This window comes from Oryctolagus cuniculus, chromosome 1, assembly GCF_051225735.1.
Source record: "Oryctolagus cuniculus isolate XC-2025 breed Fujian yellow rabbit chromosome 1, ASM5122573v1, whole genome shotgun sequence".
NCBI lineage: Eukaryota > Metazoa > Chordata > Mammalia > Lagomorpha > Leporidae > Oryctolagus > Oryctolagus cuniculus.
Window position 1 is genome coordinate 94,295,469 of NC_142867.1, and position 144,179 is coordinate 94,439,647.

At 44.5% G+C, this 144,179-nt stretch overlaps 2 protein-coding genes and 2 long non-coding RNA genes across 17 annotated transcripts; 1 reads left to right on the forward strand and 3 right to left on the reverse strand.

Annotated features, from left to right (window-relative positions):
* Positions 1 to 1,824: 1,824 nt before the first annotated feature.
* Positions 1,825 to 57,675, reverse strand: TMEM123 (transmembrane protein 123). Its single transcript, XM_051822414.3, has 5 exons — positions 57,423 to 57,675; positions 54,017 to 54,073; positions 8,654 to 8,935; positions 8,300 to 8,453; positions 1,825 to 4,096 (listed from the first exon to the last, which is right to left on the reverse strand). Exons 1-5 carry the CDS (start codon positions 57,520 to 57,522, stop codon positions 4,072 to 4,074), a joined length of 618 nt encoding a protein of 205 aa, XP_051678374.3. The 5' UTR covers positions 57,523 to 57,675; the 3' UTR covers positions 1,825 to 4,071.
* Positions 57,676 to 57,753: 78 nt separating this feature from the next.
* LOC138850515 (uncharacterized) lies at positions 57,754 to 78,289 on the forward strand. Of its 12 annotated transcripts, none has more exons than XR_011390338.2 (7): positions 57,769 to 57,950; positions 58,334 to 58,547; positions 58,740 to 58,886; positions 64,192 to 65,118; positions 66,814 to 66,900; positions 70,911 to 71,034; positions 74,254 to 74,400. It is a non-coding gene; the product is annotated as an uncharacterized LOC138850515 (long non-coding RNA). The 12 variants fall into 12 exon arrangements; XR_016219637.1 differs by having other exon boundaries at positions 64,192 to 64,287; XR_016219621.1 differs by lacking the exon at positions 64,192 to 65,118 and having other exon boundaries at positions 57,754 to 57,973.
* Positions 78,290 to 118,537: 40,248 nt separating this feature from the next.
* Positions 118,538 to 126,215, reverse strand: LOC149128521 (uncharacterized). Of its 3 annotated transcripts, none has more exons than XR_016213156.1 (3): positions 125,177 to 125,907; positions 124,713 to 125,027; positions 118,538 to 118,964 (listed from the first exon to the last, which is right to left on the reverse strand). It is a non-coding gene; the product is annotated as an uncharacterized LOC149128521 (long non-coding RNA). The 3 variants fall into 3 exon arrangements; XR_016213155.1 differs by lacking the exon at positions 125,177 to 125,907 and adding an exon at positions 126,054 to 126,215 and having other exon boundaries at positions 118,540 to 118,964; XR_016213154.1 differs by lacking the exon at positions 125,177 to 125,907 and adding an exon at positions 125,946 to 126,215 and having other exon boundaries at positions 118,546 to 118,964.
* A 3,239-nt stretch (positions 126,216 to 129,454) lies between these two features.
* On the reverse strand, positions 129,455 to 141,150 carry MMP7 (matrix metallopeptidase 7). The gene is made up of 6 exons (XM_002708573.6): positions 140,991 to 141,150; positions 137,778 to 138,004; positions 137,537 to 137,694; positions 135,311 to 135,439; positions 133,101 to 133,262; positions 129,455 to 129,757 (listed from the first exon to the last, which is right to left on the reverse strand). Exons 1-6 carry the CDS (start codon positions 141,105 to 141,107, stop codon positions 129,729 to 129,731), a joined length of 822 nt encoding a protein of 273 aa, XP_002708619.1. The 5' UTR covers positions 141,108 to 141,150; the 3' UTR covers positions 129,455 to 129,728.
* Positions 141,151 to 144,179: the final 3,029 nt, after the last annotated feature.

Here is a 144,179-nt window from a genome sequence, read left to right on the forward strand (position 1 = left end):
AATAGATGGTACCTATGTAGAAGCCATGGAGCTGAGGCCTGAAATAGCACATTTGGCAGCCTTTAGCTTTAGGGTCTAGGGTACTTAGGGCAAGGGTGCACGGGGTACAGGCATCCCCACTAATGAATTGATAATGGTATATGAGGATTGGGCGCTTGTGAAGTAGGTAAGTGTTGAGTGTGAGAGCACAAGTGTATCTATGGCAACAGTGACACTGGGGCTAAGATGAGGCCTAGCTCTCTATGGTGGCTGAATTGGTGTCTAAAACAGGAGCACAAAGACTTGCTGTGGTGCAAGCTCCCTTGGAAAGACTATTTGCTTTGGTGTTTTTGGTACTGATCTACATATTATGGGCTTGCAGTAGGGTCTGAAGCATAAGCTCCAGAGCTCTCAATGACAGTAGAAATGGTGTCTTGGGTACACTGGGGCTTGGGGTGCAAACTAGCTTGCTATAGCTCCAGTGTCTAGGCCTGAGTGGGTGCAGTGCAGCCACAGAAACCAGGTCTGGAATATGGACCCTTGCATAATGAGTACAGCCCAGGAGTCAGAAGTATGTACACAAGGGTTGGGAAAGATGGCTGCTCCGGACCTGCAGCAAACAGCTGCTTCATGGTAGAGGTAGGTGGGCATCCATTTCATCTCTCCAGTATCTCAATGACTAATGATGCTGTGACCTTGGTGGAGGTCACTCGCTGATGCTGACAGCTGCTGCTTTGTTCTAAGCTGGCTCTGGCATCTCAGTTACACTGATCTTTCCAACAGTTCTTGGTATGGATATTCTATGTTGTTGAGGATTCTCAAATGGAACCTTGAGCCCTCCCAGGGCTATTTTAGTTTCTGCATAGCTGTCTATGCATTTGTGGGTAGTGGGGAATGAGACTGGTATCTCCTCTGTCATTTTGGTGACGTCTGACATTTCTGTATATTTCTGATTTATGAAGTTTTAACATGATTGGCTGAGACTTGAGAGCCCCTCCCTAACAGACATGATGTTTATTACATCCACTCTCACACCAGCAGGTCAAAAGCCAAGCCAGCCACGCCTAAAGATGGTGGGGGAATCTCTGCCTAGGATGAAGCCACAGCAAAGGGAGGAAGAAGGACTTGGGAACAAATACTTAAGGTACTTTTCCTCCTTAGAATCAGAAAATCGGTTTTATTAATGTGATTGTTTTAAGTATTTATTATATGCTGTACAATATCTGCTGTGGTTTGAGTGTCCCTTCCAAAACTCAGGTTGAAGTTTAATTGCCAGTGTACCTGGGACCTTTAAGAGGTGTTTAGGTTGTCAGGGCAGCCCCTGGGAATGTTTTTATGTTGGGAGTAGGTTCGCCTCTTGCCCTCTGCCATGTACTGGTGTAGTGAGAAGGCCTGCTCCAGATGTCTGTCCCCCTCCGTAGACCCCCAGCATCCGGAACTGTGAGCCAGGCATGGTTCTGGCTGTTGTAATTACCCAGTCTGTGGCATTCTGTTAGAGTGGTACAGACTAACCAGGATCCTGAGGACTTTGTTTAAACCTGAGCAGTCTGCACCTTTTATTTATATAAAGTATTTCCTTAAGATAGCACCTTTATCTTAGTTGCTCTGTAACAGCTCATACTTTGGTGTACATCAGAACCTTTTAGTGGACTTATTAAAACAGACTGCTCTGCTTTACTCCAAAGCTGGAGTTTAAGGATTTGCATTTTTCGTAAGTTCTAGGTAATTGTACTAATGTTTGTCTAGACAGTCACAGTTGGGATACTATAGCTTTGTAGTGTCAGGCCAGTACCTGTAATCTCCCATTTTATTTTGAGCTTAACTGAATGAAGCAAAACCACATGCTTGAAAACTTAGAAGGAGAACAAATTTTATTCTAAAAATAGATCTCAGTAACAATGAAATACCAAAAGCTGGTCATTATAATAAAAAGGGGAGAGAAGGTAACAGCTGAGTTCACTTTAACTTTTTTCTGAAAATACGAAACAATAACTTCTATAGTTCTTTTACAGTTTATCCAAATTAATATTCACATATATCTGGATTGTTTTTATCTTGAAGTAAAAACATTCTTAAGGAATGCAAACAATTAAGTATAAACCTAACTAGATACATTTATGTTTTAAGAAATGTGGTCCAAAGTAAAACATTTGCTTTACATCACCATTTTCTTCCATTTTTTCAAATAACAAACTGCACTGAAAGTACTGGCTATTATATATGAAAGTTACAAATTATACTACTTATATACATAGAGGAAAACAAATAAGTATTTCCAAAGCAGAGGAAACTTTCAAGGCAAATGACAATCCTTAAAAAGTGGTTTTCTAGCTTCAAAGTGCTAAAGAAACAAGTATTCAAGAAAAACTTCAAGCCAATACACAGAATTTTGAATGACTTGCAGAACTGAAATACCAAAAATGTAGGAGACAAGTTATAGGCCTCCTCATTACTAACGTACATTTTGACTATATCTTCCAAAGAAATGAAAGCAGTGGTTGCAGGACCAGAGAGTAACATAGACCTCAACCATCAGCTCACATTCAGCCTAACTAGTCGTGTTTCATAGATCCAACCATATCTGGATTTTGGATAATTATATTCATCAGATTGTTCTGCCAAAATGTATAGTGAGGAGACACATCAAAATCCTAGATAGCTGTCATTACTTGTATTTTATGTCTGTTAAATGTCTGTTAAATGTTAGTGAATGCTCATTAAGACATCTTGGCTTATTTCTGGACTTTGAGCAATTGGTGCGATTTAGTTTGGCCTCTAAGATAAAAATACTTTAGTATTTAGTGTGACTAAATACCTCTATTGTTAAAATTTGACCCTGAGTTTAAGTGCTGGAATATAAACTGAAAACACTCCAAAAATACATTTGCTGATAGTGATGTCCATACAATACTATGCTTTTTTTCTTTCCAATAACATAATTTATCTGAAAGTAACTCCCTTTTAACACTAGAGTAAGAAAAGAGGAATACCACGTGAAGGAAGCAGGAAATTTCCTGTTTATAAATGTATTCCAAAATACAGTGTGATTTTAGTATGCAAATGTCATTTCCTAAAATCTGAGTAAAATCGACAGTGCACAAAAATGCAGCATTTTCATCATTTAGGTTGAACGGCCTGGGAATAGCCTCCTAATCCCTGATTCCATAAATACAGCATTAGCTTCTGCTACAGGGAGCTCTAAAGCATACTGTTTAGGAGATCACAGAAGGGACTGCTGTTTTACAGTTAGGTGTGTTTAGGCTCCATTAAAAATTTTTAGCTATTGAGAGTAGCTCTACATTTCTCTAGAAATATTCACTAAATATAAGATTTAAATTAACAAGTGAATATAAAACAAAAGCAATTTCCAGTGGTGACGATTTTCTCACAGTAGCAAATAATCTAACTTCTAGGAGTTTTCCCCCTGTAATATCAAGATTACTTAAACTAAACCCTTAAAACACTATCATGTTAAAACACTGAAATTTACCTAAATTACACAAAGAAAAAAATTATATCCACTAACAATTGAAAAGTCAAAAGAAGTTATGTTAATAGAGATACACGTCTGCCACTGTTCTAGTGGATCTTAAGCAGGCCTATGCTCAGGTATTCTTTGGGGTTTTATTTGAACATTTTGTGTATGTATTTGGCCTCTACACCAACTACTATACTTTTAAAATACATACAATGTTGATGCTTTCTTAAATCATGCTTCAGGTCTGGTTGACTCAATTGTGTGGCATTAGTTAACATCCTGCTTTGAAAATCTCAAGTGCTATTATTCATTTGCCCCGATGCCATCCTGCCCTACAGTGAAGATGCCTTTCATTACTGGTCCTATGCAATCAATGCCACAAAAATGGGGTAAGGTTTTTCTAAAAGTAAATACCATTGCATAAGCTACAAATATTCATGAAAACCCAAACCAAGCCCTTGTTACCTTTAGTAATATGATGAATCTTCATATTCATGTAATGTGTTGTATATTATATGTATGGCCTGTTTATACTATTTTCAACATATTATACTAAAAAACAAAATTGACAGTGCTGCATCAGTACTTCTTCTTTCCTTGGTCCTTAGAGTTCCTTAAATGATAGCATCATGTTCATCACTGTAATATCAAAGGTTAGAATTACTTTGTTTTATATTATTTGTACCAAAGCTACTTAAGTTCATATTTTTCAATAATGTTAGAACAATTTCAAGCTTCACAATCAAAGTTAAACTTTACACAGAGCAGTAACAATTAAGCATGCAGAATAGTGTAGTGGGAAAAGATCCTGATAATGGCTAAGGTAAAGACTGCCTCTCAAATCTCTGCTCTGCTTGTTAGTGGCTGAGTGACTTTTAACAGTTAGCTACTACAGCCCTCTCTATAAAGAACAACAAAATTCTACCCATTTCTCGAGCCAGGACTTTATATCCATGGCCGTTTAATTATCACAGCAACCCTACACAGAAGGTTTTTTTTTTTTTTTAACTCATTACCTCATTTATAGAAGTTAAGTTTGCACGTGAATGCTCCTGACCAGGCACACTGGTGCCTGTATTTATTTAAGCATGGGAAGGCACCCTGCTAACTCAACAGCAGAACCAGACTCAAACAGAAGTCAGGCTGTGGGGTCAGAGGAAGTAAATTGCTACTTAATGGACATGAAGTTTCAGTTATGCAAGATGCATACCATACTGTAGATTGAGCTCATGTGACATGTCTTACCACAATTAAACCAAACCACAAGGATATCTTTTAGCTTCCTGGAGAAACAGTAAGGTAGCTGAAATTATGATCAGTGTGTTAATCAGTATTACCCAATAGATGAAAACTTAGAAATACTAGATGTAGGTGGTCTGCGTTCTGTTTCTCCGTGGGATAAACACTAAGTCCTTACCTATGAAATGTCACTTTTTAATGGCCTCAGGGAAAACTACTAGCGTTAAAATGGATTTAGAGAAACATAGTCAAACTGTTAACACTGTAAGACACATTGTAATTTCAGGGATGTTAAAATTTGGGGAAAATAAGGTGACTTTAGTTTTGACAAAATATGGTAGTTTTTTTTTTTTTTTTTTTTTTGACAGAGTGGACAGTGAGAGAGAGAAAGGTCTTCCTTTTACTGTTGGTTCACCCCCTAATGGTCGCTGCAGCCGTTGCACTGAAGCCAGGAGCTTCTCCTGGTCTCCCATGGGGTGCAGGGCCCAAGCACTTGGGCCATCCTCCACTGCACTCCAGGGCCACAGCAGAGAGCTGAACTGGAAGAGGAGCAACCGGGACAGAATCCAGCGCCACAGGCAGAGGATTAGCCTAGTGAGCCGCAGCACCAGCCAAAATATGGTACTTTCACCACCTACTGACTCCCATGTGAAAAAAAGATTCCTGTTAGAGTCAAATGTCCACAGTCTGTGTTCCCTTAGGGGATACTACATGGATATGTGAGAAAAAAATTTATCCACAGAGCTAAAACTACTTATTTTGTAGTTAAAGTGGTTTACAATGAATAAATAGCACATTTTAAATTAATCATTTCACTATGTATAGCTTCATCCTTAACAAATACTGTATTTAAAAATGGTGTTTAACGTACTTACTTAAATGTGCCTATTCGTTAGTTGGTAAAAGTTAAGAAAACAGAAATCTAGAGATTTTTAAAAATATTTTTAAAATCTCTAAAGCATTTTAACTTAGTCAATAAGAATGTTTCTAGTTATGCCTTTAATCTGAAAAAACACTACCCTGTTATTCTTTTAAAATGATTTTGAGAAGGTTAATATATGCAAAGTAACTATGTAAATAAAATTTTTAAGTATTAGTAATGTAACCTACTCGATTTCATTTTGATTCAGCCCAGTATGTCTTTTTTTTTTTTTTTTTTTTTTTTTTTTTTGACAGGCAGAGTGGACAGAGAGAAAGGTCTTCCTTTGCCGTTGGTTCACCCTCCAATGGCCGGTGCACCGCGCTGATCCGAAGGCAGGAGCCAGGTGCTTCTCCTGGTCTCCCATGGGGTGCAGGGCCCAAGCACTTGGGCCATCCTCCACTGTACTCCCTGGCCACACCAGAGAGCTGGCCTGGAAGAGGGACAACCGGGACAGAATCCTGCGCCCCGACCGGGACTAGAACCCGGTGTGCCAGTGCCGCTAGGTGGAGGATTAGCCTATTGAGCCACGGCGCCGGCCCAGCCCAGCATGTCTTAAACAGTTCTGACTAGGGATCGGTGGGATGCATATGTATATGACAAAAAAGGGTCATCTATAATATTTACAAGCAAAAGAATGAATTGGCTCTTATGTGTATGCAATGGGCTGTGTCACCCCAAAATTCATGTTAAAATTCAAACCTCAACATGACAGTGTTTGGGGGTGATTACATCATTAGGGTTGTGCCCTTAAATAAGACAATGCTAGAGACAAAGCTGGGCCTCCTTCCAGGGATACAAGGAAAAAGTCTTAGAAGTCTGTGGCCAGGGGCTGGCGCTGTGGCGCAGCGGGTTAACACCCTGGCCTGAAGTGTTGGCATCCCATACGGGCACCCGTTCTAGTCCTGGCTGCTCCCCTTCTGATCCAGCTCTCTGCTGTGGCCTGGGAAAGCAGTGTAAGATGGCCCAAGTCCTTGGGCCCCTGCACCCATCTGGGAGACCTGGAAGAAGCTCCTGGCTTCGGATCAGCGCAGCTCTGGCTGTTGTGGCCAATTGGGGAGTGAACCATCGGATGGAAGACCTCTCCCTCTCTGCCTAACTCTGACTTTCAAATAAAAATAATACCAAAAAAAAAAAAAAAAAAGGCTGCAGCCTGAGAGGGAGAGGTATCTCACTGGACTTCTAGAAAGGTGAAAAATGTTTGCTAGTTTAAGGCACACAATCTGGTAATTTGTTACAGTGTTTGAACTAAGACAACATAAAAGACAAAAAAATTATTAGAACAGCAAAAGCTGAGATATATCCCTAAGACCTTTGGAGCTATAGGTAGTGCAGATGTGGTTTGCTGACTGGGAGTTGCTGATAAAAAAAAAAGATTTATCCATCTATCTGAAAGTGAGTTACACAGTCCATCCACTGGCTCATTCCACCATTGACCACAACAGCTGGAGCTGCGCTGATCCAAAGCCAGGAGCTTCCTCCAGGTCTCCCATGTGGGTGCAGGGGCCCAAGGACTTGGGCCAGTTTCTACTGCTTTCCCAGAGAGCTGGATTGGAAACAGAGCAGCCGGGACTGGGACCAGCGGCCTTGCCCATCACACCACAGCACTGGCCCCGATAAAGATAGTTTTACTAAAGATAAAATGTTCAAGTATATTATTTATGCTAACAACTCATTTAAATTGTCAGTGAAAATAAGGCTGTTCAGAGTAATTTCTTTCATTTCTCTTTGAGTTAAAAGCAAAAACCAGGGGCAGGCAGTGTGGTACAACAGGTTAAGCCACTGCTTGGTACACCTGCATCCCATATTGCTGTGCCAGGTGGAGTCCTGGCTGCTCAGCTTCCAACCCAGCTCTCTGTTAACAGGCAGGGAGGCAGCAAAAGATAGCTAGGTAGCTGGGACCTGTATAGAGGTTCCTGGATTCTGGCTTCATCCTGGCCCAGCCTTGGCTGTTGTGTGCATTTAGGGAATAATCCAGCAGATCAGAGATCTGTCACTCTGACTTTGAGATAAATAATCTATTTAAAAAAGGGAGGGGCCAGCATTTTGGTCTAGTGGGTTAAGCCACCACCTGCAACACTGGCATCCCATATGGACTCTGGTTCAAGCCCTGGCTGCTCCACTTCTGATCCAGCTCCCTGCTGATACACCTGGGAAAGCAGCATCATGATCCAAGTACTGGGTCCCCTGTATCCAGGTGGGAGACCTGTAGCCTGGCCCAGGCACTGTGGCCATTTGGGGAGTGAACCAGTAGACGAACTTTTTCTCCCTTGCTATAACTCGTTCTTTCCTTTTTAAAAATTTATTTGAAAGGCAAATTTTTTTTTAACCAAGGATGCTTTTGCAGTACCACCAACAGACACTAGGTCATTAGCCTAACGAGATGCAATATTGTATTTCTCATGTAAGCAAATGAAGAGTTGGCCAAACTTTAGTATCTGGTTAAAAAAAAAAAAAAAAAACAGAATGTTTGACACTAGTAAAATGAAAACATTGTAGGTAAAAGTATCCACTTTCATTCGCAGATATTTGTAATAACAAACCTATATATGAACAATTTACCTTCAGTCAAGAGGGATGTAATGCGAATATAACTCAAATCTATGAATTATTCATGCCTGAAATGCACACTTGCTCATTTTGTCATAATTATAAATATGCAGAGACTTTCAATAAAAACTTACATGGTTCTATACCGAATGCCTCTTCTTGAGTAATACATTTTGCATCCAATGTAAAGAATAGATAAAACTCCCAGTGTTAATACAATACCACCAACAAAGCTGCCAGTATCAAACTTTGATCTTTTACTTTCTTCAGAATGAATAGTTGCTGTTACTAGAAGAAAACAAAACAGGCTTTAGTGCTTTAAAAAACAAAAACAAAACAAAAAAAAATTAAATATTCTGCATTTCTGTGTAAGAACACTGAATTGGGGATGAGGGGAAATCTAGAGTAAGTTTCCATGTTAATTTTTTGCAGAATGGAATGGTATCCTAAATGCAGCATATGACAAACTGGTTGATTTTCACACATACTTGTTGCTGATGAAGAAACAGATGTCACCGTACTGCTGTGAGTAGTTGTGGTCATCGAGGATGTCGACATCTGGGCTGTGTTATGTGAAACACTTGTTTTGCTTGTAGACTTTAAGGTGGTGGATGTCACATTTGAGACCCCTGGTGTTGGTGCCATTTTAGACGTGGGTTTCACAGTTGTGGCTGTCATGTTGCTCGAGGTCAAGGCAGCTGAAGTTGATGAATTCACAGCGCTTCCAGAAGGCTCACTTGTATTGTTAGAAGGCACAGGTTGGGTTTTATCTGCAAGAACATCAATAATTAACATTAAAACTGGAACTATCACATAGGGACTAAGATCCCACACTTTCCTATAAGTTTCAACGGACACAGATACAGCAAGAGTTCCAACAAAGTGGCAACAAAGTACTCAGGAATTTGTGAAGATATGAAAAGGAGTAAGATGTAAGCACACGTAAGTTACAATTTATCAGGGTAAAACCAGCTTCCTCTAACGCATCAGGAAGTGAAAGACCATCATCACAGAATGTGGCTTGCTGCAAACTTCGTCCTGGTAATAATTACCCATAGTTGGAGGCTATTTCCAAAACTATTTCTGAAGCTCTAAAAACCCAAAAGACAATTGTATATGAGAGAATAGGGCTGGCACCGTGGCTCAAAGGCTAATCCTACGCCTTGCAGCACCGGCACACCGGGTTCTAGTCCCGGTCGCCCCTCTTCCAGGCCAGCTCTCTGCTATGGCCCAGGAGTGCAGTGGAGGATGGCCCAAGTGCTTGGGTCCTGCACCCCATGGGAGACCAGGAGAAGCACCTGGCTTCGGATCAGCGCAATGCGCCGGCCGCAGCACACCGGCCACAGTGGCCATTGGAGGGTGAACCAACAGCAAAGGAAGACCTTTCTCTCTGTGTCTCTCTCTCACTGTCCACTCTTTCAAAAAAAAAAAAAAAAAAAAAAAACCATTAAGTGATGACTTAAACAAAGCCTCATTACTTCATACCTGCAACTGAGCTTTTCCTTTTTTAGCATGGAACAATATTATGTATAGAAAAAGTTATAGATACTGATCGTGCCAATACTCTGAAACAAAACTCCTAACAATAAAAAAATCTATTGTGTGTCTCATTTGGTAAAGTCCCCCCCCCCCCCCTTTGGGGTCATAAGGCCCACAGCAAATCTTTCTGTGCTAGCACTATTTATTTCTGTATCCATTTTGTAGCTCTCAAGGTTAATTTTCGGGTTTAGTGGTTTCCCGTATTCTCCCATTTGACTCATTATGTCCGAACACTAAAGGTGTAAAGAATTACCCACTGTGTCTACCTGCTCTCTTCCACCAGTGCCCCCAGGCCCCTCTACCAGGAATGATTTTTTCATAGATTACCATCTTCATTTCCACAACTACTTTGGACTTATTCTTGAAAGATTTTAGTTGTTTGTTTTCACTTTATAGACTGATTTTCTTTTACTGCTTTGATTCTTCCTAAATTCTCCCTCAGCTTTGGGTCTCTACTCTCTGGTCTCTTCCACTGAGTACATCTATTTTTTTAAATTTATTTTTATTTTTTTTTGACAGGCAGAGTGGACAGTGAGAGAGAGAGAGAAAGGTCTTCCTTTACTGTTGGTTCACCCTCCAATGGTCGCTGCGGCTGGCACACCGCGCTGATCCGAAGCCAGGTGCTTCTCTTGGTCTCCCATGCAGGTGCAGGGCCCAAGCACCTGGACCATCCTCCACTGCCCTCCAGGGCCACAGCAGAGAGCTGGCCTGGAAGAGAGGCAACCAGGACAGAATCTGGCGCCACGACCGGGTCTAGAACCCGGTGTGCTGGCGCTGCAGGCGGAAGATTAGCCTAGTGAGCTGCGGTGCTGGCCAAGTACATCCATTTTTAAAAATGGCTAAGGAAATTAATACTTTTATACTACACAGTATAATTACCAAGTAGCTAAAATACTGTCAGCTTGAACTTATTCAATTCTGAATGCTCAATACAGATGTCATACTTTTAGCATTGAAATAATCGCCTTTTATTCTATGCCACCAAATGAAGTCCGTTGTCATGAAATTAGCTCAAGAGAGATGCAACATTTATTATCAGATCTTTACAACAGAATGATCCTCGCAGAGTCAAACAATAAACACAACGCTGCTTTTGGATTCAACACACAGAGCCTAGTCCCATCTCTCTGCCACGAGACAGTCTTTAAAGAGCCTGTACAGAGTCACATGGGCAAAAACGTAAAGCTGTCTCTCCACTAAGAAAATCCGAACACAATGCCTAAGCGTTTAGGTACTGACTGATACCTCCAGAGAGTAACACAGTGAATACTGCAAAGAGATGTTAGCAGATAGACCATCCATGCAGGACCTGCCAGGTGCAAGCTCTAATTCTGTCAGATTTACCCACCCAGTGTCTTCTGGCCTCTGACAAGCTGAGGTTGAAAAGGTTCTTATGGTTTGATGTTGGAGTGTGTCACTGAGCTGTTTCTACTTCCACCTCTGCCTATGGGACTAGGCTGGAATGGCTCCAAGGGAACTACTCAGCTAGACAAGCATCTCCTGGACTTGGAGAACACAGAGGCTAGGCTTTGACTACAGTTAGCTCAAGCCAGAAAGTAAATCAAGGGGCTGGTGCTGTTGTGTAGCGGGCTAAGTCTCCACCTGTGATATGGAATCCCATATGGGCACCAGTTCAAGTCCTGGCTGGTCCTCTTCCAATCCAGCTCTCTGCTATGGCCTGGGAAAGCAGTTGAAGATGGCCCAAGTGCTTGGGCCCCTACACCTGCATGGGAGACCTGGAAGAAACTCCTGGCTTTGGATCAGCTCAGTACCAGCCATTGCAGCCATCTGAAGAGTGAACCAGCAGATGGAAGACCTTTCTTTCTGTCTCCCTCTCTCTCAAAATCTTAAAAAAAATAAATAAAAAGTACATCAAAAGGCAAGATGCCACAACTAAGCTGTCTCTACCCATAGCAGAACTTGAAGACTGCACCAAAGTAGACTCTACCTCCATGGACAGCAGGTCTTCCCCTCCCATGAACCAAATCAAGACCTCAAGAGTTACTTTCAAAGACAGCTTCCCAAGAATACAGCCTTCAGCGTCGAGAAACAGCAGAAGGGTAGAGCACCAAAAGCAAGGGGCTCAGAGGGGGTGGAAGGGGCCAACTGGAGGACAGCCAGGATGCATCATGGGAGCTGAAGGGGGAGGCCGCAGCAGGAGGATCTCCTGGGAACCTCCCAGAGCCACACGTCACCCATTCAGGGGCCACCTTTGCTAGGTGGAAACATCCCAGCCACCATGGGCTTTCTTTCTTCCCTGCAACCTCTCTAGGCTTGACAGAGTTAGTGTCACAAGTAACCCAAATGAAGAGAAGGGGTAGAACAAGGAAGGAAACCAACACTACGGGCTTCTAAGCCTGAAGTATTAGGGTTGAATTACGCCTCACAGTGCCCCCAGTTCATATGCTGATAAGGCCTGGTACCTCAAAATGTGACCTTATTTGGAGATAAGATCTTTACAAAGGTCAAGTTTAAAAATGAGACACAAGGGTAGGCCTAATCCATTATGCTGTCCTTATAAAATAAAAGGGGAAAATATGGAGAATGACACACATACAGGAAGACCACCACCTGAAGTCACAGGCAGAGACCATGTTGATGCTTCTACTCCAAGGAACACCAAAGACTGCCAGCAAATCAGCAGAAGCCAGGTGAGGGTCATGATCTCCCTGGCAGCCCTGTTGACAGCTCGATCTACTCCAGCCTCCAGAACAGAGAAAAGAATGTGGTGTTTGGGCCATCAAGTTAGTGGCCATGTTACTGCAGGCACAGACAAGGGACTCACGCTGCTACAAGGTTTTCTCAGTTACAACAAAGTTTCTCCGTACATGTAGCAATAACAGTTTTGATGAGCCAGTTCCTTTTACAGACCTTTGCAACCAGTCACTATGAGGTAAGTCAGCATGTACTTGTTAGACCAACCCAAAATTTATTTCAATAAAATGAGATCATCTAGAGATTTCTATCAGACATGGGAGCTTTTCTTTCTGTCTTAACTGCTGGTCTCTACTAACATAATCACAAGAAGGGAAAGCAAAGCAAAGGTCTGTAGTAACAGCAATCGTGCCCCTTCCTTCCCAGTAGCGGCAGTGTCAGCCCACACAGACAGTACAGAGGGCTGGTACAGTCCACTGGGGCCACCAGAATCCCACATCAATGGCAGGCATCCCATATCAGGGCACAGATGTGTCCCAGCTTCCTACTCATGTACCTGGGCTCATGTCATCCATATGGGAGACCAAGGAGTTCCTGGTTGCGGCAGCTCAGAGCGAACCAGCGTATAGAAGATTCTCTCTCCCCCACCCCTCTCTCTATCTCTTGCCCTGCCTTTCAAATAAATGTATCTTTAAAAAGGTGACGAGCACACATATGGGTATGAGTATTATTTTGGGGCCACCGTGAAAGTATTCAGTCTATTCAGTTTTCTGTTTCTGTTTCACGGTAAAACTATTCGTGGTGCCCAATTCTTCCATGATGGAATCAGAACTTCAATTTACGGAGCTCCACTCTATAAAACATGGGGATGTGTTCCAGGCACAGCAGGTGCGAGCTCAGACTTTACATCAGTTCAACCACTGACTTGCTGGGGTATCTTAGCCAGGTTTCTTAACGTCTCCAAGATTCACTATCCTTCTGCATCTGTTAGGTAGGAAGACAGAAATTAGCCTATGTGTGTGTGAAAGGGGCCCAAGAGAAATGGCATCATAGGAAAGGAATGTGGCAGCCTCTACCGCACAACGTGGAAGCAGCCCAGTATTTTACATTACAAAGTTCTGCCCATACCCCCTTCGTACCCTAACCTTCTCACTGCCCCCCATGAAAAGCACCCTAGAAGACTCCTCTCTGCCAAGAGGACTACCAAGTCTTTGCACATCAGGTAATAGAACCTCAGGAAGAATTTTACCCATCACTCAAATGCTTTGTCTAGAAGAGCCCCAATCTGAATATGGACTGCACACTCATCTCTCCTGACACCTGCCTGGCCTGTCAGGTGTGTTCTCTCCATGAAACTTTGTAATCTTGCTTACCCCAGTCTCAATGAATGCCATCCACTCTGACAGATGCCCCACCCCAGCAAACCTCACTACCTGGCTTACCACTGCTCTCTCACATCTGGATTCTTTCTTGTGCAAAGACAGGAACCTCTATTTTAGTCATCTCTGCTCACACATCTGCAAAACAGGAATGTCACGTGGGGCTAGAACTAGATCATCTGTGGTGAGCTTTTAGCACACTGCCTACTGTGGTGGAAGCATGCAAGGATTTCTTTTTTTAGCCGCATTATAAAGTTCCCTATAGGATGCTGAAGAATGGGCACTAACTGTATCTCTCCATTTCATGGTTACTGTAACTGCTACCTAAATAACATCCTGAGGACACGGTTGGGGGTATTCTCAGTTTATTGATGCAAACAACCAGAGAGAAGTGACACCCCAGGCCACCTTCTCAACAAAACCCAGGATACTCTGAAGCAGTCTGTATTGTTCTCACTCTAAACAAAAGTACTGAACAAACTACCTTTGTATGACTGTGTGCTGAAATAACTCTTCTCAGTCCCATAACCTGGAGTCTAAAAATATCCAAGTGCCATTTTTACCCTTTAACCTAAATATTTCAAACTTAAGGGTAACTCTTTTCATCAGGGTATCAAAGACACATTTAAGCCAGAGTTGAAAACATTTTTTCAAACCTGACAGTTATTTTAAAAGAGGACAGTAGTAGCTTTTCATTTCTTATTATAGTTGTCAGAACTCCTGAGCTATTTAAGATGGTGTTATTCTGAGGAATCTAAGAGTGGTTTGTTGCTTGAGTGACTGTGAGAGTGACTACTCTTCTGTGGTGTCCTGGAAAGTTTTTCTAACTTGAAAACCTCTTTCCTACAGAATATTTTATAACCTTACCCCATCAACTAAATATCAGTGTAATAAAAATATTTATTGTATAGGAAGCAAAGAAACCTTCAATCATTGTAGAGTCAACAGATTCATCCTAAAAATTCTTTAGAATTCAAATTATTTTAAGATCAAAAAACCCACACAAAAATCTAGATTTAAAAAAATTATCTTTCACTTCAGGGTGTCATGTCCTGAACCCCGGTATCTACCTGGTGTTTCTCCATATTCCACTCCAGTTCATTCACTCTGTAACCAGCATCTCTTAATATCCCAGCCAGCGGGCCAGCGCTGTGGCGCAGTGGGTAAGGCTGCCACCTGCAGTGCAGGCATCCCATGTGAGCGCTGGTTCGAGTCCCGGCTGTTCCACCTCTGATCCAGCTCTCTGCTATGGCCTGGGAAAGCAGCAGAGGATAGTCCAAGTCCTTAGGGCTCCCACACCCACGTGGGACCCAGAAGCAGCTCCTGGCTTCTGGCTTCAAATCAGTACAGCTCCAGCCATTGCAGCCTTCTGGGGAGTGAACCAGTGTATGGAAGACTGCTCTCTCTGCCTCTCCTCTGTGTAACTCTTTCAAATAAATAAATCTTAAAAAAAATTTAAAAATTCCAGCCAGTACATTCATCCTTAATTTTCTGTCTCAAAATTTACCCTCTCAGATACTTTTAAAATTTTTTTGTTTTTTTGTTTATATTTGTCCCTCATTTTTTTTTAACTTTTATTTAATGAATATAAATTTCCAAAGTACAGCTTATGGATTACAATGGCTTCCCCCCCATACCGTCCCTCCCACCCGCAACCCTCCCCTTTCCCACTCCCTCTCCCCTTCCATTCACATCAAGATTCATTTTCGATTCTCTTTATATACAGAAGATCAGTTTAGCATACATTAAGTAAAGATTAACAGTTTGCTCCCACACAGAAACATAAAGTGAAAAATAATAGATGATTTTTTAAATGATGATGAAATCAGATCAGACCTATTGTCATGTTTAATCCCAGTGACAGTCAAGTTGGGAATTGATAATTTCTTCTTCTTCTTTTTTTTTTTTTTTTTTTTACAGATCAGTTTAGTGTACATTAAGATTTCAACAGTTTGCACCCACATAGAAACACAAAGTAAAATATACTGTTTGAGTACTCATTATAGTATTAAATCTCAATGTATAGCACATTAAGGACAGAGATCCTACATGAGGAGTAAATGCACAGTGACTCCTGTTGTTGACTTTACAAATTGACACTCTTGTTTATGGCATCAGTAATCTCCCTATGCTCCAGTCATGAGTTTCCAAGGCTATGGAAGCCTTTTGAGTTCTCCGACTCTTACTTGTTTAGACAAGGTCATAGTCAAAGTGGGGGTTCTCTCCTCCCTTCAGAGAAAGGTACCTCCTTCTTTGAAGACCTGTTCTTTCCACTGGGATCTCACTCACAGAGATCTTTCATTTAGGTCCTTTTTTCTTTATTTTTTTTTGCCAGAGTGTCTTGGCTTTCCATGCCTGAAATACTCTCCTGGGCTTTTCAGCCGGATCCGAATGCCTTTAGGGCTGATTCTGAGGCCAGAGTGCTGTTTAGGACATCTGCCATTCTATGAATCTGCTGTGAGATACTTTTAAAATTTTTTATTTGAAAGACTGAAGGGGGGGGGGGGGGAGGGAGAGAAGGTCTTCTATCTGCTGGTTCACTTCCCAAAGGCCCATAACAGCTGGGGCTGGGCCAGGCCAAAGCCGGGAGCCAAAACTTCCATCCAAATCTCCCACAATCTAGCCATCACCTGCTGCCTCTCAGGTGCATTGGCAGAAGCTTACTGGAGGCACAGGAGGCAGGACCCAAACCTGTGCTCCAATATAGGATGAAGGCAAGTGGCAGCTTAACCTGCTGTGCTATGGTACCCTCCCCGATATTTCTAAGCTTATGTATTTTACATAGACTTTGTTTTGTGCATAAAGATACATGATTTTTTCACTGTTGTGAAATATGAAAATGATTTTCCCTTGTAACAATTTTTGTGTTCATTTCTACTTTTTAAAATGAATATAAAAATATCTGTCTTTAAGAAAAACCCAGAAAAGTCTAAATTAAAGAAAGAAAAAGAATCTAAGAGAAGTGGGCTTTTAAAGAGTCCCATCATAAAGAACTGTCCCTTTTCTGAAAAATCAAATATACTTTATGAATTTCTGGATTCAGAAATTAAAGTATCAAATTGGAAAACCAATTGTATATCTACAGGATCACAGCAAAGTAACACTCAAGTATCTGAAGTAAGCTATGGTGTATCTGCAGTGAATTTTACTACCACATTTGGTTACACTGTCATTTGCTCTACATATTCTATTAATATAAACATGTTTACTTGCTCTAGCAAGAACTGAGAGAGGTGTTTTCCCTGGAAGCCATTTCCTGGCCCCCAAGGACAAAGAGAACTCCCTGCGAATAGGCCCGGGGAAAGCAGGGAAGATGGCTCAGCTGCTTGGGCCCCTGCATCTACGTGGGAGACCTGGAAGAAGCTCCTGCCTCCTGGCTTTAGACCAGCCCAGCTCCAGCTGTTAGGGCCATTTGGGGAGTGAACCAGCAGATCAAAGATCTCTCTCCTGTCTCTACCCACTCCATCATCACCACCACCACCACCACCACCACCACCACCACCACCCCATAGCTCTGCCTTTTGAGTAAATAAACATCTTTTTTAAAAATAAATAAGAATCGCGGGTCTGAAGGATGATACTGTCCATGCCCCAGGCAGGAGGAAGCATGGTGGAGCTGAGTCAGGAGGCAGCACAGCCCCTGGCACAGGCTGGCTGCCAACAGAAGGCAGATCAGGCTGGGCTGTGTAGACAGAGTGCAGGCTTTGTTACACTTCACCACAGGGCCGGCCTTGCCCACCCCACTCCATTACCGCAGACAACCTGAACTTGGTAAGCCCAGCTAGGTACTAAAAAAGGCATGAAAACAGGCATGAGTCCCAGTCCTGCGCATCCCATCACCCCCTCCCCCTTGCTGCAGAGAACCTTCCAAGCCTCAGATCTTGGCACCCTTGCTCTCCCCAAATGGAACAGAATTTGCTCCATCTGTTCCTCCTCCCTAGGAGCTCACTCCTCCCTCACCCCCCTCCCAGATCCTTGTGTAGCAGCTACTGGAACCAGGCTAGGGGGTTCCTGGGATGTATGCAATCCTCACTTGCAGGGAGTTTGTGGTCTGGTGAGTAAGACAAGGGAACAACACAGTTACAATGTGGCAGGTCGCCAGCCTGTTCAATTTCCACCTCCCTCCCTGCCATCTCATTTTTATTTGTAAACTTTATTTTTAAAATGTATATCTAGTTTCATTTTATTTGAAAGAGTTTGATCTTCCATCCACTGGTTCACTCACCAAATGCCTGCAACAGCCCAGGGCTGAGCCAGGGAACCCACATCTCCATCAGGGTCTCCCACATGAGTGGCAGGGCCCCAAGTACTTGGGCCATTACCTGCTGCCTCCCAGGGTGAGCCTTAGCGGAAAGCTGGAATCTGAACCTTAAGTCCCAAGTGGTGATTTAACCACTGTACCCAACAACTATCCCACTCCCATTTTTATGGAACCATATTATTCATTTCTCTGAGCTCTTAATCGTACATGTACTATCACATGATATGCACTGGGTCTTTGACCCTGGCTCCTGGCAGAGTTCCCACAACCCTGGGGTTCTCCTGAGTGACAGAGGAGTATCTTTTGCTATTCACAATGAGCCCCTCTGATCTCAGCTGAAGGTAGATACTAATAAAGTGATTCAGGACGGGGCTGGCTCCTCACCAGAGGCCAAGTGGTAAGATGGCTGGAACTTTCAGCCCAGCCCACTGATCTCTGGGAAAGGGAGCGGGTCAGGAGAGTGGGCTCTGTAAGAACTCCTGGCACTGACATCTGATAAGCTTCAGTGCTGGTGGGCTCATCCAAGTGCTGGGAGGATGGTGCTCCTGCAGAGGGCACAGGAGCCCCGCAGATCCCCAGCCCACGTCCTGCCCAGATGCATCCCTTCTACCTGGCTGTGCCTGAGTTGTGAACTTTGTAGGAAACCAGTAAACCTAAGAAAAGTGTTTCCTTGAGTTGTACAACCTGTTCTATAGCAAATCACCTAACCCAAAGAGAGGGTCATGTCAAAATGGTCAGTGCCAAGTACAAATGCTGACCTTGGCACTGGTCCCTGAAGTGAGGGCAGCCGTGGGGGGCTGAAGAAGCTAACTCCAGGCAGACTGGGTCAGAATTCAACTGCCCATCTCTTGCTCGGGTCCGAGAACCGGCCAGTGGGGAAAACCCACACAACTGGCTTAGGAGGTTTTTGAGAATAGAGAAACAGTGTTTTCCAGATCTTGTCCTCTCTTTCCCATGGAATCAGACTGTTCATTACAATAACTCTATTTAAAATTGCCGCCTTATTCTACCAAAGTGCCAAGCAGTTTTGGGAAAGCTCGACAATTCCTAGCACATGCTCCAAGCTGTGCAAGGCACTAAGGCAGGGCACGTGCTGTCTCCCATCTTCCAGGGCGGACAAGGCCCTCTCCCTTTGCAACTCTTTCCTGCCCCAGCAGGAATGATCTGTCTGCCCTCCTTCCACCCAGAACACTGTTCACTGTTGCTTTGCTGTCACTTCTGTGTGGGCCGCTTCCCACTCACTCTCACCCTGGTGAACTTGTACTCACACTAAAGCCACATCAAAAGTAAACGGAGTCGTCGGCGCCGTGGCTCACTTGGTTAATCCTCCTGCGGCGCCGGCATCCCATGTGGGCACCAGGTTCTAGTCCCAGTTGCTCCTCTTCCAGTCCAGCTCTCTGCTGTGGCCCGGAAGTGCAGTGGAGGATGGCCCAGTTGCTTGGGCACTGCACCCGCATGGGAGACCAAGAGGAAGCACCTGGCTCCTGGCTTCAGTTTGGCGGAGCTCCGGCCATGGCGGCCATTTGGGGAGTGAACCAACGGAAGGAAGACCTTTCTCTCTGTCTCTCTCTCTCTCACTGCTAACTCTATCTGTCAAATTAAAAAAAAAAAAAAAAGTAACTGGACTGAACAGGTCATTTAAGACAGAGATGAACAGACTGAATAAAGAACCACACGCTGAGCGAGCTGGTGTCGTGGTTCCCTGGGTTAAGCCACCTCCTGAGATACCAGCACCTCGTACTGGCGCCAGTTCAGGTCCTGGCTGCTCCTCTTCCAATCCAGCTCCCTGCTAATGCACCTGGGAAAGCAGCGGAGGATGGTCTAAGTCCTTGGGCCCCTACACCCACAGGGGAGATCCAGATGAAGCTCCTGGCTCCTGGCTTCAAACTGGTCCAGCCATGGCCATTGCAACCATTTGGGGAGTGAGCCACTAGATGTCAGACCTCTCCGTGTCTTTCCCTCTCTGTAACTCTGCCTTTCAAATAAATAACATAAATCTTTAAAAAGGAATTACAGACTGTTTACAAGTAGTACATCTTAAACATAAGATACAAATAAGCTAAAACGTACTGAAACAGTATATAAAAACTTAGGCCACATGAAGATTGACTAGAACAGAAATGACACAGCCCTATTAATATCATCTAAGATGGTCTTTAAGGGAAAGTGCATCACTGGAACTTTTAAGAAGAAAGGCTGTTTTATCAAAGAGTTATTCTAAGAGGAATATATGATTGTATTTCTTCAATGAGAAATACCTAAAACAAAAATTGATAAGAGCTTAAGAGCAAAAAGCCAGTTCTACAGAGATGGAATTTTGTCAATAGCTTTAAGTCAGAGTAACCAAACAAAAAATCAAGAATTTAGAAGTTCTGAGCAATATTATAAAATGAGACTTTACTGACATATGGACCATTATACCCAAGTATAACTACAGAATTCATGTACTTTCAAAGGCATATGACATATTTACTAACACTGCACCTAAATTTCATCACAACACAAGTCAACAAATTTCAAGTATTGGAAGAACATAGAATATATCTTTTGACACAATGAATGTAAGTCGAAATAAACTGTAAAAAGATAACTACAAAATCCCCAAAGGATCAGAAAACAAGACACTTCCCAATCACAGATAAAAGTTAAAAAAAATCACAATATAAATTTTACAACATTTTGATAAGGAATCTATACCACATCAAAACTTGTGGGATATAACTCAAGCCATACATAAAGAAATTATTTTAAAATATTTAAATTTTATTTATTTGATAGGCAGAAAAAGAGGCAGATGGAGATCTCCCATCTGACTCCAAAAATGCCCACACGAGCCAAGGCTGGGCCAGGCTGGAGCCAGCAGTCCGAAAATGCCAATCTGGGCTTCCACATGGGTGGCACAGACCCAACTGCTTGAGCTACCATTTGCTGCCTCCCAGGGTATGCATTAGCAAGGGGCTAGAGAATGGAGCTGGTACTCAAACCCCGGCACTCTGCTACTGGATATGGGTGTCCCAAGCAGTGTCTTAACCACTCAGCCAAAGCCTATCCCAGGAGAGAAACTTACAGCTTAAATGCATATATGAGGGAAAAAAGGCAAAATGCATTTTTGTGGATAAGCTTAGAAAACACCACTTGCAGGAACTCATGCAAATGTTTCCATTTAGGGGAAACAAGAACTCTGGAAGGCTGTTTCCCTCTTGCAGGCCAAAGCCTACTTTCTGGAGTATCCTTTAAGGCGCATGCTCATCCCCACCAACAGAAAGAACCTGGGGGCACTTTGCTTTGTCAAAACTATGTCGGCGGGCATCTTGAGATGGTTCTGCTAGCTAGGGAAGTCCAATTAAACTCTCACACATCCAATCCATGGCCTTTTTAGCTTCCTTATTCGCTATTCTAAAAAATAAAGTGCAGGTGAACTAAGTTCATTCATAATTTCAGTCCTTGGCTCTTTATTTCCATTTGCTCACTACACACTGGGCACCCTACTACAAGTCAGCCACTTCAATACAAGATGAATGCATGCTCCTGTTCCTCAAGTATATGGCCTGGTGAAGAGAAAACACACAGACAAAGCATCCCAAGGTAAGCTCGAAAGAGGAATGAACAAAACGCTGGCCCAGCTAAAGCGGAATTAATTAAATTCAGCAACAATTAGAATTAATACATTTAAAATTGAAATCATTTAGCATACAATGAATATACACCTACTGGTTACTTGTTTTATAAGACACAATGCTAAATACTTCAAGAGATGAAGACAAAACTAAGACCCTTCTACTACAGTGCACTGTATGAGACAAGAACATTTTCTGTTATTCAAATGTAACACACTGTATTTTATACAAGGTAGGACAGCGGCAGCTCGAATAGAAACACATGACCGAGGTTTGAAAGGAGTAAGAGAATGAAGGAGGGGACTCGAGCAGGTCTGGGTTGGAAAAGATGTGAACACCAAGATGAAGAAAGGAAGTGATTTTTGCTGGAGACCCTGTGCAGGAGGATGCAGAAGTACAGGGCTGGAGCTTTGAGACTGGTTAAGAAGCAGGCAAGCGGCCACGTTTGGTGACGGCATTCTTTCTGGCCGAGTTGCGAGGTGGCACAGGGCTTCAGGCGGCAACAAAGAGTACGTGGGTGTGTTTATGTACTCTGGTCTCTGCCTTCTTATAAAGCCATCAGTACTGAATCACAGGACTGCACCCTCAGGGCCTTATCGATCCTGAACACCTCCCGAAGGTCTCCCCTCTGAACACCATGGCAGGATCAGGTTTCTGCCCTCTGAACACCTCCGCAGCGGGATTCAACTCCAGCGGGAGCTCCAGAGGTGCCAACCGCGCTCAAGCAGCAAGGTGCAGCACGTGGCGGCAGGTTTACCACACGACAGCGGTTCCCAACGCCAGCAGCTCACCTGCCACACAGGTGCTCCGCTCTGATCGCCTGATTCACAGCTGGCCTGCGGGGCAGTGCAGGTGGCCCGCAAGTCCTGCCCAGGTTAAGAACACCGGTGTGTAGACCACTAGTTCCACGGTGAACCAGTTACTGACAAATCAGGGAGCACTGCCCAAAACTGATGACTTCACCTGTAAGGTTGCTTGCTGTCACGAGCCCTGTAACAACATTTTGGTTCAAGACAGACCACAGATTCCAGGGTGGCCCCACAAGATAACAATGGAGCTGAAAAATTCCTACCTCTGACGACATCACTGCCCTCGTGACGTCACAGTGCGACGCATCACTCACCCATTTGTGGTGATGCTGCTGTGAGCAGATTTACTGTGCTGCTAGTTATACAAAAGCAAGGCACAGCCAATTCTTGACAACGTTAATAAACAACCACATTACTGGCATATACGCTCACTATCCTACTATTCACACGTACTAAAAAAGGTTTGATAGAAACAGCAGGCTGTGTTACATTTTTTAAAAATTATTTATTGGAAAGACAGTTACAGAGAGACGTACAGAGAGAGGTATTCCATCTGCTAGTTCACTCCCTAAATGGCCACAACGGCCAGAGCTGAGCCGATCCAAAGCCAGGAGCTTCTTCTGGGTCTCCCATATGGGTACAGGGGCCCGAAGACTTGGGCCAAACTCTGCTGCCCTCCCAGGCACATTAGCAGGGAGCTGGATAGGAAGTGGAGCAGCTGGAACTCGAGCTGGCTCCCATATGGGATGGCGACACTTCAGGCTGGGGCTTTAACCTGCTGTGCCACAGTGCCAGCCCCAAGAGGCCACTTCTGATGACGCATATACCACCCGGGTATGTGTAAGTACACTGTGTGTTTGCACAACCACAACAACAAAACCTAGTAAGGATGCATTCTCACGACGTGTCTGTGTCCGTAAGTGATGTGTGACTGGCTGTCTCTTTATTCTGGCAGAACGAGCTACTGTAGCCCCTCCCCCAATCTGTGTGTGGGATACATGCCAACACACCCATGGATGCCTGAAACCTCAACCAACCAACCCCACTGAACAAGCACTGGGACTCTGCACCAGTTGAGCTGGGAACTACAGGGCTACTAACTGACTAACAGGCCGTGCACACAGTGCGGACTTGGGACAGAAGGGATGACTTCATGCCATTGAGAATGGCATGCAATTTAAAACTGATAGATGTGTTTCTCCAATTTTCCAGTTCACATTATCAGGCTGCAACTGACTGCAGGTAACTGGAACCACAGGGAGCAAACCCATGGATAAAGGCAACTACTCTAAACACGATGACCGTTCCCACATGACGGGGACAAGTGGGGGACCCACCTAAAAGGAAGTGCTTATTTCCTTTTCTACTCCAACGGGAAGGGAGGCATTTAATCCCTCCTAAAGGGAACAAAATTAGGAAGGAATAAACAGGGTGGGCAGGAAGATGGGAATGAGGCAAGAGACCTATGTCTATTGTATTCAGCTGCAAACTGGTTTCTGAACTATCAGAAGACCCCACGCAACCATGGCTCTTGCATTACAACTAAGAAACTGTGTGTGTGTGTGTGTGCACAAGCACACCTCAAGCAGCTTAGCCTATCCATCTCTTTCCTAATCAGACTCAAGAGCTAAAAACACCCTCCCATAATCTCTAAACATTCCACACGTTCCTCAGTCTTCCCACAAGGTGGCACGGGCAGTACCAGTGGTCAAGAGAAGAGTGATGATACTCCACACGTGACAACTCTTGGGAGGAAAACCTTTATCTGAAAGGCCCAGGCCTGGAAGAAACGCACATATGCTGTAGGTAGACTCGATATTCTAGGGAGTATACAGCACTGCTGCCCTTTAAAACTGGGGTACACAGCGACCACAACCCCCTCCTCTCCCCTGTAGGGAAAAAAGATAAAGGAAACTAAGTTAGAAGGGACGTGTGCCTCCTCTTGGGGTAGCGGTGAGGTTGGGACATCTTGCCTGGGAAATCTCTTATGTGTAAACCCTAAAAAACAGGATTTTGACCTGGACAGCACTGGACCCAGGGCGTGGTCTGAGAGAGCACATCAGCCTTCTACTGCCATGTAACCCATCAGCACTAGCAGCACCATTTAGCAATCATGGTTGTGTGGTCAGAGGTACATATGGGCTCGGTTCAGGTCTTGCAAGGCAGCAGCCAAGGTGCTGGTTGGGCAGGGCTCTTATCTGGAGGCTCTAGAGAAGTCTGCTTCCAGGCCCATTCAGACTGCTGGCAGTGTCCAGGCCTTGAGTCTGCAGGTCTGAGGTCCTCATCTTCTTGCCAGCCGTCACCTGGGGCTGCTCTAGGTTCTGAAAGGCCACCTGCATTTGCTCTCCCCTTCAAAGCCAAGAGCAGAGCATCCAGACCTTCTCAAACTTCACATCTCAGACTTCCCCTTCTGCCAACAGCCAGAGGAAACTTTGCTTTCAAAGGGTCCAAGCGACTTATGTTAGGCCCACCTGGATAATTTCTACCCTAAGGTCAACTGATTCGGACCTTTCATTACATCGGAGAGATTCCTTTTGCCAAGGAAGAGAACATAACCATAAGAGTGCTGTTTCATATTCACTGGGAGGGGATGACACAGGCAAGGGTTACAGGGAGTCATTTTAGGATTTCGCCTTCCGTACAGAACTTTGGGTAATGTTGACCTTGCTTTGCAAACCTGGGAAAAGTAAACTTATCAGCTGTCCAATGGGAAAGAGCCACCTCTTACTAAATTCAAAGGTTCAAAAGTCAGGCAAACAGAACTGACCTGCAACCACAGGCAAGCAAAAGCTGTCTGATAGTGATTTATGGAACATTCTTGGTGTTTATTATTTGGGGGTGGGAGTAGGCCACAAAGTTTTCCACCGGCTTTCAAATTAATAAAGGTCATACTTTCTCATGTCCTGAGGAGGTACCTATTGCTCCCCCTCTTCGTGGAGGAATGACACAGGACCCTGCGCTGTTCTTTTGTCTGCTCGGCCCTCCCCGGGTTTGCTACTGACCCTTCCACCTCCGTGGAAGGGCGGTTCCCCCTAGCCACTTTCCCCACTTACGCGGGGGAGCAACACACCGCTGGCCGGCTCTCTCGGGGGCTGCACAGGTGTTCCTTCAGATAGATGTTCCCCTTAGATGTTCCTGGTGCATGTTGTCTCTCTCCTCCTTTATAGTCCTCCTCCGCCAATCCCAACTCTGCTACCCACACGCCGAGTACGCTGCTCTCCTCCAATCAGGAGTAGGTCCTACAGTTTATTGGTTGAACTGGAGGCAGCTGTGTAGAAGCTGTTTCTCCCTTCTCAGCGCCATATTGTGGGAGAGCAGATGCATAGAATAAGTCTTAATTCCAGTAACAGTATAGTCCGAGTTGCTCCCCACAGATCCCCCTTTCTTTTTATTTTTGGCGTTGATACGCACCTGTCTTCGGTGCCCCGTGGCACACACTCTGCTCTGCTTGCTAGAGTTGCCCACAGGTGCTTACAAGCCCTACCAATCAGGCAAACCGAATCCGGGTCCTCTCTTCACCATGTTGTGAGGAGGTTTTTAGGCGCTGATGCGTGCCTGTGTTCGGTGCCCTGCAGCGCATGCTCTGCTCTGCTAGAACTGCCTGCAGGTGCTTACAAGCCCTACCAATCAGGCAAACCGAATCCAAGCCTTCTCATTGCCGTATTGTGGGGAGACTTATTGGTGTTGATTCGTGCCTATCTTCGGTGACCTGCAGCTCATACTCTGGTCGAGCTGCCTACTGGTGCTTATCGCCTTACTAATCAGGCAGACCGAATCCAAGCTCTCTCATTGCCGTGTTGTGGGGAGGCCTTATTTTTCCCTATTTCTCTACCTCCGGGCATTCCTATTTCTCCTATTTTACTTCTATTTGCCAGCATTCCTATTTCTCTCATTTTACTTCTAAACTTGTATTTCTCTTATCCCCGTGGTTTCCCGGCGCCCGCCCTGAGGCTGCTTCTTGGCGCCTTGTCGCCCCGCAGCGGCTTCCCAGCTTTGCGCCGCTTCAGCCCGCGCTTCTCTCATCTGCACGGCTTCCCGGCGCCCGCCCTGCGGCGGGCTCCCGGCTCTGCGCGGCTCGGCTTCGCACGCTCTGCGGTCTCCACGCCCTTCGCGCCCGCACCACGGCCTTCGCGCCAGCCCCGCGTTCCCTATCTATTCACGCCCCGTGCTCGCTCTGCACGCGGCGGCTTCCGCGAATCACACGGCGTAGCTCACATTTCCGCCACCGGCATTCAGTCCAAGTTCCCCGGACTAACCTGGCTAATTCCAACCTGGCGGCCCACGTCTCTGCCTCTGGTTCCAGATTTTCGCCTTTTGCTCCCCGGGCTGACTTGAAGAATCCCAAGATAGCTTACGTCTCCGCTTCAGCCTGCACTCGCGGCTTCATCCTCCCTAACATATTTTTCTCTACCCGGTATGTTTCCCTAACTTTTCTTCCAACAACAATATTCCTCCCTCATTTCTCCTGGCCTCTCCCCACAGTCCATATCCAAGTCTAAGTTTCTTATAGGTTTCGCTTTCACTTTCAACCTGCAGTCCGTATCCGAGTCTGTTTGTTCTAGCTTTCACTTTCGCTTTCGACCTTAGAGATTTCTCCCAGCTTCCCCCCGTAGTCCATATCTGAGTCTATGCCTAGGCTTTTGATAGCTTCTTCCGGCACCTTTTCCGTCCGGCTTTTCCCTAGGCTCTTTGCTAGTCTCTCTCTCCGGTATTTTCCCACTTCTTCCCGTTTCTTCCCTCCTAAGTTTCCTATCCGAGTCACGGCACCATTATGTCACTCCCCCTCTTTGTGGAGGAACGACACAGGACCCTGCGCTGTTCTTTCGTCTGCTCGGCCCTCCCTGGGTTTGCTGCTGGTTCTTCCCGGGTTGGCTACCAACCCTTCCACCTCCATGGAAGGGCGGTTCCCCCTAGCCACTTTCCCCACTTACGTGGGGGAGCAACACACCGCTGGCCGGCTCTCTCGGGGGCTGCACAGGTGTTCCTTCAGATAGATGTTCCCCTTAGATGTTCCTGGTGCATATTGTCTCTCTCCTCCTTTATAGTCCTCCTCCGCCAATCCCAACTCTGCTACCCACACGCCGAGTACGCTGCTCTCCTCCAATCAGGAGTAGGTCCTACAGTTTATTGGTTGAACTGGAGGCAGCTGTGTAGAAGCTGTTTCTCCCTTCTCAGCGCCATATTGTGGGAGAGCAGATGCATAGAATAAGTCTTAATTCCAGTAACAGTATAGTCCGAGTTGCTCCCCACAGTACCTACTAGCTACCAACATCTTTTGTCAAACCAGGTTAATCATGCACCCTTGTGGACCAGGAGGCAGAATTAATCAATGTTAGGAGGCAGGAGCCTCCTTCTCAAGGGTCCAGGTGGGAACTGCAAAGGGTCCTCTAGTAACAAAGCAGCAGAGAACTCCTCACTCATTGGCCCCTGGCCACCCAAGCCACTGTCCCCACCCCATGCTGGGCCAATGCACAGCTGGTGTGTTAGATGATGGCTGTAAGCATTCTTTTAACTTTCTTCTTCGGTGCACACCACACCAGCATCCCCTGCCCTTGGAGATGCACGAGAATGAGCTCTGGGGTCTAGATGAGCAATGAGATGTCTCACTTAGGGAAGGGCAGAATTTAAAAGAATTCCACTGATTTATATACTTATGAGCAGAAGCCACCAGTGTGGGCTAACAGCTCTTACTATTAAGAGGAGGGGCGTTTTGCCTGCATTCCCACCTAGGAGGCAACACTCTCTTCTACCCTTCAGCCCTTCACATCTCCCACCAGGCCTGCAACGGCTCCTCCGGGTTAGCTGGAAAATGAATGGCTTCTCCCTTGTTTTAAGGCTTAAAACAGGAATACTGAAAATATACTTTGAGCAACTGTGACAGTTTTTATTTTCCATCCCAGTTACTTGCGGAGGCCAAATTCTTTTCTGTGGAAACTTGGACAATGTAGTGGAAGATAATGGAACAGGATGATTTCTAGGCAGAAGTATGCACAAAAATGTGCATTACATATAAATACACAATGAGACACTTGATCTTAGAGCTGTCTGCCCTGTGGACTCTCCTCCCAGCCGGCGCTCTCTCTGCCAGGAGCAGTGATGCTCAGAAACCACAGGGAGCAGCTTCTGGTTGGCTCTGGCAGACAGAAAGCACCAGTGTTCACACTTTACATCCACCCACTATCCTTATTAGCACGTGTGACTCCTGTGACTGGAAGCACGGTGAATGTCTTTACTGTTAACCTGCAGTTAAATACAGCCAGGGAGGCAGCCAGCAAGGAGCTGAGGGCACTAGAACCTCCCAGTAGTCCCACCTGTACCACCCAAACCACTCCTGCTTTTCAGAAGGCACCAGTTCAAAACATCCAACATGGCTGCCAGCTGCACCCTCCCCTCCTTTACGCCGTGACGCCCATTAGCTAATTTTAAGGTCATTAGAATAAAATAATCACTGCCAACACTCCCATCATAACCTGACACCATGACACTTCAGAGATTTCCAAACCATGGCAAGAAAGTTGGTAGTATTCAGGCTCCACCCCCAAAGTCCACCCTTTTGCATATTCAATTCAGCCTCATCCAAGACGCCCACCCGTGCCCCATATCATATAAAAGGATAACCCAGAACCTTGTGGAGTGCAGCTCTCTCTTGAGCATGCCCGTATTCCTTCCTTAGTGCATCCTGTTGCTTTGTGTGGATAAATCTCGCTTCTCCTGCTGACCTTTGCCTAGGTCTCATCCTCAAATTCTTTTTGTGTATCAGAGTCTACAGCTTACAGAATGAGCTCAGAAAGCCGAGCCCTGGGTGCTCTACAAGAATCAGTGGGTGCCGGCGGGAATCTACTTAGTGCTCTCTCTGCTCTATGCACTGTCCTAAATATTTTGCAAATACCGGAATTTTCCCAACAACCCTAGGAGACAAACGTTACTGCTGTCCTCATTTACTGATAAAACTAAGGCACACGGAGGTTGTGTAACTTGCTCAGCGTCGTAAGCCACTAAGGGAAAGAACCAACATTTGAACTTGGGTAGTACAAACTCCTGCACTTAATCCCTATTAGGCTGCCAGTCACAAAGGATACAGCTGGGAAGGGTGATTGACTGTGTCACTCACTGCTCTCGTGTTAAACGTGCTGCTGTCTAAGAACAACAGATCTAGGAGCAGGCATAGCGGCATACTGGGCTAAGTCACTGGCATCCCATATGGGTGCCGGATGAAGTCCTGGCTGCTCCACTTCTGATCCAGCTCCCTGCTGGTGCGCCTGGGACAGCAGTGGAAGATTGTCCAAGTGCCTGGGCCCCTACCACCTATATGGGAGGCCTAGATGAAGCTCCTAGCCCCTGGCTTTGGCCTCACCCAGCAGCCCTGGCAGCTGTGGCCATTTGGGTAGTCAACTAGCAGATGGAAGATCTCTGTCTCTACCTCTGTTACTCTGCCTTTCAAATAAATAAATCTTAAAAAGGAAAAAAAAATGGAAATAGTAAATAAACAGGTTTTAAGTAGAAAAAGTAATAACAAATACGTTCAGGATTACTCCCAAGTATTTCAGATACCTTAGCTGCGTGTGCACGAGATATTCGGAAAGTTCCTGCGTATAAGAAATATTACTACTGTGTTCACCCTAAAATCAGCACAAAACGACAATGACAAGGACTTTGCATACCCTCGAATATCACCTGATTGTCACATCAGTGCTGCAGCGAGTGGGGAAACACGTCTGAAACATTCTGAAATAAGGTTATTAGAGCTCTACTTAACCTCGCAGGGCTGTCTGTGCAGGTGGCGCTGTCCCTCGGTTGCACAGATTTACGGTCTGAACATGGAGAACAAGCGTGCATAATGTGCAGCTGCCACACAAGAATTTGGTCTTTAACAAGCTCAACGCCCCACAACAAAGAGATTCAGTCAGCAAAACAACGCCTGCTCTAATGTCAGCACAAAGGAAATCCCTGGAGACAACTGTACTGTTTAGTGGCCACTAGGAAATAATTTTAATTCATGTGTAAAGGCACTGGAATACTTAATAGATTCATACTGGACATTTTTTCTTGTCAAAGGAAAAAGGCAAACTTTGCAGTGTGCCCTTGCTTATTCTGAGAAACAGCCCCAAATGTAAAATAGCAATCACCGCTAAAGGCAGGAAGAAAATACTGAGCATTTGCTGTGTGCGCATCACTGTGCTGGGTGTTTTTCATCCTTTCAGTTCTTTAAGAGTTTCAGGTGATCTCTGCAACAGCACTGAGAAAGTGAGCTTAGAGATGAGAAAACTGACCCAGAAGACTAAGGAAACACGCAGAAGGTTATGCACATGCCCCAAACTACAGCCAGAGGTGGTGCTCGAACCCTGGTGCTCATCACTAGCTTGCTCACTGTTTCCTGATGAAAATCCACCAGAACCCCAGGACCTCCCATATCTGTTATTAACTGCAGGTATTGATTAGGTGTTAATCTTACCAGAGTATCTTCCCATCACTAGAATCGCCAACAATAAACAAAGCACACAATCACAAATCATGGAGGTAAAATAAACACTGCTCAGATTTAAAAATCAAGAGCCTCTCTTGGGGCCTGTGTTATGGCATTACTGATGAAGCTGCCGCCTGTGACAGCACCATCCCATAGGGGTACCAGTTCAAGTCCCCGTGGCTCCACTTCTGATCCAACTCCCTGCTAATGCAACTGGGAAAGCAGAAGATGGTCCAAGTGCTTGGGGCCCTGCACCCACATGGGAAATCCAGAAGAAGCTCCTGGCTTCAGATCAGCCCAGCTCTGTCCATTGCAGCCATTTGGAGAGTGAACTAGCAGACAGAAGATCGATCTCTCTCAGATATAGATATAGATATAGATATAGATATAGATATAGATAGATATGCCTTTCAAATAAATCTTAAAGAAAACTTGGACAATTAAGAAATCGCTAAGGGGTCAGCACTGTGGTGTAGTGGGTAAGACTGCCGCCTGTGGTACTAGCATCCCATATGGCGCTGCTTTAAGTACTGGCTGCTCCTATTCTGATCCAGCTTGCTGCTAATGTGCCTAGGAAAGCAGCCAGGGATGGCCCAAGTCCTTGGGGCCCTTTACCTACGTGGGAGACCCTGAAGAAGCTCCTGGATCCTGGCTTTCGCCTGGGCCAGCAGGTTGTTGCAGACATTTGGGAAGTGAATGAGTGGATGGAAAGTTTCTTTCTTTCTCTCTTTCTCTCTCTCTCTTTCTCTCTCTTTCTCTCTCTCCCTCCCTCCTTCCTCCTTTCTTCTTCCCTAACTCTGTCTTTCAAATAAATAAGATCTTTTAAAAAAAAAAAAAAAGTGAAGCCTAATCCCACTTCCCCTGTGGGTGGACCTAACTCAGACACAGACAACACCGCACCAGTGAAGGCACATGGCTTCTGAGGACTGGTCCTAAGGCGCAGAGCGTCCAGCTGGCTCTCCCTAGGACTGCTGTCTCTGGGGGAAGCCAGCCCCCAGATTATAAAGGCACTCGAGCAGCCCCACGGGGAACTTCCCATGGCGAAGAACTTCGTAAGTCACCTTCCAAATGAACCCGCTACCCCAGTCAAGCTTCCAGGGCTACAAGCTCCAAACTGACAGTAGCTCAACCATCACTCAATTCCTGACCCCCAGGGCCAGGGGATGCTAAGTAGAGTTGTAACCCACGAAGTTCTCAGATTCTGCTGTCTAGCAACAGAGGACCAATGTCTTGGACAAAAAGAAAAAAAAAAAATTCAGTAATTCACAGTTTAGTCAAAAAAGCAAGCGGCAGAACAGTATGTCTGAGCCGGTTTTGTACATTCACACCAATTGACAGGCACAACCTCCAGAGTTACTGGGCAGGAAGGAGAGGGCCAGCATACGTTTTGCTTTAGATGTTTCATTATTTGAGAGATTAAGTGCATGCATTGATAAAACTTCTACAATTTTAAGGGCCTACAAAGATTTAAAAAATAAATATGAAAGACTTGAAACGAATTGTGATTAAAAAAAAAAAAAAACCCTCTTCCATCTCTTGTAAAAGACAAGAACAAAATTACTTCCATTTCAGACACATTGCTAACAAGTCCTATTATGTGGTTTCCTAGTTGACTGCCGATGAAAAGCAGCAAATTGAGGGAGGAATGGGCTATTAATGGAGGCACAATGCCAATGCAAAGACATGGCAGCGAGTCTGTCAGAGAAAAAGGAGGCAAGGCTAAGTGAGCCATCTGAGGCCGCTTGAGCGTCGGCACCAAGACCCTGTGCATCGAGACCCCTCTGAGGCTGAAACTGTCACAAGACTGTGATTATAAAAGCAGCATGTATAAAGCAGTGGACTGCTGACCGTGAGCTACACATACAGAATTGCTCCTACAACGCTGGAGGTAAGCCGAAGTATTTTTACTACCATCTTACAGATTTGGAAATAAACTCAGGGCGTCCATAGAGCCAGGGCACAACTGACCCTGAAGTCCGTTCTGAGAGGTGAAACTCGATTTCTACAAATACTACTGTATATGTGACCCTGTAAAGGGAGAGGGCCAAAGCTGGGGACGCGGGGCCTCGGCTCCTGCAGCCCCAATGACCTTGCCCTCAGCACCACGCGACGCTGCACGGATCGCCTGCTCGCCGAGCTGACGGCCACAGTTAAAGACCAAGGTATATTTTGATCAGGAGTTACTCACAAACAGAGGTGGCAGGAAAACCTCTGTGGGAGACGTGTAAGCAGCGGTGAGGGATATCCTAATTTGCACCAATTCTTATTCCAGATGGTGGAGAGACTGTACCAGTCTAATTATCTGTCAATCAGTTCAACAGGCAGCTGGGCATTCTCACAAAGAACACAGGTTTTTGCACCAACCAGGCCTGTGCAGAAACTGTGCACAGACGTTCTCTGGATTAACTTCTTCCTCGTCTCTAAAACAGGGGAAGCAACACTTAACTCAGAGTTATCGTGTGCAACTCAAAAACGAGTCCAACACCTGGCACGTGTGACAACAGCAGTGTTCAACACGCGGTTAGCATCGTTATCGCCACCATCACCGTCATTTCTCATCCCAACAGAGTCGAATGTGCAGGTCAGGACGCTTTGGCCCTCCTTTCAAGCACAGACCCGATTCCCTTCTCGTCACCTCTGATCGCCGGGCATCCCCCAGCGAGCTCCGATTCTCCTCTCTCCTCCTCTGAGTGGCGCACCCACTCACGCTTGCTCCCAGGCGCTACGCCCTTCAGGGCTTCCCTACCTGAAAGCAAGCTCTCCCTCTTCCCTCTTCCCTCTTCGATGCTCACTTGCGCTCTTTCCCTTTATCACTGCACTTGGCGTCCCAGTCTGTTTTTGTTCTTATTACCTTTCCATTTAAACTGTAAGCATCCTACAGCGGGACCTGTGCCCCTGTGACTCCAACAGTACGCGGCACGCTGCCCTATGCCACATCATAGGTACGAAGCACAAAAAGAACATATGTTGAGCGGATATAACAAAGGGCATCGAGGCAGAAGTGCCGCAATACACCATAGGAAGGACAGCTGGATTTTCTGTGGCTTTGCTTTCAAGTCTAACTGTAAAATCCCATCAGAACTCTGACTTCTCCACTCCTGACCACTGTACCTCGCTATTCCTGACAGTGCAATGGTGAACACATACCCAGCACTTATGTGCCAGGCACTCTTCTAGGTGCTTCACCTGTGTTAACCCATTTAACCCCCAAAACAACTCTATGTAGAAGGACTAGAAGGAAACTGAGGCACGGCGCCTTCATAATTGCTTTCCTTCTCACAAGGCAATGGAAATTCAGATCAGTCAAAATAGGAGACAGCAATTTTATTTTTCATTTAGTTAAAAGGGAGGAAGAGAGGGAGACAGGCAGATCTTCCATGCGTTGGTTCACCCCTCAAAATGCCTCCAACAATCAGGCCAGAGCCAGAGCCTGGAACTGCATCCAGGTTACCCACATGGGTGGCAGGAACCCAATCACTGGGCCATCACCTGCAGCCCCCAGGATGCAGTAGCAGGAAGTTGGATTGGACGCAGAGCAGCCAGGATTCAGACACTCTGATACGGATGTGCATGTTCCAAGCGACAGTTTAACCTGCTGTGCCGCAATACCCACCCCGACAACAATTTGAAAAGCTCTAACAACCAAAGAGATTTTATTAATCACCGACACTTCACAATTTACAAAGCATATTCAGGTAATTTGCCTCAAGAAATCTTTTCAACCTCTGGTGGCTTCAAATAGTTCTATGTTTTATTTTCAACTCTCTCCCAGTTCACATTTTAACGGATATTAAGCTAAAAGTGGTTTCCACTATGATCACCTACAAGCACTTTCTTTTATTTTTTTAAAGATCTATTTATTGGGGCCAGTGCTGTGCCATAACAGGTAAAGCTGCCGCCTGCAGTGCCAGCATCCCATACGGGCGCCAGTTCAAGTCCCGGCTGCTCCACTTCCTATCCAGCTTTCTGCTATGGCCTGGGAAAGCAGTAGAAGATGGCCCAAGGAGACTCTCCCACATAGGAGACTCAGAAGAAGCTCCTGGCTTCAGATCGGCACAGCTCTGGCTGCTGTGGCCTTCTGGGGAGTGAACCATCGTATGCAAGACCACTCTCTCTCTGCCTCTGCCTCTCTGTAACTCTGCCTTTCAAATAAATAAATAAATCTTTTGAAAGGCAGAGTTACAGAGAGGCAGAGAGAGAGCGAGAGCTCTATCTTCCATCTGCTGGTTCACTCCCCAAATGGCCACAATGGCCAGAGCTGGGCCAATCCAAAGCCTGAGCTTCTTTCAGGTCTCCCACGCAGGTGCAGGGGCCCATGCACTTGGCCATCTTCTGCTGCTTTCCCAGGCCACTAGCAGGGAACTGGATTGGAAGTGGAGCAGCTGGGACTCAAAGTGGCGCCGATACGGGATGCCGGCACTATGGGCAGAGGCTTAACCTGCTAAACCACAGCGCTGGCTCCATCTACCAGCACTTTCAGTTAATCTATTAAAAAAGTTTAGGTTACCTCTAACTAGTGTAGCAGTCAAGCAAAATGGTTTCCCTGGCTACAGGCAATAGACTTTCATAGGAACTTACTTTGCCTTTACCTTGTAGCTAACTTATAGATTTACAAAGCGTATATAAATAAGGTATTTTTAAAACAAAATAAACAAAAAGTTTAACTAGAATCCTTGAGTGAAGATTATTTGAGATAAATTTCATTACACTAATCCTTACTTTTTTTTTTTTTTTTTTTTTTTTTTTTTTTTTTTTTAAATTTTTGACAGGCAGAGTGGACAGTGAGAGAGAGAGACAGAGAGAAAGGTCTTCCTTTGCCGTTGGTTCACCCTCCAATGGCCGCCGCGGCCGGCGCGCTGCGGCCGGCGCACCGCGCTGATCCGATGGCAGGAGCCAGGAGCCAGGTGCTTTTCCTGGTCTCCCATGGGGTGCAGGGCCCAAGCACCTGGGCCATCCTCCACTGCACTCCCTGGCCACAGCAGAGGGCTGGCCTGGAAGAGGGGCAACCGGGACAGAATCCGGCGCCCCGACCGGGACTAGAACCCGGTGTGCCGGCGCCGCTAGGCGGAGGATTAGCCTAGTGAGCTGCGGCGCCGGCCAAATCCTTACTTTTTTTAAATAAAAGATTTATTTGAAAGTCAGAGAGAGAGAAAATACCTTCTATTCACTGGTTCAACAGCCAGGGCTGTGTCAGGCCAAAGCCAAGGAGCCTGTAACTACATCTGGGTTTCCCACAGGGGTGCACAGGCTACATACTAGGGCCATCATCTGCTGCTTTCCCAGGCACATTAGCCGGGAGCTGCATCAGAAGAGGACCAGCCAGGACTCATAGGGAATGCCAGCATCGCAGGCAGTGGCTTAACCCACTGTGCCACAATACTGGCCCCAATAATCCCTACTTAAAGAGGTCAATTTTAGCTATCTCAATGAAGTTACAAAAGTTGCCCAACTTCACAACAATGGAAAAACCCAGAAAGCTTACAGTCAACTGAACTACACACAGACTGTGGTGTGCCTTTGTTGCTGATGTTTAATAGTGAGAGCAAATTTACTTACCAGAACACAAAGACAGAAACTGAATGACTGGGGTGGGTGGGGTATGACCCCAGGCACTCGGATGGGGGCACCCCAAGCAGCAACACACCCCACTGAGCCGCAATGCCCATCTGCAACAGAATCTTTATTCTACACAACAATACCATTCCTTTTTAAAAATATGTACTTGTTTTTTAGTTGAAAGGCAGACAAAGAGAAATATATCTGCTGGTTCACTCCCAGACACCCTCAACAGCTGGGCCCGGAGCAGGCTGAGAACATACTCTATGTCCCTCAGGAGTGGCTGGGACCCAACTACTTGAGCCAAGACCTGCTGCCTCCCAGAGGATCCAACAGCAGGAAGCTGGAATTGAGAATGAAACTGGGACTTGAATCCAGGCATTCCAATGTGCGATGTGGGCGACCCCAGTAGCACCTTAATCACTATGTCAAATCCCTGTCCCAAAAACCTATTCTAAACTAGTGTTTTCTCCCACTCGATTAATTTTACCCCATGTTAGGAATTAAATGGTCACCTGAACAACTGCTTTAGCAAAGCTAACTGAAAAAGACATTCAGAGATTCTTGGGGAATGGGGGAATGTTTCGCTCCCCAATCAACTGTGGCACCCTTTTGCTACAGCTCACATACAAGTCATCTGCAAAAAGTTCACAGAGAGCACTTCTGAGAAGCAAGCTAAGCACGGACTTCCAAACTTTCTTGAGCCAAAATAAATGTCTCTCTTCATTGTACTTTTCCATGAACTCTGGCCTGCATATTCACAGGACACGGGCTGACAGCAGCAGATGTTCTGCAGAGAAAGGAAAGCAGGAATCACCGGCCACTTACTCTGAGCCGGGCAAAGTCACGTTACTACTGACTGGCTGTGCTGCACATCTGCTGGATCTGCCCCGCCCGGCTCCGGCTCCTCGTTTTTCGGCCAGCTTCCCCTCTCTGGGGGAAGCAGCCTTCCCTCATGCCAACACACCTTGGAGCACACAGTCTTACAGAAGCCAATCAGATGCTCCCAGGGACACCAGGATGGCAAAGAGCTGACACTTTTACCACAACCCCCTAGAGAGATTTTCCTCTAATTCCTGTCCCTGAAGTCGCTAGCGGTACTACCTTGGGAGCAACCCTGTATGGGTCCAACAATTCCTTGTTTACCTAAGTTAGCCGCAGTTGGTTGCTGTTGCTTGCAACCACACAATTTTAAGAATTAAGAGGAAATTTAAATCTGGGGTAATGTCTACTTTCTTTCTGCTGTTTTCTTCATAATCATACTTAGCGTTTCCTCATCAGTTTTTTTTCCCCACTCTTCCAACAAAATGCTCTCTTCAGCTCCAGTCAGCAGGAAGATTACATGAAACTATTTATTGGAAGGCATATGTTGATGCACAAGCTGCAAGCTTGTAACATTACTTCCCTCTTGGAGAGGGTCTTTGGCATTCCTCTAAGAACCTTTGCCTCCTGCCCTGAGAAAACTTGTCCTTAAAATGAGCAAACATGAACACACGAGTGCTTGTTTGTGCTGCAATGTTACTGCACTTACGCCGAGCCAATGAAACTTATTCTTGGTTCAAAATTAAACTAATGAACTTACAGCATCTTACCAAACAAATGTTGTTCATCTTATTCACAGTACATTGTACTGTAGACTATTACAGATTTCAGATGCAGCCAGACACTGAATTTACAAGGATCCAGCATCGAAAGCAGTTAAACTGAAAAGCATATTCTGGAGTGAGAGCTGACTGAAGTCTAGACTGATAGGCAAAAACATTCTCTATCAAATCTAGTACATGGGGAGACTGAGCGCTCCTTTACAAAAATAACAACACATGGGGCCAGCATCATAGCACAGTGGGTTAAGCTGCTGCTTGCAACACCGGCAGCCCATGTATGAGTGCTGGTTCAAGTCCCCACTCCTCTGCTTCCGATCCAGCTCCCTGTAGATGCACCTGGAAAAACAGCAGCAGGCGGCGCAAGAGCCTGGGCGCGTTATCCATGTGGGAGACCTGAATGGAGTTCCTGGCTCCTGGCTTCAGCTGGGCCCAGCCCTGGCTATTGCAGCCATTTGAGGATTGAATCTGCACTTAGAGGATCTCTTTCTCCGTCTCTTCCTCTCTCTGTAACTCCTTCAAATAAACAAATCTTAAAGAAAAACATAACAACACATAAGGTGTACATATGGCATAACTCTCACGAGTACAATCATGCTGCAGTAAGCACATGTTGTCTTTGGCATATCAGAGGTGTACAGATTGACAGACAAATCAAGGCAATTTCCCAAAATTCGTAGAAACAATCTACACTTGGAAGAAAACTTACGGCCTAAAATAGTTAAACTCACACAACTGAGAGAAAGACAAGTGAGGTAACCTACTGGTATCTTTCTCTGATCCTATGCTTTGTCCATAATGAACCCCAAGGAGTCCTTGGATTTCCCCTTTGTGACAGCACTAACTTTCTAGTCTACAAGGACACCAGATTTAGACATGGAAGGGGAGGTTAGTGTTCTGGGGTGGGGTGGGGCTGAGATTCTGTGCTGATTTTTGTTTTTTACTTCTGCCCTTGCCACCTTCCGCTGCTGCCTGTTTGGGTGACCTGTTCCTGCCCTGGTGAACCCCTAGGAACTGGCAAAGTTAGTGACTGGTTCTTGTTTTGTCACCAGAGGCCGGGGGGGACCGTGTCACATGGCGCAAGGCACTCTATGTCTCTATGTTTCTTAGGACCACCAGGGTATGAACATCAGAGGCCTGGGGACCCCACGTTTCTCACAGCTGTAGCTGAGGCCAATCCTGTTCCTGAGACTCGGGGGCCACAGTTTACTAAATATAACACACACACAGGGGCCAGTGAGATCTATGCTTAAAAACGCACCTCTCTACTTAAGTGTACTGTTCCCTTTTCTTAAAATCTCGAAAGCAGGGGGACCAGCACTGTGGTATAGTGGGCAAAGCTGATACCTGCAGCACCAGCATTCCATATGGGTATCAGATTGTGTCCCGGCTGCTCTACTTCTAATCCAGCTCCCTGTTAAGGTGCCTGGGAAAGCAGTGGAGGATGGCCCACGTGCTCTGGCCCCTCAGCCATGTGGGAGACCTGGAAGAAGCTCCTGGCTCCTGACTTCAGCCTGGCTAAGCATTGGCTGTTGTGAGTGAGCCAGCAGATGGAAAACTTCTCTGTCTCTCCCTCTCTTGCTCTCCAACTCCGCCTTTCAAATAAATAAATCTTTAAAAAAAAAAAAATTCTCCTGTGTAGATGTTGATGTGTACATCTTTATGACAAAAGCTGCAGAGGTGTCCTTTAAGACAAAGCGTTGACTCAATTCCAGTAGCTAAATGCATAAATGATTCATATTGCTACTTGTAAAGTTACTGTTTGCTTTTTTCTTTTTGGCTAAGAGTGAGGTTAAAGCATTTAGCAGGAAAGAGCTAACTTGCAATGAGGGTTAGCTTTAATGTCTTAGGGAATTTACACAAATAATCCAACAACACTTGTTAAAAATATTTGCACTGGGGCTAGGGTTGTGGCATAGCAGGTAAAGCTGCTGCCTACGATGCTGACATCCGATATGGGCACCAGTTCGAGTCCTGGCTGCTCCACTTCTGATCCAGTTCCCTGCTAATGTGCCTGTGAAAACAGCGAAAGATGACCGAGCTGCTTGGGTACCTGCACCACGTGAGAAACTCAATAGACGCTCCTGGCTTCAGCCTGGCCCAGCCCTGGCTGTAGCAGCCATTTGGGGAATGAACCAGCATATGGAAGACCTTTCGCTACCTCTCCTCTATTACTCTACATTTCAAATAAATAAATCTTTTTAAAAAAATTTGTACTAGGTTGATATAAGTAAAATAAAAGTTGTGAATGGACTTGTCAACTACTCTTCATAGTTTTCCACATGAGTAGGCCTCTGGTTCTGAAACTTCTTTAAGGAAATTGTACATTTCTGCAGTTAGCTCTTATTCTCTCAACAGCTATTGGGTTTTTCTCAAATCGCAACAATACTAATCATAATAGCAAAATACCACACTACTATTCTGTTCCCATCAGTGTCTAAGCAATGTCTTGTTCCAGGTACTTTCAATGTCCTAACGTGGGAGTCACTGTATTTACTGCTTATTCCCAGGAATTAAAATTGTTTTAAAACAGCTTTTTTTTTTAATTTAAAAACTTATGTGTTTGAGAGGCAGAGACAGAGAGCGAGCGAGCACTCCCATCCCACAGCTTCTTCCCCAAACAACCTGGTAGGCCAGGGCCAGGCCAGTCAAAGCCACGAGCCAGGGACTCAATCCAGGTGTCCCACATGGATGGCAAGAATCCAACTACTTGACCCATCACTACTGCTCCCCAGAGCCTGCAGTCAGGATTCAAAACTGGTACTCTGACTTGCAATGTGAGTGTCCTAACCAGTGCTGTAACCTGTAGGCCAAACACCTGCCCAGGCACCCTGGTCCCTGCTTGGCAGCTACTGATTCCAACACCCGCACAAAGGCCTCCAGGGAAGAGGCGGCCACCCTCACGGCTCGGTCAGCAATTCTCAACTTCAGTTACACATTAGAATCACCTGAACATGCTCTAATGCTCTTTCCCTGCACCCCCAGAGCTAAGTGGTCTCGAGTGGGGACCAAATCAGTAGTTTTTAACATTTCAGGTAGTACTAAAGTGCTGCCTAACTCAACACTGCTCTAAAGCTTCTTTAAGTTCTAAATTTTATAACTTAGGGATCAGCTCTGTGGTGTAGTGGGGAAAGCCACCACCTGCAGTGCTGGCATCCCATAAGGGCACAGGTTTGAGTTCCAGCTGCTCCACTTCCGATCCAGCTCTCTTCTATGGCCTGGGAAAGCAGAAGATGGCCCAAGTCCCTGGCCCCTGCACCCATGTGGGAGACACCGAGGAGGATCCTGGCTCTGGTTCAGCGTAGCTCCAGCCATTGCAGCCATCTGGGGAGTGTACCAGCGGATGGAAGACTTCTCTCTCTCCCTACCTATGCCTCTCTATAACTCTCTGCCTTTCAAATATGAACCCTTAACAATTATAAAGTTAAAATATGGGGCCAGCAAGTGGCATAGTGAGTTAAGCTGCTGTCTCCAGCACTGGGATCCCATATGGGTGCTGGTTCGAGTCCCGCCTGTTCCACTTCCAATCCACCTCCTTTTTTTTTTTTTTTTTTTTTTTTTTTTTTGACAGGCAGAGTGGACAGTGAGAGAGAGAGACAGAGAGAGAAAAGTCTGTCTTCCTTTGCTGTTTGTTCACCCTCCAATGGCCGCTGCACTGAGGCCGGTGCACCGCACTGATCCAATGGCAGGAGCCAGGTGCTTATCCTGGTCTCCCATGCGGGAGCAAGGCCCAAGGACCTGGGCCATCCTCCACTGCACTCCCTGGCCACAGCAGAGAGCTGGCCTGGAAGAGGGGCAAGCGGGACAGAATCCGGCGCCCCGACTGGGACTAGAACCTGGTGTGCTGGCGTCCACCTCCCTTCTAATGTGCCTGGGAAAGCAGAAGGTGACACAAGAGCTTGGGCCCCTGCACCCATGTGGAGACCCAGATGAAGCTCCTGGCTCCTTGCTTCAGTCTGGACCAGCCCGGGTCATTAAGGCCATTTGGGGAGTAAACCAGTAGACAGAAGACTTCTCTCTGCCTCTACCTTTCAAATAAGTAAATAAACATTTAAAAAAAATTTTAAAAACAGTTAACATATGATAATATGGGGCACACATTGTGGAGCAGCAGGTTAAGCTGCCTCTTAAGACCCCCACATCCCAAACAGGAACACCAATCTAAGTCTGGGAGGCTCTACTTCTGATCTAGCTTCTTGCTAATGAGCCTGGGAAGGTAGTGGATGATGGCCCAAGTACTTGGGGCCCTGCTACCCATATGGGAGACTGGATGGAGCTCCTGGCTCCTGTGTTCAGCCCTAACTGTTGTGATTATTCAGGGAGTGAACTGGAGGATGGAAGATCTCTATCCCATCCATCATCCCTACCCCCATTACTGTGCCTATCAAACACGTAGATAAATATATCCCAAAAAAAAAAAAAAAAGTGATGTAACTATCAGATGATAATCTGTAGGATTCAAGGCACCATTTCACTTGCAAGAAACCCTGAAGCACTGGGTCTTATAGAGGACCTAATTTTAGTGCAGGCACTGCCCCACCCACATCGGTCCAAAGATAAGGGAGCTGATAAATGTGGCACTCTGCTCCCAGTTCTTGGGCTCTATTTCCTCCTGTCTTTTGTCCCTGGGTCCTCTTTGGATGGTGCTTGGCCTGCTGAGCCCTGCAGGCTGTGACTGCTACACTAATGGGTGGCCAGGCATCTTGCTCTGACTGGGCCAGCCATCCTTTGCTCCCACCTGCCATACCTAGTCCATCTCCAAGACTACCAGGCAGGCCCACACCCAGGGAACAGGAACGAAGTCCGGCCACGGCATCCGCTGCACTAGTCACATCCCAGTCCCCAAGGCTCTTCAGCCACCCCCTGCGCCCTTCCACATCAGGGGCCTCACGGCACCCCTTCTCTGTGTCACCTTTCCTTCCTCCTTTCATGTCCGCCTCCTGCAGGCTCAGAAGCCACAGGCCTGAACCACAGCGGGCTGAGGCCAGCACTGCGGGCAGGGAACCCTGACCACAGGTGGTCTGCACTGGGGCAAGACGCTCTCTGAGCCTCTTACCCCCACCATCCCCTTCCCCTCACCCCTGTGGGCACCAGGGTCTTTTCTGGATTAAGGGGCTTTTTCAAAAAGAAGACAAAACAGTCCTCCCTGACCACAAAGTGAAAGGCCCGGGTGTGTGTGGCTGACAGCCAAGGCTGGTGGACAACACTCACACTGTCTTCCTGCCTGCACAGGACCCAGGGAGGTGACAGCGAGTGGAATGAGCAAGGCCCTGAAGGAGCAGACATCCTAGTTGGAGAGGCTGACAGGTACTGTATCACACGGTCAGAAATCACACAGCCCTTGGGAGCCTGGAGCCCCCAGCTAACGGCAGTTAAGTTGTTAGCCAGGCAAAGGCAAAGCTGGGGAGGGCTCTGGAAGAGTTGGGGGGCTGGCACTGTGGCATAGTAGGTTAATCCTCTGCCTGCGGTGCTGGCATACCATATGGGCGCCGGTTCTAGTCCCGGCTACTCCACTTCCAATCCAACTCTCTGCTATGGCCTGGGAAAGCAGTAGAAGATGGCTCATGTCCTTAGGTCCCTGCGCCGGCATGGGAGACCCAGAGGAAGCTCCTGGCTTTTGGATCTGCCCAGCTCTGGCCATTGCAGCCATTTGGAGAGTGAACCAATGAATGGAACACCTCTCTCTCTGTAACTATACCTCTCAAATAAATAAATCTTAAAAAAAAAAAAAAAGATAAAGAAGAAGAACAGGATACACAAATTGAGAAATCGAGAACAGGATATGCAAAGGCCCCATAGCAGGGGGGGGGGGGGGGGGAACAGAGTTAAAAAAGGCCCGTGCCTTATTTAGTTCTGAAGTTCATGCCTGTGCTTTCATGCTTTCTCTTTTATCCTAGTAGATAGATGACTCTCCAGGTTCCCCGAGAAAGCTGTAATACTGTTATCAGCTCTTTTACAGAAGGCAGGCACAGGAAGACCAAGTACTTGCCCAAGTTCAAACATCAGCAAGGCAACTTCTTTTCTCTTTGCTATTTTCCCCGAAATACAACATAATCCACATACTAGCAGTGGGGAAGCCACTAAAACTAATGACTCAAATTCAGTGTGTTAACCACTTCTTCCTCCGCAGGTAACACACTGCAACTATCACTTTTTTTTTTAAGATTTTATTTTATTTGAAAGAGTTACAGAGAGAGGTAGAGACTGAGAGAGAGGTCTTCTATCCGCTGGGTCACTCCTTAGATGGCCGCAATGGCCGGAGCTGCGCCGATCCGAAGCCAGGAGCCAGGAGCTTCTTCCGGGTCTCCCACCAGGCCATAGCAGAGAGCTGGATCGGAAGTGGACAGCAGAGACTAGAACCAACGCCCATATGGGATGCCGGCGCTTCAGGCCAAGGCTTTAACCCGCTGTGCCACAGCAACTATCACTTTACAACCTGCTTTCATGGCACACAGATGTGACCATAATGAAATGTTTCACAAGAAAGGGTTAGTTCCCATTTTAAGAAACCATGCCTACGTGGTTAAGCTTCAGTTACACACACACACACACACAAAAAAATGCTTGGAAGAAGTACTTTGTCCTTTAAAAAGAAAAACGTATGTATTTCTGTTTACACTGCAGAATGCCTGAATCAAGCTAATTAATATATGGATTACTTCACGTATTGTTTGTTTTCAGAACTCCAGCAATTTTCCAATATAAAATACATTAACTGCAGACACTAGACAGCATAGCAGGTTCTTGAGGGAGTACTCCAATGATTTTTTTTTTTAAAACAATACTTAGGGGACCAGCACTGTGGCGCAGTAGGGTAAGCTTCCACCTACAGTGCCGGCATCCCATCCCGTATGGATTCCAGCTCACGTTCTGGTTGCTGCATTTCTGATCCAGCTCTCTGCTGTGGCCTGCGAAAGCTGTAGAAGATGGCCCAAGTCCTTGGGCCCCTGCACCCGCTTGAGAGACCTGGAAGAAGCTCCTGGCTTCAGATCAGCCCAACTCCAGCCATTGCTGCCATTTAGGGAGTGAACCAGCAGATGGAAGATCTTTCTCTCCCTCTCTGTCTGTAACTCTATCTTTCAAATAAATAAATAAAATCTTAAAAAAAAAAATTAGGTGTATGTTCCAAAATCTCCACAAGAACCATATACTACTTTTATAATCTCAAAAAATTAATAAAAGCACACAGTTAACAAAAACTCCAATTGATAAAAATGGGTAAAAGACTTGAATAGACATTCTCTAAGGAAGACATAATAATTACATGAAAGAATGTTCGGCATCATTAATCAAAGAAATGCGAATCAAAACCATCAAGTAAATGTATCTCACACACATTAGGATGGCCGGAATCAAAGTCGCATAGCAGGCTGTGGGGAGGATGTGGAGAAATCAGAACCCTGGCACACCGCTGGTGGGAACACAGAACGGTGTGGCTGCTTCGGAGAGCTGTCTGGCTGCCCATTACACACGGAGACGCCCTGCAACCAGCGGTTTCACTCCTCGGTACACCCAAGAAAAATCAAAGTACACATCCACACAAAACTTCGGACAGGAATGGTTACAGCGACACTACTCAGAACGCCAAAAGGTGGGAACAACCCGGATGCACAGTGAGATGCATGGGTAAACCGAACGTGGCATGTCCACATGATGGAACGGTGTCGGGCTACCGCAGGAAAGGAGGTACCGAGAGCACCATGTTTGCTGCAAGACGCCAGGTCGAAGGACCGCACGCAAGTGCAGGACAGGTAGCTCCAGAGATGGAACGTACACTCACGGCTGGGTAGGGCTTAGCAGATGCGGGGCACGAGCAAACGGCGGTGATAAAAGGCCCAGCATTTCTTCCGAGGCAATGAAAATGTCCTAGAATTTGGCCGCACTTCCATGAACTGTATGGCATATGAGGCCGTTCTCGGTTGCTCTAACAAAATGCTCATGCAAAAGAGGTTTAGCTAGCTGAGTTTTGGAGGTCTAAGAGCGTGGGACCAGCACCTGCTCAGCCCTGACGAGGCCCCACGGCTGTGTCACATCGCGATGGAGAAAAGGAAAGGCGACTGGTGATACGCAGGGGGGGGGGGGGCCAAGCTCGAGGGGTGGCCTCACTTCTGACAACCTGCTTCCGGAGGTGACACCCGCAACCTCAGCACCTCTGCCACACTGGCGTTCACCACACCCAAATCATAGCACCACAGACCGCCAAAAAAGCTAACAAAAAGTCAACGAGGACACTTTCTCCATCTAACCCATGAAAAATTTGCCACTCAAAAGCATGAAGACCTAGGTATTTTAAATTTCAAAATACCGTCTGGACTTTTCAATTACTTGCATGTAGAAATGTCACTTTTATATTTTACATAAAAATGATCTATTCAGAAAGGAAGGATGCAGACAAGCAAAACAAGCTTGTTCACATCCAGGAGCCATCACTGCTTCGTCAGCGCCCTGGACAAGCTCCCTTCCCGAGAACTCTGTCTCTGGGAAAGGCTGTTCCCGGGGAGTCTGTGTGACTCGCCGTGCTGGGCTAGGCCAGCGATTTCAGCCAGGAAGGAAGCAGTCAGGACCAAGCCTGTCAGCTCTCTGTGAAAAAGGAGCATCCAAAGAAAAGCAAGACAACAGAAACCAAGTGCCCAGTATTCAGTCCCACAAGGCAGGGCCCACCCACTGGGCGCCAGAGCCCTCCCAGGCAGCCCTGGAGACCGCGGGAAGCCAGAGTGAGAGCTGCCGCCCTGGCCCGCCGCCAGCTCCTCTCTTGGCCTGTTCTATCTCCTACGCCATCTTTCAGTTTCTCCTGCTTTTGAAATGAAAAAGTATAAGAATGCTCCCCAAAGGGTTTTCTCCTCTAGTTCTGCTGCTGTACTGCACTTGGTGCCTGCGATGTCTCGCATGCTCTCTGTTCCTGGGCTTCTCCCACTGTCTCTCCTCCACCCACTATGGCGAGCACACAGACCCAAGTCCCTCGTTTTCCCATGATGCTCACAGCACAGGAGTTACCCCGCCATCTCTCCTACCTTCTGATGACTACATGTGAACTACTCCCCACAGTAAACACAGCAGCACTTCTTGATCTGAGCTGGGAGCACTTCAGGCTCCTAAGCAGAACCCAAGGATGGGACAGTGTGTCAGGGCAGCTACAATTCACGGATCTGTCTCCCGGGCTGGGCCACCAGAGGAGTTTAATGCATGAGAAGCTGACCCCACAGGAAGGAAAAAAAAGACCCAGAGAAGGTAACTAAGTTACCAGAATCCACATTTCTGGCTTCTCCTTCCATGGTTTTGAATATCTCAAAACATTTTCTTACATCTTAACCCTTGTATTTGTTCCTTATGTCCTCTGTAGGTAGCCATGCAACTGCAGTGTAGACACACTGACATTCAGGACACAGGACACGGAAGTGTAGACCCACCCCCACATGGGGGACACAGGACACGAAAGTGTAGACCCCACCCCCATGTGGGAGACACAGGACACTGCGGTGTAGACGCACTCCCATGTGGGGGACACAGGACACCGCAGTGTAGACCAACCCCTACATGTAGGACACAGGACACCGTGGTGTAGACACGCCCCCACATAGGGGACACAGGACACCATGGTGTAGACACGCCCCCACATAGGGGACACAGGACACCGTGGTGTAGACACCCCCCCATATGTGGGACACAGGACTCTGCAGTGTAGATGGACCCCCATAGGGGGGACACAGGATGCCACAGTATAGACCCACCCCCACATGGGGGACACAGGACACTGCTGCTTTCGAGCGACTGAATGGGGCATCGACATCAGGGCCTGGAATGTTCTCTGTGGCACTGCACGGCTGACTCCTCCCTGTCGTTCAGGACTTGGCTCAGGTGACCCAGCGGCAGAGAGGTTTCCCCGACTAACACATCTGAACCTTTTCTCCAGCCGTTCTCCACCATGCTATCCTGTTATGAAGATATGTCTTAATCTGGCTTCTCTATTTCTTTGAGAGGAAGAGAGAGACTGAGAAAGAGCACTCCCACTCCCATTTGCTGGTTCATTCCCCAAACGCTTGCAATGGTTTGGGAGAGTAGGGATGGTGGTCCCTGGCTTCAGCCCTTTCAAGAACTCAATCAATGTCTCCCATTAGGGTGGGAGCCATCACCTCTGCCCCCCAGGTAATGTCTGCATTACCAGAAAGCTGGTGTCAGGAATTGGAGCTGACATTTGAATCCAGGTATTCCAACGGGGGACATGGGCATCCTAAGCGCTACCTTAACCACTAAGCCAATTGTGTGCCCCTAATTCTTAAATCATGATTTAAAAGCATCTCTAGTGGGTCACCTCCTTGTAGTCTGATCTCTCCCCACGGATACAAACTTCCTGGGAGCAGAGGTTTACCTGTCTTATGTGCCACGTCACGCCTTGTACCTAAATCAACAACGAGCCAAGCAGGCAGTCCAGACGTCGGTTCCCTAAGTAGGACTACCCTACCCTATATTCCTTAAGACAAAATCTGATGACATTAGGTTACCAGCAATTTTTGAATGCCAAGCTCACAAACACGAGTTGACCGCAATGACTGTGTCCAAGCAGCTGAAACAATTCTCTAAGCATGAACAATTCTTTCACAGTAGGCAGGGAAATTCTTACCTGCATCAAATCTCCAGTTAAAAACCAGTAGCAGCATCTCTGTCCCTGTCTACCTAACACCATCTGCACCTGAAGCAACCAGGCAAACCATCGGCTCCCGTCTGAGAACAGCTTACAGCCTCACAGCAAGTTTTCATCTAGTATTGCTTTCAAATATTTTATCCAACATAAACAGAAGCAGATAGTATGAAACTTGGAATTGTATATCTTGTAAATTTCTTTTCCACTTCAGTAAGACTTTTATATTTCAATTGGCAGTAACTGCGGATAAAAACGATTTGGGTACATCACTCCCAAATGAACACTCCTCCCTCCCGCAGAAATCTAAGCCTCACCCAGGTCCACCTGCTCAACACCACTGTGGTCCCTACCATATCTGTGGCTAAAACCAGCTCTACGGGGGTAACCAAAGTGACTGGGTCCAGGATGGATCACCAACCCAAAGGCAATCATTTATGGATGAAAAACACACAGAACTAGGAGTTTTAGAGTTGGCTTAGTACAAGTTATGTCCAAGAAAATAGCTTCGAACTGGATGGTGGTAACCTGACCCTCTCAGATTCCTCCTTGTTAGAAAAACTGTGTGATCAAAGAGAAGGCTCGGGTGTCCTGCCACCCAGGTAGGAAATATAGGTGTAGCTTCTGGCTCCTGGCTTCAGCCTGACCCAGTTCTGCATGTTGTGGCCATCTGGGGAATGAACCAGCAGATGGAAAAAAGAAAAAAAACTCTCTGCCTTTCAAACAAGTAAGTCCACAAAAAAAAGTAGAAGAGTTACATATAGTTCAATGGTACAACTGTAGAGTAACCTCATTCCCTGTTTCTTTGACTTCAGTACCTATATTACTTTATAAATAAAGAAAAACAGGGGCCGGCACTGTGGTGTAGCAGGTAAAGCCAATGCCTGCAGTGCCAGCATCCCATATAGGTACCGGTTTGAGTCCTGGATGCTCCATTTCCAATCCAGCTCTCTGCTATGGCCTGGGAAAGCAGAAGATGGCCCAAGTCCTTGGGCCCCTGCACTCCCGTGGGAGACCTGGAAGAAGCTCCTGGCTCCTGATCAGCACAGCTTCAGCTGTTGTGGCCAACTGGGGAGTGAACCAGCGGGTGGAAGACACCTCCCTCCCTCTCTCTCTCTCCCTCTCCTTCTCTTTCTGTGTAACTCTGCCTTTCAAATAAATAAATATATCTTTTAAAAAATAAAGAAAAATGGCTAGATAGGAGCATGGATCAATGTATGTCTTTAAAATATATACAGATGCTCCTCATTTTACAATGGGATTATATCCCAATGACCCCCGTCTTAAATTGAAAATATCCTACAGTGAAAATGCATTTAGGGATGGGTGCTATAGTACAGCAGGTTAAGACAAAGCTAAGAATGTCCACATCCCACTGAATGCCAGTTGTCAGTCTGAGTCCTGGCTCCTCCACTTCTAATCCAGCTTCTTGCCAACGTACCTGGGGAAGATGGCCCAAGTCCTCGGGCCCTGCCTCCCAGGTGGGAGACTTGGACAGTGTTCCAGACTCCTGGCTTTGGTCTGGCTCAGCCCTGGCTGTCGCTGACATTGGGGCAGTGAATCACCAAATGGAAGGGGTGTGTGTGTGTGTATGTGTGTCAGTCTCCCACTCTCTCTGTTGCTCTGCTTTGCCAACAAGTAAGTAAATAAATCTTCAAAGAAAATGCATTTTATACGCTTCGCCTATAGAGAACACCAGAGCCAAGCAACACCATACACTGTAGATTCCTGGTGGTCTCCCCTCGGGTCCTGTGCTGACTGGAAGCTGTAGCCATGGCCACTGCCCACATCATAAGAAAGGACTGTACCACATGTTGGCAGCTTGAGAAAAGATCAAAGATCGAAATTCGAAGTACGATTTCTACTGAATGCAAATTGCTTTGACATCACCGTAAAGTTGAAAACCTTTAAGCCAGGGACCACCTGTATAGTAGTATGCTGATAAGTCAGTTCAAGCAACCAAAAATATACTATTTTACATACCTACTATGTACCAGGCGTAGAGTTACCTGTTGAAAAGAATAAATCATATAGTCCTCTCTCAGGAACTTGGATGGAAACCAAAAACATAAGAGAAAAAAAGAGGCAGGGAATTGGCACAATGGTTAAGATGCCACTGGGGATGCCTGCATCCCATCCTGGGAATATCTGGGTTCAATTCCCAGCTCCACTTCCAATTCCAGCTTCCTGCTAACGCAGACCCTAGGAGGCAGCAAATGATGGCTCAAGTACTTGGGTCCTTGTCACCCATGTGGTAGACTCGGATAGGATTTCCTAGGTCTTCATTTTAGCCAGGCCCAGCTGTGGCTGTCGCACACATTTGAGGAATAAACCAGCACAATGGAAGATCCTCTTTCAAATAAATAACATTTTTTAAAAGAGGGAGAGAGGGAGACAGGGAGACAGGGAGAGGGAGAGCAAGGGAAACAGAAACATCTGTGGACTCCAATGCAGCAAGTGCTCTAAGTGACAGCCAGTCAGTCCTCTAAGTAGTATGGCAGACGGTGCCTACTTTTCCCACTAACAGTTATGGAATACACATCGTAATAGAGTCTGCCAAAGAAAGAAGCTATTTTGCTATTGGGATCAGTGCCAAATCAACTGTGCTAAATAAATACCATCAAATAAACTGGTAAACAGTATGTTCAAAACCATGTTTCAACAATTAAAGGCTCCATGTTACAAAAAAAGAAAAAAGTTCATCATTATGTCGTATGAAAATACACACATCCAGTTGTTTTTCATGAGCTTCCAAGGCTCAGGGAATATAAGAATAATAAAGAGTTGTGAGAAGAGCTACATATTGACCTTTAAAAACATTTTTAATAGCCATATTATCTACTTTTTTTTTAAGATTTATTTATTTGAAAGGAGAGTTGGAGAGCAGAGACAGAGGACAGAGATCTTCCATCTGCTGGTTCATCTCCCAAGTGGCCGCAACAGCCAGGGCTGTGCCAGGCTGACGCCAGGAGCCTAACTCAGACCAGTGCCCATGTGAGATGTCGGTGCTACAGGTGGAAGCTTAACCTGCCATGCCACAGCGCCAGCCCCAAGAAGTATTTCTTAAAGCTAAGGCCACACTGCAGTTTCAAGAAGTGTGGGGAAGGAATGCACGCTTTAAAATTCAAGAAATTGGGTTTCAAATCCTGAATGCAGCACTTACTGTCCTGTGATCTCGGGTATTCCTTAACCACTCTGAATTTAAAATTTCCTACACATACAACAAAGATGATCCCTACCTCATCATTGTTGGACTGCAAAACATATGAGAAGTATCTTGTAGAAGCTTCCGGCATACAATAAATGATAGCTATTGTTAATACTACTCTTATTTTTACTTTTCTTCTCCTGGGTTTATCCAAAGTTAAAAGTTAAGCAGCACAGAACCGGATTTAGAGGGCCAGCACTGTGGTGTAACAGGAAAAGCCACCGCCTGCAGTGCCAGTATCCCATATGGGTGTTGGTTTGAGACCCGGCTACTCCACTTCTGACCCAGCTCTCTGCTATGGCCTGGGAAAGCAGCAGAAGATGGCCCAAGTCCTTGGGCCCCTGCACCTGCGTGGGAAGACCCCTAGGAAGCTCCTGGCTTCAGATCGGCGCAGCTCCAGCCACTGCAGCCAATTGGGGAGTGAACCAGCAGACAGATGGAAGTTCTCTTTCTGCCTCTCCTTTTCTCTGTATGTAACTCTGTCTGCCTTTCAAATAAATCAATCAATCTTAAAAAAAAAAAAAGAATGGATTTGGTAAAGGCCATTAGGAAGAGACATCTAATAGGGGCCAATGCCATGGCATAGTAGGGTAAGTCCCTGCCTGTGATGCTGGCATCCCATATGGGTGCTGGTTCAAGTCCCAGCTATTCTACTTCTGATCCAGGTCCCTGCTAATGTACCTGCGAAAGCAGTAGAAGATGGTCCAAGCGCTTGGGCCCCTGTACCCATGTGGGAGACTCAGAGAAAGCTCGTGGCTCCCAACTTTGGATCAGCCCAGCTCCAGTTGTTGCAGCCATTTGGAGAGTAAACCAGCAAACAGAAGACCTCTCTACCTCTCCCTCTCTGTTTATAATTCTGCCTCGCAAATAAATCAATAAATCTTAAAAAAAAAAAATACACAAGACACCTAATAACCTATTAAAATGTTTTCTTTAAAAATTCCTGCCATAACCACCCAATGATAACTGCTATTATAGTTTCGGGTAATCTATCTAGTCTTTTTTCCTCTAGTAAAATTTTTTCTGTAGAAAAACTAAACCTCGCTGGCATAAAAGTGTGTCCTGATTATATTCCACCAGAGGCGAGTAGCAAACGCAGAGCTAATAAAAAGAAAGCAGAGGTCAACTGAGAGTAGGAACCTAGGGGAGCCCTGAGATGCCCCCAAGAATTAAGGACTCCATGAAACTGCACAACAGAATGAATGTACTTAATGCTGCTGGGTCTGAAATATGGGTACAATGATAAACTTCAGGTGATATTTATGACAGTAATACAAAACCAAAAAATCAAAATCTGCAAGTAGTCAGGATTTGGTCCACTGTGTATCCTTAGCAGGGAGAACACGCCAGCACATTAGAGACATTTGCTAAATAATCACAGAATGAAAGCAGAGGAAACAGGTCTAGCAGGATATGTGCTCCTTTTTAATAGCTTCCACACAGTGAACGACGAAGGACAGGGCAGTGGGGAGGCAACCCGAGTAGGGCTTAGGAGAATCACGCCTTGCTGATTTACTACTGCCATGGACAACGTTAGCCTGATGCTTGCATCTTTGCATGCTAGCGACTTCGGAGTGGCATGGAAGGGATCCATTTGTGGCAAAGGACAGGCAAGGGGGAAGGGCCTCACCAACTGTTGCAGCAAGGAAGCAGCATGGAGTCGGACGGACGGCTGACCTGTAAGCAGGTCTCAGAGGCAGCCACGGTGCAGCGAGGCTGCCAGAGCAGACCGGCTGAGAGTGAGCTGTCTCACCAGCAGGGCCCACACGTGCACGTGTCCCTCCTTCATTCCTATAGGCGGCGCACAAAGCTTCCCGTCTCAAAGTGTGCTCCAAAACTCACAAAGTCCGGTACGTCTGATTTTAGAATTTATTCGCTTAGTCTTTGCTAGACTGAGAAACATTCTGAATGTAATCCTCATATCGATGCCTCTGCCGGACAGCCCTTTGGGGCAGGCAACGGATTCACGGATGAATAATCGTAGCACATGCTCCGGGAGACACACCCTCAGAGTTCGCCTGGTTAACACCGGTCTGTGGGCCAACATACATGTCCTTCCCTGGCTGCCAACACTTTATGTATCCCAGACCGATGGAAATGCATTTCTTAAATGTTTTAAAACTCACCTGTTGAATTAGCAGTGGAGTTTTGCAGAGATACAATATCCTTGGTATCTGAAGTCCCTATAAAAATAAAGACACATCTTGTTATGAAAGAACGTTTAATATTTAATAGGAACACTGGCTGGCAATATGTTCCTTTCTGCCTGAGGACGGGTGGGATGGGGGAGGGTAGATTATTATTCTACTTTTGCCACTGTTGCTATGAAACACACCTTGAAGCTGTCAGTAAATCTGGAACTGCATTACTGGATTTTTCAAGACAGAAAACATCTCGCTTATGTAACAAACATTTACATAGTACTTACTATGTGCCAGCCACACGAGTGAGTGTGACAGCTTTGCCAAAACTCACTTGCCCACATGAAGACAGAGAAAATGGCGACAGGTTCTGCTCCTGACAAGTCTGCTCTTCTGAGAGGCCTGGACCAATTCCAGAGGGCCCCTTTCTTCTTCCTGTCTCTCCCCCCACTTTTTCTTTGTAACTTATTTAAGAGGCAGTGAAAGAGAATTGGTCAGGGGGTGGGGAGGGAGGAGAGGAAGAGGTAAGGGAGAGGGGGCTCTCCCCAGTCCACCGCTGCACTCTCGAATGCCCAGGAACCCGATCCCCTGCTCCCTCCCTCCCGGATCTGCTTTAGGAGGAAGCTGGAGTTGGAAGGTGGGGACACACACTGATGCAGGAGCTGCAGGTCGCCCTTCTACTCCGGTTCTGTCCAGGCCTAGCACCACCACCATCTCTACCTTCATAATGGAGACATGAAGAGCGCAGGATCATCACTGTCAATCGCAAAACGTCTCCGTGTGAGTCTTTTCATTTTTAAACTAGTACTTAAGATTTGGAAAAAAGAGAATCCCGTGGCCTAGCTAAGGGACTTCTGGTTTATTCACCTTCATTCTTGGTACAAAGGAAGACTGAAAAAGAGGGCAAGGGTTTTACTACGTGTGTTTCACAAAGACGGACCCTCCCCAACTAAAAGTACAAAGAAAGGCAAGTGGTAACAACTGTGAAGGCACTATCTTTACTGCTTAGGTAAATTTCTTCCTTTTGATAACACCGTAATCCCTTTATCATAGAAGGATACAGTGTAAGATCAAACTTGAAGATCAAGGTCAGGAGACTACACAGAGGTCTTCAGTGGCAGGTATCAAGGAATCGCCAACATTATGAAGCGCTCACCACATGTCAGGCCTTGTGGGGAACATGGCACTGACATTAGCTCCTATCACCCTCCCAACCATTACTCTCACCCAGCAGCAGTTCTGTGGTGACAGGAACTGAGGCCTAGCGAGGGCCAAGTGGCAGAGTCTGGATCTGTGCCAGCCTGATGGATCCCAAGCCTATGTGTGTGTGAGCGCCAGAACACACCTGCTGATGGCCCACTGTAGAGCGGCTGTTACCCATCTTCCTGCTTGTTGATATCAGCCTCTCAACCCCCAGACCAAGAGGTCATCCTTCGAGTTCTCCTTCCTTCCCACTCAACTGTCCAATCCATTCTCAAGCGAGCAGCCTCAGATGTAGAATCCACCGACCTACAACCGCTGTTACCGCACACCATCATTCTTGCCTGGACCACTGCAAAAGCTTCCTGTTTGTGTGAAATGATTTCTTGGTAACCTACAGGAACCTCTGAACACAGCCAGTTCCAAATTACCTCAACTCATAACTTTCCAGTCACAACAATGGATAAAGTCCCTTCTTGCCCTAAGATTGTGCAAGGTTGACGTCTATCTTTCGCCTCCAAGCTTCTCTCTCATCATTGTTCCTTAGAAAACCACAGTCTCTCCTATTGGCTGACTGCTAACTTGTTCATACCATTTCCCCTCCTCCAACTGAGGATATTTATAAAACCATGCAGCAGACAGTGAAGAATATTTTGAAGGCAGAATTTCCACCATGATTTCTTCTCTCCTCTCACAATCTTGTAGACAAGAGCAGTATTGTGAAAATAAAGCATTACCTATTTTTAAGAGCCAACCTCATATAATGTGCTTAGTGTTGAAATGGTTAATGAGTTCCGATTCTGATTTGAAATCAAACATGTATTCACTGTTTTATTTTGAGTAAGATGAGTGTTAAAATAGAGCAAAAAAAATCTGTGTTAGGAGGGCAAAAGAAATAAAAGGGCCCTCAGCAGTTTCTCTAGTTGGTAATTCACTAGAGAAACAATAAAAAGGTTTACTTTCACAAAGTAACAAACTTCAAAAGAAAAATGAAGACTTCCTGAAATAAATATTGACATAACAGGAGGTAAGGTACATGGGCATCTTACCAACCACTTTCTTACATGACCTCAAAATTAGGTGTGCAAAAAGCCAGTTTTCCATATGCACAATTCAGCAAACAAAAAAAAATTAAGCAAAACAAATAAAAAGTGTTATGTGATGCAACCAGATGATTCTAGCAGAAGCAGGTGTCGTGCCTGGACTGGCTGGTTATGCAAAGCGCCTCTTTCTCTCTTGCTAGATAAAACTCATCCAAGTTAAATACACAGCACAAAGAGAGAAGCCATGAAAGACGTGGCTAACTTAAAGCAACTTATTTCTGGTTTACTGACCGCCATCCAGTGTTTCAACTCTTAGAATAGTTGACAAAACAGAATTTACCGAGCCGGTTTCCTGATTCCTGGCCCCATCCAAAACACTCTTTTCAAGTCTCCAAAGGGCCCAAGGCCCGAGGGGGAACAAAAGCGCCTACACGAGTCAAGTCAACATCACTCTGTTGTGACCTTGCGGGCGACGTGGAGGGCTCCCTGCGCCCCTACAGCTGCGGTTTCCAGGCCGCGCAGCTGCCGCGCGCCACGACTGGGTGCTTCTGCCCGGCGAGGTTGGGGGGCGCCGAAGCGCAGGGCCGCGAGCCTCACCTGCGCCAGGAGAGCAGGCACGCGGCCCCCGGCTCCCACCCAGTCCCGCTCGCCCCCGAGCCTAACTTCAAGCGTTAGGACTGCACATCCTTCGCGAGATGCGACACACAATCAGATGATAAAAACGCCGGGGAGACGCCCGAAAGGATCCCTAAGCAACCAGCAGACAACGTCTCCGCACGAGTCGGCGGCAGGCACTACCTGCAATCCACCTGAGCGTTGTTTACGGAGGGGAGCCTGCGATCAACCCCACCCATGGGACCCTAACTTCGGGGAAGCCTGGAGAACCACTCGAGGCCCGGGCTTCGGGTAACTCAACAGGTTGTAGACGCCCCTCCGGAGCTGCGGCCACCACTTCCCGGAAACCCAGAGCAAGGGCCAGAGGCAGACCCGCCCCAGCCTCAGTTTCCTCCCACCTTGTCTTCCTCCTCCCGGTCGGCCCCCGTGCGTCGGCCAGAACTTCACGCACGGGACCCCAACTTGGAAGCCCACTCCCCGGCGGCGCGCTTCCTCTCTGGCCTGGGGGGCTGGCAACCCCGGGGCTCACTCACCCAGCGGGTCTTCGGCGCTCAGGGCGGTCCCCAGCAGCGCCAGCACCTGCAGCGCCCCCAGGAGGAGCACGGCCCAGGCACCTCGCGGGCCCAGTCCCATTGTTCCGAGGGCAGGACGCGGCGGCCTCGTGGGTCCCCAGCCGAGGTGGCGGCGGCAGCGGCGGGGAGAGCGACCTCTCAGCGAGCGCACGGAGCCCGCCGCCCGTCCCTCTGCGGCGACCAAGCCGCTCTTCCCGCCGCCTGCCTCCCGAATGACCAAATAGGGCGCGGGAGCCGGGCCTGGAGGGGGCGCCGCGCGCGGAGCCGGGGCGGGGCCTGAGGCGGGGCCGGCGTGCGGGGCGGGCTTGGCGGGGCCGGGCGCGGCGACTCTCCCCGGGGCCTCGAGAGCAGGAGCCTGTGCGCCGGTAGCTCGGTTGTCTGTGTGCAAGGAAGCGGCGGTTTTGTTGTCGCGGATGAAGGCGAGGCCCGCTGCCGCTCCGGATCCGAGCACGCTGCGCTTCGCCGGGCCCGGAAGGAAGTCTTTGAAGAGTAGTTTTCGGGCGGGGGGCGGGGTGCGTGCAGCGCGGAGGCGGAGCGGGGAGTTGCAGGTGGGGGCGGGAGCCGAGGGGAGTCCGGGAGAAAAGTGGAGCGGCGGCGTTCCCTCTGAGGAGGCCTGGGGGTAGGGGTCTTTCCCCAGCCCCGTGGCCAGCCTGGGGAGGGCAGAGCTGCCGGACACAGTCGTTTTAAGTTGAAACGTAAAGCATGCACGATCTGCATGCCCCAGTTGTATGTCGTCTTCGCCACAGGCTCTCTGGATCTCTGGATCGATCGAGATTGGTTCCGTGCAGATTCGTGGAGGGTGATGGGGGCGCGCGCTGCAGGCAGATCGAGGCTGAGACACGGGGGTCTAACCAGACCCCTTCTCTCCTAAGGTGGCCCAGTTGGAGGCAACAGCCTGTTTGATACAGTTGTTGGCGGATCCCTCTGAAGTGCTTGGAAGCCAGCTCTGCTCACTTGCTGTGCAGTGCTTCTAAGTCAGCACCGTGGGTCCCGCTGGGAACTCGGAAGTGGGCTGTGTCTGATGCTGCAGCAGAGCGACCCGCAGCCGAGGTGGAGGGCAGATGGATCCAGGGCGCTTAAAATCAGGTGAATCCCCACCTGCAGTGCTCTCAATGTTGCAAATCGTTGGCACCTGACCTAGATTTTATTGCAGTAAAGGGCACATTGCAGTTAAGTTCACGAAGCCTTCTTGTGAGTGATTGCACTCTGACCTCTGGCAAATCTGTCGCTGCGGACCTGGGAAGTCCTAGACCAGGGCACTCTGTTCTAAATTGACAGGACCATCTGTGGCTTCCACCAGCCAGCCTGCGGCGCCTTCCCCGCGTTCAAGGTGGACGAACAGCAAGCACCACGCAGTCCAGGCTTTGGTCGGTCTGTTTAATTGAGGAATCTGGAGGCTCCGTGTGCGTCTGCTCGCTGGAAGAGGTGCCTCCAGACGTGTAATGGGAACGTGTGCCGTGGTCTGAATGTTTGCCCCCCTCCCCTAATCCATATGCTGAAACCTAGTCCCCAAGGTGCTGGTACTAAAAGGTGGGGGTCTTGGGAGCTGATTAGGTCACCAGGACTGTCTCAGTAGGAGGAGCTTGAGAAGGCTGGTTCTCCCCTTACACCCGGTGAGCACCCAGCGAGAAGATGCCCTCCGGGAAGCAGATCTGTTGGTATCTTTTATGTTTAAAAAGAGTTCTTTCATCCGCTGGTTCACTCCCCAAATGGCCGCAACTGCCAGAGCTAGGGAGCTAGACCGTTCCAAAGCCAGGATCCAGGAGCTGCTTCTGGGTGCAGAGGCCCAAGCAGTTGGGCCATCTTCCACTGCTCTCCCAGGCACATTAGTAGGGAGCTGGATCGGAATTGGAGCAGTTGGAACTCAAATGGGAACCCATATGGGATGCTGGTGCCACAGGTGGAAGCTTAACCTACTACACAGCAGCACGAGCGCCTGTTGGTGTTTTGACCTTGGACTTTGCAGCTTCCAGAACTGTGGCAAATACATGTCTGTTGTTTATAAGTTAACCAGTGTAAGGCGTTGTGTTACAGCTGCAGGAACAGACTAGTGCAGGACAGACCAGATGACTACTTGACAGTTTTTCCAGCCCTTAGATCTCCTTTGAAGACTGATTGCACACCACACTGTGAGTGCATATGTCCAGCGCTGCCTGGATAGTAACAGCTCAGTGCTGTAAGTGGTTCATGTCTAGTCTGGGTGTGGGAGGACGCAGGAACTATGAACGTTCTGCCCCCTTAGAAACTCTCATGGGAGGTCTGGACTCCCTGGGGGAAGATGTAGGTCCAGTTTTGTCTCACACTCTGCTCCCATCACTGTAGCAGCATTTTAGTTTGAGGACATCAAAGGCTAAAAGAATAGGGGATGGACATTTGGCACAGTGCTTAAGGTGCTGCTTGGGACACCTGCATCCCATGACAGTGCCTGAGTCCATTCCCAGCTCTGCTTCCAGTTCCAAGCCTTCCTGATATGAGCACCCTAGGAGACAGCAGGGGATGCTCATGTACTTAGGTCCCTGCCACCTGTGTGGGAGACTTGGCCCTGGCCCAGCCTCCTCGCTTTGATATTGAAAGTAAATAACATATGTGTTGGAGTGTGGGTGTGGACAGCATAGACAACTCTGGCAGTCTAGGTCTCCTTTCCCTTCCAGCCATGTGTCTGCATCTTCTCTGTAACGTCACTCAAAAGTTCTCCAAACATTCCAGAGCTTTCCCTGTGTTCTTTTTTAAAAAAGAGAGATCTTCCATCTGCTGGTTTACTTCCCAAATGGCCACATCGGCCAAGGCTGGACCAGGTCAAAGCCAGGAGCTTCTTCTGGGTCTCCCTTATGGGTGCAGGGTCCCAAGCACTTGGACCATCTTCCACTGCTTTTCCCAGGCACATTAGCAGGGAGCTGGATCAGAAGTGGAGGATCTGGAACTTGAACCAGCGCCCAGTTGGGATGCCAGCACTGCAGGTGGAGGCTTAACCCCCTGCACTACAGTGCCAGCCCCTTTCTTCCTTTTCTTGCCTTTGCCTAAGATGCCTTGTGATCTTTTCTCTGGGGCAGTTTTCACTTGTTTCTCAAGATTCCTTTCATACCTTGCCTTCTCCCCAACCAGCTGGGTCTAGTTAGCACTCTGATCCCACCGCCCATATTTTGCTCAGCTCGCTTTTCCCACTTACACCCTTTTACCCTTATCCGTTCTCTGAACAATTGTCAGCGTGAACCCCCACCCCTTTTTAAAAGAATCTTATTTTTTTTTTATTTGAAAGGCAGAGTTAGAGAGAGAGTGGTAGAGCGAGTGCTTCCATCCACTGTTTGACTTCCCAAATATCCACAACTGAGGCTGAGCCAGACTAGAGCCAGGAACTTCTCCCTGAACCCCACCCCTGGTGTTCCACATGGATGCAGGGGCCCAAGGACTTGAGCCATTCTCTGTTGCTTTCACAGGCACATTAGCAGGGATCTGGATCAGAAGTGGAGCAGCCAGGACACACACCCATATGGGATCCCAGCACTGCAGACAGCAGCTTAACCCACTGCACCACAGCACCAGCCAAATGCTTTAAAATATAAGTCAAGTAGTACCATTCCTCTGCCACCTGACAGAATTCAAAACTGTGGCCTGCAGTTCAAGTCCTGGCTGCTCCACTTCTGATCCAGCTCCCTGCTAATGTCCTGGAAAAAGCAGTGAAACGTGGTCCAAGTCCTTGGGCCCCTGCACCAACGTGGGAGACCTGAAGAAGCTTCTGGCTCCTGGCTGCGGTCTAGCCTAGCCCCAGCCATTGCTGCCATTTGGGGAGAGGATATCTCTCTCTCTCTCTCTCTCTCTCTCTCAAATAAAATCTTTAACAAAGCAAAGCTATGGCCTGGGCGACCTGGTCCTTGGCTTCCCTTCCCAGCTCATCCCCCCCACCCCCCACTGCCTCACTTCCTCAGCCCATCCTCTACCTCCTCGCAGGGCTTTAGGAATGCCAAGTCAGCATCCATCTCAGAGCCCTTGTGCCTGCTGCTCCCTTACCTCATCTGAGTCTGTCTTCATCTTAGAAAAACCTTCCTTAAAGACCCTCATTCACAGCCTCACTTGTCTTTGTGCTTCCATCACTAGCCATCACGTTCATTGCTTGTCTTTCCTACGAGGATGTGAGTTCTATGAGAACAGAATCCTGTCTGCATGTTTTCAGTCTAGCTCCTGTCACATTGCTGCGGGTCAGTGGACACTTGTCATAGTTATGGGTGCCCATCATGTTTGGAATAGCTTTCTTTCACTTAGAACTCAGAGTCCCAACTTCCTTTGCAGTTGGGCTCAGGAATGTGACTCGGGCTCTAAGAAACTTGAACACAGGTCTGAGCAACCAGAGGAAACAGGTTCTGTGTGGGGCTTCCCGTTTTGCTGGAACACACAGCAAAGGCGGCTGCCTTTGTTGGCAGGCTGGCAGCAAAAGCAGCTTCTCAGTGGTTGCAGAATTGAATTTCTGATGAGAAGTGGTGTTTCTGCACAGCTGAGTTGGAGACAGTCTCCTGATTGGGCTAGTTCTGTGCTGGTTTTCTTTAACATTCCTGGAGGTTGGCCTCAGTCCCGAATATCTTTCAACACTCCTCAGAGTTACCCAATATCTTCAATAATGTACTTGTTTTCTGCTACATCAGCAGAAGTCAGCAGCTTTGCTTTATCACAGCGAAAGATCCTGGCTATATATGATTGTCTTTCTCCAGTAGACTCCAATCTCCATTAGAAGATTAACCAAGTGTTTTCTGAGTGCTTACTTGCAGGGTTCTCACAGAGCTCAGGGTCTGGTGGTAAGCACATAAGCAATAATAATAGAGTATGATAAATACTATCATGTGAAAATGGGAGGCAAGGGGGCTGGCACTGTGGCACCATCAGCAGTGCCAGCATCCCGTCAAACACAAGTTCAAGCCCTGGCTGCTCTGCTTCTGGTCCAGCTGCCTGCTAATGTACCTAGGAAAGCAGCAGTGGATGGCCCAAGTGCTTGGGTCCCTGTACCCACTTGGAGACCAAGAAGAAGCTCCTGGCTCCTGGCTTTAGCCTGTCACAGCCCCAGCCATTGCAACCATTGGGAAGCGAACCAGCACATTGAAGAGTGCTCTTGCACTCTCTCTCTCTGTAGCTCTTTCAAATAAGTAAGTCTTTAAAAAGTCTTAAAAAAATGGGAGGCAAGGTCTGTGTCTTCATCTTGGAACCTAAGTGTCTAACATATTTTCCATCATATAGAAGGCATTCAATTTACATTGTGGAATGAATTTTGGATAGACAAACAGAGCAGCAAAACTGATAGCCTTTTCCCTCAGTAATGCTCTGTTTTCATCCATCCTGTATTTCCTGTATGTTTGTATCTTTGCCTTAGGATGGACCAGAGGTTAGAATCAGCGCTCATTTACTCAATCAGTTAACATATTTTAAGTTCCTTGAACACATGGCAGGAAGCACACAATAAGTTAAGTGCTGGAAAATGACAATGAATAGTATAGATCTACCTGCCTCAAGAAAACACAGAACTGGAAAGAGCGTCGTGCACCTAGGTAGGGGACAGTGGTGGCACTGTGGTGAGCCGGGTCAAGCTGCCACTTGGGATGCTCAAATCCCATATTGGAGTGCCTGGCTTAAGTTTTGGCTACTCTGCTTCCAATCCAACTGCCTGCTAATGTGCACTCTGGTAGGCAGCAGGTGATGGCTCAAGTTCTTGGAGCCCTGCCACTCACAAGGGAGACCTGGATGGAGTTACAGACCCAGGCTCAGACATGGCCCAGTCTCAGCTGTTGGTGGCCTTTGGGGATTGAACCCATGGGTCGAAGATCTCCCTCCGTCTTTAAAATAGAAAAAAATAAATATTTAAAATATAAAAAGAATCTAGGGATATAGGAGGAAGGTCCATCTGGTTTGATGCCAACAGATAATTGCCTTCTAGCTATGTGACCATTGACAAATCAGTATTTGCATGAGCAAAGAATCAGAATCCGCCTGGCTTTGAGACTGAAGTAGATGCAAATACTGGGGAGGCAAGGCAGTGGAAAGACTTAACAAAAGACTGTCAATTGGCCTGTGTCCATTTCCCTGTTTGTGCCAATTTCCTGTCAACTTCCATTTCAGCCGGCTGACAAAACGTTATAAAATGTGATGAGGACTCCACAATGAAAGCTGATTTGTGAGGTTCCTCCCCCACTCCCGCCCATGGCAGCTGAGCCCCTGTTTTTCTGGTACCCTCTTCTTCCCTCTCCTTTCAGTTTTTCCTTCTTGCTGCTTCCTTCTGAGTACAAGCTGCAGACAGAGTGGAAATCTACTTTATTAATCCAAAAGATCCTATTGGAAATCTGTTTTGTGTTCAACTCTGTGTAGAATTCTAGATTAAGACGAGCAAAGGTAAAAACAAAACAGGCAAAAAAAAAAAAACACACACACATTAAAGATATACAAAAAATAAGCAGAGATCAAAGAAGTCCATGCAACTCGGTTTTGCTTTTGGAACAAGGAGGCTAGAGAAGAAAGAGCTCTGGATAGACAGAAGCTTTGAAAGACTTTCTCAAAAAGGATCTGGCTGGGCGAGGGCTGGCGCTGGTGTTTTCCGGATGAGTTCTAGGCAGGTTGTGTTGTGCTATTTGGGACAGCAGAAAGAAGAGTTCGGAGCTTCTGGGAGTGGGCTGGGGCAAGCCCCAGGGGCCTTTCCTTTGTTAAGTCCCAGGTGATTTACCAGTTCCTAATTTGTCTCTTTGTTTCTTCCCTCTAGGAGGCTGGCTGCAGGAATTCTGCCTGTTTTTCTTTCCCGTTCAAAGGCAGTGCCACTTCCCCCACCCTGTGATGTTTGTATTTCTTTAAGCACATGGTATTTGGAGTTTGTTATAAAATCCCCAGATTCTTCCTTCTCACTGCCAGGAGCGGAGCGTAAACATTTTCCATAGCAAGGGTTTCATTGCTACTCCGGACAGAGACATTAATAAAAGAGTTATGGTGGGGAAGTTTAAAAAAAATGAAACAAAGGTGTAACAGTCTTAAACCCTGCTCAGTATTTCCTAGCTTTCATCCAGGAAATGGAAGAGTCGGGTTTACCATCCATTCACTGGAAAAAATGTTTTGAATAGTTGAAAACACACACATATGTGCAGAAAAACAACTAGAAGCCTGGGTTGTGCTGAGAGCACTAGCGATGTGTTGGAGAATGACTGGGTGGCTACTTTAGAATAAGATGTTAGGTGGTCCTCTAGGGTAGATAACAGTTAAACAGTCCTTCAAAGGAGCCACGTGAAAACCAGGGGAAAGTACAGCTCAGCCAAGCTGAAATTAGAGGAACAGAAATAAAGTCAGTGTGGCTAAGGTTTGGTAAGTAAGGGCAGAAGTGTGGAAAATGAGGTCTGGGGCTTTTCAGGTTAAAAGTTTAGATTTTATTTTACATATAGATGGAAAGCAATTCAAGAGTTGGCAGGTTGGGGCTGATGTGGTGCTGCGGGTTAAGCCACCATTTCCGATGGAGCCATCCCATATTGGAGTACCAGTTCGAGTCCCAGCTACCCCACTTCTAATCCAGCTTCCTGCTAATGCTCTGGGAGAGCAGCATATGATGGGTCAAGTACTTGAGTCCTGTCACTCGTGTGTAAGACCAGGATGGAGTTCCTGGCTGCAGCCTGACCCAGACCTGGACATTTGGGGGAGTGAACCAGTGAGTAGACAGTCTCTCATTCTCTCTCATTCTTTCTCTGTTCGTTCTCTCTTGCTCGCTTGCTCTTTTTTGACAGGCAGAGTTAGACAGAAAGAGAGAAAGGTCTTCCTTCCATTGGTTCACCCCCCCAAATGGCCACTATGGCCAGTGCCAGTGCGCTGCACGCATCCGAAGCCAGCAGCCAGGCGCCTCCTCCTGGCCTCCCACGCTGGTGCAGGGCCCAAGAACCTGGGCCATCCTCCACTGCCTTCCTGGGCCACAGCAGAGAGCTGGACTGGAAGAGGAGCAACTGGGACAGAATCTGGCATCTGGAACTAGAACCCCGGGGTATTGGCACCACAGGCAGAGGATTAGCCTAGTGAGCTGCAGCAGCGGCTTCTCGCTCTCTTTTCAAACATATAAATCTTTAAAAGACAAGTTGCCAAGTGACATATGATTTACATATTTTGAAAAGATAGGGGCTGGCACTGTGGCGTGGAAGGTTAAGTCTCTGCCTGTGGTGCCGGCATCCCATTTGGGTGTGGGTTTGAGTCCTGGCTGCTCCACTTCTGATCCAGCTTCCTGTTGGTGGCCTGGGAAAGCAGTGGAGGATGGTCCAGGTGCTTGGGCCCCTACACCCATGTGTAGAAGAAGCTCCTGGCTCTGGTCTGGCCCAACCCCAGCCATTGTGACCTTTTGGGGAGTGAACTAGAAGATGGAAGATCTCTCTCTCTCTCTCTCTCTTTCTCTCTGCCTTTCAAATAAATGAATAAATCTTAAAAAAAGAAAATGGCACCAGAGGTGGGCATTTGACAAACAGGATACTGCTTAGGATGTCTGAATCCCATACAAGGTACAAACATTTGAGTCCCAGCCCTGTTTCTGATGCCAGTTACTTGATAATGCACACCCTGGGAGGCAGCAGGTGATGGCTCAACTAGTTGGGACTCTGTCACCCATGTAGGAGACCCAGGTTGTGTTCTAGCTCCTGGGTTGGATCTGGCCCTGCCTTGGTTGTTGCAGGCACTGGGAATTGAACCAGAGAGTGGGAGATCTGTGACTCTCTGCATATCAAATAAAATGTTGCAAAGAAGATACCAGTTTCTAAAAATGAGGAACAAGAGAAGAAACAAGGAGACCACTGAAGAGACTGTTGTGTGGTGGCTTAAAAGAAGGTAGAGGGGCCGGCGCCATGGCTCACTTGGTTAATCCTCCGCCTGCAGTGCTGGCATCCCATATGGGCGCCAGGTTCTAGTCTCGGTAGCTCCTCTTCCAGTCCAGCTCTCTACTGTGGCCCGGGAAGGCAGTGGAGGATGGCCCAAGTGCTTAGGCCCTGCACCCGCGTGGGAGACCAGGAGGAAGCACCTGGTTCCTGCCTTCGGATCAGTGCAGCGCCAGCCATAGTGGCAATTTGGGGAGTGAACCAACGGAAGGAAGGCCTTTCTCTCTGTCTCTCTCTCACTGTCTATAACTCTACCTGTCAAATAAATAAATTAAAAAAAAAAGGTAGAAGTAGTGAGAAGAAGATAGAAGCAGTGAATATATTGGGGATAGGGATTGAGAGTAGAGTCAGCTGGATATGGTGATTGGGGGAAAAGAGAATTTAAGGTTGACTGATAAATTTGCTGATTAAACAACTACGTGAGTCGTAACTCCGTACCCCACATCCTGGAATGCTTACATTTTTTAATTCTGTCCTCTCTGAATCTCTTACAGCAGTCTGTAAGCAGAGCGGGGAGAGTATGGCAACAGTCCAGTTGCTACTTGGGATGCCCGAGTCCCATATCAGAGTGCCTGGTTCAGGTCGGTGCTTCTCTGTTTCTGATACAGCTTCCTACTAAAGCAGACCCTCAGAGGCAGCAGGTGATGGCTCAAGTAGTTGGGTTCCTGCTATCCATGTGGGAGACTCAGACTGAGTTCCTGGCTCCTGGCTTTGGACTGGCCCAGCCCTGGTTATTGCCTATATGTGGGGAGTAAATCCTTCCCTCCTCTCCCCTCCCCTCCCCTCCCCCCTCCCCTCCCTCCTCTCCCCTGCTCCTGTCCCCTCTTCGTCCCTCCCCTCCACTTACTTTCTCTCTCTCTCTCTCTCTCCCCCTCTCTCTCTTTTCAAATAGAATGAAAATAAATAAATAAAATGTTTACAAATATGGTAAACAATGGGGGGGAAAAGCTGCTAAAATCCAAATGTTGTAATTTGGAAATTATATTTATTAAATAAAAGTTAAAAAAATATGGTAAACAGAGATATCCAAGTTTGAATAGAAAGTCTCAGTGATCATCTATTAGTACCACAGGGTCAAGGAGGAGCCCCGTGGTCTGCACATGCTCCCTCAGGCTACCCTCACCCTGTGGTAATCTTTGGGCATTACTTGGACTGAGGAAAGAGACAAAATAAGAACTGTAGCTAAATAATTGTTCAAACAGTCTTTCCAACAACAGGCCCCTCTGTACCAAGATAGAAGAGAAAAAACATACTTGTATTATGGGCTAAGCACTGTTAGAACATGCATGGAAGAGAACACAAAAGTGACTAATACATTTGAGATTTCCACACAAAATCATACAGAAAAGTAGGAGAGAGACTAATGAGATCTTTTCTCACCTCTATGAGAGACGAGAGGGTGCACCTTACGATCATCTCATTATCCCTATGAAAGACCTCTGAGCAGATTCTAGTTTATAATTTCAAAGGTCAGCGAGCCTGCGGTCCAGCATTGAGAAATCTAAAGGTCTGACCATTTTTATCAGGCTGCTACAATTAAAACGTTCACTACAAAAGTTTGTGTGCTGAAAACTTAGTCCCTAAGTTCACACTTAAATTGTATTTGGAGGTGGGGCCTTTGAGAGGCAATTAGGATGGAATGAGGTCATGAGGGTGGAGACCCCATGACCATTGGTGGCTTTAAAAGAAGCAAAAGCTCACAGGCCTGCTCTGTCTCACCTGTGCTGCCCAAGAAGACCCTTGCCAGAGTCTGAGCAGGTGCCAGAGCCATGGCCCTGGACTTCCCAGCTTCCAGAACCATGAGCCACATAAACCTACATTCTTTATCCATTACTGGTAATACCATCAGAAAATGGACTATGATGTGGGACTACTGGTCCTCAAGGTGACAACCTAAAGGGGCGAGGGTGAGAAAGCAGTGGTCTCCCTCCCTAAAGATTGCATCATTTGACTTTCCAAGTGCCACATACTTGTTTTGAAGACTTCTTGGAGCCCACCCTAAATAACTATCATGTGAGAATTCCATCGTGTCATGAAAATAAAAGGACCTTCCACCCTGAGCACCCTGTCTGCCTCCTTGGAGAGAAGCACAGGGTGTTCACTCCACTCCTGGGTGTTCCCAATGCAGAATTCAGGGACTCTGGAGAGAAGAGCTGAGCTGAAGAAACTTGAATCAATGCCAAGATGATGTAAAGGGACGTGATTGGCTGACAGAAGGAAAGGAGAAATACAGTTGAAGGAAAGCAAAACCATGAGGGATCACGTTTAGAGAGAGTTTTAGGTGGAGATTTTGTAATTGGTGCTGTAAGTCAGCCATGGACACACTGAAGCAATAGAAGTGGGGAAGAAGAAAAAAAGGAAAGAAACAGGAAATAGGAATGAGGAGGCTTTAAGAATCACTGTTAAGGGTTACAAACTGATCCCCTTTAATACTCTTCCAGCTAATGGAAGTCAAGATTCAAATAACTTTTAAATTACCTTTGATTGCTGGACCAAGCTTTTAGAAGGGGAAACTCTGCCAAGACTGGGCCCTGTGAGGCCTAGGCTGGACTACCTCTTATAGAGACTTGGGAGTGTTAACCTTGAGGATGATAGGAAATCAAGAAAAGTCATCCAGAAGCTGTTTACTGAATACCTACTGTGATGGTATCATTTCATGTGGGCATAGGAGAAGAGACAAAACAGTGTAAGGCGTGGCCATGCCCTTGAAGCGCTTTTATTTGGACACCTGATAGATGTCCACCAGGATAGGAAACAAACCATCAAAAGGGATGTCAAACATGAGGCTGAAGGTTGGTAACAAGAAATACTAATGAGTGTATTTGGGTGCTTTCCTAGAATACAGTATTCATATCTCTTTTTCCTTATTCCATGCTTAAACTTACTCCCCAAATTGTAGTAATCTTCTTAAGCTTTATAATTCTAGAATTCCAACTGTATATATTAAATAAAATCACTGCTCCTTGAAAATATTTTTAAAAGATTGCATAAAATGGTACTCAAAGGTAAACAATCAGGAGCAGGTGTTTCGACAATGAGTTAAGCTGCTCTTGGGACACCGGTATCTTATATGGAAGTGCCTGGTTTGAGAACCAACTTCTCCACTTCCGATCCAGCACCCTGCTAATGTACCTGGGAAGCAGCAGATGATAACTCAACTACCCATCTCACCTTTTATCCATGTGAGAGACCCAGATGTACTTCTTGGCTCCTGACTTCAGCCTGTCCCAGCCTTGACTATTGCAGGCATTTGGGGAGTGAAACAGTGGATAGATGCTCTCTCTGTCTCCGTTTCTGTCTTTCCTTCTCTGTCACTTGGCCTTTCAAATCAATCATCAGTAATCATGAATAAATCTCTTTTTTTAAAAAGGTTAATATTTTTCTAGTTAACTGTTCTCTGGATTTTTTTCTTTCTACTTTTTTGAATTTGCAAATTTTATAAAATGAGTATTATTATATTTCAAGGATTTTTAAAAATGTCTTAATTAATTAATTAAAGATTTATTTATTTATTTGAAAGGCAGAGTTACAGAGAGGCAGAGGCAGAGAGAGAGAGAAAGGTCTTCCATTTGCTGCTTTACTCCCAAGATGGCCACAACGGCAGGAGCTGTGCCAATCTGAAGCCAGAAGCTAGGAGCCAGGAGCTTGTTCTGAGTCTTTCACTTAGTGCAGGAGCCCTAGCACTTGGGCCATCTTCTGCTTTCCCCAGCCATATCAGAGAGCTGGATTGGAAGTGGAGCAGCTGGATCTTGAACCAGTGCCCATGTGGGATGCCGGCGCTGCAGACCAGGGCTTTAACCCGCTGCACCACAGCACTGGCCCCAAAAGGCTTTATTTAGAATTGTACATCTAATAAAGATTTAAAAAAATGTTCCCATGAGTATCCTACAGTTAGATACTAAGTAAAAGACATGTATGATTTAATTTTCTCTTAGAGCTTAGGCTTGAGGGAGAAAAAAAATAAAAAACAAAAAACAAAAGAAAAGAAAATTTTCGGGGCTGGTGCTGGTGCTGTGGCACTGCGGGTAAAGCCGCCGTCTGTCATGATGGCATCCCATATGGGCACAGGTTCGAGACCAGCTGCTCCATTTCCGATCCAGCTCTCTATGGCCTGGGAAAGCAGTAGAAGGTGGCCCAAATCCTTGGGCCCCTGCACCCGCGTGGGAAGACCCAAAAGGACCTCCTGGCCCCTGGCTTCAGATCTGCGCAGCTCTGGCCTTTGCGGCCAATGGGGAGTTAATCAGTGGATGGAAGATGTCTTTCTCTCTCTCTCTCTGCCTCTGCCTCTCTGTAACTCCGCCTTTCAAATAAATAAATAAACCTTTAAAATGAAAAGAATTTCTTCATGATGGAGCACAAAATTTATTCAAATACTCAGTGCACCAAGGGATCTGTTTCTAGTGTAGTGTTTCTTTGTCTAGACAAGACTATCACTTGCGTGATCATCTGAATCAAATCTTAGTGCAGCCAGGGTTCCTGGTTTCTAATGTCAGTTCTGCTGCTGACTTTCCAACTGGTTCTACCCTTGATTTCTTCATCTTAAAATTAACAAAAACAGTTTCTCATTTATTTATTTTTATTTATTTTAAAGGCAGAGAGAGAAAGTGAGAGAGAGCGAGTTCTTCCATCTGCTGGTTCATTCACCAAATGCTGACAATAGCCTGGGCTGGACCAGGCCAAAGCTGAGATCCAGGAGCTCAGTCTAGGTCACCCAGGTGAGTAGCAGAGACACAACTGCTCGAGCCATCATCCGCTGCCTTCTTGGGTGTACATTAGCAGGAAGCAGGACATGGAACTGAAGCTAGAACCTGAACCTAGCTGGCCAGGTACTCTGATATTAGTTGTGGGCATCTCAGGTGGCATCTTAACTTCTGTGCTAAATGTCCACCACTAAAACTTTTTTATTCATTTACTTATCTTAGAGAGAGAGAGAGCATTGAGAGAGAGCTCATGCACACTCACCCTCTGAGTTCACTCTTGAAATGTCCACAACAGCCTGGCGGGGGGTGGCCCACACTGGCAGTGGGAACATGAAGCTCAAGCCATGTCTCCCACAGGGTGATGGGAATCCACTTACCTGAAGCATCACTGTTGTCTCCCAGGGTCTGCATTGGCCAGAATCTGGAGTCAGGAGCCCCAGCTGTACTCTGATATGGGATGCGAACATCCTTAATACATCTTATATGTGAGCCCAACATCTGCCCTGGTTTCTTCATCTTAAAAATGAGGAATTGACATTCATGGGAATATAAAATGGTGCAGCCACTTCCAAAAACTTTGGTAATTCCTCAGGAAGTAAAATATAGAATTGTCATATTACCCAGCAGTTCTGTTGCTAATATATGTATATGCAAAAGAATAAAAAACAGAGGATTCAAACCAATACTTGTATGCTAACATTCACAGCATTATCCACAATATCCAAATAGTAGAGAAAACTCAAGATTCCATCAACAGATGAATGGGTAAATAAAGCATGGTATTCATATACAATAGAATATTATTCCCCCCCCCCAAAAAAAAATGAAGTTCTGGGGACCGACACTATGGTGCAGAGGGTTAAGCCACCGCCTAAGATGTTAGCATCGTATATGGGTGCTGGTTCGGGACCCAACCCCCTGAACCACCACCTGCTGCCTGCCAGGGAGCACATCAACAGGAAACTGAAATTAAGGGCAGAGCAGGGACTTAAACCTAGGCACTCTGATACTGGATGACAGTATCCCAACTGGAATCTTAACCACAAAGCCAAAGCCTACTCCTGTCAATTTGTTTAAGGGCCAAAGACATTTCTCTTTCTCTTTGTTCTTTTCTGACCTCATCTACAATATGGAAATGACTGTTCTGTTACCACATAGTGTTTAAGATTTCTGTAACTAACACAAATATGTGTCAATAATTTTGGGTGCATAGAATTCAAAGGAATACTTGGAGTTTATTCGTGATTGTGGTTCCTACAGCTGTATCGCTATTTCTTAGAATATCTGAACATTTGATAATAACTTTTAAGACTCTTAATATTGTTGGTTTCATTCATTTCAAAAAAGTAAAAATATTATATTAGTGTTGAATCACATTTAAACAATACCCAGAAGTATACAAAGTAAAAGGAGAAGGGCCTTCCTGTTTCACTTCCTTAGGGGTGAGCACAGTCAGCAGTTAGATGTTTTATTTTTCCCAGCCCTTTGTTTTTGTTTGTGTGTTTGTTTTAGTTTTTATACTTACAGTTATATAGAAATTTGAATACGTGCTTATATAAATGTAGAAACGTAGAACATGTCGTTTCACCCCCAAAAAAGAATTTTTTTTTTTTTTTTTTTTTTTTTTTTTGACAGGCAGAGTGGACAGTGAGAGAGAGAGACAGAGAGAAAGGTCTTCCTTTGCCGTTGGTTCACCCTCCAATGGCCGCTGCGGCCGGCGCGCTGCGGCCGGCGCACCGCGCTGATCCGATGGCAGGAGCCAGGAGTCAGGTGCTTTTCCTGGTCTCCCATGGGGTGCAGGGCCCAAGCACCTGGGCCATCCTCCACTGCACTCCCTGGCCACAGCAGAGGGCTGGCCTGGAAGAGGGGCAACCGGGACAGAATCCGGCGCCCCGACCGGGACTAGAACCCGGTGTGCCGGCGCCGCTAGGCGGAGGATTAGCCTAGTGAGCCGCGGCGCCGGCCCCCAAAAAAGAATTATTAATTACACAGTTACTGCTTTGCAACTTATTGTTTCTGACAGTGTATCATAATCATTCTTTCTGTGTATGTGTACAAATAGATACACTTCATTGCAATGGCCATGTAGCATTCAAGGTGTGGGTGTAGTTTGTTTAAATGCCTCCTTTTTGACAGATATTTGGGTTATCTCTGGTTTCTACTAATTTAAAATTAATGGCACTATGGACAGTCTCAAGCCATTATCTTGACAATGTAGAAAAAAGTTCTGAGGAGCAGGTTCTTAGACATGGGATTATTTAGTCAAAGAATACATGTTTTAAAAAATTGCTCAGTATTAGAAAGTGCTCTTTAAAATTTACATGCCTACTCTTGCCAACACTGGACTTAATAATGTCTCTGTGGTTTTTGTCAGTGTGGTAGACAAATGATGGTGTCTCAGTTTGTTTAATTTGCATTTCCTTTCTTGCTAACTGAGATGGCACAACTTTGCTTGCCTTTATTAGCCATCCATAATTCCTCTTCCGGGAATTATCTTTTTTAAGATTTATTTATGGGGCCAGAGCTGTGGCGTAGTGAGTAAAGCTGCCGCTTACAGTACCGGCATCCCATATGGGCACCGGTTCGAGTCCCAGATGCTCCACTTCCGATCCAGCTCTCTGCTGTGGCCTGGGAAAGCAGTGGATGATGGCCCAAGTCCTTGGGCCCCTGCACCCGTGTGGGAGACCCGGAAGAAGCTCCTGGCTCCTGGCTGCTGGCTTTGGATCAGCACAGCTCTAGCCGTTGTGGCCATTTGGGAGTAAACCAGCAAGTGGAAGATCTCTCTCTCTCTCTCTCTCTCTCTCTCTCTCTCTCTCTCTCTCTGTAACTCTAATTTTCAAATAAATCAAAATAATCTTTAAAAAAATATTTATTTATTTATTTGAATTAGAGAGCGAGCGAGCAAGCGAGAGCAAGCACGAGCATCTTCTCTCTGCTGGCTCACTCCCCGGTCAGAAGCCAGAAGCCTGAAACTCATCTGAATCTCCCATGAGGGTGCAGGAGTCCAAGCACTAGTGCCATCTTTGGCTGGTTTCCAGGAGCATTAGCAGGGAGCTGGATTGGAAGTGGAGCAGCCAGGTCTGGAACTCGTGTTCAGGATGGCCTGCAGCATAAGCTGTGGCTTACCTTGATGTGCCCAAATGCTGGCTCCAGGAGTGAACTGTTAATAGCCCATGTTGCTTAACTCCTATTGAGATGTGGACATGAAAATAGTCTGTTTCTCTATACACTCAGGGATGTTGCAAATCTTCAACGCTGCAGCGGGCTCAGCTGCCACTTGGGGAGTGAACAAGTGAACGGAAGATCTCTGTCTCTCCCTCTCTCTCCAACATTGACTTTCAAATAAATAAATAACTCTTAAAGAAACAAAACAAAATAAAACCTCAGTGCTGGTGTGTAAACTCTTGTTGCGTCCGAGTGTGTCGGCTTCCTCTTTTCGTGGCTTTTAGATACCAATTCAGCCGCCAGACCAGCAATATTTGTTCCTTGGCCAGAACAACTAGCTAGATAGTATGTAATTGAAAACAAAATGCAGAGGTCACTTTCTGTCCTCTAGCAGATATAGCAAAAAAAAAAAAGTCACTTGCCTCTGAAAGGGTTTTGAGTTTAAATTATGCTATGACTAAAGACATGTACATAGATAAGTAGAATATTAAGATGTTAAGTGCTGGGGCCAGCGTTCCCCAATTGCAATGCCCACATCCCATATCAGAGTGCCAGTTCAAGTCCTGGCTGTTCCACTCCCATTCTAGCTTCATGCTAATGCACCTGGGAGAGCAGCAGACATGACCCGAGTGCTTGGGCCCCTGCCACCCATGTAGGAGACCTGGACAGAGTTCCAGACTCCCAGTTTCAGCCTGACCCAGTCACCGCTATTGTGGCCATTTGGGGAGTGAGCCGGTAGATTGAAGTTCTCTCCATCTTTCTTTCTGTCACTCTGCCTTTCAAGTAAGTAATGAATATATTTTTAAAAATATGTGAAGTGTGTTTATATCGTAGCAGGGTTTCTGGGAGAATAGAAACAAGTTCGGAGTATAGGGACTGGATTGTGAAACCAGAGAACTCCAGGAAGGATAATGGAGAAATGAAGACTGGGATGGACAGGACTTTTTTGGGTAGAAGAGAACAATGTGGCCAAAGATCCAGAGCCTCAATCCCAGCAGATTGAGGACAACATCTGGAATGCTTGACTAGTGGAGTGAATACTCCCAGTTAGCTTTCCTGAAGCCACTAACTCGATAAAGGGCAAATATTTTCTTTGTGTCTAGTTTTGGAGGTTCAAAGTCCAAATGGCTTAATACGGTCTTTGGCCAGGGTCTCAGGGCAGCTGGCAGAGCACAAGTGGAAAGGAGGATCACAGGCTGAATCAGGAAGCAGAGAGCATGGCTGGGCCCAAACTCAGCCTTCAGTTTTAGTTAATTTATTTGAAAGTTAGAGAGAGAAACAGAGAGACATAAAGAGAGAGACAGAGATCTTCCATCTGCTAGTTTGTTCTGCAAACACCTATAACAACCAGAGCTGGGGCAGGCTGAAGCCAGGAACCTGAAACTCCATCCGATCTCCCACTTGGGTGATGAGGCCCAAAACACTTCAGCCATCTCCTGCTGCCTCCCAGAATGTATTAGCAGGAAGCTGGATTGGCAGCAGAGCTGCCAGGCCTTGCACTGGCACTTCAATACGGGATGTGGGTGTTCCAAGCAGAAGCTTCGCCCACTGCACCACAGTGCCCACCCCCAGGCTTTTCCATCAACTTCCTTGTGAGAATTTGGGAGGTCACAAGAGCACTGCCAAGGGTTGGCAAGACAAATATGTATCTCTTTTCCCCAGTGACCTAAAGGCCTCCTACTAGGCCCCACTCTCAACAGTGCCCTCCTGGAGACCAAGCCTTCATCATGTATGCCTTAGAGGAACATTCAACATCCAAACCATAGCAAACTCATCAAGTGCCCTTCTTTGTGGAACTCAAAGCTTGTCATTGGCTGCGAAATACTTTGATGCTTGGGTAACTGGAAGGCACGAGTGCTCCAGTCTTAGAGGTTATATCTCTGGATTTGAATCTGTTTCAGAGCTTTTTCACTCATCTTAATGAGGGATGGATTGCAAAGGTTCTCTCCCAATTATGAGCCTGGTGAGACAGCCACTCAGGCACACCATGTAAGGCAAGCAGGTTTATTACAGAGAAGCCTCAAGGATAAACCAAAGCCTAGGATCCACAGGGAAGCAGTCCTTCGAGGCTCAGGAAAGCTGCCCAGAGTGGATGGTGTCTCATCTGCACCTACTCCATCTAACACAACAGCTGTGGAACTTGGAGAGCCTTCTGCCTGGGCTTGTGTAGCCTGGGTGCCGCCAGGCCTGCTCAGCTCAAGCATCACCAAGCATCCTTCCTAGGGGGACCACATTGCTCAGGTTGCCCCGACCCCTTCCTCATCTCAGGTGTCACCTTCTCAGCACACCGTGGGAGACAGCCAAGTCAGCCATGATCGCTTGGGACCTTCCTCCTGCACAGCCTGGCCATCTGGTGCCTGAGACACCAGAGACTGGTGGTGGAGCTGAGGACCAGAGGTGGCAAGTTTCATTATGCTTTGTGCCTGTTCACAGAGGGGCATGCTTCAGCGGGAACAGGAATTTTCACTGAGAATAAAACATTTCTTCTTGCTGACCCAGTTATCTCACATGAGTCCTGGCATATTCAAAAGGCGGTATGGCATTGTAATCTAATTTAGTTAAATACTTGCAACTTCTTTGCAGGTTCATATGGTTCAGAATGCTTTGTTTTCTATTATCTTCTTTTATTGCTTGCTGGGAAGTATAGATGTAACAATACAAGTTTACCTAGATGAGAACAATTTTCAACTTACTACATTTCTATATAAATTCGTATTTCTCCCATGTCAATCAACACAGAGTGTTGTTTATCAAACCTCAATTTTAAAAAGTCTGACTTCAGGCCTTTAGAAGCTGTAAAGAGTGGCTGAGCATTGTGGTCTCTGGACAAGTGTTAGCCACTAAGGCTCTGGCCTCATTCTTGCTGCTTTAAATCACGAAGCACAAACCATACATTTGTGAGCTCTAACTACGTTCTTAGGTAACACAGGGAGGCTTCACTTGACAGGGGAGTCTTGAATGTCTCATTCAGCTTCCCGGAACAACAGCAACACCAGCACCAAACCTGAGAATTCAAGGGACACACGTGTGCACTGACCCCAGAGATGCACCGCTGCGCATCTTCCTATCACTGTGCCACCTGACAGCCTGATTTTCAGAATCTGTCCCTTCGCCCATTTACAAACCCAAGCAATTCCCTCGGCTTCTGTAACTATAATAGGAGGATCAGAACAGCACCTGCATCACAGGGATGTTAGAAAGAAGAAATGAGATAATTAATAGAAAATCACGTCTGCTGTGTCCAGCCTAGTGAGTACACAGTAAATGTGACTTTTTTCTTTACTTCTTAAAAAAGCTTATTTATTTTCATCTATTAGAAAGGTGAAGACAAACACACACACACACACACACACGCACACACACACACAGAATCTTCCATCCACGAGGCTACTCCCCAAGTGCCCACAATAGCCAGGGCTGGTCCAGGCCAAAGTTGAAGCCCAGAACTCCATCTAGTGCCCCATGTGAGTGAAGGGGCCCAAGCACACCTGCTGCTTCCCATGATGCATTAGCGGGAAGCTGGATGGAAAGCAGAAGTTCTGGAGACTCGAACCTGCACTCCATTATAGGATGCGGTTGTCCCGAGCAGCCACTTAATCTGTTGCACCACAATGCCCACCCTGAACTCTTTCTTTAAGTAAAACCTTTGGGTCAAGTTTCCCTCAGGTTTCTATGGGCACATTTTCACCTGGTCTCTGTGTCCCCTGAAGTACAAGCAACAGGGACCATATGAAGAAAAGCTGTTAACTTACAAATGTTGTCATTGACAGGTAGTGATAACGATTTTAATAATTTAATAAATTTAGCAATATGGATGCTGTCTAGTACTTCCTATGTGGCAGACCATGCTATGAGAGCATTACATATATTTATTAATTCACAAAGATGACACTAGTATTCTGACTCCACTTCACAGATGAGGAAGCCAAGGCATAGAGTACATAGCTAGTGAGTGGCAATCAGTGTTGGAACCCAAATACGTGCTCTTAACTATTCTGCTTTACTGATTATTGATAAGCATTGCATGTGTTCCTCAGCACTTGTATACTTTAACCAAAGGTTTGACCATTTTATAAACACTAGGAAACCTTTGAAAAGTTATTCATGAAATATAAGAAGAAAGGTCAAATAGACTAAAAAGGTAAAAAATGAGTATTCTACAAAAATAGATCAAAGAGTACCTTAAAATATTTTTGGAGGCTGGCCTTTTGGCACAGTGGGTTAAGCCACTGCTTGCAACGCCAACATCCATATCAGAGTGGTGGGTACTCTGCTTTAACACAGCTTCCTGCTAATGCACCTGGGTAGGCAGCAGAATATGGCCCAGGTGCTTCGACCCCTGCCACCTATGTGGGAGACTTAGATGGAGTCCTGGCTTTGGCCTGGGCCAGACCCAAACGTTGTAGCAATTTGGAAGGTGAATCAGCAGATGGTAGACCTCTCTCTCTCTCTCTGTCTCTGCTCTTTCTGTCACTCTTTCAAACAAATATTTTAAAAATATTGAAACTTTTAAAAAATATTTTATTCATTTATTTGAAAGAGAGAGAGAGAGAGAGAGAGAGATCTTCCATCTGCTTATTCACTCCCCAGAGGGCTACAATAGCCATGGTTGGGCCATGCTGAAGCCAGTCCAGGTAACCCACGTTATGTGGCAGGAACCCAAGTATTTGAGCCGTCTTCCACTGCTTTCCCAGGGGCAGTAGCAAGGACCTGCATTGGAAGTGCAGCCCCTGAGACTTGAAACAGTGCCCATGTGGGATGCCAGCATAGCAGATGGTGGCTTAATTCACTATACCACACTGCTGGCCCCTCATCATGTATTTATTAAGCATCTGTATTCTAGTTACTGTGCTAGTCGAAAAAAAATGGTAAGGCAGAATTTCTAGTAGTGGCAACTGACAAACAAACCCTGAATAGAGTTGGTTAATTCCTCTCCCTCTTCCCATGGAAGAGAGAGAAAAGAAACCAACACAATTCTGAGCACTCAGCATGAGCTATCTGTTGTACTAGGAAATTTAGAGTGGCTTTATTTGAATATCCGAATTTGTAGATTCCTATATCATTTTATTCAGTAAATATTTATTAAGGGCCTTATTTGTGACAATTGGTTAGGTGTTGGGGACATAAAGAGAAAGACATATTTCCTGCCTTCCCAAAGCTTACATATGGTCTAATTTTAGAAGAGAATGTTTTAATGCCTACTTTAACATGGTAAAGGAGTTCCAGAGAGGCTGAGAAACTGATGATCACGTAATTACTAGGTGGAAATGATGATTTTTGTCTCAACCTTTAGCATTTGCTCTTTGTACCACTCCAGATGACTTATTTAAGATTTGTATCAATGAAGGCCTTTGGGTTTTAAGTGGCGGAAAAGGAACTCAAATTATCTTAAACTAAAAAAAGAATTTCACTGGTTTATGAAAGTCAGCCCAGCCAGGGGAAGAGTAGTTGCTGCCTTCAAGGACGACCTGGCCTGAGTGAGCCCCACAGGCTCAGGTGCACACCTGCTCTCATTTTGTCCCTTCCATCTTGACATTTCTCTGCATTTTAGATGGATTTTTTCCTATATTGTCTAGAATTTCTCCATATATTAGGTGAATTCAGTTACTGGCAACTTTAACCATGTCCTAATGACTCAGCAACAAGGAAGGAACACTCTGCTATCTGCAGCTGGAACAATCCTGGGAAAGCGCTACATGGGTCATTAGCACACCTGTGCATCTACCACTGAGGCCAGAGCGGTGAGGCACTCTGATTGGCCTTCCCTGTGTCACTAACCCACTCTGGAAGCCAAGGGTGACAGAGCCTGTTATCGAAAGAAGAGGAAGTAGCACAACGTGGCCACTGAACGGATCATGAATGGTGCCAAAACAGTAAAATGGTCTCTCTTTTTTTTTTTTTTTACAGAGAATACACTCTAAGAACCTCCTTAGATGTCTGAAACTTCAGATATGCTAAACTCTAAGTTTACTGCAATTTTTCCTATACATACTTGGTTGTGATAAGGTATAATTTATAAATTAGGGACAATAAGAGATTATTACAATAAAACTGAACAACTACAACAATGAACTATAATGAAGGTATGTGAATGTAGTCTTTTAAAATCTTATTGTAGGGGCCAGCGCTGTGGTGTGGCAGGTAAAACCACTGTCTGAAACACCAACATCCCATATGGGTGCCAGTTCGAGACCCAGCTGTTCCACTTCCAATCCAGCTCTCTGGTGTGGCCTGGAAAAGCAGTAGACAATGGCTCCAGTCCTTGGGACCCTGCACCCGTGTAGGAGACCTGGAGGAAGCTCCTGGCTCCTGGCTTCGCATCGGCTCAGCTCTGCCTATTGCGGCCAACTGGGGAGTGAACCAGCGGAGGGAGGACTCCCATGCGGGTGCAGGGTCCAAACACTTGGGCCATCCTCCACTGCCTTCCCGGGCCACAGCAGAGAGCTGGACTGGAAGAGGAGCAACTGGGACTAGAACCCGGCACCCATATGGGATGCCAGTGCCGCAAGGCAGAGGATCAACCAAGTGAGCCACGGCGCTGGCTCCGGCCATTTAACTTTTTAAAAATTACTATTTATTTTCATTTTTATTTGAAAGAGAATGACAGAGACAGACATAGAAATATCTACATCTGCTGGCTCATTTCCCACGTGCCTACAATAGCTAGGGCTAGGTCAGGCTGAAGCCAAGAGCCCAGAAATCCATCTAGGTCTCCCACATGGGTAACAAGGACTCTAGTACTTGAGCTATCTGTTGCCTCCCATGTGCCTCAGCAGGAAGCTGGAATTAGGAGCAGAGTTAGGACTTGACCTCAGGGACTCCTATATGGGAGTGGCATCTTTAACTGCTGTGCCAAGCACCCACCCCTGAGGCCATTATTAAATATAATAAGGGCTATCTGAACATGAATGACATACCATGACAGTCCATGTGATAACTGAGAAGGCTACTAAGTGGCTAGTGTGATGCTGGACAATGGGGAGATTCGTACCCCGGGTTGGGGGAGAAGCAGGGTGGTGTGAGATGTCATTACACTACTCAGATTAGCATACAGTTTCAGAGTTATGAACTGCTTAGTTCTGGAATTTTCCATGTAATATTTTTGTGCTCTAGTTGACTACAACTAACTGAAATCACAGAGGACAACTGTGGATGTAGGGGAAGGGGTATTGCTATACATGATAATTGTTGCCTGAAGAACAATCATGAATACCTGGTACTGCATTTCTGTAGTAAAATTTACTAAAGCAAGTGTACTTTTTCAAATGATTTATGGATCCAGTTTGTTCTGTTATGCTGCCTTCTAAAGCATTAACTAGGAAGTCTGCCTTCTTTTCTAGTTCTCTAGATAGTAGTTGATATATCTACAAACACACACATATAAGTATGTTCATGATAAAGAAGAGCCTTTCAAAAAGTTTATGGAAAATGCATATTATGAAAAAAGCTATGAATGACTTTCAAAATTATTTTATACCAAGATAAACTTATCTTTTTTCTTTTATTGTTTTTTAATAATTTTTAAATTTTTGAACTGACATTTAAAAATTATGTATATTTATGTGATGTTTTAATGTCTGAATGCATGTGGGAATATGTTCCTCAGCTTTTTACTCCAGGTTCTTTTCTCCACATAAGACAAGAATTCAAAGCAAGGACAGAAGTAAAAAGAGAGTGAATACACATTCAGATTTAGTGTGGGCAACCACACAAGGAGTATGTTCTGTGCCTCCGAGGAGAGCCAGCCCTCCAGCAGTCTGGTGAAACCCTGAGTGTGATAGGGAGTGGTGCCCCAACTGAATATATCACCTGTTAGTATATTCACACTCAGTGTGAGTGAAGTCCTCTGGGAAGGTTCCATGATGTCTCCATGTGGAGCTTAGCTCACGCATGTTCATCCTGGCTTCTTCGTGGTGCTGGAGAAGACTTAGGAAAGAGTGTGCTGGACTGGCATGCAAGGGGGTGGATTTAAGGTGCAGGGCTAGAGACAGAAACTGTGGCAAATCTTCCAGCTTGTTATTTCCTGACTGACTCCTGGCCTAGCCCCATATCAAAACCATTCAACATTCATTTTTTCTAGCTTTTTCTTTCCTTTTCTAAAAGGAAAATATACAGTACGTTATCACCATCTATAGTCACTGTACTACTACTGCTTACTGATAACTCATGGCTTTTTTGATTTGCATTTCCCTGATGATTAATTATGTTGAGCTTTTCATGTAATTATTGGCCTTTTGTGTGTATTCCTCTAAATAAAAGCTCTAGACCTATTGCCAATGTGTGTGTGTGTGTGTGCATGCGTGTGCACACACATGCATGCTATTGAGTTGAGTTCCTAATAGATTTTGGCAACCAACCCTTTGTCAGATATTTTACTTACAAATATTTTCTCCCATTCTGTATGTTGTTTCTTCACTCTGTTGATGGTTTTTGTTTGATTAAATCACATGGGTCTATATCCACTTTTGTCTCCTCCACTTCTGAGGTCTGATCCAAAAAATTCTTGCCCATTCCAATGTCCAAAAGTATTTCTTCTGCATTTTCTTCTAGTAGTTTCATGGTTTAACTTAACTTGCTGCTTTTGTTTTTATTTAATGTCTGGATGATATATCATTTCCTAAAGTGGGTTGTTAAAAGCCCCTACTATTACCATTCTAGATTCTCTCTCTCTCTCTCTCTTCACTTTGGTCTATTAATCTTTGTTTTAAATATTTGTATGCTCTGATATTGGGTGCATATATCAATTGTTATTCTACTTGCTGGATTGAACTCTTATCGTAATATAATGACCTTCCTTATCTCTTTTCTTTTACCGCTTTTGGCTTAAAATCTATTTTCTCTGATATAGATGTGGCTACTCCTGATTTCTTTGGGGCTCCATTTGCATAGAATATTTTATTCCATCCTTTCAGTTTTAGTCTATGGCCAGTCTTGGAACTGAAGTGAGTTTCATGTAAGTGGTGTATAGTTTGGTCTTGCTTTTTCCTCCATTCAGTTACTCTGTGTCTTTTAATTGAAGAATTTAATCTATTTACATCAAAGTTAATTACTGATAGGTAAGTCATTACTACTACCATTTTGATACTTGGTTTCTAGTTTCACTGTAGTTCCTTTTTTTGTGGTTAAGTGATTTTCCTTCAAGTGTGTTTTGATTCCTTGTTTATGATTTTTGGTAAGTTTACCAAGATTTTTGCTTTGTGGTTACAATGATGTATTCAAAAAAACTTCTTTTGCTCATAACAAGTTGCTTTGAAATGATAGCAATTTGACATTTTAGTAAAAATATATGGAAACAAAAAATGATAAGAAATGCAAATAAAGAACTCTGTACTTGTACTCCATTTATCATCACATTTGTCTTTCTTCTGTTTTTTTTTTTTTTTAAGTTTCATTTTATTTATTTGAGAGGCAAAGTTATAATCAGAGAGGGAGAGACAGAGAGAGAGGTCTTCCATCCACTGGTTCTCTCCCCAAATGGCCGCAATAGCTGGAGCTGGACTGATCCAAAGACAGGAGCCAGGAGCTTCTTCTGGATCTCCCGCACAGATGCAGGGGCCCAAGTACTTATAGCACCCTACGAAGATTTGCTGCAAGCCTACTGTTGGTGCGTCATTGCTGTTATACCACTAAAAGATGCACCAAGTTCAGATTTGTTCCAATTCTATAGTTGGTAAGTTGTTCAATATGAATTGTGAGAGTATCTAAAAAGGGGTAACCCATTCTTGCAAGCCTCTTTCTGGAGCTTGGGTAGGCACACAGATCTAAGTCTGTGGCCATAAATGCTATAATGCTAGCTCACACAAGTGGCCTACAACCTGCCATATCCAACACAGCAGATGGATAGGACCAAAGCCTGCACTGTTTTAGGCTATCAGCTGCTGAGAAGGACTTACTGCTGAAGCCCACTGCAACCAGCCAATCTGGGATGGAAGTCTGATCAACTGGGGCCCTGGGATTCAATTTGGCAGCGGAGCAGGTCTGGAGGCTTTGTGTGTAGGCACTGGCCTGGGAATGAGGGCTATTTCTACTGGTCCAATGTTAGGTTTTCCAAGCTTGCACTGAGTCCCAAGACACAGTCCTATAGTTCCTTGCTCTTTGCTCAATGTTTGGGGAGCATGATAAAGTCAGTTCTTAGCCTTCCAGGATGACACTAACCTGGGGTCATATCTTGATTTCATAGACACTAGGCCCTGTGTAGTCTCATGTGTGTTGGCCAAGCTCATATAAGACTGGCCATGATAAACATGCAAACAAATCTGTCCCACCAGGGTCCAGGTCTCCACCTGAAGCTGTAATCTAATCTAGAGGCTCCACTCGCAAGCAGTGGCCTGGGAATAGAGGCCTTTGAGCTTTATCAGGTGCTAGGCATTTTTCAAAGAGAAAATGCAAATGGCCAACAGACACATGAAAAAATGTTCAGGATCACTAGCCATCAGGAAAATGCAAATCAAAACTACAATGAGTTTTCATCTCACCCCCATTAAAATGGCTTTCATATAGAAATCAACAAACAACAAGGATATGGGGAAAAAGGTACCCTAATCTGTTGGTGGAAATATAAACTGGTATAGCCACTGTGGAAGACAGTATGGAGATACCTCAGAAATCTGAATATAGACCTACCATATGACCCAGCCATCCCACTCCTGGGAATTTACTCAAGGAAATGAAATCAGCAAATGAAAGAATTGTCTATACCCCCATGCTTATTGCAGCTCAATTTACAATTGCTAAGATATAGAATCAACCCAAATGCCCATAAACTGAAGACTGGTTAAAGAAATTACAGGAGGCCGGCACCATGGCTCAATAGGCTAATCCTCCGCCTTATGGCGCCGGCACACCAGGTTCTAGTCCCGGTCGGGGCGCCGGATTCTGTCCCGGTTGCCCCTCTTCCAGGCCAGCTCTCTGCTATGGCCCGGGAGTGCAGTGGAGGATGGCCCAGGTCCTTGGGCCTTGCACCCCATGGGAGACTAGGAGAAGCACCTGGCTCCTGGCTTCGGATCAGCATGATGCACCGGCTGCAGCGCACCGGCCACGGTGGCCATTGGAGGGTGAACCAACGGCAAAGGAAGACCTTTCTCTCTGTCTCTCTCTCTCACTGTCCACTCTGCCTGTCAAATAAAAAAAAGAAAAGAAATTACAGGATATGTACACCATGGAATACTACACGGTGGTAAAAAAATGAAATCCTGTCATTTGCAACAAAATGGATGAAACTGGAAAACATCATGCTTAGTGAAATAAGCCAGTCCAAAAGGACAAATACCATATGTTTTCCTTGATCTGTGATAACTAAGAGAGCACCTAAAAGGTAATCTATACAAGTGAAATTAACACTTTGAGATGTGATGACTTTGAACAGCCCTTGTCTCCACTGTTGAGGAACAGCTTTTATTTTCATACTATTTGTTGAACTCTTAGTATAGAGTTAATCTTATGTGTATAAAGTTAGTTGAAAACAGATATTAGCAAAAAATAAGAATGGGAGGAGGAGAGGGAGGAGGAAGAAGGGTGGGAGGGCAGGTATGGTGGGAAGAATAATTATGTTCCTAAATTTGCATTTATGAAATGCATGACATTTGTATACCTTAAATAAAAGTTTTCTGTTTATAATGACAAATATGCTCTGATAAAGTTATTGATTTTAATAATGCAAGTTAACTTGCAACATATATATATATATGTGTGTGTGTGTGTATATAAAACAAACCTATGTATGGCTGTGAAACATTTTTTGTATCAAAATAAACTTTTATCCACTTAAAAAAAAGTTCTTTCCGTGGTTCTCAAACCATTCGTGATTAAGAACCAGTTTCTTTTTATCTCTTGAAGATCATTATAAAAGCACAATTAAAATTATTAGAAAAACGAAATTTAAGCAACTGTCATTCAAAATACAACACTGATGTTTTATTTATTGACTCAACAGATATAGAACTACTATTTCAAATTGCATAAATATTTGTAAACATATCCCAATTTTGCACTTGTTTTGGAAAAAGCTGTTTCTAGGACAGTGAAGGTAGCACTAGCTGGAGATGGTGAAATAATCTTTCCAAAACATCGCAGTCAAAGGCCACCAGGAGTGAAACTGAACCCCTATCCCTAAAGCCTTTGATGTAGATTTTATCAGGTCTCAGTCTCCCTCCTTAGCTTGCAGCTCCTCTGACATCCCTGTGATGATTACAGATCAACTCCACACTAAAGCTTAACTCACTAAATGAAGGGAGTGGTACAAGGGTCAGGCTGGCCCTGCAGACTCTGTAGTCAACATCCTAATGTTAGGCTCTATTTTGAGACACTTCACAGGAACTTAAAACCCTGATCAAAGGAAGTGATAACCATCTACCCACACAGATCCCAGTTGGGCCAGAAGAACTCCCTGGCCTGCTATCACTAAGGATCCAAGGAAGGCCATGAGCACTGCACCAGCCAGAAACCCACACACAACAGTCACACACTGCTCAATTCCAACTTTCATCTGTAAGATTCACCACCCTTAATCCCTTGGGGAGTTCAGGAATTGCGCAATTACTGCCTGATTCCTTGCTGTGTGCATTGCAAAATAAACACCTATTTTCTTCTCCTGCCTTGTGTCAGTGGGTGGGTCTGTGTGAATGCATCCAGGGTTTTGGGGCTCTAGAGGAACCCAACCAGAGTGCACCTGTGATTGACAATGGGGATTCATAGCAAGGGAGATTGCACACCATGGGTCAACCTGGTGGGGGTAAATTAGAAAGAACTGCTTCAGAATTTGGGCTTGTATCAGGTAATAATGAGAAGTGGGTGCTATGGGCCTCTGTAGGGGTAGAAACATTTGAAAGAAAAAGGTAGAGGACATGGTGAATTGTGAGATCAGCAGGGACCCCCAAAGTCTGTCATACAGCAGAATCACCTGGCTGACTTGTTATGCCACAAGGTGCTGGGTCAAGCCCTTAGTATTTCTGCTTCAGTAGGTCTGGGGTGGGGCTTGAGAATTTGCATTTCTAACCAGTTCCCAGGTGTTGAGAATGCTGCCAGACCAGGTTGAAAAACACTGAAGAGGATGGCAGTAACAAAGGTGAGGGTGTTTACCAGCCAATCCGAAGATAAAAACCCAGAGCGTTTTCCTGGTGACCACCACGGCCTCTCCAGATGCAATTCTAACACTGGACTATTACTGGTCTGTGAGGGAGAAGGTTCTCCTAAAAATAATGTGTGCAAATTGTTGACTGCTAAAGGTTGCAATTAACATTTAAAAAGCAGTTATATGTTCAAATAGGCAGATTGATTTTAAGGAAAAGGGTTAGAAAACCAGTTCTTCCACTGGATTATTCACAAATTTGTTTTTTTTACAAGTAGATATTATAGCCATTAAATCCAGGGTAGCCCTTACAATCCTACCTTTAACTATTTTACTCTGCCAATACTAAGAATTCTTTAAAAGGAATATGGTTGTTTACTTTCCTGAAATGTTTCGATATCTTTACTAAAAACATGACATCTTACACTCAATTTTGTTCACTTTTTTTCTAGGTTATTTGGTGAAAAGAAGAAGTGATAAACAGGATTAGGGAGGGGTGATCCTCACTTGTGAAACACTGGATTTTATTTACTTTTCCTCCACATTTCCCTGTATGTAGGATAAAAGAAAAGAACTGTGACAGACTGCTTTGTGGTTTAGCTGGATTGCCTCCATCTTATAATTTATACTGAGATTCAGTTTATTCTTGACCTAGAAAAATTGAAAGTCATTCCAAGAGTCTATATAAAACTCATTGATGTGATTTTCTACAGCTTTTTAAAGCAAGTTACAAGCTGTTTTAGTTTTACTCTCTTTAGAAGGCTACAAGAACTTGGTAATTCATGAGAAATAGATCAAGTGCCTATAAATTATTGTTATGGAGGTAGGAAACTTGGCCCTCCCTCTAAAATGATTTTATCATCTCTCTAGAGATAATAGTCTTTGGCAGGGAGCTAGATCTTGGAAATCTAATAGAGCTTTTTTGGCATCAGAATAAGAATTCTAATAAAAAAGATGATGAACTTGGGATTCCAGGCTTGTGCCTCCCCCAGCTACGTGGGAGCAGGAGCCACTCTGTCTTTCGTGAGGCATAACTTCAGTTTCTTCATTTGTGGAGATCTCTTGCCTTTTAGCTGTTATCGTGATTTTTCTCTTTGCAGCCACTAACTCAGATTTAAAGTTTGTTTATTGATTCACTTGAATGGCAGAGAGAGTGAGAGTGAGACAGAGCCTCTATCTCCTAGTCTGCTACCCAGATATTTACCATGGCTGGGTTTGGGCCAGGCCAAAGTCAGGCGTGCAAAATCCAATATGAGTCTCCTGTGTGGGTGGCAGGGCCCAAGTACTTCAGCCATGCCCTGCTGCCTCCTTACAAAGGCTAGCATGCTACATAAAATTTGTGTTAAGTAAATGTGTGATTTGCTTCTTCTTTTAAAGATGTATTTATTTATTTGAAAGGTGGAGTTACAGAGGCAGAGGCAGAGAGAGAGAGAGAGAGAGGTCTTCATCCACTGGTTCACTCCCCAGATGGCCGCTACAGCCTGAGCTGAGCCCACCAGAAGCCAGGAGCCAGGAGCTTCTTCTAGGTCTCCCATGCGAGTGCAGGGGCCCAAGCACTTAGGCCATCCTCCATTGCTTTCCCAGGCCACAGCAGAGAGCTGGATCAGAAGTGGAGCAGCTGGGACTTGAACCAGCGCCCATATGGGATGTGGGCACTGCAGGCAGCAGCTTTACCTGCTATGCCACAGTGATATCGGAAATGACCCCCTAAAATATATATGAAAATGTGGCTCCTTAAAGTTCCCCAGGGGTCGAGTCTGGGGTGCCACATATGTTACCAGAATTTGGGGTGCCATATGATATCACCATATGCTTATTAATAAATCCCCAATATTAATAAGCACGGGAGGATTCTTGCCTAATATTTAGAGAAGAATTCTAAATACCGGCATAAATAAACAAGGCAGCGTGGTACATTTTAGGCTTTTATTTAGTGAGAAAGATGCATAGGAAAGTGAGAGCTTTTTCTAACAGAGAGAGGGGTAAATCTGGGTTCATACCAAGCACCAGGAACCAGCCACGTGGAGGAGCATCTAGGCCAGGAAGCCTAGGGTGGGTGGCCCGAAGGCCATGCATCCTAGGGGCACAGGGCTACAGCCAGCGCCCTCCTGGCAAGAAGCTGGGGAAAAAGAAGAGAGAGAGAGGGCACACTGCGTCCTAGGCTTTTAACCCACTTCCAAAGGGGAGTGGTTAATCAACCTGACTGACTGGTGGGCACTCAGATGTGGCCAGGTAGGGGCATGAGGTCACACAGGGGTGTGGCAAAGGTGTGGTCTTCCAGCTCACAAACCTAATCGATTTTAACCTGTATGCCTGCCTCCCTCAACAGCACTGGCCCCTGCTTTTCTTCTGATCTTATTCATCTGTCATTTTAAATATGGACCCAGTAGAAAAACTCCAAGAACGCATAGGTAGAAGTTTGCCTCTCCTATAGTTTAGGATCCTCGTTTGATTCAAATTCCCTATGGATAATCATGGGATGGAGGTCTTCCCCCTCTATAAGTATCCATGGTCTTTAAAGGTAGATTTCAGGATTTGATAGGGTATACTGATCCAACATATTTACTTTTTCATGTGTTCTTTCAACAGTCATTGAGTGTGTGTGTGTGTGTGTGTGCTAGATATTCTACACTGATTGGGCTACAGAGACAAATTAGATCATGTTATTGTTCTCCAGGAAGTTCAGGCTTAATGGAGAGAAACAGACAGTATAAACTGGCTAGAATACAGTGTCATTGGTGCTATGATAAACAGTGTGTAAAGATAGCGAGGCTTTAAAGACTAACCGAGGATAAAAGAGAGATGACTATAGAGGAGAGGGTAGGAAAGGTCTTAAAAGGGAGTTGATCTTTGAGCTGAGTCTTGAAGATGGGAGGATCCTACCAGCAGGATGGGCAGTGAAAGGAAGACCAGTCCATGGGAACTGGCCAAACAGCACCGTGTGCTGAGTCAGCCTGGCTTGTGCTTGCCATGGGTGTGAGCTCCACAGGTACCACATCATGAAGAATGCTAGTTGCCACACTAGGAAATTTTGAAATATCCTGAGTGAGCTGTTCCTAAAAGTTGTGGAGCCCAGGGCAAGAGCACAGGTACTGATTCTGGGCTGGTCTTCGTATGTCTTTTCCTACAGCTCACACACATGGGAGATGAGTCCAGCCTACACTCCTAAGCTCTGTCCTTTCCTTCCTGGAAACATCTGCCCTGTGGCCATGTCTAAGGCATAAGGATGCGCTCTGACAGCCATGAATCATGGCTACATGATTCTGGAGGTAGACTCAGACCATCTGGGTTAGCAATTCCAGGAGTATCATCTTGCGTGGTGAAGGACACAGGTCTTTTTGGGGCAGCCCTTTGGATCCATGGGACTCTCGGTTCTGAGTGAGGTTGGGTAGACACAGGAGCTCTGAGTGGGACCTTCTGAACTTTAGAGGAGGTAGCAGACTTTTAAATTTCTTTATGTTTTTGCCATTAAGGAAAATATAGTGAATCATTTAGGTTTGATAATAAATTATTTATGGCCACCCTTCAATATTACTTTTGCCGGTGCCATGGCTCAATAGGCTAATCCTCCGCCTGCAGCACTGGCACCCCGGGTTCTAGTACTGGTCAGGGTGCCGGATTCTGTCCCGGTTGCTCCTCTTCCAGTCCAGCTCTCTGCTGTGACTCGGGAAGGCAGTGGAGGATGGCCCAGGTCCTTGGGCCCTGCACCTGCATGGGAGACCAGGAGAAGTACCTGGCTCCTGGCTTCAGATCAGCACGGTGTACTGGCTGCAGTGGCCATTGGAGGGTGAACCAATGGTAAAGGAAGATCTTTCTCTCCGTCTCTCTCTCTCTCACTGTCCACTCCGCCTGTCAAAAAATATTACTTTTGGTATTGTTTTGTTTACAAACTTTTAAACATGTGAAATTCATTGGGCTATAACTTGTAGACCTTCTGCATTACATAGGATAACAGTCATAAGGCATCACTGAATAGTGTTTAAAAGGGAGTGATAGTCACTTTATGTGTTAGAACAATCTGGCTTTGTGGAGATAAAATTGCAATTGGATAAATTAGGAAGAGTGTGTAATAATTCAAGCAGGAAACGTGGAAGACCTGAACTAAATCAGAAGCAATGGAACCAGAGAAGTTGGAGAATTAAGAAAGTTTAAAGGAATTGGTGACTTCGGGTTTGTGATTAAGGCAATTGGGTAGTGGTTCTAATCCGTGAGATAAAGATGTTGAAGGCAGCGTTGCATGAGCTAATGGGTCTGTTTTCAGCATTGAGAACTCAAGTTACATGTATGACACTCAAAGATTTGTCCAGTAGGCTGTCATATGTGTAAGCTGCTATTCTGCGGTGAGGACAGGACTGGAGACAGATTTGGGAGTTCCAAGGAAACATATGGCTGCCCCAGAACACATGGAAAGTGAAACTGCAGAGGAGAAACTCCCTGCATCCTATCAGCATCGCTTTCCTGAGATTAACATCAAGAAAAAGCTGGGGAAGCAATGCTGGAAACTTGGCCCAGTTTCTGGTGGGAAAATAGCAGGCGAGGCTAGTGAGCAGGGTGGTGTTAGAGCTGAGGCATGGTTGCAGTGTGGCAATAATTTGTGTAGAAGAGTAAAATGAGAATGGTCAACAGAGAGACCTTCCCTCCGGGGGATAGTCCATTAGTTACTAGATTTACACGCTGAGTCAGGAATCTATGGTGTACTGAGTCTGAGTTGGTTATCCAAGAATCAGGTGTATAAGCAACAACACATTTCCTTATACCTATGAAGCGACCTAGTTTTGACTCCAAGCTGCTATCCTATTGGGCTGGCAGGAAGGTAACATAAATCATTCCAGCAGCTTTGTATCCCCACCTCAATCACACTCTCTCATTGTGCTCAGGTTCCAGAGGCCTCACCTGGTGATTAGTCATCACTCTACTCCAGTTTCTGCTTATCTCCCCAATGTCTCTGCACAATCTTGTCAGGGCTGACAGCTTCCAAGGGTTTCCCTGACACATTTAGGACACTGGGAATATAAACTCTGAAACCCAGTGTCCAGGGCTCTGTTTGCCTTCATGGACCTGGTGCCTTGAGTCTTGCTGCTGCTCGGGAGAATGACTGACAGCAGACACTGGGTCTTTCTGAATTGTAGTCCTGTAGGCTTCTCTCCCATAGTACCTCCACAGTCTGGGTAGATGTTTCTCCCTCCTGTTCTTTCATCACACATGTTCATGGCTTATCAAATCTATAACTTGAAACACATGTTTTTCTTTGCTCCCAGGAAGGGAGGACTTACTTCTTCAAAGATGAGGAGAAAGATTTGCATTTCACTTTCTAGTGCATCCATGAAAGGAAAGAAAAACTAAAACAGTTAAGATTACGCATTGAAATAATGTGATAACAATGCATCCCAAGGACCTAGAAAAAGAATAAGAAACTCAAAATTAGGGGGAAGACAGAAATAGTAAAAATTAGAGAACAGAATTGAAATAAAAAAGCATAAAAAAATTAAAAAATGCAAAGGATCAGTGAAATGAAGAACTGGTTTTTTTTAACAAATAAACAAAATTGATAAACCGCTGGTCCAACTAAATAAAAAAAGAGAGAAGACCCAAATTAAATCTGAAAATAGATATAAAAATAGAAATCTAAAAACAGATATTACAATGAATACCATAATCATGAATTGCTACAAACAGCTACATGCCAATAAACTGGAAAATATGGAAGAAATAGATTTCTGGATACATACAATCTACCAAAATTGAGGCATGAAGACATAGAAAACCTGAATAGACCAATAACCAAGAAAGAGATAGAATCAGTAATAAAGACACTCCCAACAAAGAAAAGCCCAAGACTGGATGACTTCACTGCTGAATTCTACCAGACATTTAAAGAAGAACTAATTCCATTTCTTTTCAAACTATTTAAAATGATTGAAAGGGAGGGAATCATCCAAAACTTCTAGGGGGCCAGCATCACCTTAATCCCAAAGCCAGAAAAAGATATAACTCACAAAGAGAGCTATAGACCAATATTCCTGATGAACATAGATGCAAAAATCCTCAACAAAATACTAGCTAATCAAAATCAACAACACAACACCTGGACCTAGTGAGATTTATCCCTTGGATGCAGAGGTGGTTCAACACATGCAAATAAACAAATGTGATGCATTACATTAACAAATTCAATAATAAAAGCCAAATAATTATCTCAGTAGATGCAGTGAAAACATCTGATAAAATACAACATTGTTTCATGATAAAAACCTTAAGCAAATTGGGTGTAAAAGGAACATTATTCTACACAATCAAGGTAATATATGACAAACCCACAGCCAGCATCAAATTGAATGAGGAAAAAGAGAAAGATAAGAAATGGGATTAGGAGATGGAGGAGGAAGAATGGTGGGAACGTGGGTGTGAGGGAGAGTAAGGTGGGAAGTACCACTATGTTCCTGAATATGTATATATGAAATACATGAAACCTGTATACCTTAAATAAAATTTAAAACAAAACAAAAAACAAAAAGAAATTGACATCTTGAGATTTGATATTGTTTATAGCCCTTGTCTATACTCCTGAGGAATAGTACACTTTCTACTTGTTGAATTCTTTATCTAGTAGAGGATTAACCTTTGATTATTGAGTAAATTGAAAGCATGGTATCTAAGAAATTAAAAGCAAAATAAAAAAGGAGGGAGGAGAAGGGGTGTGGGAAGTGTTTCTTTTTTGTTTAAAACTGTATACGTGAAATACATGAAATCTGTTCTCTTCATGTAATTAAATAAACTTATTTATTTATTTTAAAACTGATGTGAGCATTTATCCCCTGCTACATCCTAATAGAGAGGGGTGGCAAGTGCGGGGAAGAACCCAGGCCTCTGCAGGACTGGATGAATGAGACAATTAGTGGGACAAGCAATGGGGGGTGGGGAGAGATGGCTAAAGGAGATGGCTTTGGATTTGGGCTTCCCTGATTGTCACAACGAAGCATTTCAAGGGGCCTGTACTCAGAGTGTCCAGATGAAATGGAATATTCCCAATTTGCCAAGCAGAGTGGGTGTAGAGTGGAGGAGGGGTTGGGGCATGTGCATCGGTATGCAGCCTCACGCGTGCTTTCTCACCTCCAGTCAAGGTGGCTTTGAATGCTGTGAGACTTGACACTGGGGCCTGTGGCCAGGGTTGGCTGATCTGGATTTAACTACCTTTTCATTTAGAATTTTACAGTTCACTTCCTTTGTTTAATTGATCTTCAAACTATCTGGAGAGGTCAATGTTAACAATTTGTTCTTTGCTGATGGAAACTTGAAGCTCAGAAAGGCAAGCCAATTGACCATAGTAACACAGGTCATTGTGGTGTCGACCCCACCAGGCATTGTACGTTCACCTGCAGGGATAGTGTATGGCCCAACACTGACATTTTGAGGAAGAAATGGGCTACTGCTAATGATTGTTCCAGGACTGCAGGTGTAAACTGGAATTCCCCTATGTCAACCTGATTATTTCTATTTTTCTCAACATCTTAAAACAAGAAATGGTAATTTTGGCAATCCCTTCTGCTTTCAAAAGTCCTCCATTTTACTGATCTGTAAACTCAGTTTTACTATTTCCTCCCTTTCAGAAAGATAACAAGTGCTGCCACTCCCTTTGTGAAGGCAGTGTGACCCTTCCATCAAAACCTGGTGAGAGCTGTGCAATAGAAGTAGACTACAGAGCAGTCCCCCTTGTGAACACAGAAGCAAAGTGCCCTAGTATGAATCAACTAACTGAATTAAGTAATGATTAAAAAGATAGATAACAATTAAAGGAATATAATATACCATGACCAATTGTAGCTAATTTTTAGGAATATAAAGAAACGATTCTATATTGAAAAATCTATTAAAATAATCTCTTTTATTAATAAACAGAAGAAAAATTACTTACAAACATTTCAACAGGTACAGAAAAGGCGTACCATAAATGTTTACACTCATTTATAAGTCGTTAGTGAAAAACCAGAAGCAGAAAGAAATTTCCTTAATATGACAAAAAAATTTTATCTGGAAAAACTTGAAAATATTTTTTCTTTTTGGAGTAGGAGCAGAACAAGGATCCCTGCTATGATAAAGTCAGCATCATGCTGGAGATTCATTCCAATGTACTAAGACAAGAAAGAATGTTGAAAATATAAAGATGGGATGAGAAGAGATAAAATTGTCATTTTCAAGTGTTAGGATCATTTATGTAAAAAAAGCTAAAGAGGGGCCGGCACTGTGGTGTAGTAGGCTAAGCTTCCGCTGTGGCACCGACATCCCGCTGTGGCTCCGGTTCATGTCCCAATTGCTCCACTTTCGATCCAGCTCCCTGCTAATTGCCTGGGAAGGCAGCAGAGGATGGCCCAAGTGCTTGGGCCCTTGCACCTACTTGGGTGACCCAGAAAAAGCTCCTGGCTCCTGGCTTTGGCCTGACCCAGCCCTCGCCATTGTCGACATTTGGGTAGAGAACCAGTAGATGGAAGATCTCTGTCTCTCTGTAACTCTGCCTTTCAAATAAATAAATAAATAAATCTTAAAAAATATTAAAGAGGGCTGGCACCTTTAATAGGCGAATCCTCCGCCTGCGGTGCCAGCACACCGGGTTCTAGTCCTGGTTGGGGCGCCGGATTCTGTCCTGGTTGCTCCTCTTCCAGGACAGCTCTCTGCTGTGGCCAGGGAGTGCAGTGGAGGATGGCCCGGGTCCTTGGGCCCTGCACCCCATGGGAGACCAAGAGAAGCACCTGGCTCCTGCCATCGGATCAGTGCGGTGTGCTGGCCGCAGCATGCCGGCCGCAGCGGCCATTGGGGAGTGAACCAACGGAAAAGGAAGACCTTTCTCTCTGTCTCTGTCTCTCACTGTCCACTCTGCCTGTCAAAAAAATAAAGAGAAAATCCCCCAAACAGACAATTCATAAGTTTCAAATACCTTTTACTATATTGTTATAATGGTTCTATTTTATTATTGTTATTTTCTTACTATGCCTAATTTATAAATTAGACTTTAGCATATGAAAAAACACAGTGTTTGCTACTGCATGTGGTTTCAGGTGTCCACTGGGGCTCTTGAAACATACCCTCCTGGAATAGGGAGACTGCTCTGGGTGTGAGCCCAGCTCAGACATGAGTTTCTCCTCTCTAGGACTGTGAATGCTGACGATGCGATGCAGATGAGGTGCAGAGATGGAGGGACAGTGTGTCAGAATTTTCTCAGCAACCTAGCCATGATCTCCCTGCTGTATAGCTATGTCTGCTGTTCCCTTGGCTCCTGCCAGTCTCTGAGCTTGTTTTTCTGATCTTCTCCCTGATTCTGTGAATTCTTTGTTTTTATTTATTTATTTATTTTTTATTTAGTAAATATAAATTTTCAAAGTACAGTTAATGGATTACAATGGCCCCCTCCCATAATTTCCCTCCCACTCACACCCCTCCCATTTCCCACTCCCTCTCCCATTCCATTCACATCAAGATTCATTTTCAATTATCTTAATATATACTGAATTGATCTTCTGTATATAAAGTAAAGATTTCATCAGTTTGCACCCACACAAAAACACAAGGTGTAAAATACTGTTTCAGTACTAGTTATAGCATTACTTCACATTGGACAACACACTAAGGACAGATCCCACATGAGAAGTAAGTACACAGTGACTCCTGTTGTTGACTTAACAATTTGACACTCTTGTTTATGGTGTCAGTAATCTCCCTAGGCTCTAGTCATGAGTTGCCAAGGCTATGGAAGCCTTTTGAGTTCGCTGACTTCGATCTTATTCTGACAGGGTCATAGTCAAAGTGGAAGTTCTCTCCTCCCTTCAGAGAAAGGTACCTCCTTCTTTGATGGCCCCATTCTTTCCATTGGGATCTCACTCACTGAGATCTTCCATTTAGGTCTTCTTCTTCTTCTTTTTTTTTTTTCCCCAGGGTTGTTGGCTTTCCATGCCTAAAATACTCTCATGGGCTCTTCAGCCATATCAGAATGCCTTAAGGGCTGATTCTGAGGCCAGAGTACTATTTAGGACATCTGCCATTCTATGAGTCTACTGTGTATCCCTCTTCTCATGATGGATCGTTCTCTCCCTTTTTGATTATATCAGCTAGTATTAGCAGACACTAGTCTTGCTTGTGTGATCCCTTTGACTCTTAGACCTATCAGTGTAATCAGTTGTGAAGTGAAATTGATCACTTGGACTAGTGAGATGGCATTGGTACATGCCACCTTGATAGGATTGTATTGGAATCCCCTGGCATGATTCTAACTCCACCATTTGGGGCAAGTCCGATTGAGCATGTCCCAAATTGTACATCTCCTCCCTCTCTTATTCTCACTCTTATATTTAACAGGGATCACTTTTCAGTTAAAATTTAAACACCTAAGAATAATTGTGTGTTAATCACAGAGTTCAACCAATACTACTAGAACAAAACAAAGAGAAAATACTAAAATGGATAAAGTATTACATTGTACACAAGAGCTGATTCTGTGAATTCTTTGATATCTTCCCCAACAAACTCCATTTCTGCATTAAGTTAGAATCAGTATCTGTTTCTTCTAATCAAGCATTTGGAATTGAGAGTGTACCCAAAATGTTTCTATAACTTACACATGGTCAAATACACCTTCATGAAGATTTAAGACCTGGGGTTGGTAAACTTTTTCTGTCAAAGTCCAGATATTGAAACATTTTAGCTTTTGGCAACTGGATACAACTCAAGTCTGCCTTTTCAGTGCTCAAAAGAAGCCACAGACATAGAACATAATCAAATGAGAGTCAACATCTTGTAATTCAACTTTACTTACAAATGTGGTCAGTGAATTGGGGTTTGATTCATGGGCTGTAGTTCTCTGACCCCCAAGACAATTATGAAAAAGAAAAGAAAAAAGGACAGATTCTATTTGAAATTGAAATATACTACCCAGTTGTAGTAGGTAAAACAATATGGTTCTGGTCAAGAACATATAAAACATGGAATGGAATAGAATCCAGAAACAGGCATATGAGCATTTGGGTTATTTAAATATTTTGTATGAAAAATTAGTTGGCTATGTAGGAATAAATAAATTAGATGGTCACATCTGGCAAAAAAAAAAGAACGTAAATATAAATGATTAAAGCTGCCAGAAGAAAATGTGAAATATCTCCAGGGCTTTAGGGTGGGGAAGAATTATGTCAGGGCAGCGTTAAACTGCTCTGCATTCTCGAAGCACATATCAGTAGGGAAAATGATTGGGTTTTGAGAGCAAGTCAGCCTGCACTGCAGTGTGCATGCTTAACCCAGAGCACAGTCACCATTCACGGCACCCAGGTCTCATAAAGCAGTGGTGGCTGAATGATCTCCTGGTTTATGAAAAGAAAGGAAGCTCAGGCCGGGGCGTGCATTGTGGTCAGCATAGGTAATACCTGGTCATTTTGTTTGTTTTTGATTTGTGTATATTCTTGTCTTTTTTGACAGGCATTACAAAGACTTTGGGGACATAGCACCAGGGCTTCGAATCCAATTAACATGTGCTAGCTGTGAGAATTTCCCTTTTTATGAAGTAAATGAAATAATACCTACCTTTCAGGGTTGCTATAACGGTTAGAATGTTAGTATAGATTGAAGATGATTGTACTTTTTTAAAAAAATATTTATTTTATTTATTTGAAAGTCAGAGTTAGAGAGAGGAAGAGACAGACAGAGAGGTCTTCCATCTGCTGGTTCACTTCCCAAATGGCTGCAACGACCAGGACTGGGCCACACTGAAGCCAGGAGCCTGGAGTTTCTTCTGGGTCTCCCACATGGGTTCAGGGGCCCAGTTACTTGGGCCATCTTCTGCTGCTTTCCCAGTCCATTAGCAGGGAGATGGATAAGAAGTGGAGCAGCCAGGACCCAAACCAGTGCCCATATGGGATGCTAGTGTTGCAGGTGGTGGCTTTACCTGCTATGGCACAATGCCAGCCTTTGGTTGTACATTCTTTATCATATACTCCAATTGGGAAGTGGAGTTTTTTTTTTACCTTGTATTTAATGAATATAAATTTCCAAAGTACAGCTTATGGAGTACAATGGCTTCCCCCCCATAACTTCTCTCCCACCCGCAACCCTCCCCTTTCCCGCTCCCTCTCCCCTTCCATTCACATCAAGATTAATTTTCAATTATCTTTATATACAGAAGATCAGCTTAGCATATATTAAGTAAAGATTTCAACAGTTTGCACCCACATAGAAACACAAAGTGAAAAATGCTGTTTGAGTACTAGTTATAGCATTAAATCACACTGTACAGCACATTAAGGACAGAGATCCTACATGAGGAGTAAGTGCACAGTGACTCCTATTGTTGACTTAACAAATTGACACCCTTTTTTATGGCATCAGTAATCACCTTAAGCTCCTGTCATGAGTTGCCAAGGCTATGGAAGCCTTTTGAGTTCACCAACTCTGATCATATTTAGGCAAGGTCGTAGTCGGAATGGAAGTTCTCTCCTCCCTTCAGAGAAAGGCACCTCCTTCTTTGATGACCTATTCTTTCCACTGGGATCTCACTCGCGGAGATCTTTCATTCAGGTGTTTTTTTTTTTTTTTTTTTTTTTTTTTTTTTTTTTTTTTTTTCTCCCAGAGTGTCTTGGCTTTCCACGCCTGAAATACTCTCATGGACTTTTCAGCCAGATCTGCATGCCTTAAGGGCTGATTCTGAGGCCAGAGTGCTGTTTAGGACATCTGCCATTCTATGAGTCTGCTGTGTATCTCGTGGAAGTGGAGTTTTTTTAAAAATTAATTTATTCTGTTGTTCAAGAAATATTTAATGAGTGCCTACTCTGTCACATGATCTTCTATGTGCCTAATAAAACATAAATTCCTTGCCTGAAAGTAGTTAAAATGAAGCCTTTTAATCATGGTTGATGATGTGATGGCTATTAAGATGATCAGAATATTAGACTCTAGCCAAAACAACTTATTTATCTGATAATGACATATAAGGACATGTACAAATTGAAGTCCAAAGAAAATCTGTCCTAAGAAAGTTACAATTAACATTTAAGTATTAATCCTTAACAGATTGAATACATACGATTTAGCCACCTGAAATTTCTTATTATTTTTATTCTTTTAATTTTATTTTCCTCATATTTGAATGGCACAGTGACAAGGGTGAGAAAAAGAGAGAGAGGGAGAGAAAGAGAGAAGAAAAGAGAGAGAGAGAGAGATATCTTCCATGCACCGGTTTACTTCTCAGATATCCACAACAGCTAGATCTGGGCCAGGACAAAGCCATGAGCCCAAACCTCAATGCCACAATTTTGGTGGCAAAAACCCAACCACTTGAGCCAGGGAACACAATAGCAGGAAGGTGGATGGGAATTAGAGATGAGATTTGAAGCCTGGCACTCAAATATGGGCAAAGGGCACAGGAGATGGCTTATGTGTGCCACATTGTTATGCGCGCACCAGCAATTTTAAATTTAAATCAGGCTCTGTGTTACCTGTCATTTACAATGTAACACCATCATTTTATGGAACGTGTGTGAATGAAAATTTTAATTTGACAACTCAAATAAACATTCATTCATCATTCACTCAAACAACTATGCAGCAAATATTTGCTGAACAATGTTCCTGTGTTAGTGACTGTGCTAGCAGTTTGTGAAAAACTGAACGATACAGACATAGCCCTACCCTTTCTGCCAAGAGCTCTGCTTTTCACATTGTGGGGAAGGAGAAGATATCTGAAAAAAAATTTTTTTTGGTTTAATCATATTTTTTATGATAGGATGACTCCGTAGGTTAAGAGTATAACCAATTTACTTTGAGACAAATTCTTTCCTGATTGACACAATCTAGTCATCAATAACTACAAAGTGTAATTAGTTGCCACGTTTGGGTGGAATTTCAATCCATTATTTAAGATTCCCAAACATTTTTGTGTAGCTGCTTGCTTTTATTGTTGGGTAGGTAAACTTGCTGGTGTGAGAGGCAAGGGAAAACACCTGTCAAATGCATTCATATGATGTCATGGTGGTTCTCTAGGTCTGTCACATGAATGTCTAGTACACACGCATGCAGACAAAACCGACAGGTGCTCTTATCAAGGATGGCAAACCCACCCCTACTTTGTAACTCGATAAAGCATTGCATCTTGGCCTGGAAATTCTCAATCCTAAAAAAGATGCCTCACAAAAGACCACAGGGACAAGTGACTGTCCTTTGTTCCTGTAGGCTTAACTCCTATTTTTTGGTGATCACAATTCCATGTTTCTTTCTCACCAGTGAAAGCTGCAAAAGCCTACAGTAGATCACAGCTGTCCCTCAGCTGGGGGTCATGCCAAAATGCAACTTCCCTTCCTGTTTGTGTTTCCCAGTGACTGAAGAAGTCACTTTCACACACTCAGAATAATCTAGCGGTCAATGGCCAGGGCTCACCTTTCATGACAGCCTTTTATATTTGTACAAAATGTAACATTTTCCCCCAAAGAAGCGGCTGTGATCGCCACCATCATGGTGTACAGATTCACGTCATCTGGAGAGTAACGTGCTGTCTCTGAATTCGCTTTTTATTGGCTGCGGCATCGACAGCTGGGAGGCAGGAGATGACAAGACAGTACAACCACAGCTTACCCTTGTTGATCCACACAGGGTTTTTGTTGTAGCTAGCGCACTTTGGGTTAGAATTCATCTCTTCTGGTTTAAAGGACAGTTTCACAAGAAGAACAGTGACCCCTTGTGGCAATTTTGAAGGCACAAATTCTGAAGTACAAATTCTTTGGCTTTCTGGCTTGAAAATAGGGATGTGTGTATACTGCCTCCTTTTAATTCTGGCCATGTTTGTGATTACTTTTACCAATAGAATAAGGCAGAAATGATTAGAATGGACTTTTATGATTACGTAAAAACCATAAAACTGAAAGTGACTAGTGGAGCCTTTGAGTGGGGTTAAGGACCAGGTCACCCTGCTGCCTAGGACCTGCCTCTGCCCCTCACCCCTTTTAGGGATGCTGGTCTTGGTCCCAGCAGCACTGCTTTTAATCAACCTTCCTGCTAATGCACCAATGAAGGCAGATGTACCAAGTACTTGGGTCCCCGTCACCTACGTGGGAGACCAGGATAGAGTTTCTTGGCTCTTAGCTTTGGCATGGCTCAAAGTAGGGGAGTGAACCTGCACGTGGAAAATTCTCTCTCTCTCTCTCTCTCTCTCTCTCTCTCTCTCTCTCTCTCTGTGTGTGTGTGTGTGTGTCTTTCCCTCTCTCTCTGCCACTCTTTCGAATAAATGTCAATAAATTAATCTTTAAAATAAAGATGAGACCCTTGTGCTGATGATGCCATGTGTAGGCAAAATGTTTTATAGTCCCAGTTGAGCCCAGATTTCCAGCCACCTACACTGATGTAGCCGACATGCGAAGGAGGCCACCTCAAGACCCTCCAGATCTTCCCATCTTTCCCAAGACACAGGAGGATTGCCCAAGGAACCTTGCCTGAATCCACAAAGTCATGAGATGAATGGATTATGTCTGAAGCTGCCGTGGTCCTCCAAAAGCAAATACCAAGATAAGGTTAGACATGGAAGAAGCTGTAGGGAGAACATCTACGAGGACAAAGAGGGAGGGAGTGGAGTAGGTGGGAAGAGCCTGCAAATCATGGTGTAGTTCTGGAGTCAGGAAGGAGCATGAGCAGGAGGGGTCTCTGGCTAATGCACAAGGTTTGCTAGGATGGGAGGGCATCCCCAGGCCTGTTAGAAAGCTTCTGTGTATCTAAAATACTTCATGACCAAACTGGAGTTTTGGACTTGTGAGTTACTCGTGGCATACTAGAATCAGAAATCCATTAAAGGGGCCGGCAGTGCTATGGTACAGCAGGTTAATGCCCTGGTCTGAAGCACTGGCATCCCACATGGGTGCCGGTTCAAGTCTCTGCTGCTCCTCTTCCAATCCAGCTCTCTGCTATGGCCTGAGAAAGCAGTAGATGATGGCCTAAGCCCTTGGGTCCCTGTACCCACGTGGGAGACCCGGAAGAAGCTCCTGGCTCCTGGCTTCGGACTGGCACAGCTCTGGACGTTGCAGCCAATTGGGGAGTGAACCAGCTGTTGGAAGACCCTCCCTCTCTCTCTCTCTCTCTGCCTCTCCTTCTCTCTATGTGTAACTCTGACTTTCAAATAAATAATCTTAAAAAAAGAAATCCATTAGAATAACTTGTAGAATTCCAGTATTAAGACTTTCTCCCGGGGCTGGCACCGTGGCACAGTAGGTTAATCCTCCGTCAGCAGCACCGGCATCCCATATGGGCGCCGGTTCTAGTCCTGGCTGCTCCACTTCCAAACCAGCTCTCTGCTATGGTCTGGGAAAGCAGCAGAAGATGGCCCAAGTCCTTGGACCCCTGCACCCACTTGAAAAACTGGGAAGAAGCTCCTGGCTCCTGGCTTCAGATTGGTGCAGCTTCAGCTGTTGCGCTATCTGGGGAGTGAACCAACGGAAGGAAGACCTTTCTCTCTGTCTCTCCCTCTCACTGTCTGTAACTCTACCTCTCAAATAAATAAAATCTTTTTTAAAAAAAGACTTTCTCCCTCTCACATTGCCTAGGCCTCTATTATAACTCCTAATGTGTAGTATAATTATTTCTTATATAGTTACTTTATTCATCAGATTTTGAGATTCTTGAAGACAAGTTCTGTATATTTCATTTCTGTTTCCTTTTTTACCATCCCAGCTCCTGGTCCAGTGAATGCTTGTCGAAGGACTGACTGAAAATAATTGTTAAATCATCTTTCCTGTGTAGCTCTCAGAATAGCTCTCTGGATTTATTTGTAAGGAATCCTTTGTCGATGAAATATCTTTAAATGATGGAGAAAAATCACATGAGAGCTAGGAGCTTTTCTTGAATTGTACTCTGCTATTTGTATATTAGTAAATATATTTTATAATCTTATCTGTTGGCAATGATCTGCCTTTTTCTGACAGGATTATGGATTGAAGAGTTCATAACTCACAAGACTGACATTTTAGCTGACTTCCTAAAAATCAAATCTGAGCTTGTGTATTCTGTTTGAAGGTCTTCCCTGTAGCCCAATGCAGAGGATTCCAGATTTTTGGATCTCATGGATTAGTATTATTTTAAAATATTGAGACACTGGTATTTATCTTGTAAGGCAAGAACATTAAAAATAACATATTGCTTGCTATTACTATAATTTTACAAAAGAAAGAATATATTTACAACGAAATGTAAAAAATGGGGGAGGAAAGGAAAATCATTATGTTCTTAGAATTGTACCGACAAATCACATTGAATGTTAAAAACTGATCAAAATTAAAATAAAAAGGAGTGAAGTAGCATATGGGATCTCTTTTCCTGCCCCCATCAAATAAGTAAAGATTGTTAAATACTTTTTTAACAACAACAAAATAAGAAACAAATTTTTTTTCAGAATTAAAAAGTGAAATGGATGGAGATAAATCACAAACTTCCTACCTTATCCTTATTATTTTTCATTCCTTTGCACTTTGCTACCAACTTATTTATCTGAGTTTGAAGACTATCAGTTGCAAATTAAAATTTCACCTTATTTATTTAAGCCTTTCCCAGTTAGTTCTCAGCCCAGTCTTCAGCTTCTTTTCACCTGCTCTACATACCTAGTGGTTGTGTTTGTAGGAGGTGGGAAGCAGAACAAGGAAGTCATGGGGACGACACTGTATTTTCACAGAGATGACAGAGGAGTACCACTCATCACAACTGCTCACGTTCCACTGGCCGACACTTGGTCATAGGAACCTATTAGGGAGTCTGAGAATTCCAGTCTGTGGCTGTGAACCAAGAAATAGCTAGAACTTGGTGCTTCTATTATTTTTAAATTTTATTTGTTATACAAGTTTCATATATTTCATATATACATATTTAGGAACATAGTGATACTTCCCACCCTACCCTCCCTCCTGCTCATACTTCAACCCTTCTTCCTCCTCTCTCTCCCACTCCCACTCTTAACTTTTACAATGATCAACTTTCAGTTCACTTAATGATTGTAAAGTTAACCCTACACTAAACAAAATAGTTCACCAAATAGCACAAATGGGAAAAAAAAACCCACTGTTCTTCAACAGAAGAGACAAGGGCTGTAAACAATCATCAGAGAGATCTAAAATGGCAGAATAGGGAGGAAGCTTACTGCTCTAGTGTAGGAGAAGATAGTTTAAAAAAAGTGGAGAGAGTGCAGTCTTAGGGAAGAGTTAGGGAGAAAATGGCAGCAGAAATATCCACATGAATTAGAGGGACACTGTGGACCTTTGTGGAGGATGTGGACACAACTCAGGACCTCAGTAGACGAGCACATCAGAACCAGCTTTGGAGTGAGGTAAGACCAGACTGCAGCAGCCCAAGCCACTGGTGCTAAAGCTGTGGGAAGAGCCTGGTGCAAGTCCAGCTTACAGCCTTGTAGGGGACAGTGTACCTGCCAACCTAGAGGAGAAAAAAAATAGGGGCACATTTCTCTGTCCCCAACCACCAAGCACTGGCATCCTGTAACAAGCTGAGAGAGGGCAGGCACCATTTTGGACATATGTAACAGCTATGCCAGCTTGTGTCTATACACCCAACAACCAGCTGAGATGCCTGAGTCTGGCTGGGAGAATTGATGGGGGCTGGGTGCTCATGACTGTGGGAGCCTTGTGTGCTGGGACTGTTTGAACACTGTCTCTGTGGGAGGGCACAGGGTGTGGCTGGGACTTTGGGCTGTCACTGTTGGTGGCTCACATGCTCGGGGCTCTCTGATTCCCTGGTAAGGGTCATTGCTGCAGGAGCCATGCTTACACCAAGAACTGCACATGTCCTTTGTGTGGTTCTTGTGGCAGCACAGATGAATACTGTACCCACTGGGGAAACAGCCCAGGCACTGGTCTCCTTTGAGGAGAGGAGGTGTGTGTGAAACTATGCCAAGAGAGCAGAACAAACTTCCCCTCTAATAAAAAAAAATTTACCACTCCCAACCTGGGTGTCACCTTTGATACTCCCTTTACCCTGGAGCACTGAACAGAGCTCCCTGCAACACCCAGCACATGCCTTGGGGTATTCACTGAGAAAGTGGATACTCCACAAAGTCACAAAAGCATAGTTCAAAGATAAAAGCTATCACAGGGGAAAAAGAACATAACATTTCAATACTAGAATGTGCAGATGAAGCAACTGAAGAAATACCTGAAGTAGAATTTAAAAATTTGATTGTAGGATTACTTAGAAGTAATCAGATGCAAGTCCAGAAACTAATGAAATCTGTACATGACATGAAAGAAAATTTCTCCCATGAAATTGAGATCTTAAAGAAACATCAAAATGAAATCTTGGAAATGAAGAATTTAATAGAACAATTAAAAACTGTGGTGGAAAGCCTAAACAACAGACTATGTGATGCAGAAGAATATCTGAGTTAGAAGAAAAATCACTAGAAATTTTACAGTTAGACCACAAAAAAAGGAAGAAATTAGAAAATTTAAAAACTGTTAGAGATCTAGGGGATATTACCAAATGACCCGACATATGGGTCTTAGGAGATCCTGAAGGTGAGGGAAGAAAAGAATGGATTAAAAGGCCTTTTTAGTGAAATAACTACAGAAAACTTCCCTAATTTGGAGAAAGAAAGGAATGTTTTAGTACAGGAAGCACATGAACTCCTAATATACATGACTAGAAAAGATCTTCACCAAGACACATCGTAGTCAAAGTCTCCACAGTAATCTTTAGAAAAGATTGCAAAACGTTCAGAGAGAAATGCCATATTACTTTCAGAGGATCTGCAATTAAACTCACAGCTGACTTCTCATCAGACACCTTACAGGTTAGGGGAGAATAGCAAGGTATATTCTGAGTCTTAAGAGAAAAAAAAAAACTGTCAAAGCATAAATACTGTACCCTGCAAAGCTCTCATTTATGAATGAAAGTGAAATAAAGACTTTCCATAACATAAAGAAATTGAAAGAATTTGTCCTCACTCATCCAGACTTACAAAAGATGCTTAAGGATGAGCTACACACAGAAACACAAAAATATGGTCATCACTACAAAAGAAGGTGAAGGCAGAAAATCTCCCAGTAAAAGTACAAAGGAAATCCAAGTTAAAAAAAGGATTATTTATGGAAAAAATGGCAGGGCAAAGTTGTTATTTATCAATAATCACATTGAATGTAAATGGCCTCAACTCTCCAGTTAAAAGATACCGACTGGCTGAATGGATTAAAAAACAAAACCCATCTATTTGCTGCCTAGAAGAAACACATCTCACCAACAAAGATACACACACACTGAAAATGAAATGATAGAAAATGATATTCCATGGCAGGTGCCATGGCTCAATAGGCTAATCCTCTGCCTGCGGTGCTGGCACACCGGGTTCTAGTCCTGGCTGGGGAGCCGGATTCTGTCCCGGTTGCTCCTCTTCCTGTCCAGCTCTCTGCTGTGGCCCAGGAGTGCAGTGGAGGATGGCCAAGTGCTTGGGCCCTGTACCCGCATGGGAGACCAGGAGAAGCACCTGGCTCCTGGCTTCAGATCAGCGCGGTGTGCTGGCTGCAGTGGCCATTGGAGGGTGAACCAATGGAAAGGAAGACCTTTCTCTCTGTCTCTCTCTCTCACTGTCCACTCTGCCTGTCAAAAAAAAAAAAAAAGAAAGAAAGAAAGAAAGAAAGAAAATGATATTCCATGCTAATAGAAACCAAAAAAGAGCTAGTGTAGCCATCTTAATATCAGACAATATAGACTTTAACACAAGAACTGTTAAAAGAGACAAAGAAGATCACCATGTAATGATTAAGGGATTGATTCAAAAGGAAGATGTGACTATAATAAATGTATATGCACCTAATTACAGGCGACCTGGCAATTTAAAAGAAATGTTAATGGATCTAAAAGGAGACATAGACTTCAATACAATAGTAATGGGGGACTTCAATACCCCACTTTCAGCAATGGACAGAATAAAATCAACCAGACAGAAAATCGGCAATGTTAATAGACACTATAGACCAAATGGACCTAACAGATATTTACAGAACTTTCCATCCTACAGTTGAAGAATACACATTCTTCTTACCAGTACATGGAACTTTCTCTAAGATTGACCATATGCTAGGTCATAAAGCAAATTAAAAAAAAAATCAAAATCATACCATGGATCTTCTCTGACCATAATGGAATGAACCTGGAAATCAGCAACTCAAGAATCTCTAGAACATATGCAAACACATGGAGCCTAAAAAATATGCTCCTGAATGAACAGTGGGTCACTGAAGAAATTAGAGGAGAAACCAAAAAATTTCTGTAAACAAATGAAGATAACAATAAAACATAATAAAACTTATAGGATACAGCACAAGTAAGGTTAAGAGGAAAGTATATAGCAATGGATGCCTACATCAACAAATTGGAAAGGTGCCAAATAAATGAGCTATCAATGCATCTCAAGGACCTAGAAAAACAACAGCAAATTGCAAAAAAATCAAAATTAGGAGAAAAGAAATAATTAAAATTAGAGAAGACATAAACAAAATTGAAACCAAAAATATACAAATGATCAGCAAAAAGAAGAGCTGGTTTTTTGAAAAAACAAACAAAACTGACACACCATTGGCTCAACTAAACAAAAAAAAAAAGGAGGGAGAAGACCCAAATCAATAAAATTGGAGCTGAAAAAGGAAATGTAACAACAGACACCACAGAAATAAAAAGAATTATCAGAAATCACTACAAAGAGCTGTATGCCAACAAACTAGGGAAATCTAGAAAAAAATGGACAGATTCCTGGACACATACAACATACCTAAATTGAGCCATAAAGACATAAAGAATCTAAACAAACCAATAACCAAGATGGAAATTCAAACAGTACTAAATACCTTTCCAACAAAGAAAAGCCCAGGACCAGATGGATTCACTGCTGAATTCTACCAGACATTTAAAAAACTAACTCCAATTCTTCTCAAGGTATTCAAAACAATTGAAAGAGAGGGAATCCTCCCAAACTATATGAAGCTAGCCTCACCTTAATTTATAAACCTGAAAAAGATACAACATAGAAAGGGAATTACAGAACAATTTCCCTGAAGAACATAGACACAAAAATCCTCAACAAAATACTAGCCAATTGAATTCAACAGCACATCAGAAAAATCATTCACCTGGATCATGTGGATTTATCCCTGGTATGCAGGGATGGTTCAACATTCACAAATCAGTCAATATAATACATCATGATAACAAATTGAATAAAAAAACATATGATTATCTTAATAGATGCAGAGAAAGCATTTGATAAAATACAACACCCTTTCATGGTGAAAACTTTAAGAAAATTCTTTATAGAAGGAACATTCCTCAGCACAATCAAGGCAACTTATGACAAACCCATGGCCAACATCCAACCAAATGGGGAAAAGTCAGAAGCATTCCCCTTGAGATCCAAAAGCAGACAAGGATGGCTACTGTCATCATTGCTATTCAATATAGTAATGGAAACTTTAGCCAGAGCCATCAGGCAAGAAAAAGAAATCAAAGGGATATAAATTGGGAAGGAGGAAGTCAAATTACCCCTACTTGCAGATGACATGATTCTATGTAGAGGGGATACAGAAGACTCCACTAAGAGACTATTAAAACTCATAAAAGAGTTTGGTAAAGTGGCATGATATAAAATCAACAGCCTTTGTATACAGACAATGCTATGGCTGTGAAAGAACTTCTAAGATTAATCACATTCAAAATAGTTTAAAATAAATCAAATACCTTGGAATAAATTTTACCAAGGATGTCAAAGATCTCTATGATGAGAATTACAAAACATTAAAGAAAGAAATAGAAGAAAATACAAAAAAATGGAAATATCTTCCATGTTCATGGTTTGGAAGAATCAATATCATCAAAATGTCTGTGCTATAAAAACAGTTTATAGATTCAATGCAATATCAATCAAATTGCCAAGGACATTCTTCTCAGATCTAGAAAAATGATGCTGAAATTCATATGAAAACATATGAGAACCCGAATAGCTAAAGCAATCTTATACAACAAAAATAAAGCTAGAGGCATCACAATACCAGATTTCAAGACATACTACAGGGCAGCTATAATCAAAACATCTTGGTAATGGTACAGAAAAACAGATGGGAGCCCAGCTCCGTGGCTCACTTGGTTAATTCTCCACCTGCGGTGCTGGCATCCCATATGGGCGCCGGATTCTAGTCCTGGTTGCTCCTCTTCCAGTCCAGCTCTCTGCTGTGGCCCAGGAATGGAGGAGAGGATGGCCCAAGTGCTTGGGTGCCTGCACACCCATGGGATACCAGGAAGAAACACCTGGCTCCTGGCTTCAGATTGGCATAGCTCCATCTGTAGCGGCCATTTGGTGGGTGAACCAATGGAAGGAAGACCTTTCTCTCTGTCTCTCTCTCACTGTCTATCTCTGTTAAACAAACAAACAAAAAAGATGGATAAACCAATAGAACACAATAGAAATGCCAGAAATCAATCCATGCATCTATAACCAACTTATCTTTGACAAAGGAGCTAAAATCAATCCCTGGAGCAAGAGCAGTCTCTTCAACAAATCGTGCTGGGAAAACTGGATTTCTGCAGAAGTATGAAGCAAGACCCCTACCTTATACCTTACATAAAAATCCATTCAAAATGGATTAAAGACCTAAATCTACAACCTGATACCATCAAATTATTAGCGAACATTGTGGAAACCCTGCAAGACATTGGCATAGGCAAAGACTTCTTGGAAAAGACCCCACAGGCACAGGCAATCAAGGCCAAAATTCACAAATGGGATTACATTAAATTGAGAAGCTTCTGTACTGTAAAAGAAACACTCAGGAAAATGAAGAGGCAACTGACAGGATGGGAGACATTATTTGCAAACTATGCAACTGATAAAGAGATCAAGAAACTCGACAACAACAAAACAAGCAACCCAGTTAAGAGACGGGTAAAAGACTTAAACAGGCATTTTTCAAAAAGACGAAATCCAAATGGCCCACATTCACATGAAAACAATGTTCAGGATCACTAGCTTTCATGGAAATGCAAGTCAAAACCACAATGAGGTTTCTTTTTTTTTTTCTCATACTATTTCTTGAACTCTTTACTTAACATAGAAGTAATCATATGTGTATAAAGTTAATTGAAAATAGATCTTAGTAAAAAATAAGAATGGGATTAAGAGAGGGAGAAGGAAGAGGAGTGGGAGGGCAGGTACGGTGGAATAATCACTGTGTTCCTAAAGTGTAATTATGAAATGTATGAAGTTTGCATTCCTTAGATAAAAGGTTTTGGGGGAAAAATAAAAAAGTTAAAAATAAAAAAAAAAGTTTAAAAAAAAACATCAAATCTCAGTATGTCCATTTCACTCCAAAACATTACATTTTAGGTACTTCATTAGTTACCTTGGATCAGGAAAAACATATGGTATCTTTTTGGGACTGGCTTATTTCACTAAGTATAATGGTTTCCAGTTGTACTGTGAATGTAAATGGCCTCAACTCTCCAGTTAAAAGATACAGACTGGCCAAATGGATTAAAAAATAAGACCCATCTATTTGGTGCTTCTATTACTAAGATGTCTGGAGAAAATAGCAATCTTCCCAGTTCACTCCCTCTGGCCATGCATGGAGCCACACTCACCTTTCTTCCCACCATAAAGTGTAATTGCCACCTGCCTGCAACTTGGAGTCCTGCCTGGGTGCTGCACCCATCTCACAGCCCAGAATCTCTGAGGGATATCCTCTCCTCTTGCCTGAGTGTCAGGGTGGCTCATGCCTCCCACATCTACATCCAATATGTATTGATGATGGGGAATGGTATATCTGCAACAAAGGCTCTTTCAGAAAATGGGAAAAATGCACAGGATTCACTGGTTTAAAACAATGGTGAAATCCTACTGAGCAGGAAAACAGACTGCTTGCCCTGGCAATTCAGTGCATTCTTGGTTATACCTCATTCGGTTTTCTGTGATGAATTATCTGTTGTTCTTCACCCATTATTCTCTTAGTAAGAACTAGATATATATCACAATCCTCCCCCTACAGCTGCAAGATTGGTGTGCCTGATCTCTCTGCTATGTCATGGTAGGAATGGGCTGGAGACCCCAGAGCATAATGATTTATAGAATAGGCAGTTCATTTCTCTCCTACTTAATAGTCCAGGGTTGTGGTTCCAAACAGGGAGTGGCTTTTCTACAATGAGTCATTTAAGGACAGATTTTGGTGTCAATAATGCATAAGTTAAGCTTCTTCAAGAAGGAGACCTAAGGGGCCATGGTGTGTGCAATGGGTTAAGCTGCCACTTAGGATGACTGCATCCCATATCAGAATGCTAGTTTGAGTTCCAGCTGCTCCACTTCTTCTTCTTTCTAAAAATATTTATTTATTTATTTATTTGAAAGGCAGAGTTACAGAGAGGCAGAGGCAGAGGCAGATTATTTATATATATATATATATATACACACACACACACACAGAGAAAGATTATATATATGTGTGTGTGTATATCTATAATGTGTGTGTGTATATATATATAGAGAGAGAGAGAGGTGGGGGAGAGGGAGAGAGAAATCTTCCATCTGCTAGTTCACTCCCCAGATCGCCACAATGGCCAGAGCTGTGCTGATCCAAAGCTAGGAGATAGGAGCTTCTTCTGGGTCTCCCACACTGGTGCAGGGGCCCAAGGACTTGAGCCATCTTCCACTGCTTTCCCAGGCCATAGTAGAGAGCTGGATTGGAAGTGGAGCAGCCAGGACCTGAACCAGTGCCCCCATGGGATGCCAGCACTGTAGGTGGTGGTTTTACCCACTACACTGCAGTGCTGGCCCCACCTGCTCCACTTCTGATACAACTTCCTGCTAATGCACCTGGGAAAGCAGTGGAAGATGGCCTGAGTGCTGTGGCTCTGTCACCAGATGAAGCTCCTGTCTCCTCGCTTTGGCCTGGTACTACCTTGGCTGTTGCAGTCATCTGGGTAGTCTCTTTGTTTTTCCCACTCTGTCACTTTGCCTTTCAAATAAATAAGTAAATTAATCAATTTTTTTTAAAGAAGGGGATTTAAACAACACAGAATTTCATTTTTCTTTTTGTACTCCCAGGAGCTGACTGGAAAGCTGAGACAAGTAGAGTGACTTGGGGCTCCTGTAGAATAGAGCTGCCCACCTGCCCCAGACTGCTCACATCTGGACTGTGACATGGAGGAGAGACAGAGTCCTACCTTGCTGGAGCTCTCTCCAGTCAGCATTGCAGGATGGAAGAAGGAAGAAAATCAGAACACTGAGAGTCAGCTCCCCGTAAGCTTTCCTGTAAAGCCCACGTAACATTCCTGTACACCTGTCATTACTTCTGCTTACCACCTGACCCCAAGGGAGATTGAGAAATGTTGCCTTTGATCCAGAAGGAACAGTGTGTAGTGAAAAATACGGGGTCTCCAATAGCAATGGGAGAATAGATGCCGAGGCAGGCATCTGACAGTCTTTGCCATCCATCTAAACACTGGTGGGGTGATTATTTGGCTTATCAGTCTGTGACAACAGTCTTTTTGTTAGAGGGAGGGAGGGAGGGAGGGAGGGAGAGAGGGAGAGAGAGGGAGAGAGGGAGGGAGAGGGAGAGAGCGAGTGCGAGTGAGCACACTCCCATCTGCTGGTTCACTTTCCACATGTCCACGATGACCCTGGAGCAGGGCTGGACTTGAGGTTGAAGCTGGGAGACAGGAACTCAACCACATCTCAAATCATTCGAGCCATCACCACTGGCTTCCAGGCTGCGCATTAGCAAGAAGCTGAAATCGGAGTGCAGATAGGTATCAAACCAAGTATTTCCATATGGGATGCAGGAGTCTTACCTTTTAGACCAAATGCCTGCCCGCTATGTAAAGTGGCTTAGTTTGTTCATCTGTACTGATATAAAGTAGTGGCTATGAATGGTTAATCATTATTAAGGAAGTTGCAGAAGATATGAAGCTGGAAAAAAAGAACTCTACAATTATAGCATGTCACTAAAAGTAATCTCTTGCATGCTAATAAAACTAAAATTGGAATAGCTATAATTTCTTCACTGAATTATTAACTCTGCAACAGTAAATAACTTGTTCCTTTTTGGTACAAATTTTTGAAAAAGACACTTTGAGATAATTCGTGTTATTATTTCTTCCCTAGAAACAGTCAGTTTATTTTTCATTTGAAGTCAGTTCTATTTTTATCTTCATCTTCTACATTAAAGGAACCTTTGCTTGAAAGAATTTTGTTGCTTGTTAAAAAACACTAAACTTTGTTATTATCATAAAAGGAATTCATATTCATTATAGAAAAGACATGTATGGAAAGCCCCTGGAAAATGATCACTAGTACCATTTTGTTCTTTATTATCCTATATCAGAATATGTACCTATGCTTATATATATTTTAAAATACACTTAAAATAGGACACTAAATTCAGTACATATGTTTTTCAAAGCTTAATTCTTTTTTTTTTTTTTTGACAGGCAGAGTGGATAGTGAGAGAGAGAGACAGAGAGGAAGGTCTTCCTTTTGCCGTTGGTTCACCCTCCAATGGCCGCCGCGGCCAGCACGCTGCGGCCGGTGCACCTGGTCTCCCATGGGGTGCAGGGCCCAAGCACATGGGCCATCCTCCACTGCACTCCCTGACTTAATTCTTAATAATGGTCATCTTTTTTTTTGTGAAAATTCTTTTCTCCAATTTAAATTTTCATTGCACTAAAATATGCATAAGAACAAATTTACTATCTTTATTATATTTTAAAAATGCTATTATTTAGGGGCTGCCATTGTGGGGTAGCAGATAAAGCTTACAACAATGGCATTCCATATGGACACTTGTTCACGTTCCGACTGCTCCACTTCCAATTCAACTCCCTGTTAATGCACCTGGGAAAAGCAGCAGGAGATGGCCCAAGTGTTTGGGCCCCTGCGCCCATGTAGGAGATCTGGATGGAGTTTCTCTGCTGCTGGATGGAATTCCTACCTCTTGGCTTTTGCCTGGCACAAATCTGACCTTTGTAGCCATCTGGGGAGTGAACCAGCAAATGGAAGATTTCTCTCCCTCTCGCTCTCCTGGTCTCTCCCTCTCCCTCACCTATCTCTAGCTCTTTTGAATATATATATATATATACACACACACACACACACACACACACACACATATATTCGCTATGTATATTCGAATATACATATCTTAAAAAATGTATTTATTTAAGAGGGAGAATGAGAGACACAGAGAGAGAGAAGGCGCCATCTGCTGACTGACTCCCCAAATGTACAATAGCCAGCCAGATGCTGGGAGAAGCCAGGAGCTGAGAAAGCAATCCAGGTCTCCCATGTGGGTAGCATGAGCCCATCACTGCTGCCCCCCAGGTTCTGCATTAGCAGGAAGCTGGAGGCAGGAGTTGGAGCCAGATATGGAACCCAGATATTCCAATATACAAAAGTGTATCTTAGCTCGTGTATTAGCTGTTTGGCTAAACATCTGCCTCTCGATCATTTTCACTGCACTGTTCAGTGGCATTAAGTACATTCATGTTGCTGTGCAACCATCAAACCACCACCACCTTCTGTATGTTTCCAAAATGGCTGCAGTAATTTACATTCAAACCAACTGTCCATGAGGGTTCCCTTTACTCCACATCCTTGCCAACAATCGTTCTCATTCATCTTTTTGCGGACAGCCATTCTCATAGTGTTGTGGGAGTGGAGAGTAGGAAGGTGAGGACCAGGTATGGGTTCTTCTGAGCCTCAGACAGTGAATTGAATGAAGCTCACACAGACAAAAATACAACAGCAAAAGCTGATTATAGGAAAAGGAAATTCATTTCTTAAGAGAGTAGAAGCAGGCTTAGAGTCAGAGCTCAGATTGAGGCTGAGACTTGAGGTCCTGAATGGGAAAAATGGTGTATTTTTATAATGGTGTGGGGCCCTAAATGTGGCTTTGAAGACCCCTGGTGTAGAGGTCCTTTGGCCACTGTCTATCTCTATATGGCTTCTAAGTGAAGGGTTTTCAAGCTTGCAAGGTCTTTTTCTTAACTTTCCCACTCAGTCCTCTTTTTGTTTCCTGCCTCAAGGTTTTGGATAAGGGAGGCAGAGATGGAGAGAAAGAGACAAACTATTACAGAGTTTTGGAATTTGCTTTTCTCAGTTTTGTGAGTTAACCCTTAGCTGTCTCCTGCTTCAGTAGGTGTGAGGTGCTATTTCATTATATTTTTTTCCTTGTAGATCGTCTGGGAGCAGCTTTTAAAAAATTATTTATTTGAAAGACATGGGGAGGGGTGCTGGTGCCGTGGCACAGTAGGTTAATCCTTCTCCTGCGGTGCCAGCATCCCATATGGGCGCTTGTTCTAGTCCTGGCTGCTCCACTTCCAATCCAGCTCTCTGCTATGGCCTGGGGATACAATAGAAGATGGCCCAAGTACTTGGGCCCCTGCACCCATGTGGGAGACCTGGAAGAAGCTCCTGGCTCCTGGCTCTGGATCGGCACAGGTCTGGCTGTTGAGGCCATTTGGAGAGTGAACCAATGGAAGGAAGACCTCTTTCTTTGTCTCTTCCTCTCGCTGTCTGTAACTCTACCTGTCAAGTAAATAAATAAAATCTTAAAAAAAAGAAAGGCATAGAGGAAGAGGGAAGGAAGGAGGGAGGGGGGAGAGGGAGAGGAGGGATGGGGAGGGGGAGGGTTAAGTGAGGGGGAAGGGGTAGAGGGGAGGGAGAGAAAGGGGGAAGGAGGAGAGGGGAGGGAGGGGGAGAGAGAGAGAGAGATCATACTTTCATTAATTCACTCCCCAAATGTCTGCACAAGCCAGGACTGGGCCAGGAAGTCAGTCTGCGTCTCTCACTTGTACCTCCTAGGATGCACATTAGCAAAAAGCTAGAAGGAACACAGGCACTCTGATATGGGACGTGGGCATCCCATGCCGCTTTAGCTTTGATACTGCTGGGTCAAATGCCTGCCCCTCTTGGTGGTTTTGATTTGCATTTCTCTGATGATTAGAAATGTTGAACATTTGCGTCCCTTCCATTGACAAATGCCTGTTTCGATCCTTTGCTTACTTCTTTGTCAGGCTACTTGCTTTCTTGCTATTGAGTTGCTATTGAGCAGCGATGGTTCAAGTGATTGGGTTCCTGCCACCCATGTGGGAGACATGGATTGAGTTCCTGGTTTCCAGCTCCCACCTGGCACTGGGCAGGGAGTCAGCGGATGGGAGTTCTGTCTCTCAAATAAACAAATAAAATAAAAAAAACTTTCTCTGTTGATCTGTGATTAGATCTTTTAAAGGAACAGTTCCTATTGGATTAGTTTATCTTTAAATGTACCATACTTTCTTATTGTTTTATATATATATCCTTATTTTTTTGGTTGAAAACTGGACATTTGAATTTTTTTAAACTTTTATTTAATGGCCGGCGCCGCGGCTCACTAGGCTAATCCTCCGCCTAGCGGCGCCGGCACACCGGGTTCTAGTCCCGGTTGGGGTGCCGGATTCTGTCCCGGTTGCCCCTCTTCCAGGCCAGCTCTCTGCTGTGGCCAGGGAGTGCAGTGGAGGATGGCCCAGGTGCTTGGGCCCTGCACCCCATGGGAGACCAGGAAAAGCACCTGGCTCCTGGCTCCTGCCATCGGATCAGCGCGCGGTGCGCCGGCCGCAGCGCGCCTCCACGGCGGCCATTGGAGGGTGAACCAACGGCAAAGGAAGACCTTTCTCTCTGTCTCTCTCTCTCACTGTCCACTCTGCCTGTCAAAAAAAAAAAAAAAAAAAAAAACAAAAACAAACAAACAAAAAAAAACCTTTTATTTAATGGATATAAATTTCCAAAGTACAGCTTATGGATTACAATGGCTCCCCCCCCCCATAATGTCCCTCCCACCCGCAACCCTCCCTTTCCCACTCCCTCTCCCCTTCCATTCACATCAAGATTCATTTTCAATTCTCTTTATATACAGAAGATCAGTTTAGCATATATTAAGTAAAGATTTCAACAGTTTGCTCCCATACAGAAACATAAAGTGAAAAATACTATTTGAGTACTAGTTATAGCATTAAATCTCAATGTACAGCACACTAAGGACAAAGATCCTACATGAGGAGTAAGTGCACAGTGACTCCTGTTGTTGACTTAACAAATTGACACTCTTGTTTATGGCCTCAGTAATCACCCTAGGCTCTTGTCATGAGCTGCCAAGGCTATGGAAGCCCCCTGAGTTCACTGACTCTGATAAATTTTAGACAAGGCCATGGTCAAAGTGGAAGTTCTCTCCTCCCTTCAGAGAAAGGTACCTCCTTCTTTGATGACCCGTTCTTTCCACTGGGATCTCACTCGCGGAGATCTTTCATTTAGTTTTTTTTTCCCCAGAGTGTCTTGGCTTTCCATGCCTGAAATAGTCTCATGGGCTTTTCAGCCAGATCTGCATGCCTTAAGGGCTGATTCTGAGGCCAGAGTGCTATTTAGGACATCTGCCATTCTATGGGTCTGCTGTGTGGACATTTGAATTTATAATGTAGTAATGCTGGAAATTGGAATCTCTCCATTCCCAGAATTTGCTGGAGTACTTTTTTCATTTTCATTTTTGCTGTTTTGATTGTTGTAGGCACCTCTGTGCAAAGATCAGCCTAGGGTGTACGCTTAAGGTCTCAAGTCTTCACAGAGTCTGAGCCTTCTCCAGGGCTCAGTGGTGAGCTTCTGATTTCCTCTGCAGGTGCAATCGCTCTGGAATATCATCCATGTCTGTTCCCAAAAGGGGAAAACAAAAAACAAATTGGGAGAGAAAAAGACAGCAGCCTTTTAGATCCTCCAGCAGTTACATGGGGCAGAGGAGGAAGAGCTTGTTACAATGAAAGAAAGTGAAATGCAGTTGTCACCTCTTTGCATCTCTGTGATCAGAAGTCAGAGATCAGAGCACAGATCCCCATATTTGGAGGACAGGCTCCTTTTTGCCCAGTCTGGCTCTTGTAAGCTGTGTGCAGGGCTCTAGGAGCAGAGGTACAAGTGCCTGCCACAGCGATGGAGGGTAGACAAAGAGCTGCTCCTGGGCTAAGTGCTGAAATTGACTATAAAGTTTTTCACTCCAGCTAGAGAAGGGTGGAAGTGTGGACAGGAGGGTGGGTAGGGTGGGGGATTGCTGTATCCCTAAATTTGTATATATGAAATGCATGAAGTTTGTTTTTATCAATATTTTACTTAAGGTACATAAACAACCAACCCCCAAATTTCTAGAGTCCTGAAGTGGTTGTATATCAAGATCTTGCCAGTGCAACTGTTGTCTGGGAGGTCAACAGATTGCAGGTGGTTCCTATGCTGCTGTCTTCCCAGATTCACCGTCTTTGTTTCTTTATAAAGTTTTAAGGGATGGGCACTTGGTGCAGCAGTTAAGATGCTGTTTGGAGATCAAAACCACAATGAGGTTTCACCTCACCCCAGTTAGAATGGCTTTCATACAGAAATCAACAAAAAGGCCGGTGCCGCGGCTCACTAGGCTAATCCTCTGCCTTGCGGCGCCGGCACACCCGGTTCTATTCCCGATCGGGGCGCTGGATTCTATGCCGGTTGCCCCTCTTCCAGGCTAGCCCTCTGCTGTGGCCAGGGAGTGCAGTGGAGGATGGCCCAAGTCCTTGGGCCCTGCACCCCATGGGAGACCAGCAGAAGCACCTGGCTCCTGCCATCAGATCAGCGCGGTGCGCCGGCCGCGGTGCGCCGGCCACAGCGCGCCGGCTGTGGCGGCCATTGGAGGGTGAACCAACGGCAAAGGAAGACCTTTCTCTCTGTCTCTCTCTCTCACTGTCCACTCTGCCTGTCAAAAAAAAAAAAAAAAAAAAAAAGAAATCAACAAAAAATGCTGGCAAGGATATGTGGGAAAAGGTACCCTAATCCACTCTTGGTGGGAATGTAAACTGGTAAAGCCACTATGGAAGACAGTGTGGAGATACCTCAGAAATCTGAATAAAGACCTAGCATATGGCCTGGCCATCCCACTCCTGGGAATCTACCCAAGGGAAATGAAATCAGCACATGAAAGAACTATCTGTACCTCCCTGTTTATTGCAGTTCAATTCACAATAGCAAAGACATGGAATCAACCCAAATGCCCATCAACTGAAGACTGGATAAAGAAATTATGGGGGGAAGGTGCTGTGGCGTAGCAGGTAAAGCCACATCCCATTTGCTAGCATCCCATATGGACACTGGTTCGAGTCCTGGCAGCTCCACTTTTGATCCAGCTCTCTGCTATGGCCTGGGAAAGCAGTGGAAGATGGTCCAAGTCCTTGGGCCCCTGCACCCGTGTGGGAAGACCCAGAGGAAGCTCCTGGCTCCTGGCTGTGGATTGGCTGAGCTCTGGCCATTGAGGCCAACTGAGGAGTGAACCAGCAGATGGAAGACCTCTCTCTCTCTGCCTCTCCTTCTCTCTCTGTGTAACTCTTACTTTCAAATAAGTAAAATATTTTAAAATAGAGAAATTATGGGATATGTACACCATGGAACACTACACAGCAGTAAAAAAACAAAACAACAACAACAAAAAAAGAAGTCTGATCATTTGCAACAAAATGGATGAAACTGGAAAACATCATATTTATTGAAATAAGGCAGTCCCAAAGGGACAAATTCTATATGTTCTCCCTGCCCTGTGACAACTAATAGGGCAACTAAAAGACAATAGTTGGAAATGAAATTGACACTTTGAGAAGCAATGATTTTGAACAGCCCTTCTCTTGACTGTTGAGGAATAGCTTTTTATTCTATATTTTTGTTTATCTTTTCCTTTATAATATTTTCCATATCTTTTTCATGATTCATTGAAGCTATACTTAACATAGTTAATCATATATGTATAAAGTTAATTGAAAATAGATCTTAGTAAGGAATAAGAGTAAGAATATGAAAGGGAAGAGGAAGAGGGGTGGAAGTATGGTGGGAAGGTAGGCACAGTGGGAAGAATTACCAAGATCCTAAAGTTGTAACTGTGAAAGGTATGACATTCACAATTGTGAAGCAATATAGACCTACATCCATTCCTATGGACTTACTTCTAAGGGTACAACTATAGGACCCCAAAATCCCTTAAGCTGGCTAAAAAAAAAAAAACAGCTTAAGTGTTATCAAGATCAAATGAATAGGAATAAGTGGTAAAGTGACTATATAGATAGGATCAAGTGTTAAAGTGATCATACAAATAGGACTGTTTGGAAACAATAATAGAATAAAAAAGGAGTGAAGGCTCCAACATGGGAAGCAGTCCATACAGCAGACTCATAGAATGACAATCCCTTTAAGTGACACTCCAGTCTCAGAATCAGCCCTTAAGGCATTTTGGTCTGGTTGGAAAGCCCAGGGGGAGCATTTCAGGCATGGAAAGCCAAGACAATCTGGAAAAATGTCCTACATAAAAGATCCTTGTGGGTGAGACCACAGTGGGAAGAAGTGGCCACCAAAGAAGGATGTACTTTTCTCTGAAAGGAAGAGAGAACTTCCACTTTGCTTATGGCCTTGTTGAGCTAGTGGACCCAAAAGGCTTCCATAGCCAAGGCAGCTCATGTCAAGAGCCTTGGGTGATCACTGATGTCATAGATAAGAGTGTTGCTTGTTAAATAAACAACAAGAGTCACTGTGCACTAACTTCCTATGCAGGACCTCTGTCCCCAAAGAGTTGTATCATGAGACTTAATAGTAAAACTTGTTCTAAGAATAATTTCCTTTTAACGTATTAAGTGGAGGATATTATTATGTCTCATAAATTATAGTTATGTCCAAGAGCTCACAAAAGATGTATAATCCTTGAGTTCTTTAAAGAAAATTAAGTTTTGAAAAGGAAAGGAGATGGCACCAGCACACCGGGTTCTAGTCCCGGTCGGGGCGCCGGATTCTGTCCTGGTTGCCCCTCTTCCAGGCCAGCTCTCTGCTGTGGCCAGGGAGTGCAGTGGAGGATGGCCCAGGTGCTTGGGCCCTGCACCCCATGGGAGACCAGGAGAAGCACCTGGCTCCTGCCATCGGATCAGCGCGGTGTGCTGGCTGCAGCGCACTGGCCACGGCGGCCATTGGAGGGTGAACCAACGGCAAAGGAAGACCTTTCTCTCTGTCTCTCTCTCTCACTGTCCACTCTGTAAAAAAAAAAAAAAAAAAAAAAAAAAAGGAAAGGAGAAGGAGGAAGGAAGGAAAGGGAGGGAGGGGGAAACTGAAATCACCTTCAAGAAGCAAGAACATAGAACAGCCCTTGTCTATGATGTTGAAGAACAGTTCTCTTAGTTTTTTTTTATTGCATTATTTCTTTCTTGCTTTCTTTCTGTTTCTTTTTGTTTCTCAGACTAAACAGGAGAGGGAGGAGGAAAGAAGGAGTGGGTGGGATGGTAGGTAGGGTGGGAAGATTTACTATGTTCCTAATGTTGTATTTATGAGATACATACATATTAAAGAAACAAAGGATGCTTCTTGGAATGGCTGCATCCAAGACTGGTGGAGTGCCTGGGTTCAAGGCTCCACTCTGCTTCCCATCTAGCTTTCTGCTAATGTGCATCCTGGGAGGCAATAGGTGATGGTTCAGGTCCTTGGTTCTTTACCACCCACACAGGAGATACGTTCTAGGCTCCTGGCTTTGGCTTGGTCCAGTCCTGGCTGCAGCAGATATACTTTTTAAAAAAAAAAAAAAAAAGATTTTATTTACTGAGAGGCAGAGTTACAGACAGAGAAAGGGAGAGACAGAGAGAAGGGTCTTCCATCTGCTGGCTCACTCCCTAGATTGTTCCAATGGCTGGAGCTGGGCGGATCCAAAGCCAGGACTCAGGAGTTTCTTCTGGGTCTCCCATGAGGGCACAGGGGCCCAAGCACTTAGGCCATCTTCCACTGCTTTCCCATGCCATAAACAGAGAGCTGGACTGGAAGAGGCACACCCAGGACATGAACCAGTGCCCACATGTGATGCTGGGGCCACAGGTGGAGGCTTAGCTTACTATACCACAGCCTCGGCCCCATAAATTTTTATAAAAAGCAAATAAAGTTCTGTTTTTAAAAAAATTTCATGGCTATCTATTTTGTGTTAATTATAATGTGATTTTGATATTGTATAACTTAGAAATTATTAAAATGATTTATTAATTTGAGTGCAACCTTAATAGGAAGTTTCTATGAATTTCTACTTTGTTAAGAAGCTGACAGTCTAGAATAGATTCCTTAATTAGACAGAAAGTTATAAGTCAGTGATAAGTGATGGGGAGAAGGTATCACAGAAATTTTTTTTTCTGACAGTGAGAGAGAGAGAGAGACACCCCCCAAATGGCCGCTACTGATCCGAAGGCAGGAGCCAGGTGCTTCTCCTGGTCTCCCATGCGAGTGCAGGACCCAAGCACTTGGTCCATCCTCCACTGCCTTTCCAGGCCATAGCAGAGAGCTGGACTGGAAGAGGAGCAACCAGGACAGAATCTGGCGCCCCAACCGGGACTAGAACCCAGGGTGCTGGCACCGCAGGCAGAGGATTAGCCAAGTGAGCCGCGGCGCTGGCCCACAGAAACTTTTAAGAGGGGTAACTAAGCAGGTTTAGGGGAGGCTGAGGTTGGGGAAATCCTTCAGAATAGACAACAAGACTGAAAGGTAAGGGCTGATATTCGGTGCTGCCTGCAACACCGGTATCCCATGGTCAAGTGCTGATTCAAGTCCTGGGTGCTCTGTCTCTGATCCAGCTCCCTGCTAATACAGATGGGAAAGCAGTGGAAGATGACCCAAGTGCTTAGGCCCCTGCCACCCACATGGGAGAACCAGATGGAGTTTCAGGCTCCTGGTTTCAGCTTGGCCCAGTCCCAGCCATTGAGGCTGCGATGGAACTAACAGATGGAAATCTCTCTCTCTCTCTCTCTCTCTCTCTCTCTCCGTGTCCTTCTGTCATTCTGCCTTACAAATAAATAAGATCAATCTTTTTTCTTAAGAGCCTGAAAGAGAAAAAACTCCAAAAGCAGCCAGGTGAGGGGAAGAGGCTTAGCACTGCTTTGCATCTACCTTGAGTCCTGTCGGCTGGGCTTGTTTCTTTTGCATCTACCTTGAGTCCTGTCGGCTGGGCTTGTTTCTTTTGCAGAACCTCAGCGAGGGATTCTGCTGCTCGTGGCCTTTTGCCTTCCCAGCCCTGCTCTTTGTGATCAAACTGATAGCATTAGTCAAGGGCGAAACCAAATGCTTCAATATTTAAAGGACTCCCAAGTCATCACAGACTATCCAGCGGATAGAAGTGGAAGTATCGTTAAGTTCTGCTTTAGAAAGTGAGAGATTTTAAACAAAGCATGGTCCACAGCTAAGAGCACACAGGCAGGCTCGAGCCAGCCAGGATCCGAAGGGAACACCAGACTCAGATCCATTCTTTTGCGCTTATGCATCATTACCTTTTGATCAAGGAGAGCAAGAAAACATGGCGGCTCTGCTTAGCTTCACATGGGGCTCGCACAAGGCAAGCAAACCACTTACTGCCTTTTAGAGAATCTGATGCTGTCCAGCACTTACCCTTGGAGAGTGCTTTTGTAGAAAGGCTTTTCCCGGAGGTGTATCTTCCTTCCGGTGTTGATCTGGTGGGCTAGCTGGGCTGTCGATCCAGCTGGATGCTGCATTGTAGTCTCCCTCTGTTCTCTTCTGCTGTAATTGATGGTGGAGGCACCGGGGGCATGATGCCCCTCTCAGTCCCACCAGGCCTGTGTGAGTCTCACTGTTGGCCCATGGGGCAAGACGAGGCAGGCAGACTTGCAGGGCTGCTGGCCCTCAGTGTCTGGGGTTGCAGGAGCATGGCCAGGAGTGCTGAAGGGGTTGCCCAGGTCCTCATAGCTGAAACACAGATTTCTATGCCGTGTCTAGGCACCCACCTACCTTCTTTCCCCAACCAGACAATAACTCTCTAGGTTGTGCTGCCTGGGGTTGGGGAAGGAATGGAGGAGCAGACCTTTGGCTACCTGTGGCACAAGGCTAGCTCATACCTGAAGCCTAGAGCCTGCCAAGACCAGCAAGGCCCTCATTGCCAGGGGCTGCTGCAACCAGCAACAGGTAGTGCTGGCTGAGATACAAATCCCACTGACTGGGGTCATGAGTTTCTATTTGATACCACCGCAAGCTCAGATGCTCCACCCTCAGGCACTGGCCTAGGATCTGCCCAGCATGGGATTTTTAGCAAGACACAGTCCTCGGCTCACTTTGGTGTCCTACTCCCTAGTGGCTGGAGTCATGTCCTCTATGTCTGCTCAATTGGGGAAGGAGTTGGGGAAGACAGTGCTTTGGCTGCTCAGGCTGATACCAAGCTCTGTTGCAACAGCCTCAGGGCCCCGAACAGTCTTGCAGATGCATGCCAGGCCTGTGCATGGCTGGGAGTGATGCAGACTGAAAGTCATGTCTGCCCAATCTGCGTGCCGGTCTCCACCTGACACCAGGGCAGGTCTAGAGTACTGGCCTGGGGACAGGGGCTTCTGGTCTCTATCTGGGGCTGGGTCTCCCTGAAGCAGGCCTCCCTCTGAGCTCCAAGGCAAAACTCTAAGCTCCCTTTCCTACTCTACTCCCTGTAGCTAGAGTCCTACTCCTTTGGCTGCCAGAAGCTGGGGGAGGGGTGGTGGAGGCGGTCCCTTAGCCACCTGGTTCAGTGTGCAGGTGCAGGTCACTGTAGCAGGCCTGCTGCTAGGTTTCAAGTCAAAGATCTGAACTCAATTCCCTTCTTCCCTGAACCTGGCAGGTGAGGGAGCGAACTGAGTCTCTCACCAGTGCACTGCTTGGGGCTGGGGGGAGGTTGCAGACAACCCTTTCCTTCCTGCCTTCTTCAATGTAACTTTTCTTCTTATAATACAGCCAGGCTTTGCAGTCTCTCACCTGGCTTTCTTCGCTCTTGTGAGGGTGACCTGGTGCATGAATAATGGCTCGGATTAGTGTCTGCTGGGAGAAGCTCGCTGGGCGACTGAGCGAGCCTCCTTTCCACACCTGCGCCTACTGTCTCGCGTCCACCCACACACACAGTTAACTCTTTGATCTTGTTCACTTGGCCGTTAGTACTCTTCCAGCTGAGATTTCAAAGCCTCTCTGGAGCTGGGCAATTTACTAATTTTGGTTGCTTTGCATATCACAGGCAGAGACCCCTATGCTTCATTTCCTGGCTGTTAGGTCCTCCAGAAATTTACTGGAACACTTCACAGGCTTCCTCTTTTTTTTTTTTTTAAGTGGATTTATTTTATTTTATTTTTTTATTTGCAAGGGAGAGTGGCAGAGAGGGACAGAGAGATCTTCCATCTTCTGGTTCACTCCCCAAATGGCTTCAACAGTTGGTCTGGGCCAGCCTCAAAAAAATAATGTTTTTTCCATTGCATTATACTGACTTTGGCCTGGCCCAGCCCTGACTGTTGTGGCCATTTGGGGAGGCAGATATCTCTTTCTTTCTCTCTCTCTCCTTCTCTCTCTCTCTGTCTGCCTTTCAAATAGATGAAAATAAACACATGAACTTTTTAAAACAGAATTTAAATTCTTTAGCTCAGTGTTTCTCAGTTGGGGGCTACTTTTCCTCATAGGGGACCTTGGCAATGTCTGAAGATATTTTTGGTTGCCAAAATTGAAGACATTCAGCTGGCATATATCCCTGAAGCCAGGGATACCTGCTAAGCGCTCCGCAACATATAGGGCAGCCTGCACAACAAAGCGTGATTCAGTCAGAAATGCCTGCAGTGTTGCCATTCAGAGCGCTTTCTCTTGCCAAATCATTACAATACACTTAAGAATACTGACTGAGTGTAAATGGCAAATTTTACATTCTGTGTATTTTATCATAATTATGAAAAAGATCATAGGTTCTTGTTTGCTAGGAAAATTTTCTGTGTACAAGCATTATGCTATTTGGACTGGGATATGAAAATTCCACTTTTGTGTTCAATTAGATTTGATTTCACTGTTAAGATTGATGTGGTGGGGGCCGGCGCTGTGGCGCAATAGGTTAATCCTCTGCCTGTGGTGGCATCCCATATGGGCTCCGGGGATGCTTCTCTTCCAATCCATCTCTCTGCTGTGGCCCGGGAAGGCAGTGGAGGATGGCCCAAGTGCTTGGACCCCTGCATCCGCATGGGAGACCAGGAAGAGGTACCTGGCTCCTGGCTCCGGATCGGCGTAGCTCCGGACATTGCAGCCATTTGGGGAGTGAGCCAACTAAAGGAAGACTTCTCTCTCTCTCTGTCTCTCCCTCTCATTGTCTGTAACTCTACCTCTGAAATAAATAAAATCTTTAAAAAAAGATTGATGTGGAGAACACCTGCCACCCCAGTCTTAATTGGTGGAAGAATGGTCTCAAAACTGTCTCAATTGGCCATTTCAGTTTAATAGCAAACAACTGGTTAATGATAGCAATGCATTGTAGAACCTTCAGAAGGAAGGAGAATATTCTGTGGACCATTTTTGTATGTGTGTGTGGCTTTAATTTACTAGTTTTTAAACTCAGTACTTTTTAATGAAAACAACTTGACCAAAAACCTGTCACTGAATTTTGAGACCCATCCAAACAAAGTTTAATGAGAAAAAAAAGATTGATGTGGTGAAGCACACACCGGAGCCTGCAGGTGCAGACCCAGCAGGAAAGGCAGCCAAGCTCCTGCGCCAAGATTTGCAGGCAACAGACTTAGGCTGACTGTGGTGAACTCAAACGATACCCAGGGTCTTCACTCCCACACGCTGGAGCAAAAGCCTTGCCCCTGAGCCCCGAGGAGGCCAGGGCCCAGAGCAGCTTCTGGGCATCTGTCTGGGTGCAGATTTGAACCGTCAGTGTTTTCAGAACCCCATCTATTCAGCCAGGCTGAATGAGCCTCTGGTGTTTAGGAGGGAATATCTGACAGGGCGAGTTAGGTGACATCCTGAGTGAGGAAGATTAGACACACAGGAGAGAGGCACTTCCCTGTCCCCCCAGATCCAGTGAAGGAATAGGAGGCATGTACAGCAAGAGATACCTATGTCAGTTGTGAGAGAGAATTGCCTCCTGCTGCCCCCAGTTACACAAGCAAAAATATGCCTAAACCACAGCTACATTTGCTTACTGTGAACTTTGTGAGAATCACTGAACTTCTCTTGGTTTGTTTTGTCATCTATAAAATACAGATCCTGAATTCGAAGAGTTGTAGCTTCCTCCTCATTCTAACCTTATAAAAAGATTCCCTTTTGTTTTCGGAGGGCCTTTGAACTCCTGTTCACATATACTTCATATTTGCTTGGGTGTAGATCCTCCTGTTGTTTGCTCTGTCTCTAGGATGGCTTCCCAGTGGCTGTGTTAGTAAATCGGAGCTGGGGGATAGTGATGTGTCTTTGGTGAAAAAAAAAGGCTGTATGTGAAAAAAATGAATGCATCTTTTCAGGAGGTGTGTGAGGGACTACTTTATAAAACTAAGAAAGCAAATTTCAACGGCTCATCCCTCTATTTTGCAGCAAAAAAGATGCATGGGTATGGAAAGAGTGGGGATATGGAAGAAAGGAGAGTGAAATGGTGAAAGCTTTGCCAGCCCGGTGTCATGCTAGAAGGTTAAGCCCTGTGTTGAGAATGCTTCACCCACAGAAACATATTACCGAGACTAGGTATGGAATGAGAGAGCCAGAGCTGCCAGGGTTTCCGGGGCAGGCAGAAGGAATGGGGGCTAGAGATGGGGGTGGGGATTGGGGACAGGTGTGGTAGGGAGCAGCCGCCTGCAGAGCTAGGGGCCAATGAGAAATTCCTGATGTTGAGCTCGGTGAAGAGTTTGAAAACTGGGAATACGATCCAATTCTAGTTTTGTTCAATTTTATTGTCCTTGTACAATGTAAAATCCCTCTGCTGCAAATCTTCAGCAACACCTACAGTTACAGGACCACTCTGGAGAAAGTCAAGGACAAGGGGGTGAGATGGAAGTCTGGGTTGGGACAGGGCAGAAGCAAGGGAATCCAGACAGCAGCCGTGGCAGGAGACACGCAGTGAAACCACCAGCTGGAAGTGACTACGAGGCTGTAAGTCCTTGGGAATTCACATTTTATGGGAAGAACTGGACTTCCCCAGTGACCATGGTGACAGCTGACCCGAAAGGATAAAGGCAAGTCAGTATAACTTTGGGCTACACAAATAAACAATTAAGCAGGTGGGACTTCCACATTCCCTGTTTCGTGCTAGGATGAGGTGCAACTGAAGAACCCAAAATAATGCAGTGATTTTTTGTTCTAGTCTTTGATTCAGTGAAGAGCATGTTTTCTCTAGCGACAGAAAAGTGCTCCCATACGAATTTCTCTAGAGAATAAAAATTTTACTTCATTGTGCATATTACATTAATTGACATCTACTGATTGCAAGTTGCTAGATAAGAGTCATATATGTGTAAAGGCACAGTCATTCCATAAAGGAGTTTATCCTCAGAGTGAAAGACATGCAAAACCCACTGCCATCCAAGAAAGAATGAACTAAGTGCTAAGTGGAGTGCAGGAATGATGTTTTTTACTTTTGGTTGGGGAACACTGATGTAGAACCCATTGAACGATTGGAAGTTCTCCCTGAAGTTTCTATCTCTTCCTTGAATCACTTCTCTCCCCTGTTAGGAAGGAAAATAAGAATATTCTGACTTGGTATAAAAGGCAGAGAAATCATTTTAAGTCTATACAAACAAGAGATGTCACAGTATGTATAACCTGTCGTTCACTCACCCCAACTATCTTTGCCTGGGACAAAGATTCTAAAGAACAACCTCCAAAGACTAAGAGGTCGATATTAGCTAGGGTGTGGGCCCTGGGGCCCAGACCACCTTTGCATCCTGTCTCCTCTCTTTTCCCAGCTGTGTGACCTTGGAGCTACGTAACCTCTCTTGGAGCTGGTTACCAATCTGTAAAATGAGAATAGTAAGATCTGATTGGATCACTGCATTCAAAGAGTTACTGTGAAGGGCTTGGTCCACTGTAAGTACTCAATACATTTTAGCTGTTATTCTTATTCTTATTCTTATTCTTATTCTTAAAAGATCATTGAGAACTTTGCATCCATGAGTTTTACAGAATTTAAAAAATCTATGTTTTCTGCTCATATTACATTTTGGCATAATGAACTCCCTAAATTTATAACCTACATAATAAAAATCATATTTTAATTTGCCCATAAATTACTTCTTCCCAACTATGACTAGGGCAAGTTCTTTTTCTAATACTTGAGGATTTAATGCACTGGTGTGTTTTCTTGTTTTCAACTGTCTGCTTCAGAAGAATTTTCTATAGTCCCATATATTTTTCTTAAGGTGCTAAGATAGTTATAGAATGCTGTAGAGTATTCTATGAGTCCCAATGTTTTAAATAAGGAGAGGGAGTATTTTCTGTTTCTCTGGTGATAACTTTATCAGTAATAGTATTTTTGTAAGTCTTTGGAAGCAGCAGCTCTTTAAGTTGGATCTTGAATGTGCAATTAATATCATTTTCAAAATGTGTTCTTCAAAATGTTATTTTGTGCATCTCAATGAGTGTTTCATTAAAAGGATTGTAGTTTATGAAACACTGAGTTAAACAGTGTTTGTTCAGTTCTGTTAAATAGTCTGTGAACCTGACACACATTTGGTAGCATTTATTGAACTTTTTTTCTCTGTGACATGATTTTTGAGAATTGCCTTGAAGGACCGCCATTTTGGGAACACAATTTGGGAAATGCTGATTTGTAGTAAATTATTGATTCAACTGATAGCTTAAATTCATCATCCTATAGGGATGATTTTCCCCCAGAGACAGTGATCAATATTGGGGGAGCAATTTCATTGCTCTTGGATCATTCAGAGCCTCCTGTGTATTCTTGCAGTGTCTTCTTACCATCCTGATATTTTGCTGCACAGAGTTTGTGGGGAGCAACCCGGACTGGACTGAGTTACTGGAATTAAGACTTATTCTATGCATCTGCTCTCCCACAATATGGCGCTGGGAGAGGAGAAAACAGCTTCTACGCAGCTGCCTCTTGCCAACTTGAGTGATGACCTCCAGGAGCTGATCCTGCTCCTGATTGGAGGAGAGCAGCATACTCGGCGTGTGGGCAGCCGAGTTGGGATTGGCGGAAGAGGACTATAAAGGAGGAGAGAGACAACATGCACCAGGAACATCTATCTGAAGGAACACCTGTGCAGCCCCCGAGAGAGCTGGCCGGCGGTATGCCGCTCCCCCGCGGAAGTGGGGAAAGTGGCTAGGGGGAACCGCCCTTCCACGGAGGTGGAAGGGTCGGTAGCCAACCCAGGAAGAACCAGCAGCAAACCCGGGGAGGGCCGAGCAGACAAAAGAACAGCGCAGGGTCCTGTGTCGTTCCTCCACGAAGACGGGGAGCGACAGAGTTAACTATATCTTCCAATTTAAGCATGTCATTATATGCTTTCTTTTCCAACTTCTATTTATTTAACATTCATATTTTTGAAAGGCAGAGTGACAGAGAGAAAGAGGGAGAGATGCACTGAGAGAGATCTTCGGTCTGTTAGTTTACTCCTAAAATGCCTGCAATATGCCAGGCTGGGCCAGGTTGAAGCCAGGATCCAGGAACTCCTTTCAGGTCTCCCACATGTGTGGCAGGAACCCAAGTATCTCGGCCGTCATCTGCTTCTTCCCAGATGCATTAGCAGGGAGTTTGGTTGGAAGCAGGGGTGGGAGCTGATCCCAGCTACCCCAACATGGGATTTGGGTGTCCCAAGTGGCAACTCAATCTGCTGTGCCACAGCACCCACTTCCAGACTGCTTTTAAATGCTTACTAGATAGTGGTAGGCAAGGATATGTGAAAGAAAGAGTATGAAGTCACACAGCCCTGACTTGGAATCATTGTTTAAGTACCTGGCAGCTACATGATGGCAGACAATTCACCTAGACTCTTTGAACCTTATTTTTCTCATCTTTATCCAAGGAGATATCTCTATCTCCTCTATCTCTATCTCTATCTCTATCTCTATCTCTATCTCTATCTCTATCTCTATCTCTATACCTATACCTATACCTATACCTATACCTATACCTATACCTTTATATCTTGTCCTTTGATTCCTTTATCAAATACTATTTCTGAAAGACTTGATCAAGCAACTACAGGTCAGCATATTTTCTTCAACTGAATATGGAACTTGAGTAAGACAAAAGTGTAGATTGGGTTATGGGGTTTTCCTAAGCATAGCGACAGGCAGTTACTAGCAATTGTTATCCATAGTTAACCCCTTTCTTCACAGGTATATATCAGCAATAAAATTTGGGTCATTTTAAATCATGTGTTAGAGTGAGCTTCCATGGAGGAAGGTCCAAGTTCCTTTGGTCTCTCCTACAACATTTGAATTGAGTTAGGAAGAGCAGCTGGTGGCAGCTAGAAAAGAATCTTGAGGGGCAGGTGTATGGTATAGTAGTTAGGAGGTGGCTCGGGATGCCCACATCCCAGATCGGAATGCCTGCTTCGGGTTCAGGTTCCTGCTGATGTACATGCTGGGAGGCTGCAGGTGATGGCTCAAGTATTTGAGTCCTGCCACACAAGTGGGAGACGCAGATCTAGTTCCAGGCTCCTGGCTTCAGCTTGGCCTTTTGTGGGCATCTGGGGAGTCAATCAGTGGATGGAAGATCTCTCTCTCTCTCTCTTTTTTCTATCTGCCTTTCAAATAAAAATTAAAGTAAAATAACTTTAAAATATATAAAACAACCTTTAGTGTTATTTTTTAATTTCCCCACATGTTGCTGTCTTGCTGAAACCTAAAATCAGCATCCTTGTAGTATAAAGTAACTTATTTAAATTTCTACTATTAGGGTCCCACATTTTCCCCCTCAATTGACTTTTAGATGTAAGTTCCAGTGTGGTTTTCTATGTAGATGCCCATTCACAGTCTTTCTCTTCCAGGTCTAGTCTAAAGAGAAAATGTGAATTGTCCCTTATTTGAAATCATAAATATTACCATATAGCTTCTGAATGCCTTCAATATCATCCTGTCCAAGTTTGAAATTTTGGGAATCCACATGTTCATAGGTTGGATACATCACAGCATTTGGATCTGAGGAATGATCCAGACCCAAAGAATGGCCAAGTTCATGAGTTGCCACGTACAGAAAGTTAATTCCTATAATCAAAGACAGGACATAGAGTAACTACAAAAATAGCTATGTGAATACTATAATACCTTATTTAATATGCAACATATGTAATATAATAATATAAAACCCAACTTTCAATTCCCCATGGTTTACTTGTTTTTGGGCCTTCAAAAATGGGGAGGAGTGAGATGGAGAATCAGAATAATAATGCTTTCAACTCGTCACCATTTCTATTTCTGAAAACAATGATTTTTTGTACTTTCTTGCTTCTAATGTAATCACCCAGGCTATCATGCTCTATGGTGGAAAGCAAAAGCTTTGAAAGCATTAAGACCAGGGCTTGAAACATAGCTCTGTACTTCCTAGTTGGACCACACTGGGTATAATAATTAACATTGCTGGGTCTCAATTCCTCATCTGTTGAACAGAGGCAAGAATTCCTAACCTGGAGATGTGTCATAACTATATTTCCCAAAACCTAGAAAATAATGGCTATTCAATAAATAATAGTGACTCTGAATGTCAGAAGAGAGAAAGTTGACTTTGAGAAAGCCAAGACTGAAAGGCAGGAGCCCCAGGCAACACTGGGTTTGTGTTTGATTTTGATTCATGAAATCATATTACATATGAGGGACCTTCAGTATGTTCATGGAAAATGTCCATTCTGAAAGCAGGCATGGATTTCAAAATTTGTAACACCAAAATAAACTAATCTTTAAATTCCACTTTCCATGAACCTTTTGAAATACCTCCATATGTTCTTTTTTTCTCTCTTTCTTTCAGACTTACAGAAACGCTTTACAGGTAAGGGGGAAGGCGTGAGCCTGTGAGTTTGAGGAGTCTCCAGGGCTCTGGTTGTGTTGCATTAGACTGAAGGAAGCTGCCTTTAACTTATTGTGAGTGGAAAGAAAGAATGAGAACACTATGCAGGATGCAAAAGGGAGATGCATCACAATTTTACATAGGCTACATACTCACAGCAAGGCATCACTACTTCGTTCAAATTCTATTAGATTCCCTTTGCCAAACATAAAGACTAGCTTGTCTTTCAGGGCCAGTTAGCAGCCTTTTCTTTTTCTTTTCTTTAAAAACAATTGTCTCTAAGAGTCACTGTTCGGCCTGGTGGTTATGATGCCTCTTGGAAGGTGCAAATCCTGTATGGGACAGAGGACCTGGGTTTGAACCCTGCCTGTGCTCCTGGGTCCAGCTTCCTGAGAGTGTGCACCATGGGAGGCAGCAGGTGGCGGCCCCAGTACTTGGGTCCCTGCCACCTTTCTGTGAGACTCAGATTGAATTCCTGGCTATGGTTTGACCCAGGCGTCTCTGTTTTTGGCATTTGGGGAGAAAACCAACAGATGGGAGGTTTCTCTCTATTTCTCCGCCTCACAAATAAATAACAATAAAACAACGGTCTCTAATTAGAATTATTTAAACCAGAATGCCTCACAATTAGTTCTTTGATGTTCTATAATGCCTTACTTTGTTAAGTGATGAACATGATCGGCTGAGTCATGGAACTAGTTCTTTTTGAACAGGTGGATATAATTCCAATATTGTACATAACTCTTGCATAGCAATAGTCCTTGCTCTCCCTTCCTCCTCTATTTGAGACACTTATTTTTGGGAAATATGAAGAAATGACTATAATTTATTGAACTATTAATATAGTCCAAGCACTGTGTTAACTACTGTATCTACATAATCTAATTTAATTTAAGCATCAACCCTTGATTTGGGACATAGTAATAGTTCCATTTCACAGATGAGGAAACTGAGGTTCAGTGAGGTCAAATAATGTGCCCAAGGATACACAGGAAGTCATTGCAGAAGTTCAGCACATCGAACCTGGTGCTGCTGGACTCCAAAGACTGAGTTTCCTTATCTCTATATACTGCATTATGAGTACGTTATGTGAGATAGAGTATTTAAAGTATACATATATATATATTTTATATATAAAGTGGTGGGCACTTAGCAAGGGTTCAGTAATTCTTATAAACTAAAGCAATTACTAAATTAAATTTGATCTAATACCAGGATTTTGCAAAGGTACAAGAGACATTGGATGCTGTACCTAAACTGCTACCGTCGGTCCAGTGTTCATCCTTATCAAAGTGAGCATCTCCTCCAAGGCCGGGCCCAGGTGGGAAGGCGTGAGCCAGTGTGTTTCCTGGTCCATCAAAGGGGCTAGCGTCCCCGTGAGCTGCAAGAAAATGGGGGTGATTGCGCTTCGTGACTGAATTTTTCTCTAATTAGTATATTTTCAGTTTATATGATTATCGAATCTAGAAAGAGCTACCCAGGGACTTGTGTTGTGGCGTAGCGGATAAAGCCACTGCCTGTGATGCCAGCATCCCATAGGGGTACTGGTTTGTGTACTGGCTGCTTCACTTCTGATCCAGCTGCCTGCTCATTGCCTGGGATAAGCAGTAGAAGAAGGTTCAAGAACTTGGCCCCTACCATCCACAAGGGAGACCTGAAAGAAGCTCCTGGCTCCTGACTTTGGCTTGGCTCAGTCCTGGCTATTACACCCATCTGGGGAGTGAACCAGTGGATGGAAGATCTCTTTCTCTCTCACACTATTTCAAAATAAATAAATAAATATTAAAAAAAGAGGAGCCCAGTGCAAGTCATCAGCATCATTTGTACAATCAAGCAGCCAATCGCAGAGCCAGCATGGTTTAGGTGCTTATTTAGCACAGGCACTCGTCTTTGGCAAACACTGATGACCACCACTATTGAAGGCTTACTGGATGATGGATTTAAATGCATTGCTATCTAATGTATGGCTGCATTAAAGTGTTTGTTCAATTCAATCACTTTGCTTGGTCAAATAGTGACAGGAGGAAGAGTGATGATGAGTATTGCATCTGGAAAGTGATTTGTAAACTACTTCATATTTTGTTTCTTAAAAATTGAACTGATTTTTATAAACAGTCCCTGGGAGAACCATGCTAAACATCTCTAAAGGGGATTTTGATAGTCTTATTGGTGATACAGGGATATTTATCTTCAAATTGGTATCAGTCTGCATCTAGTCTGTCCTGGTCTTTAAAAATGTGTTCTGTGATTAGTGCTTTCTGTGATATTTTTCTCTGGTGTCGTTAATATTATAGGCTCAAGTAGAAATGTCAGCTAAATTCATAGTACTTGGGTGGTTCCATATAAGAAGAGACCAAAATTAACAATATTTTTCTCCAGATTTGTACCATGAAACTCTAGTGTATGTGTATTGTCTCCGTAAGTCTTCACTACACAAGTGTCGGAGCTCTACTTTGTTGCTAATGAGAGTACTGGCAACAAGCCAAAGACACTGTCCTACTTCTTGGGGGTCACTTGAGACCTTTGGGAGCTGTAGCCCTTTTTCCTGGTTTACTGTTGATATTAGTAGACATATTTTAAACTGAATCATGCTATAAAATAGGAGTTGGCATACTTTTTCTGTAAAGGGCAGATAACAAGTAACTTTGTGGACTTGATGATATCTGCCACAACTGTACCCTCTCTGAAAGTGGTAATAGACACAGCTAAATGAAGGATCATGGCTCTGTTCCAATAAAACTTTATTTACAAAAACAGATGGTGGGCTGGCTTTGGATCATGAATTGTGGCTTGCCAACTCCTGCTATAAAAAGTTGCTCTAAGTTAACAGACTAGAAAAATTATAATAATATTGCAAAATATGAGGATACTTCAAAAAGTCTGTGGAAAAATGAAATTAAAAGACAAATTTATATTGATGCAAAAGATTTTTGAAAGCTGTGCCTATAAGAAGCCTTTGGAAGTTTCATGGAAAATGCCTATCATGCAAAAATAATGCACGGTTCAAATATTTTCTGCACGAAAATAAGTTTATCTTTTAAATAATTTTAAGCTTCATTATTTTATTTATTCGAAAGGTAGAGCATGTGTGTATGTGAGAGTGAGTCACCCCTCAAATGTCTACAACAGCCAGGAAGTAAATCTGAATCTCCCAGGTGGGTGGCAGTGTCCCAACTACTTCAGCCAACACCTGCTGTCTCCCAGGGTATGCATTAGCAGGAAACTAGAATGGAGAGAAGAACCAGGACTTGAACCCAGATACTCAGAAATAGGATGTGGGCATCCCAAGTGGCATCTTAACTGTTGCAGGAAACACCTGCTTCTAAACTTATCTTTTAATTTCATCTTTCCACGAACTTTTTGAAGTAACCTCACACATGCACACACAAAAATGTATTAAAGATTTTAAATCCTGAAAAGAAGAGACAACTGATATCAACAATGAAGAAATAAAATAGTCGATAGGAATCTTCCTTACCTCCTCTGGCAAAGCCAATCATGATATCAGCAATTCCCAACCGGAGTCTCTTGAAATGCAGTGGAATCTCTTTGCTCCACAAGTTGAAAGCCTTTGCCACTATTTGGTCCACTCTGACAGGTGATAAGTTTTGAGTAGGAAATGGATATGACACGATCCTATGGCAACAAGCAAACAATATTTGATCTCTTAGGAAAAGAGCTTTATTATTTTTGCCAAAATGAGCCAAAGTAAAACTAACCTGTAGGTGACTACTCTGGAAGTCCACTTCGGGCTGCTTGGGAGTGGTGAGTATTCTGTAACATCTGGTACACCACATCTGGGCTTATGCATTATTTCTATGAGGTGGGAGTTTAACCTTCCAGTTATAGGCAGGCCAAAGAACTTCTGCATCTCCTTCAGTCTGGTTTCTAAGCTATCGACTTCCTTTGATTTCAAGCCATGAAAATAAAATCTCTTGAGATAGTCCTATTGAAAAGAGAGTAATGAATCTGTAGTTTGTGCTTACTGCTTCTGTGCCTGTGGATTCAAACAGCAAGTTGAGGATGGAACAATTATATAGTAACTGAGTAAAATACATATGCATTAATGAGAATATTTGATATTGATAATGAAGCCCTGACATGCCATTTCATGAGTTAAAGAGAAAAAAATCCTCAATTCTTCTTTGGTCTCAGTAAATGTTTTGAGGAGAAGCACACTGTACACTTTATAAAGCCTAGATGTGTTTGTAGGAACAATCAGGAGAGTTTCCTAGTGTGTCTCCAAGAGCAACACTGTGTGGGTCATAACACTGTGTGGTGGGAACACTGGTCAAACACTGTGTGGGAGGGAGAGCTGAAGTCAACCAGCCCCACCTGAGATCCTGCTGAGATCTACACCCGGAGAAAGGATAAAGGGTCTTACAGTTTTAGTCCTGGAAAAGGATACCAGGAAATGATTAGCATAATTACTTGATTTAATTGTCCAGGTGGAGAAATCAAAGCTCATAGTAGCTAAATGCTTTGTCTAGCTTCACTCTGTGAAGTAGTAGCAGAACTGGACCTGAGTTTCCTGACTTCTGATTCCTTTTCTCTCTTTCCAGTATTACATCCCTAGAAAATCCACGTTGGGAAGCTGCAGGATGAAGCAGGGCTCCTGGGTCTATCCCCTGTACAGCTGGGTTCCTGGGAATTTCTTAGATCCTAGTGTCTGGATATGAGGATAGGAATCCAACAGCCCCAATAAATAAATGCCGATTTCTTTATTGTTACCAATGCTTGGGTTTCATTCAATATAATAAATATTTATTGCTCATCAGGAATTAATTGCTTATTTAAGTGATCTATTTCATCTCTTCCAGAGCTACAGACTTTACAAAGGCCCTATCTGGATGCAATCTCTCTGTGCACCTGAGCTGCCTCAGCCTGGCTTCCATTACACCTAGCTAACTTCTATCGTGCTGACCACCTGCACACTAAGTAGAGACAAACGCTCCTGCAAATGTCCTGTTTCCGGGGAATCCATTAGGCAGAACCATACACATTGCGTGTCTGGAGGGAAGAACTGTAAAATATTAGTGATTTCTTATGTCTAGTAATTTTCTAAGGCTAACATATGAAAGCATTATAGACATTCTGTGGAAAGATGGAATTAAAAGATGTTTATTTTAATGCAAAAAGTTTCAAAATCCATACATAGTTTTTCAATATAAGCCTTTTCTACAACCTTGTTGAAGACCCCCTTGTATTATTGCGACTTCCTAAAAGTCTGAGTTAATCAGAGGTAAAATGGTTTTTCTTATACTTAAGGCTTATGAGTTACCATACAATTATTTTATCAAATAATAACTACCTACACTTATATTGCTTGTTAAGAAATATATTGGAAAGAAAATAATTTTTGAGCCAGAGAAACTTGTCCTTGATTCCTATACACTCTGCTAGCAACTATGTAAATCTACCTAACTCCTTTTTATCAGGATAAGTTAAAGGTTAATTACATAGTGTATATAAAAGCACTTTGTAATCTGTAATTGCTGCATATGAGAAGTCATCAAAAAGTTTCATTATGAAAAAACCATGCAAGGATTTCAAAATTCTTTTTGCACTAGAACTAGAACAAACTTATCTTTTCATTCCACTTTTCCATAAATTTTTGAAGTACTCTTGTTGGTCTTATCACCTCATGTATTCATAAGAATAATCCTGTGAGGTAGCAAACACACAGTATTATTATTTCCATTGGACACAAAGGGAAAAAAGAGACAGAAACTGATGCCTTATTTAGCATCATTGGTTTTAGAAAAATGGTCACTTCTACTCATGTCTTTGAACTTCAACTCTCTCCACTACAAGAAGTCCCCACCTTAAGAGACACACTCTGTGCACTTTATGAAAAGACTGTCAAGTAGCGATAGATAATAATACAATTTCAATTTATTGAGAAGGAACAATGTTTCAGGTGCTAAGTGTTAAGTGCTTTACTACTCTTCCAGTTGATTGATTAGCATCGCTACTTCCAACTTCCCAGTTAGAAAACTGAAGCTTAGAGAACTTTAATAACATTCCCAGGTCAATCTACATAGGGAACGGAAGAGCTCAAACTCCAGCCCAGATTGGGCAGGTTATAATGGCTACTTGACAAAAACACATAGTGCCTTTATATTCAGAAAAGTTAACAAAAAAGTTCAGGGGCTAGCATTGTGGTACAGTGGGGTTAAGTCTGCATCCTTTTTTTTTTTTTTTTTTTTTTTTAAGATTTACTTATTTATTTGAAAGTCAGAGTTACACAGAGAGAAAAGGAGAGGCAGAGAGAGTGGTCTTCCTTCCAATGGTTCACTCCCCAATTGGCCACAATGGCCGGAGCTGCGCCAATCCAAAGCCAAGAGCCAGGAGATTCTTCCGGGTCTCCCATATGAGTGCAGAGGCCCAAGGACTTGGACTATCTTCTACTGCTTTCCCAGGCCATAGCAGAGAGCTGGATCAGAAGTGGAGCAGCCAGATCTCGAACCGGTGCCCATATGGGACGCCGGTGCTTCAGCCCAGGGCTTTAACCCATTGCACCACAGCGCCGGCCCCAGGTCTGCATCCTATAATGGAGTGTAAGTCTGGGTCTCAACTACTCCACTTGCAGTCCAGCTCCCTACTAATGCACCAAGGAGGCAGGCAGATGGCTCAAGGACTTGAGTTCTTGCCACCCAGTTGGGAGATGCAGATGGAGTCCCTTGCTCCTGCCTTCAGTCTGGACCAGTCCTGGATGTTACTGACATTTAGGAAGTGAACCACAAAATGGAAGATTGCTCGCTCTCTCTCTCTCTCTCTCTCTTTCCCTCCCTTTCAAATAAATAAATAGATACATCTTAAAAAAGAAAACTCATTGCCAAAACGAACATGGAAGGAGAAGTAACTGGAACACACACATCTAGTGCTGATGGTGAGACCACAGAGCCCCGGGTGAGTGGACCGTGACATACCTGAGCCTGTTCCCACTGTGGCTCCTTCATGCCTCCTGCCTCCTGGAGCAGAGGCAGGGCCAGGCTGCTGGACAGCAGACACACAGCACCCAGCAGGAAAAGCTGCAAAGCTGCCATCAGGATGATTTTCTCTGACCTATGGTTGGTGTGGTGGTTTCTGCTAGCGGTGGGAGAAATTTATAGGGTTTCTCAGCCCTGCATGTGGAAATAGGTGACTCACTGGAATGTTATTTTTTAGAAAGTATGTGTTATTTTTCATGATCAACAATGAGGAAGTATTGTGTCCTTGTTGGCCGGAGGCACACAAGGTATTTGTCCTTCAAAGGATTCTTTCCTGTCTGCTTTATAAATTAAATCCATCAGAAAATGTATTTTACTTGCCAGAATCAAATTAGTACTCACACAGATCTTCTCAATTTAAAAATTTTGTGGTGTATCACTTAGGACATTAGTGCCGTATGTACCTTAAAATAATTTTAAAAAAATGTTCAGATGTGTAGAAAGTGCACAAAGCATATACATAATCAAACAACTATTAAGTGAATACTAGAATGTCAGCCAAGACAGGAAATAGAGTATCACCATCCTGTTCTTTTTAGAGTGAAAAATGGCAGGAGTGGCTGATGGCAGTGCTCTAACGGGATGGGATGCAGTCACCACAGAGCAGAGCTTCTAGGCATCTCAGGGGAGTACTGATATATCCTCCCTCCCTCCCTTCGTTCCTTTTGTTTTTTAAAGATTTTATTTATTTATTTGAAAGTCAGAGTTACAGAGAGGCAGAGTCAGAGAGAGAGAGGTCTTATATCCACTGGTTCACTCCCTAGATGGCCGCAATGGCCAGAGCTGCGCCGATCCAAAGGCAGGAGTCAGGAACTTCCTCCGGGTCTCCTACATGGGTGCAGGGGCCCAAGGACTTGGGCCATTTTCCACTCCTCTCCCAGGCCATAGCAGAGAGCTGGATGGAAGTGCTACCAGGACTCGAACTAGTACCCATTTGGGATGCTGGCACTGCGGGCAGCATCTTTACCCACTACGCCACAGCGCTGGCCCCATCCTTTCTTTAAACCTCCATTTAGGGACCCAGCATTGTGGTGCAGAGCGCTAAGCTGCTGTCTGAGATGTGCTCAGGTCCGAGTCCTGGTTGCTCTGCTTCCCATCCAGCTCATTGCTAATATGCCTAGGAAGGCAGCAGAGGATGGCCCAAGTACTGGGCTTTCTGCCACCGACATTGGCAATTGCATCCATTAGGGTAATGAACCAGCAATCAGAAGATTGAAGACCTCTCTCTCTCTTTTCTACCCCCCCATCCTTATATCTGTCTTTCAAATAAAATAAATCTTTAAAAAAAAAAAAACCCTCCATTTAGGTGTTGTGGCATTGCAGGTAAAGCCACTCCCTGCAATGCTGGCATTCTATATGGCAATGGTTTGGATCTTGGCTGCTCCACTTCCAATCCAGCTCCCTGCTAATGGCCTGGCAAAAAAAGTGGAAGATGGTCCAAGTGCTCGGGCCCTTGACAACCACATGGAGACCCAGAAGAAGCTCTTGGTGCCTGGCTTCTGCCTGGCTCAGCCTTGGCCACTGCAGCCATCTGGGAAGTGAACCAACAGATTGGAAGATTCTCTCTCTCTTTCTCTCTTTCGCTCTCTCTCTGTCTCTCTCTCCCTATCTCTCTGTAGATTTGAATTTCAAATAAATACATAAATTAACAAAAACCCCTCCATTTAATCAGGTTATTTATTTAATTAATTATTAATTAATTAATTAATACTGCTCCTAAATCATTTTGAAGTACATGAAAAAATACCAAGCAAAAATCTTCAAGCATGGGCTTGATTGTTCACTGCTCTATTTATCCTGTTTTCCTTTACATTATAACACGTTTCTTCCAAGTTAGAAAGTCAGTTTGGAAATATCCAATCTTTTTCTTCCAATCACTCTGACTATAGTTGCTATCCAGCCAAAAGTAGGGCTGCACTAACCCTCAATACTCATAATGGTTATTGTACAAATAGCAATTAAGTAGTTACTGTCTAGAGATTCTAGCCTAATCACTTTATTTTTACCAAAGTTGCAATTGAGGTCAAGGTGACTGATGAACTTATTTCTCCAAAGTCATACAGCTAGTTCGTAGCAGTCGTGACTCTCAGTCCAGTGCTTTTTCCATCATACTGCACTGCCTATTTATTTTATAATAGGTTTATCTTCTTCATTATTGTAAACATTTCTTGAGAGTGCACCATGGCTTATAACTACAATATATCAAAGGAGACACTCCAAATATGCTAGAGCTGAAAAATTTAATTCTCAGATATCTCTTAAATTATTTGGTGATTGGATGCTGTGTATCAACAAAAGTAAACTCAATGAATTCAATTTGCTGTTATTATACAGATGCTTTGATTCTGAGTAGTCACAGTCCACTGTAATTGAGTACTTGGGATCTTTAGTAAGTATAACAGGTGCACAATAAATGATTCTAAAATAAATGAATGTTTAGAACCAAAGTTAGTCCAGATAACAGAGAAGTTACATGAGATTTTCAATGATCTTTGCATTTAATTAAAATTAATAGGCATTCTCTCAGGAAAATGAGACAAGTCACACACTGTCAGGAAATATTTGCAAAAGATACATCTGATAAAGGACTACTATTAAAAATACACAAAGGCCTCTTAAAAATCAGCAAAAGGGACACAAACAACCCAATTAAAAAATGTCCCAAAGACCTTAATGGAGCTCTTCCTCATTGAAGAAGACACATATTTGGCAAATAATCATATCAAAAGATGTTCTGAACCATATGCCAGAATGGAAATGTGAATTCAAAAAGCTGGTCTATGTAAGCAAATAATGAAGGATAGAATTAAAAGGGAGAGAAAGATCCTGCGGGGGAAACAGGACACACAGCAGACTCATAGAGTGGCAGCACTCCTGCCTCAGAATCAACCCTTGGGACATTCAGATCTGGCTAAAAGGTCCATGAGAGTCTCACAGGCATGGAAAGCCATGACACGGTGGCAAAAAACAATCTAAATGAAAGATCCTTGTCGCTCCCCCTCTTCGTGGAGGAGCAACACAGGACCCTGCGCTGTTCTTTCGTCTGCTCGGCCCTCCCCGGGTTTGCTGCTGGTTCCTCCCGGGTCGGCCACCATCCCTTCCACCTCCGTGGAAGGGCAGTTCCCCCTG

What these genes read in the sequence shown, in the direction of transcription:
- TMEM123 (XM_051822414.3), bottom strand. Translation starts at nt 57,522, where the DNA reads ATGGGACTGGGCCCGCGAGGTGCCTGGGCCGTGCTCCTCCTGGGGGCG. An exon ending in GAGCGCCGAAGACCCGCTGG is followed by an intron (nt 54,074 to 57,422) that starts GTGAGTGAGCCC and finishes TTATTTTTATAG; the next exon opens with GGACTTCAGATACCAAGGAT. An exon ending in TGTTTCTTCATCAGCAACAA is followed by an intron (nt 8,454 to 8,653) that starts GTATGTGTGAAA and finishes GTTTTCTTCTAG; the next exon opens with TAACAGCAACTATTCATTCT.
- MMP7 (XM_002708573.6), bottom strand. Translation starts at nt 141,107, where the DNA reads ATGGCAGCTTTGCAGCTTTTCCTGCTGGGTGCTGTGTGTCTGCTGTCC. An exon ending in GACCGACGGTAGCAGTTTAG is followed by an intron (nt 133,263 to 135,310) that starts GTACAGCATCCA and finishes CTTTGATTATAG; the next exon opens with GAATTAACTTTCTGTACGTG. An exon ending in AGGCATTCAGAAGCTATATG is followed by an intron (nt 129,758 to 133,100) that starts GTAATATTTATG and finishes CCTTCCTAACAG; the next exon opens with GGGAGAGAAGTGATTCAAGG.